The 130,435-nt window shown below is 38.1% G+C and overlaps 6 protein-coding genes across 9 annotated transcripts; 5 read left to right on the top strand and 1 right to left on the bottom strand.

The window, feature by feature from the left end:
- Window positions 1–13,939: 13,939 nt before the first annotated feature.
- Window positions 13,940–25,240, top strand: mknk2b (MAPK interacting serine/threonine kinase 2b). Its single transcript, XM_087784894.1, has 14 exons — window positions 13,940–14,079; window positions 14,898–15,115; window positions 15,415–15,502; window positions 15,649–15,750; window positions 15,831–15,928; window positions 17,890–17,969; window positions 18,055–18,128; window positions 18,259–18,363; window positions 18,448–18,503; window positions 18,639–18,734; window positions 22,250–22,444; window positions 22,535–22,699; window positions 22,783–22,823; window positions 22,904–25,240. The coding sequence occupies exons 2-14, from the start codon at window positions 15,065–15,067 to the stop codon at window positions 23,169–23,171; spliced, it is 1,419 nt and encodes a 472-aa protein (XP_087641020.1). The 5' UTR covers window positions 13,940–14,079; window positions 14,898–15,064; the 3' UTR covers window positions 23,172–25,240.
- A 2,656-nt stretch (window positions 25,241–27,896) lies between these two features.
- rexo1 (REX1, RNA exonuclease 1 homolog) lies at window positions 27,897–41,487 on the top strand. Its single transcript, XM_087784893.1, has 16 exons — window positions 27,897–28,188; window positions 29,231–30,900; window positions 30,974–31,060; window positions 32,293–32,506; window positions 34,056–34,204; window positions 34,278–34,415; window positions 35,400–35,523; window positions 35,646–35,765; window positions 36,508–36,648; window positions 36,732–36,845; window positions 38,001–38,074; window positions 38,166–38,276; window positions 38,341–38,456; window positions 38,518–38,656; window positions 40,150–40,270; window positions 40,987–41,487. The coding sequence occupies exons 1-16, from the start codon at window positions 28,023–28,025 to the stop codon at window positions 41,073–41,075; spliced, it is 3,573 nt and encodes a 1,190-aa protein (XP_087641019.1). The 5' UTR covers window positions 27,897–28,022; the 3' UTR covers window positions 41,076–41,487.
- A 9,467-nt stretch (window positions 41,488–50,954) lies between these two features.
- dmbx2 (diencephalon/mesencephalon homeobox 2) lies at window positions 50,955–53,004 on the top strand. Its single transcript, XM_087783020.1, has 3 exons — window positions 50,955–51,108; window positions 52,078–52,253; window positions 52,540–53,004. Exons 1-3 carry the CDS (start codon window positions 50,955–50,957, stop codon window positions 53,002–53,004), a joined length of 795 nt encoding a protein of 264 aa, XP_087639146.1.
- A 2,236-nt stretch (window positions 53,005–55,240) lies between these two features.
- csnk1g2b (casein kinase 1, gamma 2b) lies at window positions 55,241–89,602 on the top strand. 4 transcript variants are annotated; one of them, XM_087784890.1, is made up of 12 exons: window positions 55,241–55,389; window positions 58,682–59,441; window positions 71,139–71,208; window positions 79,069–79,217; window positions 79,944–80,178; window positions 80,402–80,487; window positions 82,508–82,592; window positions 82,716–82,861; window positions 83,895–83,978; window positions 85,980–86,081; window positions 87,406–87,512; window positions 88,418–89,602. In XM_087784890.1, exons 2-12 carry the CDS (start codon window positions 59,220–59,222, stop codon window positions 88,470–88,472), a joined length of 1,341 nt encoding a protein of 446 aa, XP_087641016.1. In that variant the 5' UTR covers window positions 55,241–55,389; window positions 58,682–59,219; the 3' UTR covers window positions 88,473–89,602. The 4 variants fall into 4 exon arrangements, with proteins under 4 accessions (XP_087641016.1, XP_087641015.1, XP_087641018.1 ...); XM_087784889.1 differs by having other exon boundaries at window positions 82,713–82,861; XM_087784892.1 differs by lacking the exon at window positions 85,980–86,081.
- Window positions 89,603–91,746: 2,144 nt separating this feature from the next.
- On the top strand, window positions 91,747–110,192 carry LOC148086697 (occludin). The gene is made up of 9 exons (XM_087784888.1): window positions 91,747–91,921; window positions 95,965–96,547; window positions 97,102–97,293; window positions 97,940–98,107; window positions 105,127–105,293; window positions 107,147–107,365; window positions 108,172–108,343; window positions 108,573–108,614; window positions 109,178–110,192. The coding sequence occupies exons 2-9, from the start codon at window positions 95,966–95,968 to the stop codon at window positions 109,274–109,276; spliced, it is 1,641 nt and encodes a 546-aa protein (XP_087641014.1). The 5' UTR covers window positions 91,747–91,921; window position 95,965; the 3' UTR covers window positions 109,277–110,192.
- A 122-nt stretch (window positions 110,193–110,314) lies between these two features.
- On the bottom strand, window positions 110,315–120,385 carry LOC148086696 (nuclear receptor subfamily 2 group F member 6-like). Its single transcript, XM_087784887.1, has 5 exons — window positions 118,948–120,385; window positions 116,991–117,085; window positions 113,734–114,062; window positions 113,423–113,669; window positions 110,315–112,097 (listed from the first exon to the last, which is right to left on the bottom strand). Exons 1-5 carry the CDS (start codon window positions 119,208–119,210, stop codon window positions 111,823–111,825), a joined length of 1,209 nt encoding a protein of 402 aa, XP_087641013.1. The 5' UTR covers window positions 119,211–120,385; the 3' UTR covers window positions 110,315–111,822.
- Window positions 120,386–130,435: the final 10,050 nt, after the last annotated feature.

Here is a 130,435-nt window from a genome sequence, read left to right as displayed (position 1 = left end):
TAATTATATTTATATACATTTGACATCTGTCATGGATCTTATGCTTTCTCGATATAGAGATAACGTTCTGTATTTGTAAATAAATATATAAAGGTGTCTCAGAAATGCAATTAAAATAATGTTAAGGCAGTTTTAATGTTGATTTATAGTGTTTAAAAATGCGTGCCTGATTTGAATCCCAAAATAGTGATATTATTTATAAAATATAACACTTCAACGTGATGGACGTCTTCCCAAATAAAACATTACATCGACTCTCAAATGGCCGTCAGATGACTGAGTTGCCTATAAACTATTGCCTGGAGCTAGAAATGATCACTGAGTTCAGCTTTAAAGAATCAACCTCTGCTATCTTGACTCAAACTCAAAACCGTCATCATATAAACCACAAACCTCCATATTTCATGAGCTTGAAGTGTTTAAACTGTTTTTCTGGTCACAAACCCTTCATTTACTGACATAAATTACTCCCACGCAGCTTGGAAAATGACATTTTGTCAACAGAATAAGGACTTGATAACGTCCTGGGGCTCCTCGCTGTGACGACCACAGGCTGAACGTGCACCGAGCCATGCTGCTTCACTCTCGTATGAAACCGATCCAACCAGCATCAAAAGGTCACAACTAGAAATGTGAGGCTCCTTAAATTAGCTCACAGGAAGTCCAGCAAGTTTTAATTTGAGGCGCTGAGTCAGAATTCAAACGTCTCCCCCCTTATTGTGATATTAATAAAACTCATGACATGAATTAAATGGGTTATTTGGGTCTTTAGTTTTTTTTTAATCATTGAATAAGAATTTAAAAATATATTTATATTAAAATGAACTTAATAAGTTCATATACATAAGCTATATTCATCAGAATATTTTCTAAATCATTTATTGAATTAGATAAAAAATGTACTGCTATGCATGTGTTTTATTTATGTTTAAAATATATGTATTCGAATTAACTGAATAATTCCATATTCCTGTAGTGAGGTATATTCATTTGAACATTTTTATTGATTACTATATATTATTATGATGTAATTTATTGAATTAGATTCAAAATGTTATATAATAAAGGTGTTTAATTCAGGGGGTTCACTGACAGGCGAGGTGTATAAATAGTGTAAAATGTCCACGTGGTGACTGTGAACCCCCGTCATCGTGATGTTAATAAAACTCATGACATGAATTAAATGGGTTATTTGGGTCTCTAGTTTTTTTTTAATCATTTAATAAGAATTAAAAGAATATATTTATGTTAAAATGAACTTAATAAGTTCATAAGCTATATTCACCAGAATATTTTCTAAATCATTTTTTAAATTAGATATAAATGTAATGCTATGGATGTGTTTTATTAGTTTAAAATATATGTATTAGAATTAACTGAATAATTCCATATTCATGTAGTGAGGTATATTCATTTGAACATTTCTATTTATTATTATATATTATTATGATGTAATTTATTGAATTAGATTAAAAATGTAATATATATATATATATATATATATATATATATATATATACAGTATATATATATATATATATATACTGTATATATATATATAATATATGTGTTTAATTTGGGGGTTCACTGACAGATGAGGTGTAAAAATAGTGTAAAATGTCCATGTGGTGACTGTGAACCCCCGTCATCGTGATGTTAATAAAAACTGATGAATTAAATTGGGTATTTCTGATGTTGCACTTTTATTTTCAGAGAGACTTTACCTTTAAAGAACACTTAGTTGATATAAGTTTAAAAAAAGATTTTAGTGAAATACTAAACCAAAAGTAATAGTTATAATTTGAGATTTAGACGTAATTAAAATAATATTTTAATACAAGTTTTGTATTTTCTTTTAAATTTTAAATATATATATTTAAATGACCTTAATACGTTTATATAGATGTGGTAATGCATATTAAATAGAATATGTTGCTATAATGTATTTATTCAGATGGGACGTTTTGCGGGTGTTTCATTTGGGGGGTCAGCGGGTTCAGAGACGGATCGGGTGTATAAATAGTGTAAAATGCTTGGCTGGTGACTCTGACCTTATCGAGTATTGTAAACGTTGGGTTCTCGCCATCAGGCTCGGTCTCAGATGTCAAACGTGCAGGTGTTTGTAGTAGATACTCCTGGCAGCTCCAGGTGTCACGGGACTCCAGACTCACATGACGACACAAGCGAGAGAAAAAAAGCAAGCATCCATCCAGTAGAGGGCGCCAGACTTCCGACTCCCCTCATCCTCAGTGGACATGATTCTGGTAAATGACTCCATTTAGCCTCTTACGTCACGAATGAGGCCAGACTGTACCAGGCTGGAAACACGGGGACGTTGTTATGAATGGAGCGTTTTAAGAGAATTGTTCCGGTGGATGAAAGTTGTCTGAAATAATAGCCCAGATTACATAAAGAAGAAACCGCCAGAGAAAAAAGAGACGACAAAGAAATACAAGGAGGAAGGAAGTTACGCAACATAACCTGTGTGTACATTTGTGATGTTGTTGTGTTTTAACAACTTTATCTGGACGGTTGAATGTTAATGTGTGTTTGGCTAACCATGTGAAGAATCAACTCAAGCATATATTTTCCTCAACATATTTGTTTATTCAGGAGGAATTCATGATAAAGAAATATATTGAATATTAGTAACAATACCCTTTCCCACTTAAAATTCGTTTCTATATTTTGCATAAATAATCTACGATTAAGGGATTAATTAAAACATTTAAACCATATTTTCCCCACTTAAAAATTGTATTTGTTCTTCGGAAGGAATATTTGGTAGAGTAATTTATTTAACATTATTAACAGTATACATTCCCACATAAAAATAGTTTTATAGTCTATTCAGAATGAATCTATGACAGAGGAATTAATGTAAAAATACTTTTTCACACTAAAAAATAAGTTTTCTGTTTTCTATGAATGATATTTAAAAGATGGAAGTTTCGTACATCACATTTCCACATTTTTATTCCCATTACACCTTAACTCACCACAAAAATGACGATTTTTATTTTTCTAACGTCTTTATCTTGGCTTTAGTTTGTATCCTCCTGACACAATTTGACTCATACTTTGTATAAATAAAGATTAGAGTTATAAGGAATCGTTTCATTCAAACTATTTACTGAGGTCCCCTCCGGTGTTTTGCTCCACGGCTTCTGATAACCTCTGTTTTCTCACACCCTGGAGTGGCTGTGAACAAGGGAATAGAACCAGTAACTCCACAATTACCGACTTGTTTCTGCTGCCCTCGGGCTGCGACATGTGCTCGCACTTTTTGCAACCGTTTTTTGTCTGTAGATGTAAACAAGTTATGGACCAGGAGAAGAAAAATAAAAGACGAATCAAAGATGAAAGTTGATCTTTCATTGGACAGTCTATTTATCGATAGTCTGTGGATGAAGCACGAGGTAGTTCAGATTAGATCAGGAGTGCAGGTGGAAGATAAAGGATCAGGGGACTTGAACTATTCTGGGCTATTATTAAACCATCACCTGTAATGAGGTGACTGAGGAGTGACACGGTGCATCCTCTTACCTGGAATCACAGGTGGAAAAAAACCCTGAAATATTCCACTCAAATCGAAATAAAAGTAATGTTATTCGGATGAAGAAATAAATACCATCCTAAAATGTACTTACGTAAAAAAGAAAGTTACTTTCAGTCAAAATATTTTTTATAGTTATAATGTACGTATATAGTTAAAGTAGTCTTAAAAATATATATATATATATTTTTTAAGAATTTACTTGATAAGAGTTCTGATTAAAATGGTACAATAACATAATTAAGTAAAAGTACAATTATAGTAATCTATAAGATACATTTATGGGTGTAAGGTACACACCTCTGTATAGATTCTGCCATCTGATACAAAAATACTGGTAATTAAATCTATTTCCCACATTATTTCCCAGCTAGCCAGGGTGAGTGCATTTTCCATCAAGTTGGCTGGAACACGTAGAAAGAAGTACGTCGTAGGGACGGACATCTGGTCTAGTTAGTTCACATAAAGTGGAACAAAAGGGGCTTTGAAGACGAGTCTTCCTCGTAGCTGTCCTGTGATCTATGGTGTGACATCCCCGAACAAATCAGTAACCAAAATAAAGACAGATGTCAGTTCCAGTTGAACCCTTCCTTAAATCTGTGATTTCTTTAATGGTTTTTTTTTTGTCATGTCTTAAAAATGTCTAAATTTTGGTAGGAGAAATTAAAGGTTTATTATTTAGTTGATAACATGAATTTAGATTTTAAACTTAAAAGTTAAAAGCTAGCAGGAAAATAAAAAAAGTGCAGGTTGTTATTAAAAATTAGAGATGGGTCAACAGAATCCAGATCTTAATCTTCAAAATAGGCAAAGAAAGAGTTTACAAAAATAAAACGTACTTACTTACTTATTAATTAAGGTATGGTAAATTTCATAAGTATATGTCCTCAATTTTTTATTTAAAATTATAGATTTATCATTTTACACATCAACTGAATTTAGATTTTAATCTTTAAAATATGCATAGCACATATGCAATAACATACTTCATATTAAAAGGTTATGGGATGGCAAATTTAATCTCAGAATGACTGCAGCTAGCACTGTTTCCAACTAGCTAAGCTAGCAAGCCCCTAACAAAAGTAGCCAATGTGTTGATATGAATGTATATTTAAATATTTGAAATATGCTATGATAGTCACAGGAAAGTGTTTATAGCTAGCACTGTAGTTTCCAGCTAGCTGTGCTAACAAGTACACCATTCAGTTAAAAGTATCCTTCATTTTTAATCTATTGCATTTATTGCATTATTTTTTTCATATTCTTTACACAAAAGATAAATATCCTCTTTAGACTTGTAGCTACAAAGATTTAACTTTTAATATTGTTTGATGGATTTGATTAGCTTTTTAATGGATTTATGAGCTGAACATTTTACGTGAAGTTTTACAGACATGAGGACATTGTCTATGTTCTTGATATAAATGTTGTTTTTATTCATAAATAATCACTAAATCATGGAAAGTTTAGTATAAAACATGTTAATAAGCAGATTTGTTCCTTTTTTTGAGAGTTCATGAAATAGATGGGACGCTGTGGGGTCCTCTGACCTCTGTATATTTATATTTATATATGAAATCCCTCCTGAATGGCAGGAATGATGCAACAATCCGCCCCAATAACACAAGCGATGAAAATGACCTCATGGCCGACTGAAACCTGATCCTGTAACAGGATTGTTCCTCCTTCTCTGTCCTGATTTACTTTCAGCACTGGCAGCTTGACTTGTGCTCATGTGAGACGCCTCCCCCCCTGTGCTGTTTTCCTCTGCTGGAATATAGCAGAAAGCCTGGAAGGGCTCAGCGGTGGCAAGGAAAAGTACTGGAGACCAGCCAAGAACAAGGGGAAGCGCCTCATCCCTCGGCCAATGGGAGCGCAGCTCCTCTGTGGCGTCACGGTTGTACACTGAGTGACTGAGCAGTGTTTTGATGCAGCAGTGTGATCGTTTGCACGTCGAGGAGAAGCTCCTGCAGATAATGTGATCCAGCCACTGATGTATGGAACACACCCTCGACCGTTTGTTACCTCCTCGTCTCTTATCTAACGGCATGTGCTGTTTACGACGTCACGGCTCCACAAAAACATCCCCAGAACAACAAGAGCGCTTGATAAAAGCTTGTTATGATGCTGAAAGTTGACCTGCATATTTGAAAGAGAACAGCAGGTTCTTTTATAATAGGAAACAGATTTCACTGTTGACTTCATTTCAAACTTTGTAAGAATGGACACCAGAGATTTCTTTTGCATGTCCAGGTTATCACCAAAACAAATGATGTGTTCAAGCTTAACCCCTCAACTGGCTCTGCACTAATTGAATTATTTACTGTTTTATTTTTCACTTTTTTAAATGAGTGTACTTGCAAATTCAACATTGCATATGAGGTGCCATCTCTCTCAACAACCCTCTGAGCAACACTGACACAAACAGCTCCCATAATGCTTTGCCACCCAGCAAACTTTTGACATGGTAATACAGACATAGAATTTAAACACAGTATCGCAGCGACCAATCAGCTGACACTAAATCGACAGATAGATCGATCGACTTTGTTAATCCCTAAATCGAGCGTAGAAAGGCATCATGGGAGTTCACCGTTGGGTGCGGTAATTATCGCCTCCCACTTAGTTGTGTGGCTTTGTTAAAGTGTATCTGCTGTTCAAACAAAATACCTGTTTTTAACGACTTCATGTTGACACGGAGGTTTGTTGTTCCTGAATGCAACTTGACACAATATTAATAATATTTTAATATGCAGTACCATGTGCCGAAAAATCTGTAAAACAGCAAGACCACGGAAAGTGAAACACAATATGGCGAGGGACCACTGCATAATTGATGACTATAAAAAATTATTTGTTACCAGTAGGAACTAACTGTGTATTTATGGCTTGTTGTACCAAAATAATGTGGATTTTGTCAGTAGACTGAAAAATACTTAAAAAATGCTTATAATTGTTGTTGCCTGCAGAAGTAGCAGAGGAAGTTCTTTGAACTTTACTAGTTTAAGCTAATATTTATATAATTCAAGCAATGTTTGTATGGATTGTTTAAGGTCAACTATAAGGAGCTCTGTTCTACAGCTGGAACGTGGCTTTGGACGAGTGAGTGCGATTACTGGAAAGCAGAAGGAAATGCTGGAAAACAGTCAGAGAAGCAGCTGTTTTACACGCCTTTAATAAACTTTTTTTGTTTTAGTGTTACTGTGGAGCAACATGAGAACATTGTGGTGCACTTCCTAATAGCCATCTGAATTCAGGAATCTTTGGTAAACTCAGTTCTCTGTGTAGAGCTGGGGTCCCAAACTCGAGGGGGTGTTATTCAATTGGGTTTGGGACCCTTTGAGTAGAGAGAGCTGCCCACCCTTAACAGCCGCCATCTTAGTGACGTAGATGACGCGCCGTCAGTGCAGATACTGGCGTAAATGTCTTGAGAAAACCCACAATTTAATACAAAACATCACAACAACAATAATAACACAATTAAACACAACTTAATAACGTGTGTATGGGTTCCAACGGCTGGTTGCATTCAATGTTAAAAAGTAGTAGAAGAAGGAGCTGTGCTCGATTGGATTAGTCTGGTAAAATGGAAGTATTATATCAACGTGTTATATTGAATTTAAAAGGCTATGAATTAGAAGATTTTGCATTTAGAACATTCATTTTTTAATTATTAGATTTGAACATTATTACTATTATTATTATTATTATTATTATTATTATTATACATTATGAAAAAAATACACAAATGCCACCCAATATTAAGATATGAATGATATCCTTCTTTACACACTTTCTGTTGCAATAAAGTAGTAGTATCTGCTGGATCTGTGGAGTAACTTATTCTGGATCCAACATGGCGGTTATCTAGTCTTTCTTTATCGCTAAGCAAAAATGTGGGTCGTGTCATCAAGTTTCTTTCACAGCTTTCAAACTCAAGGCTACATTTTTCTCTTCAGATATCTAACCAGGAAAGAAAAGCTACAGCCAGTGGATATAAAAAACACTCCTGCAGGGAGGAGGTTGTTGCTCAATCCCTTGTGAGAATACAGACAAAAATGTACAGTGTCCCGACTTATGTGAAAGGTATGTGTTATGTAACATGAGCAAAGTGCACGAGGGTACAATAGTTAATAGCTGAAGCACTCTCCATATGATCGAGCCATGTTTCACTCCCTTCACTCAAACATTAGCATGTGTTCTTACAAAGTAAGATTGTGTGTTCAAGTATTTCCTGCTTGCTTCAGTTCAGAGAATCTAAACGCGGCTTCTGAGAAAAGTGTGAAGTGTACCCTGGAGCGCCATGACCCGCCTTCCTTAAGTTTAAACTTCAAGTCTACACATCATCTCCTACTTCTTTTGGCAGCTTTTATGGCACGTGCACATGAATATTCAATGGGTGGCCTCCAAATCCTTCACGTGCAGAGAGCAAACACATTTGTGGTTTTGATTCAAGCCGCAACAAGAGTTTTATTGGAAGAATCTGGCAGGTTTGGCTGCGCCTCGGGTCTTTTTAGGACTGTTCTTATTTCAGTCTTTCGTTTGACATGTTTGCAACAATACAATGAAATTTGAATATTTATTTTCTCCGTAAATGTGTCATACTTCCAGAAACTGGTGTTCCTGATTAGGTGTACTCATTTCGAAGCTAGTTAGGCTAGCAATGCTACTACAATGTTATTCACTTTCCCTATCAACTCCTCTCCATGTGGATTTAAATATTATCAATGTTCTCTTTAGAATGTAACCATTAGCATTGCTGTGGCTGAAACATTTAGTTTCTCTCTCATTGATTTATTTAATGATCCAGACAATGTATTAACTTGCATTACATATGTGTTCAAATAAAAGCATTAATGAAAAACATGAATGAAATAAATGAATTTTGTAATGTTTAAGTAATAAAAACACAGAAATGTGTATCATTAATGCAGCAACTGGGGGAATTATATCTAAAGATAAAACTCTATTTAAACATGCTAAAAAAGCTTTCAAATACATTTCAGATTTTGAAAAGTAAAGGGAAATTAAGGTTTAAACTGAAAATGAACAATAAAAATGAACTACAAGTTCACGTTGTAAAAGACACAATACCTCTATAAAATATTTAAAAATATATTTATTTGTCATAGGGGATGTTTCCTTAGCATTTTTTTTACTTTCTTTATTCTAAATATATATTAAAAAAACAGTACAAAACAAAAGTATTCATTAGCTAAACAAGTAATTTTTTATATTTTCTGACCTCACAATGGCCTCAAAAACACATTCAAAGGGCCGTAAATGGCCCCAAGGCCGACTGGTGTAACTGTCACAGTGAATAATGAATGAAAGCTTTCAACACAAACAAACAAACACACCTCTGAATTATTATACAACATGTTCTCTGAACATACTCCCTTGACTGTACGCCTCTCAGACACACTCTTGCCACCTGAAGGTATTTATGACCCCCTTTTGCCCTGTAGTGACCCAAACTCAGCCCCCTCCCGTCCCAACTGGCTCCTTGTTTTCCGGGCTCAATCCGCAGCCATGTGCTTCCATACGAGGAGGGGGATCTTGCGCAATGTTTGTTACTTTCAGCTTGTGTGTTTTGAGAGGTGAAAGGAAGAGGAGAGGCGCTGAGCCACCAGTCACAAGACAGACAACTGCTGAAAACAAACCCTACATGGAACCAGCAGCAGAGACTCCCTTGATAAACAAGGCTTTCTCTCACAGACGATCAGTGATGGAGGAGATTGTAACGACGACACATGGCTGCACATAAGGCCTTATCAGAGATGTATGCACTGGAGGCCCTAAACCTTCTCAACTGTCACGGAATATTAAGTGGCTCCTTACATACAGTAACTCATTCACGCCTGTAATAGATGTTGAGCAACGATTTGCTCAGATCAGTACAGTTGTCAGATGTGCAAGGGTAGTAATTCACCATGTCTATCAAGTTCTGTAGGGTTTGCTCTTATGGTACAATAAAATCATCCTCTTGCACAAAAACAAAACAACATGCTTTGGAAGCAACATGTAAGTAAGTAAGTTATGGTGATTTCTAAAGCGCCTCTCTAGACCAGGGTCACAAAGCACTTTAACAATCGCAAACAATATATAGTTAAAATATATACTTTAAAAGGCCGAGACACATAAAGCATACACAGGAGTCCAAGAAAATCAGGGAAAAGCCTGCACAAATAAGAATGTCTTAAGAAGTTTCTTGAATGAGTCAGTAGATCCATCGAGAGAGGAAGATCGTTCCAAAGCTTAGGAGCAACAGTCTGGAAGGATTTCTCTCATCTGGTCCGGAACCGTGTGCGCGGGTTCGTATATTTCAATATTCTGTACATTTTTTCCTTTCAAATCCTATTTTATTGTTATCGTAGTTCTTTTATAGATCATATTTTAACAATTAAATAATAAAATAATTTGGTTATTATATTTTTACAATTGAAATGCAAATATATATACAGCGTTTGTTCATTTTTGTGGTGCAATCAAACTTTGGTCACTAGATGGCAGCAGTCATTACGTCCTCTGCAGCTAGAGGAAGAATTAAATCCTGCGAGACCCCAGCGGTGACTGAGGACGAGAGGATACAGTCGACTCCAGGAGCTTTTAAAGCTGATGTTTGGACATATTTTGGTTTTAAAACAAATAAAAGCAGTTACGACTTCGTCAAGAGTCATGTGGTCTTTAAATTCTGAAACACCAGAGTCAAGTACTCGACAATACTACAAATATATCCTTATTTTTACGGTATCGCCATATAACTTATCGTTGTCCCTGTATCGTGATGAGCATCCTATCGCCTGATTCTTGCTAATACACCCCCTAGATACGTCATCATGTGATGATTATCCTGCAGGACAGGAATATTTATTTTGGAATTTGGCCTGATTTTTTTTTTTTTCAAGTTCAAGTTCACATGACTTCCATGGGATCATAATATTTTTCTCATATAAGCACTGACAGTAACTAGTAACTATTATGAACTGGTGAAGATACAAATGCAGCCACCAGGGATTCACAGGACAAAATACTATTTATATATGTATGTACTGTGTTCATAGCTATTTTAATAAGGAAGACCAGGGTAAAGTACAGCTCGAGGGCCACATGCGCCCCTTTGTCTGTATTTATGCTCTCAGTAAAGATACTGATGTACAAATGGGTCTGAGCGCTAACTTAAACACTTCCTAACATGTTCAAGTCTTGTCATTTTTATTTTACTCTTTCTCCATTCTCCAAGAATATATTATTTTTTTTAAGGTGATACATTTTTAACTTAATCCAACAGGACATTTCTTCGTCCTTCCACTCGTGAATGAGTTTGTAAATAGAACCTCCTCATTGGTCAACAGAACGTTGCAGTGACCGGTCAAAGTTGTACTCTCTTCAATATCAAACAATTTACTATGCATCAAAATCAATGTATAATAAGTGTATCATTTTGTCGATTTTTTTATTTAATTCTGCTAAGGTAAAATGCAAGTTTTTTTCCAAATATTGTACTTGTCGATGGCTTTTCCGATGATTGTTAGCTTTCTGGCACATGTTGTCGATGTTGTTTGATGAACATTATAATGGAAGAGCAGTATCCTGTTGTTGTGTGACGACCTTCGCGGCGTGAGAATAGCAAGCTAGGCCTCTTGCATTGTCATTTTTGTATAAACAGATGAAAAGAAAATTTAAAAGATGAAAAGAAAATCTACACTCTGGTCCAGGTTATAAAAAAATGTGTTTCCAGGTGAATGAAAACAATGGTTTTGTATATACGAAACTCACAGTTTACACATCACTTATACCAATATGATTAAATGGTTATTTTGTGAACCACACCTTAAAATCTAAATAAAATATCTATCCTTATATCCACCATAATATCTATTACCTTTTTTCATGTGATCAGCAAATTATTAATAAACTCTACACTACTGTCAATAAGTCAATCGAAATATGATTATGACCCACGGGGTTCACCAAATAAATTGACATAATTAAGATAATTATGTCAATTCTTGTTGAAATAACCAACAGATCAATATTTTATACTTAATATTTTATTTTTTGTTCTGAATTTATTTTTGGGTCTTGAAATAGAAATAACTAAATGTATGAATAAGGTGTTTGTGCAACTCATTGTCTTCAACTTCTTGATGTTTTTGCTTGTCATGAACGAGCTGCAGATGTAGGGTTTTCAGTTCAATTCAGTTCAGTTTGTGTGCTTTTATACCAATCCTTTCTTCAGGATCTTCTAACAAACTTGTTTGACTTTCTCTTCTGGTGTTTCTGATGGTCTACCAGAGCCTTTAGTCATGCATAAGCAGACTTGCTGCTTATGCATGACTAAAGGCTCTGGTAGACCATCAGAAACTTGCCCAAATATATTGGTACCAAGCCAAATGTGTTGCCAGTTGGTGAGGTTTTCCAAATTTTGCATTGAAGGCACAGTCTTGATTGATCTGTTTCTAATAATTCTGTGAAAATTAAAAAAAGTTATTTCAACAAGAATTACAACGTTATTGGTCTGCAAAATTACGTAAATTTTCTGGGGAATCCCTGCGTTTTTAATGCTGTTTGAGACAACAGTTTAATTATTCAGTCCTATACCTTTAACATCATGTGACTGGTGTGTTCTGTTACCAGTTCCAAATATAAATTATCTTCAGTTTTTAAATCAGAAATTCTGTTGTAAACACGTGCAGTGAAGTAAGACTTTCAGAAGATGACTGTGGCATCTCACATTCACGAGTCAGGTTATAAGTGCACACCATTTTGCATCATCTGTCGTTTTTCATTATCACAACCATGTGACCGGCTCAGGCCTGCGCAGCCTCCTCCTCTTCGGAGGCACCAAATGTGCAAAGTTTGCTGTGTCGCTCAACACAAAAGACTCGTCATTACTCTAGTCTTCCTAGACAGCTGCTTTGATCCCTCAGAGCCAATTCAAACAAGTGTTCAAACCACACATAGGTAGGTTTGCTTACCCTTCCAGTACACGTGGTATAGTCTAAGTACTGTATGCTGTACTCCAGGGTAAACTGGCCTCCTCTCTTAATGCCACGACTTAGTTATTGGCATGTTTTTATCGACAAGGCGATTTTAGGGAAACTTGTTATTTTTCATTGTATATGTCTCGAAAATGTGTCCCCCATGTGTTATGGTCTAAGGATGCGGTGCTTATGACTGTTCCTCTGGCTCGTACAAGTTTTCTGGGCAGTCATCGTGGAATAATCTCCAGAAGCAACTCAAGCTTCAGAATCTAGTGACGAATTTAAAGCGACTGTCAGGAATTTGACGTCGGACTCTATCGGCAATTGTGAATGTTTTTAGTCAGTAATCTTGTCTCATTTTTCTTCTTATATAGTACTATCGCACTTAATATTGGATGTGATTGTTTTTATGTGAAACTGTGTTTTACTGCCCATCCTGGCCAGGTCTCTCTTGTAAAAGAGATTTTATTCTCAATGAGACTAACCTGGATAAATAAAATAAAATAGGTATTCTTAAATGTGACCATGATTTGAATGTGAACGAGTATGTTTCAAAAACAAACATGTTTTCTAATATTGGCTGCTAGGAATACTGATTCTAGATATATATAAACCATTCTACATGGGAATACCTTCTAAACGTTTATAATGATATACATTGTATGTCAAAAAAATACATAATAAAATGTTAAATAATATACTTTTTCCGTTACATATGTAGTTTTCTGTTAATTTCCTAACACACTGTAAGATTGCATCAGGCCACCGAATAAGATATCGAGAGACTGAAGCAGCTGAACAGTCAGCATGGATGACTAAGAGGGGAATTCTAAATGACAGCTGAGCGCTGGAAAAGTGAGGTTTGTCTGTCATTGAATAATTTAAATTCAGAGCAAAGGTTTGAGGCGCATGACGAGGCAACGATCGCTGGATAGTCGTCATCGTCCGAACTGGTGGATCTGGTCCGTCCACATGTTGCACCAGCATTTCACCTCCATTGAGACCTATTTCATCAACGACGTGTTACGACGTGCACGTTCTCGCCTCCGCGCTCCCACGATGCTCGCTCCTGCAGCGGGGCCTCCGGAGCAAAACACACTGTTGGAACAGTTCCGTTTTACTGTTGTTAACAATTGTGCTGTCCAATGGTCATAATTCCACCGAGTTTTTTGCTTTAAAAATGCATACATTCAAAAAATATATTTTATTTGACAGTTTTAATTTGTAAAAGGGTCATGTTGGAAAAGATCGAGCGTTTTTCACTACGAAAAAGCAAGCAAGGGGTGATGAATAATGTGGAATGGAACGCGTCCCTTTCTAGAAAGCATGTGATCCTTCTAGACTGACGTCACACGGTGGGCGGAGAAGAGGAGGAGTCAACTCGGAGCTTATAAATGGTGTCCCTGCCGTTGTCTCCTCACCACCTTCCTCCGCACTCTCCGTCAGGCGTCTTCCCCCCTCGACCGTCCTTCTGCGGCATCTCCAGCAGCGGGTCCAAAATAACGCCAACACTGGAGCTGTAACCAAACCAACGGGGTGAGTACGAGTGTTTGTCCCGCTAGCTTGGATGCTAAGTTAGCTTCTTTCTGGAAGAGCCTTTTGACAGGAAGCTCGATGCTAACGGTAGCTGTAGTTGTGCTGTGACGTAGAAGTAAAACCTCGGAGATGTTGAAGTCGCATTGTTTCACTTGCATGTGTCACTACAAGCATTTTTGTTCTTATAAATCCATTTTTGTGAATTATTCCGTGGAAACAAACGGTTGCTGTTTTGCCATGCGTCGTTTGAGCTAAGCATCCAAACTCCTTTTTTTTTTTTTTTTTTTTTTTTTTTTTTTTTGTCAGGCTCATTTAGCACAGTGTACCTACTTCACATTTATTTTATTAAATACGTGATTTTATATATATATATATATCACGTATTTTTATTATAATTTTTTCATGTCACATCAAGTATCTTGTTTTATCTTACGTTTTTGTATTTATCTCTTTGTAATCCATTCATTTAATATGTACCGTCATCGTAATACAAAATAATCCGTGTTTTCCATTTGAAACAAGAGTTTCTCGATCCATCCTTCTGCATAAACAAGCTAATGAGGATTTGAATGACGTCATTTGTTGCGTCGTGTTTGCGCTATACTCGTGTTCACTTAACTGACGATTAAATTGGTATTATTTTTTAAATCGTTATGAAGAACGTTTTATTTAAATCTGGTCTGAACTCGTTCATGTATACAACTTTAACGTGTTTAATGTATAACTACTGATGTTTTATTGAGTTCCTGCAAGTTTTTTTTTTTCCTCTTCTTGCTCAAAAAAAATGTATGTCTTATTGTTTTTCCTTTTTTCAACAGGGCCCCCGTTTAAAAGCGCCACAGCAATTTGACCAGCCAGCACAGTGTTATCACTTGTGACTCCCTCTGAAACAACTGTCCCGTTTCGGAGAAGTACCACCAGTTGATATTTCAAAGCCACTGTCGCAGACGCCGCCGCACAAAACAACCCCACAAAACCAACCAAAATGGTGCAGAATAAAATCACTGAAGTCACTGGATTTCATCGCTCTTTCAAGGCAAGTTTGAAAACAAAATGTGGACCAGCGTTTTTTTATCTGCATGTGAAATTAGAAACTGATTGACAGCGAACCAAGTACGATCACGTTCTCTGGCTGCTGCACTTGCCAATTGGAGCACGTGTGACTGCAGATTGTGGTTTCGTCTGTTGGCATGTAATTGTTAGGAATGTTTCATTTGAATATTGTTGTTTTTTAGTGGAATGTTTTTGACCTCAATTTTAGTGAATCTAAAATGGCTATAAGTTTTTAATTATCTTCTCCATGGTACTGGTTTTTAACAATTCATTTCCACACAGGGCCAAAATCCATTCGAATCTGATGACTTCACCAAAAATGGATCCCATCTTCTTGATTCATTTAATTTTGACTCTCCCCCAAGGCTTGGTGAGTTTTGTCTGTCAATATTTCTTATCTTCTTGCCTCGGGTCAATAACGCTGTACAATCAGTGACCTACTTAATCAGAAAGTATCTATTGTAGTGTCTGATAATCTGTCAATACTGTTGATTGCAATTTGCTGAACTTTCACAGACATGCCATCCAGTCAGCCTATTGATATCCCTGATGCCAAAAAGAGAACCAAGAAGAAGAAGAGGTGTCGGGCGACCGACAGCTTCTCTGGACGCTTTGAGGGTAAATATCCTCTTTGTTTTGGGGGGGGGTTTTACCATACTTTTCTTGTAATGTAACTAATTGAAACTATGATGCCACAGATGTCTATAGGCTGCAAGAAGAAGTTCTGGGGGAGGGCGCCTATGCAAGAGTGCAGACATGCATGAACCTCATCACCAACAAAGAGTATGCTGTAAAGGTAGGATCCTCTTTCCTCAATCTTATGTCTGAATTCTAAGGTTCAGATTATTAAATGAAAACAGTGGTATTTGTTGTTTCTCAAACTTTAGAGGGTATTTTAAATAGCAAGTTCTATCATTAAGCTGCTTCTCACTTAAAGGCCTTCATTTCTAGAACATGAACATATTTTTTTTTTCCATCCCAAGGCGAGATCATATTGCATTTCCCTTTACTATGCCCCCTTTCGTTTAACACGGTCACTGGTCCTGCTCTGTTTTGCTGCTGCAGCTTTTACTCTGCCCCCTCCCAGTGTTTTTTAATAGTTCTCGCAGCCAATCCTCACGCAGGGAGGGACAAATCCACCCATTCTCTGAGCTCCCATTGCCTGCAGAGGACGCTCGCATTGAGAACACTTTGTACTGCTAGCTCTGCCAAAACAAAACCCACACAGTGAAGGGGAGGGGCGCTGGTTTGAGGGTTGTGACCCAGGCTGTTTACTCTTTTCTGGTTCTTAGTGTTGCTCAACATGCTTTGCTTCAGTTCAACCATTTGTTTTTGTTTTTTAAGACTTCCCTTTTGTTCAACTGAATTAGGAACATTGCTCAATGCCATGATTTAAGGGAAATGCATTGTGAAAGTTTTGCGGCCAGAATTCTGTTGCTGAGCTTTTTTACTTAAATAGTTTTGAAGTTACACATGTTGGGTGTTAAACTGCCTTTTCCCTCAACAGATGGGGATAATAATGTAAAGATCCAATTATTAGAGACTGAATGAAATTCATATTCTGGATGCATTGAAACTCTGACCACAAACTGTTGGTATTGTTTACGCTGAGGTCCCTTTGGGGGAGGTAGCACGAGGGTCAGTCGGGTGTTCAAGGGGGCTCAGACTCCTGCTGCCAGATGTCCTGTCTCTCCCCTCCCCCCCTCCAGACGGGCTTGGCAAGTTGTATGTGTGCGCGTCTAGTGTTGCAATTGCAACAAAAGCCGCTACACCCAGGATGGGTGCAGGGTTGTGCACCGCTTGGCTGTCTGAACACTGGCTCGCTGACAGATCCCTAATCTTTATCCCTGAAATGGTTTCACAATGTTGCACTTTTGATTTAACCCTGTGGCGTGACTTCAGGGTGTGTTGTTTCCCAGATGTAACTGTCGTAAAGTTCATCAGCACCTCCCTTATCGTGCTGATAATATATCTGCAGATTAAGTTCTACTTGTTGTTGATTTACCCATGTCCGTTTGGGAACTTTGTTGGATTCAGGAAAAAGTTGGCTGAATGTAGATGTTTTTGCTGCCGACTCGGACTATGGTTTTGTGCCCCTGATAAGATCCTCATCCTGCTGCAACTGTGGCCTCATCAGGTGTCAACAGCAGCAGTAATCCAGCAACCAGGAAGAGAAACATTTACAGCCTCCAGACAATAACTAAACCAGGGCTGGAAAATCCAGGACTTTTTGCATTTGTGTCAGCAGTCTGCTGGCGGGGGCCCGTGCAGCTGCCGGCCCCCTCTGTGGTTCAGTTCCAGGCAGGGCAAAGTTATATTTAGCGGCATTTTTTGTTGATACCATAACCCTTTCAATTTGGATCAGTGGGAGTTCGAGAGGAACACTTAAAGCTTACTAGGCATACTGAATGATTTAAATATGGCAGGCACTGGAGTTAAATATAGCCATCCGGTGACTTGCTTGATTTGAAGTAGGTTGAACGGTCTTTAAAAGTGTGTCACTACGTGGGATAAGTGCTGCGAAATGCACGTCTGATATGGAATGTAGGCTTTTGATTGTAAGGCATTTGAGAAGGATCATAATGTTTAATTTGAAGACTGTTTTTGTTAGAAAAGGACATTTTACATAAATTTGGAGTAGTATTTGTGCCAAGTGGACAAATATACACATTATGAAAGTCTAACATGGTATTTGGCTAGATTATAGTCTGTTAAAGTCACAAGTGTAGTAAATCTGTATTCATTTTTGGTTTTCAGATCATTGAGAAAAGACCAGGTCACAGCCGTAACCGCGTCTTCCGTGAAGTCGAGATGCTCTACCAGTGCCAGGGTCACAGGTAGGAATGACCACCGACGTGACTTTGAAATGTTTAATCGTGGATGAGATGAATTACAGACTCTAACATTTAATTTTCCCATCAGGAACATCCTGGAGCTGGTGGAGTTCTTTGAAGAGGAAGACAAATTCTACCTGGTGTTTGAAAAGCTTAGAGGAGGTGAGTTGATTATAGTTGCTTCAGGATGCTGCTGTTTGTTTCCAAACAAGAATGTAATGTGGCATGATTTAAAGGTTTTGAATGTTTGTGGTTCCAAAACGCTGACATTCTGTCTCTCCACCCTAATTAGGGTCTATTTTGGATCACATTCACAAGAGGCAGCACTTCAGCGAACAACTGGCCAGTGTTGTGGTGCAGGACATCGCAAGTGCACTTGATTTCCTGCATAACAAAGGTGAGTCGAGGGAAAATAAACGTGGATGTAAATAACAGTCAGCACTTCCCCTCTAATTATGTTTTCATTAAATCTTTTTTTCAGGAATGGCTCATAGAGACCTGAAGCCGGAAAACATTCTCTGCAAGAATGTCAAAGAGGTGAGTTTGCTTGTTTACACCGAGAAAGCCCAAAGGTAGCTGTAAATGCACTGTAAAAAAAAAATGGCACCATCACCTGTGTGTACATTTACTCCTGTATCTTAACTAGTTTTATCTTTCTTTTTTTTTTTCAAGATTTCCCCAGTCAAGATCTGTGATTTCGACTTGGGCAGTGGGATCAAACTGAATGGTGACAGCTCTCCGATCTCCACCCCGGAGCTCCTCACTCCGGTAGGTCTACTTGATTTCTCTAGTTTAACACCACATATGTCAAACACTACCCGTGGGCCAAATCTGGCTCAAAAGTCATTTTATGTGGCCCGCCAGATTGTTGGCTCAAATCTATGTAAATTATTGTTTTTGATGTTGTTCGGTACATTTCCTCAACTTGACTCGTTATCACTTTTTGACCCGTTATCACTTCGCCGTAATCTGCTCGACTCGGAAAGATATCCCCCTGTTTAATGTCCATGTAAATATTGAGGTTCGAAGGTTATAACTGCCGTCACACACCAGTGCGATAATGCCAAGAAAGTTGGTGTGGAACCTTGGGGGGGAAGGCAAAGGCAGCTCTGGCCTGGGTTTCGATTGTCGGCACATGCGACAGTCTGAGGTGTTGCATAGACGGACGACAGCAGGTGACGGATTGCTGTTTAGCCTGCAGGAATGCACTGGGGGGGTTCTATACTGGTAACTTCATCTTCCTATTAGAAGAACTCATGGATGGAACGCTGCTGTAGAAGCATGCCAAGAGACCGTAGTTAAGTTTGTCAAGGAATGGTGACAAACTAATGGAAATCACTCATCATCTTTTATTGTACAATTCAGCAATTTTCAAAGGCAGGCAGTTGTAAACTTCTTTTTCTTTGTGATTTTGGATCCTACTATGGTTGGAATATTATCTTCAAAATTTTCCAGACATATTCAGGGAGGAAACAGGATGGCAAGATCAGTTCTGATCAAAGTCTTGTTGTAAAGAGCTGTTTAATGGGGTCAGATTAATGTTTTGAGTTTCCTGGTGACACCGTTGCATTCAGCTCAAAACGGAAATGTCTTGGCAGTGTTATATTTTATTATCAGTTTGTTAAGATAAAGTTGGTCATCTCGTGAATACTTTGAGACCTTCCCCTCTGTCGACAGTTTAGCTGTGTTTTGCCGTGTTATTGCTCGTATAAATAAAACCTTAAACGTGCAGTATTGAAGTGTGAGCGACGAGCACCCAGAGCGACGGCCTTGTTCTTTTTTAAAAGGGGAAGGAACGCGTTGTGACACTTGCAAGGCCACGTCCTGTGGCACGAAGAAAAACAATGAAATTTTAAACGCACAACTCTGGTTTCCTCTCTGCGGCGAGGGAGATAAACATGCCAGGCTCCTCCCCCTGGCCCTGACTACGCCAGCGCCGCTCTGCACTTTTCTTTATGTTCCGTGTACAAAGGACATGCATGAGGTTTGTTCTGGAAATTTCCCTCTCCGCACCTCCCCTATACATAGCAACTGTGCTGCGATTGGCCGGCTGGCGGGGAGGGGGGTGGGCCCCTGGATGTATAAACATGTCCCTGCACATGCGCGACAGCCTTGTTTTCTTTCCCTTCGTCGTAGGAACAATGTTATCTGATTTTCATGTGGCTCGAGCCCACATCACCCCCTCCTTCACCCACATTCCAACACTCGCGGTCGAACAACATTTTTTCTGTGGCTTTTTACTTTCTTTTTTTTTTAAGACCAAAACAATAGAAGGAATCTTTGCTTTAACGATGATCCGGGGAGGAGTTTTCTAGGAGGAAAACTAATTTTAGTTTTCGAGGAAGACGACACGTGTGGCAGCTTGTCTGTCCGGTGTTGAATTGATATAGCAGCTTGTGTGTCAGCACTGCGGTGTGAAGCATGCGAGTGCTTGTTGCAGCAGTAACGTGTGGGGAGCGTTTAAAAAAAAAAAAAAAAAAGAATATTTGTGGTTTTAGTCGGATGTCGGCGCAGCTCACGACAAGCGGGTTGAGATGCCATAAGCCGCTAGAGATAATTCTGCAGTGAACAGCGAAGGTGTGTGCGTCAGTGTGGTCTGACTAGTCACATGGTCTCAGGAAAGTCCCAGTTCAGATGCAGACAGATCCTGTGTTCACAGCAGATGATTAGCAAGCTTTGAGTGACGCACATTCACAGCGGACGTGATAGCTACAGCTGCCTGGTTCTAGTTCACGACGGTTAAACATGGTAGTTTGTGTGACAACTGGCCTGATTTCTCAGGGCTGGTCTGTGTGCGCAGACTTGACGAAACTGGTGATATGTGGGGGTTGGGGATTTTCTCCCCCCGACAGAAGCAGCTTTGTCTGAGGTGGGATTCCTGTGCAGCAAATTTCGTTACATAAGGCGCTAGAGGCGGAGTCTGAAGACAGCTGGAAGCACAAAGGATCCTGGCTCAATGTAAACATGTCTGGCTCTTGGTGCACGGCAGAATAATCACATGATGGCTTGAGTGTTTGTACATGCAACAGAGAAGAAATAAGGGGTCAGGTACAGCCTTATTTGTTTTGTCAGCAGCTGTATAGTCTAAACATTCAGGTTTTCCAAATGCAGGGCACACATTACATCAACGCTCGCTTTAAACATTAGTAAAAGAAAATTAAAAATACCATTATTAAAAAGGGTGACTAAGTCCCCGGGCTGGGGTCCACGACGATATAAGATAATCAGAAAATTTGAATAGTTTATTCAGCAGCAAGATTGAAAAAAAAAAAAAAATCATTTATTTCCACCCCTTATGTCTGGAGGGTCAGTGTCTTGTAATGGGTTTTCTTTGCCGCCACGATCGTTATTCTAAATAAATAACTTCCCCAAGATGAATGTTTTAAAACTGTCGCCCGTCACCATTACTCTATGCATGCCCGACCGGACTTTCTCAGCCCTGGGCAGCCCCGACTATATGTACACTGCTGCTGGAAGTCTTGCATAAGATGATCATCATCAGAAGAATGTTATGAAAGTTGTCCCTTTGAACTAGCGACCTAATTTTCGGACTTATTAAAACGATGGTTTGGGCCGGGGGGGTTGTATAACCGAACCGCTCTGCGGTTGATTCAACACATAGTCAATCCTCTTTTCCCTTCGCTCAGTGTTTGGCCTCATTCCTGTCTTGGCTACATAACAGGTCCTCCAGGTCAGTCCTTGCCCACGGCCCATTGGCTTGGGTGGTGTGCAGCTGGACAACGGCGCGGTGACTCATCACCGCTACTTGATATACGCCCTAGCTAGTTCTGGATGTTATTTAAGCACTAAGGTGGTTTTAAATGGAACGTTTCAAATTCAATATGTGACTGTCACTCCGCCCACACTATGTTATTCAAGTGTATTGTCATTTTCTCACACCCAATGTCCCCCCCCACCCCCCCCCACCCCCATTACGATATTCATCAGCACTTTATAGATTTGTTTTTTTTGGTTTATTTTATTTTCATCAAGTTATTTTATAGTTTATATCTAAAAGTGTGTCTAAAGTAAAATTATTACATTTTATTTACAATTAAATTGTCATTACATTCACCAATGCTGAAGGAAAATGAAATCCCAGCAATAACTGAGGATGAGAGGATACTTGCCTACAGCAGCTATTAAATCTGATAAGAATATTTTGGATTCAAAACGAATGAAGGCAGTTAGGACTTTGTCAGAGACAAGTACTCGGCCTATACTAATGGAGGCTTTTCCTTTTGCTGCATATAAACTCACAAACGTTCATCTTGTGTCGACAGTGTGGCTCCGCAGAGTACATGGCACCAGAGGTCGTGGAGGCCTTCAGTGAAGAAGCCACCATCTACGACAAGCGCTGCGACCTGTGGAGTCTGGGGGTCATCCTGTACATCATGCTGAGTGGATACCCGCCGTTCGTAGGACGCTGTGGTGGCGGCTGTGGCTGGGAAATGGGAGAACCCTGCCACACATGCCAGGTAAATATACCCACCGACTCAGAATTGTGTCCATAGGCTGGATTCCATGTTGATTTATAGAAGCTAACGCTCACCCTCGTCTCTCTCTAGAATACTTTGTTTGAAAGTATCCAGGAAGGAAAATATGAGTTTCCAGAGAAAGACTGGGCTCACATCTCCTCAAGTGCCAAAGACCTGATATCCAGACTTCTGGTTCGGGACGCCAAAAATCGCCTTAGTGCCAGCCAGGTGCTGCAGCACCCCTGGGTGCAGGGGGTAAGTCCAACACCAACTGTTTTGTTTTTTTTTCAAATCAAAGGTGACTTTTTTTTAATGAGTGGTTTCTCTCATCTGTGCAGGGAGTATCTTATATTCTGCCTACATCCATCTGTCATCAAAGGTGAGAACACTCCTCAGCTGTTAGACGCTTTTCATTTGATGGCAGAAATATTTACCGAAATTTTTTTTTGTGTGCAACAGAACCAGCAACGCCAGAGATTTGACCTTCTTCGCCGACAAGGCCATGGCCGTGAACCGGCAGCTGGCCGAGCAGGACGACTTCGAGGAGCAGCAGCAGCAGGACGCCCCCGTCGTGGTCACTGCCGCCGGCACCTCCCTGCGTCTCTCCCCTCCTTCCAACTCCAACCTGGCCCGGCGCCGGCAGCGGGACAGCCAGCGAGGACCGGTGTCGGCAGCGGAGCTGCGACAGCTCCTGGCCCCGCTGGTCATCATGGGTGACTGCGCCTGAACGGTCACCACCACCAGATTTTTTTCCGTTAAGATTCTGATCAAAAACTCTCCCCTCCGTTCTGACGCCTCTTTTTCGGATCGGTCGTGATTCTTCTGCCTCACTTTTTTTTCAGCTCTTCACGAAAATGCCTTCCGATCTTCTGAAGCACACATAAACATTCACACTGAAAAAAAAAAACTACATCCAGGTTTGAGGGGAGAGAGGCTTTAAGTTAAGAGAAGAAATAGGCTCAGACACCAAAGGACAACCTGTCGTGCTGCTCCCACACAAGAACTGGATCCACTGTGAATCTTCTGGAATGTTCTCCTCGCTGATGTGTATGTGCACGAGTGATCCATCTGCAGATACATACTCACTTATGCAATACGCCTACATGAAGGCTGTTCCTTTTCCTCAAAGGGGTTTGAAGGGCTGTATGCCAATGCTGTCGGTGCCTGGTGCAGTCCGGTATGTGGCCCGGGACACTTCATGGAATTCTACTGGGCGTCTTGGTGGGAAACACTTCTCCAGCTTTGTAGCTGAGCACTTAAAAGGTCCGAAAAGCAGAGCAGTTGTCAGGATGGTCAACTTTACATCAAGTCACCCAAAGTCTCTGCTCTGTGATCCAGAAGTGTTTTTCTTCACCGCCGAGAATCCCTGACGTGTCCCATGGCCACCACCAGCACTTGTTTTTTTATTTTTATACATTTCTTTTCTACGAGTAATTATGGGATTGGATTTAAACATTTTGACCGGGGAAGGGGTTTTGAAAAGCACATTTGACCCCAACATGACCCGAGTATCATTTGGACCATTCTTTTTTATTTTTATTTTGATGAAATGTCATTCTCTAAACATCCATTTTTCCATACATTAAAAAAAAACAAAAGTTAAAAAGGAATATCATTCCAAAAAAATCTAAACAAAAAAGTCTTCCGTGGACGTGTAGCTGTTTTTTGTTTACCTTTTATGTTCTGACTCCATGTCAATGTGCCACACTGTTTTGTTTTTTTCACCCTTTTTGTAATGCTGTTTAAGCTTCTTTTCACATAATTTCAAGCAGGTGCTGTCAAGTTCAGGTGAAAATGTCTGTTTTCCTCAAGTTTAGTCTTTTTTTTTTTTTTCTTTTTTTTGTAAGAGCTGAGAGTTTAATTCATCTGGAGTGTTCGTGCCCAGACATATGCTTTTGTTTCTCAGAACATGTAAGAGTTGGCAATAATTGTTCAGCTTATGTCAAATCTTTCAGTTAACCAGACCGCTGACATGTCACGACACCAAAGAAGGTTTAAACTCGTGGGCAGCGAGCCGTCGTTCTCTGATCGGTCATGCCCCGTTAGCCGCAGTTACGGTACTCTGGAAATGGTTCCCATGGTGTCGCGTGAACTGTTCTGCTGAGGATGGAACGCTGTTAAAGAGAACTTTCTACAGATGCATCGATATTTGGGTTTATGTCTTATAGTAAGACTTACTTGAAACTGTGTATGAAGCTGTTCTCTGTTTTGGGAAACTACTTTGCTAAATGCATTAATGATCAAGGCAATCGTGGGGTTTTGTAAATGCCTAATACAGTTCAGTATTCTGCCTTTTTGTTTCCTTTTCCTTGTTTGAGAATCTAGCAAAAATGTTTCCAACTTTTTTTGATAGAGCTGGAGAAATGCACAAAAGTTGGCCATACTCTGTAATCTATTCTAGGATGTAACAAGAGTTTTCTTGGTCATAATCATTTCTACTTTTTCTCGATTTGTTTTTGGACTTTTTTTTTTTCTTTTTTTTTTGCAGGGGCGGGGAGGGGATGGGGACAACCATGTATCCCTACGCTTCTCAATTTTTGTAACGTTTTTTGAAGTATGGAAGTGTTCAAATATTTCTATTGAATCGTCAACCTCCCTACAATTTGAATGTAGCCTACAGGCCCAGCATCTACGATCCACGCAACATTGATCCAATGTTCACCAACATGGTGAGAGAGGGAGATTCTAGAGCTTAAGAGTTGCAGCCTGATCTACAAAAAACACCATCTGAAAGAACCCGATGCCTTGTTTTGACTTCAGGGGAAGAAAATAAATGCATCCTTTTTCAGTACAAAAATATTTTTTGATTTAAGATAAAGCACTTTACTGTACCATGTGAATGATTGGAGTTCACTCTCTGCAACATTTATGATAGTTGCTGCGGAATTTTGTATTTTTTTTTTTCTACAAAAAAAAAAATGAATAAAAGCAAAAAAAATGCTTTAAACTTGTCTGCTGTGATCATTTTCTCCCATTTTTCAAACACTCGTGAGAGAGACGCCAAGTCCTGCTTCATCACGGGTTTCACATTAACTTATGTTTTGGCCAAGGTTAGCGGGATCATCGCTGTAAATCTGTTATCAGTCACGCTCTGATATTGGAGAGTGTCTCACGTGTCCTTGGCTGCTGCTGCATTTGAGCTCACACTTCTTTTTTTTTCACCACAGAAATGTGAGTGAATCTATTCTGTATTCCTGTCATGCTCGTCTGATGCAGCGACTCCACTCTCAAGCATGGTCAATATTCTATTGTTCAATGAGCACACCCTTAAAGAATCATTTATTTTAAAATATTTATCAGAACACATCCACAGCCGAGCTGAAAGTAGGCAGTGACGCTGATAAATACAAATGAAACTACATGGGGCAGTCAAGGGGGAAACGATCTGATGCAACATTACTGTTTCTTCTGTACAGGATCCAGCTGAACATGTGAGCACTGCGGATCTGACGCGTTGTGTTTGTCTCCCTCTACTGGACAAATGCATTTATTTCCCATCTATTTTGTGACGCACTATTTTTAAACCCAATGACTTCATTGTATGGATTGACTTTACGTTTTTGGCTTTGGCCTCGGACTAGACCTGTGATCTAATCCGAATGTATTTCCTGGAATACAAGACTCAAGTTTTAGTCTTTGGAATCCCATATATTTGAATCTATTTACACTAAAAGACAACATCACAATAATGAGTTTTTTTTTATTTTATTATCTGCAAAGTCACTTAAATGAAGGCTAACCTCATTAGTGGAGCACATCTATGGAAGAATATCATAGGCCATCTACATATTTAATGGTTACATTTTACATTCCAAAAGTTGAAAATTATCAATTTTTATAGAAATTAGTTTTTTGGAAATATTTGTATATTTACTTTAAAAGGCTACAAATTAGAAAACAATACCATTTTCTTTATAAAACGTGCAAGTTATTTATATACCATATTACTGCAATCCTATGGATGGATGGATGGATAGATAGATAAATAGATTTCATTTTTATTAAAGCAGCTCTGGGTAGTTTTGGGTACCTTAATATGTTTGTACTAAAATGTTTGCGATTTATTTTCACTGTAAAAGTTCTTGGGGATGGTGTGAACATGCAACATATCGCTGGTTGTGGTGGGGGGAGGGGCGGATTACGGTACAAAAACAAAGTTAAAGTAACGTTATTTACAAATCCACAGTTATCCACAATCTGATTCATTACCTCATCGGTATACATCCTTCATTCAGACAATAGAACAGAAAATTCGTCCAACTGCTACAAACCGGGACATGGCAACTTTTGCGACATTTAGCGAGTGCTCATGGGTAATGTGGTCTCGGGCTAAACACTACCACTTTAGTCCACTGGCGTCGCTCGACTTAAAATCTCATTGAGCAGCTTTAATAAAGTGAAATTCTTTCTTTATTTTTTTTTTAAACAGCGACATTTCAATTAAATAAAATAAAACATTTGTAAGGTCCAACACGAAATGTGAAATGTAACCATTCTATTTTCTTACGGCGCGTATATCTTTCCATACACACCTGACCTTAACGATAGCCAATCAGATCTCATGTAAGAAACGCACAAAAGTGACGCCTTTGCTACTTTCACTTTGTTTGTGATTCACCTGTGGCAGGTAGGTAGCTAGTAGCAGACGCTAGTAGTAGTAGTAGTATTTATTACATGTTTTTATTATTATTATCACAGACAAATGTACTCGGTAGATACGATTAAATTAATTTTTATGATGAGTTAAACATGTCTTGGTGTACAATTCACCACAATCCAGTGATATCCAATAAGGAAATTGGGTAGTAGACGTTTTTAATCTTTCTCTTCTCAGTCTGAATGTATATAAATGAAAATATTAAAAGACGTAGAACGCCGTTTTCTTGCTGGCTGCATACGTTTAAGACGTGTACTGAAAACTGCATTAGAGATCTTCACTATTTTTGTATTTTCATATTCAGTTTTATCCACGGTCCCTGTTGACGCCTGTGACACAACTCCCTGGAAAAATGTATTCGGGGTCTAAATGTGTGCATACATCTATAAAAACTCTATTCATTTCCATTTAAGCACATCTACATTTCCGCATGTTCTTCTGTCACCGCAGTCTTGTAGAACTGGCTCATGTCATGTTGAACTCATGCTCATTGTTTGTTTAAATGTATATATTGAATCTCCTGTTAAATAAAAAAAATTCAAATTCTTGTTCCCTGCCTTTTTATTTTTCTAAATACTACTGAGCTATGAACATGAAATGTATTGAACAAGTAGTTGCACCTAAGAATGATAGCCTTAAACATACGGAACTCAAACATGTTTGTCTTGCTTTAACATTGGAATCTAAAACTTTATCTTCGCCACAAACTAACTTTCCACGTTATTGAATAACGAGCTACGTGCAGACCGGAAATATCGCGATAACCTAACATCTCGCGAGACTTGCCAGCTCAACATGGCGCCGTAGAGACTGTTGTTGTTCTAGCGTTTGCTCCTAACCTGTGTCCCTCTCCCCCCTCTAAGAAGACGCAGCCAAAGGCCCAGTAACCCGATGGTGGAGTGAGGGCATCATCTTGACGTGATGTTGAAATCCACAGGGTTCTTCCGAGGCCTCGACTGCCCGTTTTACAGCGAGGGCAAAGACGGACGAAATGGGTGTAACAGACCGTACTGTCACTTCAGACACTGCCTACAAAGACGACTGTCCTACGGAGACGATATTAAAAAAGCATATGCTGCACAAAAAGGTGACTATGGTTGATCTTTTTGGATGAACAAGCGTTTACTTGAACCTATCCTTCAGTGAAGCTGCTCTCCAACTTGACTGCATGTGTAACAAAAGAAACATCTCTTCAGACAAAGATGTGTCGAAACCAAACCATTTACATTTCATATTAGAAAAAAAAGTCAGACGAAAGATAAACCTCGGTGTTTTCATAAATGCATACACGTAAAATAATGAAAGTCGAAAATTATAGTATTGTAAAGTCATAGAACGTCATTTAAAGTCTCTTTTCTTACCTTTCTTACTTTTTTGCTTGATGATACAGATCTTCCTCTCTGTGTTTGATGATCTACTGACTCCTTCAAGAAACATCTTTAGACACTTTTATTCGTGCAGGCTTTTCCTTGATTCTCTGAGACTCTTGTGTTTGTCTCGGTGTTATCATGACCTTTTAAGCATATATTTTATTGGGTATTGTTTTGATTGTTTAACCACTTTGTGACCCTGGTCTAGGAAAGCGCTCTACAAGTATTACTTACTTACAGGTTGTTTAGATCTTTGTTGACTGTCTCTCTCTGGCTATTATTGTTGATACACTTCAAAGACTCGAAAGTCTGGTTTCAATCAAAGTCACCCTACATTTATTACTCATCACTCTCTTGATATCTTAATACAAACAACTGTACGCCTGAGGCAGGGATGTTGTTTGAAGAGAAACGGACATCCTTGTGTTCGATTAAAAAAAAATTAAGGTGGAAAGGTGTGTGTGAATATTTAATAAACACCCTTTAAACGTTTATGTGGTGAAGACTCTTTGTTCGAAGATCTTGACTTAACTTAACTGTTCATTTGTTTTGTTTTTTTGTACAGCATGTTAAATACCTACAGTTAAAGCTTATTTTAGGCATATAGTAAAAAGGTGTTGCAGGAAAAGGAAGCACTACACTACCTTTAAAGGCTGGATTTTTTTTTGTTTTATTAGTTCTACTAGTTTTATATTGTAGTACTTGTGTTTCTCTAACTTTTTTTTTTTCTCATGATTGTTTTGTCTTGAATTTCTACAGAAGGCTACGACCCTTTCAACCCTGAGGTTGTGAGATCTCAAGAGAAGCAGAATGGACAACCAGAGACCTCAGATGACCTCAGCGGCGCCCTGGAGCAGGTCAACAAAGCCATCGAGGAGGTACAGAACCAGGTGGAAATGGACAAGAGGAAGCTATCTCATGTGGAGAAAGAACTTTATGATCCCAGTGAAAAAACAGCGTCATCCTTTGGTTTTGCCAAAGCACAATCGGCGGCAGGAACAACACATTCTGCTTATGACCCGGGGAGTTATCAAATGACTTCTGGAGGTTACAATCCCGCACCAGGCTGCAGCAAATATACGCTGGATTCAGACAACCAGGGCAGCAGCAGCGACTCCATGGAGTACGTTCCTACTTCTTTAAAAAAGCCTTCATCTCGGACACAACCCTATGTGACTCCTCCGGCAAAATATTCCTCAAACTGTAAATACACCCTGGACAACTGCAGACCGTCCACAGATATGGAGTACGATCCTCTTTCGAACTTTTCTGCTGGAATTAAGGACAAAAAAGTTGAAAAAACTGTTAATAGAAACAGGACTCACAAAGCGCCCAGATTCTCGGATGAAGAGTATGTGCCAGCTGTGAAGAAGCCACGGCACGGTAGTATAGAAACGAGTAATACTTACACTATTTCAGACTCGGACGGTGAAAACTCTTCCTCGGAGTATCGGCCCACGTCACTGAGTACTCTCAAGAAGAGGAAAAGCAACGACTCTTCTGTGGACGCAGCAGGAAAGGAGAGAAATGAAAGGACTAAAGAGACGTTGAAAGCATCATCATTGAGCAATATAGTCGATTTGACACTGGACTCTGACAGTACAGAGGAGATTAAAAGGAAGAAAAAAAATGACAAGAGGAAGCAGGATAGTTATTCAAGCCCAAATAAAAGCAGCACGCCTGAAAAGATTAAAAAAGTGGAGAAGAAAATCGACAAAACTTTGACTAGTAAGTTAAGCAGCAACAAAAAGGTGAAGGAGTCGTTAAAGGGCTCACCAGACTCTAAAAAGAAAGACAAAATTGGTCAAAAGGAAGAAAAGAAAGTGGTTAAATTAAGTGATAAAGAGAAAGGTAAATATAGTGATGCGTTAAAAAACAATTCTAAAAAGCAAAATAGGGATTTAGAAGAAAAGGAAAGGAAGAAACTTAAAACTCATGACAAGGAGCAGGGAAGTAAAGACAAAGAAAAGGCAGGTAAACTAGATGTTAATAAAAAAGACAAAAGAGATAGTAAAAGCGGTTCAGAACGTCACATCAGTAAGGTCAAAGGTAGCTCATCAAATGGAACCAAAGCTTCCAGCAAACACATCAACCACACTCCCAGTCACTTGGATCTGTTCGGGGATGACAGCGCAGAAGAGGCTGAGCCCCTCGAGGTGGACGACGAGTCGGAAGAGGAGCTGGTGAGGATGTCCGCCAACGCCCTGAAGAGACAGAGATCGCTGAAGAAGAGAGCGTTGGAGCAGCCGACCGTGGAGGACGAAGGCAACGGGGCTAGTGCAGACGACGACGTATTCAACAGCGACGAAATCGACTATTCCATCTTCCAGGATTTAGACTTTGAGTCTGATCCTTTGGAGGAATGTCTGCGGATCTTCAATGAGTCGAAGGAGGTGAAGACGGAAGACAAGGGGAGACAAGGAAAACAGGTATCTGCGTTTTCTTCTGACTGTCTTGATTCAACCAGTTTCTGCTTTGACCATACCTCTTGTGTCTACACAGCAAGTGAAAGACACGGATGAGAAGAGAGAGGCAGAGGAGACTGCCAGTCAGAAGAAAAGAGTCTCCCATTTTGTTGGCAAAGGAAGTGTAAGTGAGCTTTGTTATGAATTAGGATCTTCACAGAGGCAGTAATTCTCTGAATAAACGTTAACGAAAGAGAGACGAAAGATTGAGGTGTACAGCAGTTTGAGAGAAGACCGAGGTACTGGAGCAGACGTTCCTCCGACTGTCTCGGACATTAATAGATAAAGAGTTTGTCAGAGAAACTTCGATTGTTGTAAATTCTTGGCATGAGTCATTCAGTCATCAGTCAAGCCAGCAACGAGGACAGAACTTTGTTGTTTCAGGCCATCTCTTTCTATAACTCATTCTTTCTGTGTGTAGTTTAAAAACACTTCAGTGATTATTTAGTTTTCATTTCGATTTTTTTCCCCGATTTAAATCAATTATTAAATGTACATAAGCAAATTATTTCTGAGCTCGAATGTTTGTATTTCATTGTACAGTTGTGTGTTATTATTAGTTAAACAGCTTCAGCCAATCAGAGGCTTCATCACATGTAACGCAGACACTTCCTGTTGGTGTCAAAGTCACATGATCGTCAGACCAGGAAATGAAAGAAAGTGATTATGTTGGCGAAGATCGTCTTCTTGTCAATATAAAGGTTTTATGTGGGGAAAAGTATCATGTAAGCGTTGTGTTGACGTTTCTTTAACCCATTAAAAATATTTTTAAGAGACATTTGCATATGGAGCGTGTGACGTCATCACGTAGGAAGTGGACACGATATTGTAGCTACACCGGTGCTCAACTTGGCGTTGCAAATCATGCAGATATGACGCTCACTCCCATCACATTCCGTGATACATGTGAATCCATGTTGTACAAATTTGTCCGACCACTTTCCTCTTTTGCCCGACATAGTGAGTATGGATTAAAATATGAACAAAGAAATCACACGTCAGTCACACGTTGACTACTGAGCACTAAATTCCCCGCAGCACTGATGGGCCAAACAGTTAAGCATTATCATCTGCAGCCAGTGATGGCCCAGCTGGGCGTGTCATCACGAATTTATACGATAATTCGGTGTGTCCGGACCTCAGCGGCGGAGGCTCTGCCGAACCCCTGAGACCGACTCACCGAACCCCTAGGGTTCGATCGAACCCAGGTTAAGAACCACTGTTCTAACATATTGTTGTGCTTCCTTTACAGAGAAAACATGTGGGATGGAAGTTTGAATGAAACGATGTTGGTTTTCACTGCCGGCCACTTTTGTTTTGTTTTTGTTTGTGATCAAAAATTGTTCTTCATTTCAGAGTGACGCAACAAACAAGGCGGTGGTGCGACCGCAGCGGATCCCCACGGCCCAGGAGGTTTGTTACCAGCGGATGCAGATGGCGCAGCAGCAGGCGGCTCAGATGGCTGCTTCAGTCAAGGCTTCAGTCAAGAGTTCCTCCAGCTCCAGCTCTTCTGGGGATAAAAGAAGGATAGCACACCGTCCTAACCCACAGCCGGCCCCCTCCAGATCAAGTACTAGACCACTTACTCTTACACATCCAAGTTTTGTTGATCAACAGCAGCTGAAGTCATCCACTAAATTGAGTAATCGCGACAAAACATATACCATATTTTCCAGACTAAAAGATTCACTTCATGTTCTCTAATTTTCTCAAAAATGGACAGTGCGCCTTATATATCAATTCTGGTTGTCCTTCGTAACTGATTTATGTCTTACATGTCGCTCAAAAATCTGTCAAAATGTTAAAAAGCTACAAAAGTGCAACACAATTATGACGACGTAGTATTACTCCACGTGGCTCCGTAGTATTGCTCAACATTGCTCCGTAGTATTACTCCATCATATTACTCTACATTTCTCGTAGTGTTACTCCATAGATTTACTCAATAGTATTACTCGATGTGGCTCCGTAGTATTATTCTGTAATATGACTCTACGTGGCCCCTTAGTATATTTCTGTAGAATTACTCCATAATATCACTCTACATGCCTCATAGTGTTACTCCATAGATTTACTCAATAGTATTACTCCATGTGGCTCCGTAGTATTACTCTACGTGGCTCCTTAGTATATCTCTGTAGATTTACTCCATAGTATTACTCCATAGTATTACTCTACGTAGGTCTGTAGTATGACTCCGTAGTATTACTCTATAGTATTACTACAGAGTATTACTCCGTAATATTACTTTATGTAACTACGTAGTATGACTCCGTAGTGTTACTCCATAGTATTACCCCATGTGGCTCAATAGTATTACTTCTTGATGGTTTGTAGTATTAGTCCCTGAGACTCCATAGTATTACTCTAGTCTGTAAAATGCATTCCACGACTATTAAGAGTTTGGTTAATGTTTCACACTTTGAACAATAAACGATTGAACACAAACACAGAGAAACTTGTTGAGAATTTTAAAAGTCCTCAATCGTGTTCATTTCACATTATTGAGTGTGATCTGTGGGACATGTCTGTTCTGAGTTCCAAGTTGTACATGCTCTAACACTCATACTAATAGCTGTCAAACTTTAAACATTTTTAGCAGTCAAGGTCGAGAGCCAAAGAGCATTTTTATTCACCAAACTGTTTGCAACAGGATGGATGACTATGACATGATATTATCTTTTCCTTTTTAAAATTACATTCTCATTTCTGTCATTAAGATGAGCTTTTGCAAACGTCCTTGGGTTCTTCATTGTTGACATCTTAAATAAAATAAAAATACTTATCTTAAAAACTACCATCTTTATAAGTCATTATATCAACATGAACATTTGTGTACTTTGTTTTCGTCCACATATAATACGGGCCTTGAGTGTGACGCACGTATAGAAGAGGGTTCAGGCCAAAGTGATGGTCAAAGTTGTTCATTGGTTCAATGGTTCTACCAAGTAGGCATTGAATATAAAACTTGTGTCAAGAATCAGTTTTTATTTGTTTTGTAATGACTCAAATTATAATGATGGGCGTAATAGTGTCTGTTTGTTCTATTTATGACATCAATAGGGAAATCTTTTATCACGTATTTCCAGTTCAACAGGAAATCTGGCTTCTGTTTTTAGGTCCTGTCAACGGCAAACCAGCTGCAAGTCGGGTTTTATCCCCCTCTCGACAACAGCAGGCTGTGAAAACCTACACCGCCGCCGGGATCCTGTCCAAGACTGAGTCCACAACCCCACAGAGAAGAATGGCTCACACGCCCACCTTGAAGGTCTGCACCAGACTCTAGATATTTTTTAATTTTGGTGAAATGTCTCCTGCTCATCTTTTTGTCGACTGCTCAGAGCGCCTCCATGAAGCGGCCCGTCATTCCCGTTGACTTCGGAGCCAAAGTTCCTACCAACGTGCGTCAGCGATACCTCAGCACTTTCATCGATGAGTGTGTCAAGTTCTGCCCGTCAGAGGACGAGGCCTTCCAGATGGTAGGAGGACCGTGATTTATATCGCATCTTGTTTGTTTGTGAACTGCTGAACTACATATTTTCTTAGGATTATTCGGATTTTATTTTATTTTTTTATTAATTCATACTACTTCTTACTGTTTACAGGACTTTGACTCTATTTATGCAGTCAAGAGGTCAAAGGGAACTAATACATTTATATATAACACCTGACAAACGATTTTATTTTGTAATTATTTATATTGTTGAATACTAGTTTACGAAAGTATGTCAGTGCCATTAGAATATTGAATGATTTAATTTAACATTTATAATGTTGGAACTTGGATTTCTAAACGATTGAAACGTTATGATTTTTTTTTAGTTTTTTTTTTTAAGTTTTACATTATTTGTATGAGTACATAATTTCAATAATGCCAAAATAATTGTCTTAATTCATTATTTTTTAATTCGTAGACTTTCAAATTTAATATAAAAATGTTATAATAATGGAATGTTTTATATTGAATTTAAAATGCTATTAATGAAAATATGAAATATAGAAAATGTATGATGAATTTATCCCATTTCAATTAAACAACAACAAATATTTTAATTAAATAAATTCTAAGTTTCAACATTTGAAATGTTGAATTAAACCAATTACTTTTCTGACGGCGCTGATATACTTGTATATTAGTTCAACTGTAAATGTCAAAACACAATATGATCATATAAGCCTGTATAACTGTGATTCAGATCTGGTTAAACAAGAAAACTTGACCTTATTAAAAAGTTAAAAATAAAATGGATCTTGTGGCTGATCCAAATGGTCTGTCTCCTGTGCAGGGAGCAACTCGACACAATATATTGGTTGACTGTGTTTTATAAAGTGCAAGAGAATCTTGGCAGAGGTGTTCACTGCGTCAGTGCTTTTCTAGTTGCTCAATGATGGTTATCCAGCCACATGAGAGGACTAGTGTCGGCTCTTAGGTCCTCCTCACAACTGTGATCCGACTGTTCCAGGGTCTGGATGAGGAGAAGATGGTGTACGACCGCAGCAGCAGTAAAAACATCTACCTCAACCTGGCAGTCAACGCGCTGAAGAAGCTGCGCAGCAAGAGCACCTCCTCTTCGTCGCCCAGATACAGTGAGTCTCCTTTGAACCACTAAAAGGATCTCCTTGACATTTTAGAATTGAAAGGAATGTTCACTTAATGACATCAAGTCAGTCATGAGTCCCTCCTTGTCGTTTACTTTGTTTGACGACAGGCGAGTGTGCAGCGAAGAGGAGGGTTCAGTCTCATGAGGGGGTTCTCGGAGGTCGTCTGGCAGCGACCACGAGCTTCACCATCAACAGGATGGGCAAGAAACAGGAAGAGAAGCTCACAGGTCGGTTCAAACTTTTCTTGGCTTTCAAATAATATTTTATCATGTAGATTTTATGGTTATTATTTCCCTAGACTGTGTATAAAAGGGATACACTTTTTTTTTTTAAATTTACAATGAACATTCAACTTGCATGGGTTCAAAATAAAGTTTATGTCTATATATTGTTGTGCTGAAATGAAACTTCTGGCTGCAAGATGGCAGCAGTCATTACGTCCTCTCTAGCTAATGGTTTTATAGCAAGAACCCAGCGATGACTGAGGACGAGAGGATACAGTCGACTCCAGCAGCCTTTAAAGCTGATGTTTGGACACATTTTGGTTTCAAAATAAATGAAAGCAGTTACGACTTCATCAAGAGTCACATTGTCTGTAAATTCTACAACACCAGAGTCAAGTACTCGACAATACTACAAATATATACTTGTTCCTGCGGTATCGCAATGTATCCCAACAGACGGCGTATCCTTGCCCCTGTTTCATGAACCGATTGTATCGTCAGGTTCTTGTAAATGGAAACCCCTAATTCAAATATGTAAAATATATAAACATAAGTAAATGTTTTAAATAATAGTATAATATAAAAAGTATTAAAAAAAAAGAGTAAATAAAACGTTGTCAATAAATTGTCTCTGGAAAAGTAGCTGTGAATGTTGTATCTTTTTTTTACTGTAGATCAGAGCACAAGTGTTGCTCAAAACTGTTATAGTAAATCATTCCTATTTATTTTTCCCCACTCTGGTCAGGCGTGTCGCTGTACTACAAGATCAAGACGTACTTGATGACGGAGGAGCAGCTGCAGGAGCATGGCTACCCGAGAGTGAACCCCGCTGCTGCAGGGAAGGCCGTCCTGTTCAGCAACGGAGAGAAGAAGATCCCTAATGACCGTGAGGCTCTTCGTGAACCTCAGACTCTTGACGCTGGAACTGTGTGAGGGTCACATGTAAACCTGTCCTTGATGTTTTCGCAGCCTTCAGCAAGATTTGCCGTCGATGTGGGGCCAAGTATAGAATCGACCACAAAGGCAACTGTGTCCGGGTGGAGGAGTGTTCTTTCCACTGGGGACGCCAACGCAGACAACGAGGTCTGTGTTTGTATTTCATTTTCCAAAATGTGTTTTGTTATTTTATATACATTTGTGTATAACCCCAAATACATTAGCTAGAGCCTTCACTCACCCACGATGAAGACCAATGACAAAAAGACAAGAATTAACAAGAAACAATATATACACACACAAACTATTCATTATCACTATTGTCAGCCCTTATTCAAATATATTACATAAGCAAAAGAGTTACACTCCACATGATTTATCAGTTGAAACCGAGTAATATTAGTCTGTAGGAAACCAAGTATGTTTAGTTTAACTTTAGCTCACTTGCACGTCTTCCTCTGGTACCGCCAACACAACGAAATAAACCTACTGAGGGTCATCAAGAACGTGTTGTTTACTCTTAATTTCATATTTGATATAAGTGCGAGTTGTTGTTAATTATCAAATCCATTTACTTGTTTATTTACATTAGTGTTTTTTTAGTCAGTCCTCACAGTCAAGTCTATTATTATGTTCATCCTTTTTAGTGTTTTATTTAATAATTTGTCTGTTATGATTGACATTATGAAAGAGACGGTTCTCTTTCATGCATCAACTTGTAAAACAAAATAAAAAAACATTTCTAAATATACAAATGTGTAAAAAACAACATTCATACATTAATCTCTGCATTTAAAGCACTTTTCCTAACCTCTCTAAACCGTTCATCCTTTAATTTCAGTCCATATGTAAGTCTCCCTCTGATTAAAAAGTTTTCGATGCCATTAGTCTCTCATGTCTGGAGCAGTAAAGAAAATCTTGACAAGGTAGTATCATGTTTCCAAACCGACACTTTTAAGTGTCAAAGGTAAATTACAGATCAAGGTAATATAATGAACTTACAAAACCTTACAATTACAAATGTACAATCATTTTCTCCAAAATTGCAGATTTTATTTACAATAGTTTTTTTGATTTGGGGAGTAATAAAGTAGCATATTTGGTTTTCAACTTCTGTACATACTTGTGATTGTGTCGTCGTCTTCCGTGTTCTCCACTTTTTGTTCAGGATTTGAACTGTAAATTCCTCATTCAGTTCCTCGGCCTGTTTTACATTTACAGGGTTTTACTTTCAGGAGACATTTTCAAAACAATCAAAATGTTTTTTGTGTGGATTCAATGATGTCGGTTTATCTGTTCTAGTTTCTGGAGGCTGGGAGACCAGCTACAGCTGCTGCTCTGGAGCTGTGGGGTCTACAGGATGTCAGGTGTCCAAGGTAATGATCTCCCTGGTCCAAGTGTTGACATCAGGTCTATGAGCTCCACTGAAAGGTCAGAGGGACTTAACAAATGTGATTTAACTTACAGCAACACGTCCAAGACGGCCGCGTGGATTGTCTGGACGGCTACGTGACGACGTTCAGCAAACCTCTCCCTCCGGACGGGAATCCCGGCGTGTTCGCTCTGGACTGTGAGATGGTGAGAAGAAAATGGAGCTGAAAGAATCACAGTGTATGTTTAACGCTTTTCCTCTTTGATTCAGTGTTACACCAAACAAGGCCTGGAACTGACCCGAGTCACCGTGATCGACTCCAGCCTGAAGGTCATCTACGACACCTTCGTCAAACCTCAGAGTCCCGTGGTGGACTACAACACACGGTGAGACCTAAACCTCCACGGGTGTCGTGGTCAGAGCTGACTCGGCGGTTTACTCTTTCAGGTTCTCGGGGGTGACGGAGGAAGACCTGGAAAGCGTCACCATCACTCTGAGGGACGTTCAGGCGGTGTTGCTCAGTATGTTCGCCGCAGAGTCCATCCTCGTGGGTCACAGTCTGGAGAGTGACCTCCTGGCCCTGAAGGTAGACCAGACCTTAACCCCCCGATCGTATCATGTTTATGGCAGTATATGGGTGTCATCAGAATATGGAACGCTTTAATTTAACATTTTGAATGATGAAACTTTCAATTGATGTTGTTGTTTTATATAATTGAATAAATTTATACAATTAAAAAAAACAATGATTAATTATATTAATTCAGAAAATATATTTTTTAAGTTCAATATATTTTAATTTGTAGCCTCTTAAATTCAATATAGTGGTGGCACTATGAAACCCACATTTTTATATTTAATTTAAAAGGCTATAGATTAAAATATTATGGAATTAGAATATGCAACTTTTTTTAAGTGTAATAAAAACATTGCCTTCTAAATTTAAAATATAAATATTTTCATTGTTATACCAATATCTTTATATTACATTTTAAATTAATATAATATTGATTATTTAAATTATAATATTCAACTCTATGATCATTTATAAATAAAATAATTCATTTAGAAATAACCACATACAAAAATGTAATGTTAAATTCAACCGTCATTATGCTGATGGCACTGATATACTTCAACACACATCTCTTATTAAAATTACTTTAGTTAAATATTTTTATGAGTCAAAGATCTAAACATTTTGATGACATTTATTTTGATTTCATGACCTTTTCCACTATTTCGACCGGGTTTCATGAACCCAGATGAGTTTTTGAAAACATCCCCCCATCATTCATTCAATCGTGTTTTCCTTCGAGTGCGTTTTCCTTCTTTTGCCACTAGATGGTGCAAACGCAAACAGAAAGTCCCGTATTAACGATGTATTTTTTTTAAACCCATTAAACATTCTTTAATTTAGGGTGAAAATATTCCGAATCCCCAAAAGGGAACCCCACTTGAACTCGTCAAAAAGTTCTATGGTTGATATTAATGTTTTTCTAACTAGCAAAGCATGAGAATAAAAAAGAGAATGGCTCAGTATGAGCATAATATCTGGCTTTGTTTATGATGCAATTGGCTTGTTTTTCTTGTCAAACAATTTGATCAATTCAGTAAATCCTGATAATTCCACACAGTGAATTAAATGAGGAAACAACATAAGGGGCAGAAAATGTACTAAAACTAAAGACAATCACAAAAGTTTATATTTCAAGATTGCCATTGATTTTGAAATGTTTCTTTTTACATGTTCAACAGGTTTTATCCAATTACTTCCTGATTGATTTCCAAACACCATCATTTTAGTTTTCTTTATAGTAAGAGATCGATTACTAACACCTTAGAAGGTCTTATGAGTTAAAAAAAAAAAAAGTCATGAAGACATTTTGAAAATTAAATCATTTTCATTTTCAGGAACTAGTTCTTGAGTATAAATCCATATCATCCGGACAAAAATGTATGTTGTTGAACACATTATTTAACACCATTCATTATTCATTGTATTCATAACCATTGATTATCTGAAACAATCTCTTCTGTTTTCAACAACCTGTCTCTTCTTCTTCTCCTCCTCCTCAGGTCATCCACAGCAGCGTGGTCGACACATCCATCGTGTTTCCTCACCGCCTCGGCCTCCCCTACAAGCGGGCCTTGAGGAACCTGATGGCCGATCACCTCAAACGCATCATACAGGACAGCGGTGAGAGAGAAACACATTTATGCCCAACGTTTCTTTATGGAGTCGAAAGTTACATTTCTGTTAGTGAAGTGAACGTTTAAACCTATGAAAGTATATCACTGTCATCAGAATATTTAATAAATTCATTTAACGATTAAAAACCTATTATCATTTATTGAAATGTTTTTTTAATAATTGAATTAAATTAATTGTGTATTGAAAGTTAGATTTTCTTTTTAAATAAAATAAGAAGATAACAAAGTCGATAAATATGGCAAATTTTGATATTGAGTTTTAAAGAGTAACAAATTAAAAAGTATTGCAATAAGAGTTTGATTCAAAAAAGAAAAGGTTCTATGTATTAATACAATTTGTCAATTCATTTAGAAATTAGTATGTTTTTTTTTATTGAAATTTCGTTCAATATGGAAATTATTGGATTACATTTTTTTTAAAAGTAACTCATTCTTTAATAAAAACAACATTTGAATAAAGAAATTTAAAGTTCCAATTTTTAAAAGTAAACTTCAACCATTCAATATTTTTATCGCCTGATATACATGTTTTAAATGTGTTTAAAATGTGCTTCATGAGGATGTAGCGTAGTTTCCACACGCTCGCCAGCAGAGGTCGCTGCTGATCTTAAGTCTTAAGAACTCTCTTGAATTGAAGTTTTGATGTTTTGTGAAACGTGTTCAGATGCAGTTTATAAAACGACGTCTGTGTTGCTCCGACAGTGGAAGGTCACGACTCCAGCGAGGACGCGTGCGCCTGCATGGAGCTGATGATGTGGAAATTAAAAGAGGACGCCAAAGTCAAAAGATGACCCGTGAACAAACTCTGATCTTACTTGAAGTCCTCCAGAGAGCAGGAGCAGAGCAGGAGTCTCCGCCCGTGCTGCTGCAGAAGAAGAGTTTTGTGTTGTCAATTTTCATACTTGTTTATTTCATCACATAAACACAATCATGAGTTATATTCACTTGATAATCCTCTTTCCAGTATGCACTAGAGACTGTTCTGGACGAACTATTGCACTCGACACCTGCTTGTATCAGCTTTGTGTTTATAAAGTGTCGCTCTTCTTCTGGACCGTCATGTTCTGGTTGTTAAGGTGAATAAAAAAGTTTCATGGCGGTTGAACCAAGCTTCGTTTTAGAGCTCCAGGATGTAGCTGCCCTTACGGAACTTCCCTTTTGTATGAGTCTTCCTTTCTATTAAACTATTTAACCATGACGTCACCATCAGTCTCCAGGTTCTTGTCCCGGACATCCTGCTGCCTTTAGTGTCCAGTCCAGCTCGTCAACTTTTACTAATGTATTTAAAGCATCAAACTATTCAAGTGTTTAGTTTCAGTGTTACTTTTTTATCAAGAAAATACTTTTATTTTTCATACCTAGGATTACGTCCTAGAATTAACATTTATTAAAAATGTTCTTTTATAACCAGTGTTTTATTGATTTTTCATTAAAAATTATCCACTTAAAACTAAGCTATGCTTTGGGTTTTCTTTATAATTAAAGCACTTTATGTCAGTCTCACAGTTTTACCTCCTATTGAAACCTTACATGCTATGGCTGATACAAAGACACTGTTTTTTTCTACTGCGCTGCCTTTAAAGACTTCACAAATAAAAACGAAATATTGAGATATCTTCACCATTTGTAAGTTATAGTACAATTCAGTATTTCCAAATATGTTTTTTTGCCATGTTTAGCTAGCGATTCTATAGTATCCAATCATTTTCTTCTGCGTCTTTACCCTAAACTCAACTTTTTTGCTTCTTTTAGATCAAAATTTGGTCTGTTAACCTTTTCAACAGTATATATATATGTATATATATATATTGAAAAGTACAAAAATATACATATATTCATTTTTTTCTTCAAGCATTAAGCACAAATAATTGAAGGAAACAAGGAGTAAATCATAGTCGTTAAACATTTTTTTAATCGCAAGTAATGTGTTAAGTGTGTCTTAAATAGATGTTGGACTCTATTGTACTCATCAGTATGTGTCTGTACAAAACTTTTTTCATTGTAATATTTACATTAGAAAATGTACTTTAGCCCCGCCCACTGAAATCATTTTGTTTTTCTAGTAATTTTAATTTTGTTTACCATAACCACACCCACTCTGCTGTGATTGGTCAAACATAGAACTTTGTCAACGCATGTGATCAATTCCGGAAGTGTACTACTCCAAGGGACTCGTTGTATAAACAAAGCGGTTCGTAATTACAGCTGGCTGGCGGAGGAGGGTAGACCATATTTACATCATAACGGACTCAGCTCTCGTAACCTCTCGTTCGCTACGATTTCAGACGGATAATTTTTATAAAGTAATAACTTCAAAACATGGTCATGATGAGGGACGTTGGAGAGGAAGACTTCAACATTTGAAACATGAGTGAGTCAGGAGAGTTGGGTTTTGACAATAGTTGCACTTTAAAAATATATATATTTTTAGTGAAAATAAGTCTGAAACCAAATTTCGCCACAATTAAACCGTGAATCTGTCTAGTCTACCATGGACATCCTAGAAAGTTGGGGGCTTAAGAGAGTCGGGAAATCTTCATCCAGACCATAGTAGAATCTCTGGTGGGAAACCTCAACACGTGGTCACTGGGCAACCTTAGAATCATCACCAGGATTGTAGGAGTTAATCTGTGTAGAAGTTAGAAGATCCCGGAGCTCAAGCTTCTTCCCTCACAGCCACACTCTAGACTGGTCCATCAGCCGCAATATCATTTCTTTTCCATTGATTATTACTCTCTGAAAGGTGTTTTATTTTGACAAAATAAGGTATTTTCCCCGAAGTAACATTAGTCTGTTACTCTGGACATGTTAAGATGCTTTTCAGTCCAGTTTACTTGTGAAATCTGTGAACTAGTGAAAATGATTGAATGAACCACAAAATCTTTAGAAACAAAATAAGTAAGTAAAAGTAGGTATTTGCTCTGAAGTACTATTCACCTCTGACACATCAAGACTCTTGTTTCAGTCGAGTTTACTCAAAAATACCTGTTACCTATTGAAAATCATTAAAACAAAATCTTTAGAAAAACAATAACATATAACAAACTATATATATATAGTAGAGGCAAATACACAAACATTCAGCTTTATGGTGAGATGTATTTTTCATGTTATTTATTTTGACTCTTATTAAATCAGCAACAGATAATAAAATGTGTATTGAGAAGGTTTTGAAGTATTCTACACACGTAGAGCTTTTCTCTCCTTTGGGCAACAAATGTTAAGGTGACATGTGGCAACGGTGCAACGGGGGAGCCACGACATTGCAGATTTGCACTCTTCTGACCCTGGATGTAGCCACAAACAATATTTTCAATCTTTGGTATCGTAACCCAACCTGCGCAGGTGCCTTTCTACAACCTTGATTCTGTGTTGTGTTATTTGTTGTGTGTTGTTTGTGGTGTGTTGTTTGCGATGTGGAGAGACCAGTGACAAGAGCATTCTGCTTTAGTGTCGAACTTTTTTTATGAAAGCAAGAAACTAACTATAACATTAGAATACATAAGGCATTAGTCTTACAATAATAGAATAACTTAAAAAAAAGAATTATTGTTATTGTGTCCACGTAGAAAGTACCCTCTTCACCAACGGCAAGAGCCCCCCAAACTTTTTTGTATCTTGGACCGGTTTAATGTCTGCGTTACATTCACGGAGCCACCTACAGATAAAAAATGAATAATAAAGATTGCATTAATGGCCATAAACATTAAATAAAGTGCATGAAATCCCACCATAACGACTCAGCAAGAGCTCTTGACTGGTTCACCAAAGTATGTTTGCGTATTTGCATCTTTATATATTCAATTTTATGCCAACAATGTTGTTGTGTATGTGTCTCTTAACTTTTCAAGGCGTTGTTGCAATGTGTGAGTGTATTTGTGTTTTAGCATTATTTAAATGAAATTAGGTTCTGTGTTTGGATCATTTTCACTTCTGTGCAGCCGGGTACAAATACTCACCACTGCCATAATGGACACATTATAAAACAAAACTGCGAATGAAAATGGCGTCTTTAAACTTCTGACTAACTAAAATAAGTACTTGTCCATTTATCACTGAAGTTTCCAGTACAACACTTGATTACTTCAACTCTTTTGACACTGGAATAAAACCAATAGTGTTGTTTGGAGTGGACTGAGGAAGTTACCAGGTTCTGTCTCATGAAGGTCTACTGTCTCACAAACTACTGGTGTGTGTGATGACACCAGGCCAGAGTTGTGTAGTTGTGTTGTCTCCGGACAGCTCGTACAGTGAGGGTCCTCCAGCAGCAGGTGCAGCGGATGTCAGTGAAATGCTAAACTGAAGAGGCCCATGTGTTTGCCTATTAAGCCGCACTGTCACATGTCAGGATGCATTTCCCTGGGCCGGGCCGCGGACCCCAGGTATGAAAGGAGCCACTTAGCTGGGATCAATAGCGACACAATGTTGTCGTGACAGGGAGGGGGGCTTCCTAGTGTTTACCCTGTGTCCCCAACATGTGCAGCAAAGCAGCTTAGAGGGTCGTCTTCATTATCAAATTCGATCAGAGGCTCTTTTCTGCGCCTCTGTGATCCATCCATCCATCCATCCATCCATCCATCCATCCATCCATCCATCCCTCTATCCATCCACCTATCCATCTATCTATCTATCTATCTATCTATCTATCTATCTATCTATCTATCTATCTATCTATCTATCTCTCTATCCATCCATCCATCTATCATCTATCCATCTATCATCTATCCATCCATCCATCCATCCATCCATCCATCCATCCATCCATCCATCCATCCATCCATCCATCCATCCATCCATCCATCCATCCATCCATCCATCCATCCATCCATCCATCCATCCATCCATCCATCCATCCATCCATCCATCCATCCACTATATGGAGTGAGAATTAATCTTCTCCATGAAAATGTATTTTATTTATAGATACCTTTTAAAGTTACATATCCAGTTAGACTTGTGTTGTCTTCATCACATATGCAGTAAAATAATCAACTCTTGTTATTCCTCATCAGCAGAGTCACTTCTGAAGTGTCCATGAGCAACACGTAGGATGACTGGAGCACTAGAGTAACTTCTTCTGCTTCAGAGCACAATCCTTGTTTGATTTGTCGCTGGAAAAATCAACCAAGGGTTTCAATAGCTTCGTAGGTTTGTTGACATTGTCCGTCCAAAGGGCCGAGCTGACCTCCAAACTTCAGTCCGGCCCGCCGGTGGTGCCCTTGACACCCGCAGCTGCTGGTCCACGTCCACGTCTCTAATCTCAACACCCTCTTCCAATTAAGAGCCCGGCGTTCATTCAGCCGCTCGCATCGATCCGGCGTGAGGCCGACACGAAGCTGACGAGCGAGAGGTTTGAGCCGCGGGCGGATCGATGACATCAGACTAATCGTGGTCGTATTGGCGTCCTTGATATTCCTCCGAGTTGATGTTTGGGTTTGTTGTTTGCGCCCAGTGTTGGTCTAAGCCAATGTCAGGGCTTCCCAGCGTGATCCGGGGGCTTAAAGGGACCCGCTGACCCACCGCCCGCCCGCACGCCCTCTCTCGGGTCAAAGGCCAGCCGTCCTCATCGATTGCCCCTCTGAAGAAGAGGTCTCACCCCCTCCGCCTGCTCGCCCACATGCTCCTGTACTGGCGGTCCCAGAGGTCTCCCAATTGTGTTCGGAATACCGATTGATCCGGTTGGAGTCCGAAGAGAAAGAAAGGTGGTGGGGGGGGGGGGGGGTTCTTTCAGATACAAAGGTCCCTCATGACAGCCCCTTGTCAATACAAATGTCCACTATTGATAACTCATTAAAGAAAGCCGGGACATAAGGAGGAGGATTTCCAAAACATCTGTTAAACAGGCGACAAAGAGGTTCTCTCCCCCTTAAACGCTCATCCCGCTGCTGCGCCCCAACAACACTCGCCTGAACCACAGGTGGATCAACACTAGTCGGGTTTTCAAACAGAGTAATGAAGACCGACTGAAGAGAAAGGAAAAATATTATACGTTTATAATATTAAAAGATTATAATCTCACTCATTTGTGTGTAAATACACATCATTTAAGTTTCATCTGAATTGGTCATATTTGAAATCGGAGTGGGGGCTCTGCAGAAACAGGGGCCTGAGAGGAAAATTAAGGGGCTGCAGGTATAGGGGCCTGAGAGTGGAGAAGAAGAGAGGACTTTTTTGCAGTCCTTCAGATGTATTTGTATTCATTAATCAGCCTTTACATTACGACCACCTTCCTCCTGAGCAACATGGACCTTGTCTAACATTAAAAAGTGTAATTGTTGCGACGACGTTGGAGATTATTTGTTTGATTACTGTAAAAGAAATAGAACCGATCACCTCCAAATGATGTCAGCATTCAGACCCACCAAAGTTACAATGTTTAAGTGTGAATGATCAATAAGTTGATTTTGGAAAAAGATGGAAGGGAATTGAAGAACGATGGAAAAAACGTATTTGAGTTTGTGGGAAGAGATGCTAATTTTAACCTCCAATTATTTTGACTTGTTTTTGGGCTGTCAAATACAATCACAGAAGGGCCCCAGAATTTAAACACAGTCAGAGTCAAGGCCGATAAATAAAAATACAGACAGTTTTCTATTGCTTTCTGTTATTTGCTAAGTGTTTATAATGCAATGTGAATCTCGTTTTGAATTATTAAGCTCATTTTAGCATTAACAGCTTCTCTGTGCGTGTCAAAATGCAGTAATTGTTCTCAAAATGTTAATTTTCCGGATAAATGGTGATATTTATGATCCCTGCCTTCCTAGGAACATTCGTTCAGCAGCATAATGGGCCATAGATTTGGGCAGATTGATCCAAATATCAATACCAAGTTTAGCGTAATAAGATCAGCAATACTATACCTGTATTAACTTAGTGTCGTATTGAAACCATTATTTTGGGGTATAACCCAACAAACCCCCAAATCAACATGTATTGCAAGTGATGCTTTTTATGTTGAACTTAAACGTGATTTGTTTAATTTTGAGAAAATTATATGTGGAAAACTTGTGAGCCTTAGTTATTCGGTGTGCCAGATATTTAGAGTTTGACACTGGAGTATGTTTAAATAATACTAATTATTATTTTTATTTCCTTTTTTTATCACTCTAAAATAGCTACTTTAGTATTAGGAGAGTTTCTGGTGAAAAGGGCAGAATCCTGTGTGTCTGAAAACATTTTCTTACAGCTGTGTTTTAAAAATAAAAGATTTGATCCTGAACTTTGGAATACGTCTTAAATGGCAACTATGAGTGTTTGGAGAGTCAGAATATTATTATTTTTACATTCCTCTAAGAAGGGAAGAAGCTGTATATGTGTGATGAAAAAAACTTTTCTTGCAACTGTGTTTTTAAGTGAAAGATTTGATCTCGATCTTTACAAATGACTCCAAAACAGCATCATTGAGTCCAGTTGAAATAATTCAGATAATAGATTTAAAAAAGGGATTCTTGAACGTGTGAAAAGATCACCTTTGCAGTTGTCCTCTTCTGAACAAAGGTGTTTGTGTACTCATATATTTCATCTAAGTGTGTTTGAATTCCAGGAAAAAGTGGAAAAAAATGCTACTTAACAGAATACAACGTATCATTTGACCTTGAACTCTTGTACCGAAGCGGCCCGTTACAGTGACTTAACATTAATGAGGATGAAAGTTTTCCACAATGGGATTCTTCACATGGTTCTGTAGGTGGCCGTGGTTGATAAATCTGCGAGCGTTCACCTGCTCAGTCCCTGATGAGACTAAGTCTTTGTCCTGCTCAGTAATCCAGGCATGTGTAAGATGATCCTCTGGAAGGAGGAGAACTTCATCTAAGCTGCCTCAAACTCTCCAGGAGGGAGAGGAATCCAGTAACTTCTCTTTTTTTTCTAACGCGAAAGATGCATCCTCCGCAGGAGCAGAAGAAGGCCGAGGAGCTAATTGAAGAGGTTGTTTAGGAGATGAACCGCAGAAGGAGAAATGATCCAAGGGGGGGCAGTGGTAGTGGTCCTGGGATGGGGAGGGTCACACACAACCACACTCTTTGTGTGTCTTTAATCCCCCCAGCCAACACAGCTTTGGCCAGGTTTCATCATGAAAGTGCCATGAAATAACTACTTTTTTTCTCTGCTCGCAGTAAATCTCCCCTAATCCTGCAGGCCGCGGAGACAAAGGCCTCTGGGACCTAATCCCGGAGCTTTTAGTGGGGCTGAGGGGCTGCTCAACGGAGCCTCTTCTAAATGACTTATTTCTATCGGACACTAATATAGCTTGACAGCCAAGAACGGCAAAAGGAGAGTGAAAAAAGAAAGCGGCGAAAGAAAGAACACAAACATTTTCACATATCTAGGAAGTCTGAGATCTCCGATCGTATGTGAACAAGGAGGAATCAGAGAGAGGAGCAAATATTCATCGACTGAAAGAAGAAGAAGGGGTTAACATTCCACAAGAAACTTAAAAAAAAGAAAATGATTGAACTTACAAAAAATATGTTTTATAGCATTTAACTGCTCCAATGCTGCTTTGGTTGGTCTACTGAAAACATCTCCCTGAACCACTTCTGTGCTAACACATTTCAAAGCTTTAAGTTTTATCTGGCTATTACCACGTTTTACACAAAAAACTTTCCTTCTTTTTCGATTGTATTAAAAACGGTTCCTAAAGAATTTTCCAAACTAACGATCTTCGACAACATTCCTTTTTAAAGCAACGGCCGTTGTTATGTTAGCACTAGCTAGCTTAATGAGACTAGCCTCGATGTATTCCAGATGCTAGAGCAAGTTTGCTTAACTATCTTTTGATAAATCTGATAAATCCTTTATTTTCAAGACAGTATCAACTCTTGTGATGAGCAGAGAGATTCCAGCCACGAAAAGACGGCTTACAAAAGGAAAAACCAGTGTAAAGAAACGTCAACTTTTGAAAATAAAATACTTCCTTGTGTACTTTACCAATACAATAATAAAGAGTTTTAAAAACATCACAGAGAAAGTTTTTTTAAAGATATTGTAAGTTTGTCTCAGTTTATTTTGTCTCCATAGTTCTTGTTTTTTATCAGTTGAGCATTGATTAGTTTGTAAATTAGAGTTTCTAGTTTTGTTTCTTGAGTTTGTAATTTTTCTTACAGGTTTGAAATTTAGTTTAAAGGGTTTGTTAAAAATGTATTAAGAGTTTGAACATTTTTAGGTGGTGGAAATTGTGCTGTAGAAGTCTGTCAATTATTTTTCAAGAATTAGTTATTAGTAATTAATTAATTAAAAATGATTAAAAAATGGCACTTCTCAGCAAATTCATGTCTACGATTTGTTTTAACCTGAACATCCACAAAGGTAGATACTTTTGAAAGACTTTCATATGCCAAAAACCAAATGGACAAACTATGAAACAAAGTGTCTTAAAACAATTTGACAAACAAACAAACAAACAAACAAACAAAAAAAGACAAAAGGGAACATGTTAGACTTTGTTCCACCGTTTCCAAGTTTGTAAATTTTTAACAAGAATGAAGTAGTTAATTAGTTTCAGAGTTTTAAACTTTATTGAATAGTTTTGCAAATGTATGAGCCAATGAAACATATCCAATTTTCCCAGTACATAATTGAAATACAATGTTTACTTTGTAAGACCAGATTCATTCTAGAATCATCATTGATTTACTTATTACTATATTATTTATTACTAAAATATTAGGTCAATAATAGAAATAAGTTGGTCTGTTGTTGAACTGAAAGACTTTCAAGGTGACACTTGATCTCCAAATCCAACTACTTAATCCTTTGTGAATGTGTAACTTGAATCTTAAATATGTCTGTGCTTATTTCAATCATCCCTTTCTCACAAATACTTGTATTTTGAAGATCCAGTTACACATTTAATGGTTAATAAACATTCTGAGATTTGTGGAACTAATTTGTAGTTCATCTGGAATTTCCAGATTAAGAGAACACTTGAGATTCTCACAGCATAAATGTTTGCCTCCCTGTGCTCAGATTAACTTCATGTGGCGACACTTTATGAGCGAAATATGGTGGCTGTTAGCTAAACAAACCCAGTGGAGGGAAGACCCCGGCCTGAAGGGGGGGGTCTGTCAAAGGCATCATGGGAGAAAGCAGCAGCACAATCAAAGGCTGTTATTTTAATCTGTCCTGCCTCGGAGATTAGCCTGGCCACATTGAATTAATTGTTTTAACGGGAGGGAATGAAACGCTCGCTTATACGGAGATCCTTGGCATAAATCTCTCAAGTTCAATAGTTTCAAAAAACTTGAGCCCCCTTGCAACCCCCCATCCTTCCCTCATCCCACCTAATCCCGTCTAATACCTTTCTTTCTATTGGCTAATGGCTGGGGGAGCATGGGTAAATGCTTCTTAAATAGTGGTGGCTCAGAATGCTTTTGGAGAATCTGATCTTGGACTGGGTGAAGAGGACGGAACCAGGACGCATGGGAGTAGCAGTTTAGACGTTTGTTTGCAAATATCAGGTGAGAAAACTTAAAAAATGCCAGGTGTTAAAACACGACTTTATGTTTTAGTACCATGCAGTACTATAACTTAAAATACAAAGTCTTACTTTCATGTATTATTTGTTTAAACTATTACTTAAAATACAAAGTATTACGTTCATGTATTATTTGTTTTATTAAAGTATACTTCAATTGTTTTTTTTAATTTGTATCTTTGCTTTTAGGTTCATCATGAACTCTCTACATTTGAGCAGAGGTGTGTTTCCTCTTCACGGCGTCAACTCGATACTTCTCGACTTCAACCAGCAGGTGGCAGAACAGTACAGTGTTTACTCCGGAGCTAATCCTGCTGTACACACATTTACTGTGGCTGAGAGGCTGGCAGGTGGGTGACGCACGCGCTCACACACGCACACACACACACAACGACTAAAAAGCATTCATAAAATAGGAACAAAATGAGTCCTCATAGTCACTGTGATTATTAGATCAAAATAGCTATTGTGTTAATAATAGTATTAATAGTTGCTTTAGTGGTAGTTGGTTTAGTTTCTATTTCTACTGTTCTGATGGTTGTTTGGGTAATTGTGGATGTAATAGCGTACGTATATCTCAAATTATTGTTGTGGGAGTAGAAATCTGGTTCTATATGAATACATAAAGTAGTAGCAGTACTAGTATACGTTATAGTAAGGTAAGCAGTCCAGGTAGTAGAATTGATTTAAGTAGTTCACCACACCATAATTGTTGTAGATGTAGTATTTGTAGTTATAGTAGTGATGGTAGAAACAGTAGTAGAATGTTGTAATACTATTATTATTATTAATTTATTTGAATGGATCATTATAACTATTATCAGTATTACAAGTTCAAGAAGTAGATGTAGTAGTAGCAATAGAAGCGGCATTAGTAGTAAAGGTTCTAATACCATTTTTGTTATTATTTATAACAATAAATAGTAGTAGCAGTTGTTGTAGGTGTTGTATTAGTAACAGTAGTAGTGAATGATGTACAACTTTTAAAAAATTGTATTAATAATGATAATAATAACAATAATCATGTAGTCCTAGAGGTAACAGTACTATCGTTGTAGTGAAAATAGTAAATAGTGTTCCAAATATTTTTCAAGTAGTAGTACTTCTCATAGCGGTAATGGTGGAGATGGGTGTAGTATTTATTGTAATAAAAGTTATAGCAGTGGCAGACACTGTAGTAGAAGAAGAAGCATAAGTCTCACTGACAAACACACACACACTCACAGACGCACACAAGCACGCACCAACACACAGAAACACACACCAGAGTGTCTGCAGGACTGTATCATGATGCATATCTCGTCTGTGTGTCTGAGCAGAGCTGATCCTGGAGGCTCGATATGGGAGCCATCAGAAGCAGCGCCGCAGTCGTACGGCCTTCACCGTCTCACAGCTGCAGGCTCTTGAAAAGGCTTTCCAGCAGACTCAGTACCCCGACGTGGGAATGAGGGAGAGACTCGCTGTGTGCATCAACCTGCCCGAGGCTCGCATCCAGGTCAGAACTGCCTCCTCTCATCAATACAGTATTTTTAGTTATTTTGTTGCACTGGGGTGTTTTGGAGAGCCTATTAAATCGAATATAAGTCACGTCTTGTTCAGATTTAACACTTTAATAATGTATGACTGTGATAAAAAGACTGACTTTCAATCTGAATCAGTAAAAATAGAAGTTCAGTGTTGACCCAAAGTGAACTTTAAAACTGTCAATGATGTATTGGCTAAGAGTAACATTACCTTATCTGCCCCCCCCCCCCCCCCCCAACCCCTTTCTCGTGCCTCAGGTGTGGTTCAAGAATAGGAGGGCAAAGTTTCGTAAAGGTCAGAAGTGCCCAACGCTCCCCAGAGATCAGAGCCTGGATGAGGCAACACAGACCAGTCAAGAAGAAAGATCAATGGAGGACAAAAAAGACGTCCCCACGTCCCCTCATGGCAGCAGCAACCCTCCCTCTCGCTGCCCTCGACCCATGGATACAAAAGGGGAGCTTCTCACATCCCGTACTGACTCTGAAGTCCCTCGCTGTCATGTGCCACTAAACAACCACCCTCCTCATTTCCCCCTCATGCCCGTGGAGTGCTACAGTAACCCTCTCCGTCAGCCACTCCTCAGACTGCTGCCGCCCGAGCTCGCTGTCCCTCCTCTCTTCTGGCCGGTCGGCCGGCACCACGGCTCTCCGCCATTCTGCCCACGGCTCTCCACCATTCTCCACACTTCTTCGGAAAAGACTCTTCCCTCTCCTTTCAGTTGACATCCATCCAATAAAACCGCTGGATTCAAACTCACAAACCAACGTAGAAGTTCATGAGAGGATACATTCATCGTATTACTTTCAGGACTGAAATTAAGTAGTTTATAATCATGTTTAAACACAGTGAGCAGCATATATTCACTCCACTTTCTCCTGGTGGCAGAATCTTGTAATGAATCACTTTACAAAGTAGAATAAAAAAAATATTTTCTTCATTGTTTTGCCTGTTTTTGTAGATGTCATCATCAACATCTGATCAGGTTCCATTCAATAAGGGGTACGATTGGGCAGAGAATGCCATCTAGTGGTCTTTAAAAATAAGAAACTGTGTCAAACTGTATCATGAAACATCATCAGCTGTTTCATGAACCCTCATCAATCCATTCCTAGTCTGAACTGCTTAATTAATGAGCAGTTAATTTGAATATTAATGAATATTTAACCGGAGATTGCCGCCTAATAAGCGCTGGAAATGATTAGACCGTATCATGAAACCTAATAAGCTGTTTCGAGAAGCCTCATCGACCCATCACGAGTGAACATCCACAATAAGAGTTGTTGCATAATTAATTTCTTGTATTAAATGAAGTCATGAACTGAGAAAAAAGACAATCTACAGAGTGAAAACTGAGGGTTAACTAGCTATTTAAACTCTTCCCCCACCTCCGTGGCCTCATATATCTTCTTCTTTTTTGAGAGCTGATACACAGAAAGCAAACCACTTGACTGAACGAAGATGTATCAGTTTTTTTTAGTTCTCTGCATCATTTCAGTCCTTCTCCAGATCAATAAAGAATATTTTGGTGTTTGTAAATAAGTTAAATAAATGTAAAAATTGTGTGTGTCAGCAGTTTTCATGGCATGAATCAATACTGTAGGATCCAGCTGAAATAGCTCTCAGTCCAGCAGACATTGGGCGAAGGTAATCAATCAATGTTTTTAACGGTTAAAAGAAGCTGGACAGTTGATAAAGAATACAAAAACATTTTTCTTTTCAGGGCCGTTATTCTCTTTAGGCCTTCTACTGCAGTAAAATCAGGACAGAGTTTGTATCTGTTATTTAACAAATGTATAGATATGATTAAAACTAGCTGCTAATTCTAATTTTTTTTAATATAATATAAATAATTAGCTACTTGATCAATTTAAATATAAACTCATGTTTCTTTATATATTGACTTTGCAATGTATGTCTTGTGTTTTAAACTTTTTGTTTGCGTTAAAATAATTACTATACAGTCATGAACAAGCAGACACACAAAAAAACAAGTAACAATTAAATAAAGGCAAAACAAAACAACAACACAGAAAATAAATTGTTTCTGGATAAGTTAAACAATAAAATGAATAACATATTTATCGTGTTTTCCTGAAAATAACTTTAATTTATTTCAATATTTTTTGATTAAGGATTAAGGTGTGACAAAATATGTATTCTTTCAATTTCCGTGAACTAGAGCACATTCCATACTGTGTCCGTTCATCCCTCAAGTTCATATAATATTTTATTTTTTTCATTTATGTTACCTTTATTTAACCAGGAAAGTCATTACTAGTCCATTTTAAATGAGATTAGCAGGTGATGAAGTTTGTGAGACCCATCTCAAAAAAATACATATAGCAAATATGTTTCAAACATTACAGTGAGTGCTCCTGTTACCAACATTAAACAATCCCACCGTGCCATATCTGACTTTTATTTAAGTTAATGTAGTGGATGTATTGATACTAGACTCTAAATGATGTTTCAGTAAACACTTACACCAACATTCACACTGGAACAAATGGGTCCTACAAAGAACGTTATTGTTACAGAAAAGGAGTTAATATTTACTGAAAACAAATTAAAATAACGTATTTGTGCAGCTTAACCTGCACTATGTAAATTGTTTAACTGTGTATTTTGTATTTTAATTTTAATTTTTTAGGATTGTATTTTTTCATGTTTAAATGTTACACAGTTAAATTTTACGCAAGCAAATTCCTTATGGAACCCTTAGTGATGATGGTAAGTACTCTGATTATGTTTAATTGGGATGTTCTCTCAAATCTATATTTTAAACTTTACACGGTGGTTCTTTCACCAATTTTAATAAAGATTACTATTCAACTAGCCTGACAAATCAATGCTAAAAACATCTATTAGTTTGAAAAGTACATTACTTGTCAGCACATTACATGCGGCTCATCTATTCACAGAGGCAGATACGCAGGTTCCTGTGCGTAGCAGTGCTGCGTGATCCACAGTGACGCCGCCTGGCTGTCGGCAATTGAGGGAGGCTTAAAGAGACAACAGTGAAATCATAGCAACTGGAAGAGAGGAGAAAATAAATGATCGATGAAGTACCATGACTTCGACGGCGTCTTGGTAGCCAACACTTCGAGGTAACACGCTTTGTTGTGATGCAGCCATTTGGTCATTGAGTGTAATTTAGAATAAATCGTCTTCGCCGTCCATGCTAATGTTCCGTCAGCTAGCCTGGGAGCTAACTAGCTTAGCTCGAAACAAGTGTACAGCCTTTATTTTGGATAAACAACACACGGCAGTATTTTACAACGACTTCCCTGTGTCGTCTCTCTATATGCGGAAATGTGTGCTGGAACGTTTTTGTGGGCTTTAAGCAGAACAAGCGAAGCTAACTCGAACATGCTAACTAACGCCAGGATGTCTTGGGAGTACATGGCCTGGCCTCCTAGGTAGCTATGGACGTTTTATCTTCGTTAATGGGCTCAAAAGCTTTTTTCTCTACACCATCAAATGCATACTTTGAACTCGCTCGCTTCCAAAGATGCTGACCGAGCTTTATCATTAAAGCTAAACCTAAAACATCAGCCTTTCAGTCATAAACTACTGTGTTGTCCAACACTATATTTTTACTAAAATGTTACACAACAATCCAATCTTTTAAACAATTCAACTTGTCTTCTTTATAACTGGCAGATTTATGTTTTTTAATTCCGAGTGTCAAGATGTGTTTCATACATTCCTTGTTGAATTGCTTATGGTAAGAACCTCACCTTTGCACCAATTTACAACATCTTTTTTTTTTTGCAAATCAGAATTATTTTGTCCTATTTAATGTAATATAGACAGTAGTTTGGTAGTCAAAAGGGATAGTTATCTTATCATTTGTTGATAAAACGATAGAACTTTATGGATCCCCTGGGAAAATTAATTTGGATAATAAGGAGGTGGTATTAAATAAATGTGTAACTTTCTGTTCTGTATACGTGTGAAATTATCATAGTGCACAGCAAATAGTATAATTGTTGTATTGAATTAGTTTTTATATTGATTTAATTTTGTCCAGAATACTATTTTTCAGAAGCGACTCACAACTCTAATAAACTATAATTTGATTGTCGTTCTATTGGCAAACATGATACACACTTGCATAGTTCCAATGTTATTAACCTCAATAGCAGGTGGAAATGTCTGTGTATTTGTATGTCATTAGAGCCTGTTGCTTTTAGTTCTTGTCAAAAGAGAATGTCCCTTTATCAAGGCATATCCTAGGATTCAATTAGAAGTTGAACTGTTTTTTTTAAACACTGAGAAATTATTCTTACCTTTTTCATCAATCTCAAACAATGATGATTAAAAAATGTGCAAGATCAAAGCACAATGTTTTTTTGTTTTTTTTGTTACTAGTTGAATTTTCTGTATCACTTTTATTCATTGTTTGAATTCAATACAATTCGTCATTGAGGCCTTGGTCAAACTTAGACTTGTTTCCTGAATAAAAAGGCAATGATTCGGGGGGTTTTTGTAATTATCTCAGAACTAGTATGCGTGTGTGTGTTCATCAAAATACGCTGAAATCTAGAGAAAGTAGTAAACACAACATGATCCCGACCTAGAATGTTTTTGCATGCCGTGTAATTATTGCTGTGATTATTGCTCACCTCTTATGTCTGATTACAGGCGTTCAACGTTAATGACCCTCAGTAAACAACACAGATAATGGTTGTGTTCACGCTTTGTCACCAAAATAGCACATGCTGGTTCTAAAAAGAAGCAAATAAAACCATTTATTTTAATTTGGTGCGTTTCAGTTGGGCTGCAAACCTGTATATCCATTTAATTTGGATTTTTTTTGTTTTTCTTGTCCAAATTCAGCTTGTTGAAAAACACCCGATCCACGTTGGTTAGACCTCTCTATTGATTAGGTTGTAAAGTATATAGGATCTTCATATCAGCAGACATTTAGGCAAAGTAGCTGATCTTGGTGGTGTTTAAAAATACAATTAGGTCCTCCAGTTGAAGGAGGAGAGGACAACTAGGGTAAATAGGCTCTAGCTTGGGTTTGCTTCCTGATTGGATCATGTACCTTGACATGACAGTGCTTGGTTCCTTAACACTAAATTATGTGATCCTTTTGTACCCTGTACTGCTATAGTGCCATTCTGTCACCCCCAAATAAATATGGTGTTCAAATCAGTTTAATTTTTTTCAATATTTGTGACTTGGTTTTCATTGATTACATGGCATTATTTTAATCTTTCAAATTAACCTGGTTTTTATGTTCCCCGGTAAGAAATATCTTACTACATGTTTACTACCACTTAAATATGTTGCTAAATTGCTTAAATTAATCCTGCACCACAGAATTCTCACATATTTGTAATTACAGTAAGTATGCAGCACGTATTCTATTTAGTCTTTTGAATTATGTTTTACAATTACAGTATGGAAGTGGTTCTGTCAAAATTATTTAATTACCAAATATTCCCAGAATTTGGGTTTTTCTTTGGGGATCAAACAGGTCAATAGTAATTTAATGATCATCATTACATTCCTTTTGAACAGAAACAGTTTTCATCTGCTAAAATTTAATTTATCTAGCTTCCCCTTATCTCTAAAGGCCTTGATATGTCAGTATTTGTATTGCATAAGACCTTCGTTTTCACCAGATCTATATTATTTATATTTCAAACCATAAAATGCATTTTTAATTTTTTTTTCCTAGCAATAAATCCAGTATTTAGCCGTGTTAATGACTACTGTAGTCCCTGTCTTTCTAATAATATACCCCCAAAAATGCAAATGTTGTAATGTGACAGCCCATAAAGGTGGTAATTGATCCACATAAGTGCCTTTCCATAGGAAAATATAGTTACCCGTTAGTGTTGCCTTCATTACCTACTTCCTCCAGGCCGACATCCTCTTAGACAGAGGACTTTGGGGAGTTGGAAGATCTTTCTTGTTCCAAGACATTCATTTGCTAGACATGCAGACGAGGGTTCCAAAGAAGTTTTGGACATTTTAAATATTTGCTAATATGTTATCCAATATACATTTTCTTTTATTTAGCAAATTATATTTACTGTTGATGAGGGGATAACCTGATATGTTCTGTCTGCTGTAAACTATCAGCCGTCTAAATTGATTATTGTATTGAATTTGCCCATTGCTAAGCACTTTGCTTTCAGCTGTCATAAGGAAATTCCAGAGTTAACAAAATACGATCTTTTCAGGATGTAGTTCATCCCCTCCCTCATGGTAATATATAAGGTACAAAAGAGAAGATTGTTAAAGTGGTTTTACAGTAGTTTTAACAATAATTTATTGGGTTATATATATATATATGTTTTATGTATTATTTTAGAAAATGCTTTGCAGAGTCTGACCAATACACTAAAATTGACATCTGATTCCCATTTGACCTTTCCGCAGATAGCCAACTGAACAAAACCATTCCTGTGGCCTGTTTCCCTCCATGCTGTGGGCCAGACCCTGGCTTCCCTCCTGGCTGTGGTCCTGAATCATGGCGAGTGCCCCCTTTGTCACTGAAGGCTGACCAGAAGGAATGAGGCACTTCTGGAGATGTTCGAAAGAGGCCTTTTGGATGCACTAGCTGGAGTTCAGGGTGCTCATTCATCTCTAATATCATATGTGTCTACCTGTGGCACACCCTAGCGCCACCTGCCTTCTCTTTAGGCAGGAACATGCTAGTCTGAGTCGACTGTGGGAGTGAAACCAACGTAGTGCTCCTGCTAAAGCAAGATCCAAGAAAGGCAAAGGAAAGATTGGACATCCCGAGGACCTTATGACGCATATTCATCTCGTTTAAGTATCTGGAGCACCCTACCTCTGTCTTGTGACATTTGTCTCTCCCTACCCTCCCAAAACTGAACTCTGCCATTGCTATTGGAATTTCTATGGTTTGCATGGCTGGAGAATAACCGTGGAGAGGCCAGGGTATCACAAGCTTATGGATTTTGATAAGAGAGGGGGCAAGGGAGAGACAGAAGAAGGAAAAAAGATGTCTAAGACAGCAGGCAGCAGGACTGGGGGTCGGAGTTCAGGGACCAACTCTGGAGTTCTTATGGTTGGCCCGAACTTCAGAGTTGGGAAAAAAATTGGCTGTGGGAACTTTGGAGAACTGCGGCTGGGAAAAAATCTCTATACTAACGAATATGTGGCCATCAAGTTGGTAAGTAATGCTTTTTGTTATTAATTTTGTAAAGCTTTCAGGTCATTAATGAAGTGCATGTAGTCCAATGTGTATCCACAGTTATGGTAATGGCTATATAAAACATTTTTTGAAATAACTTGAAAGCAGTGATGTTTTAATAGCATAGCTTTGCTAGTTCTTGTATCAAAGTTAAAAACAAATGTATTACTCAATCCTGTTATTTCTGTCAGTTGTTAAATGTTAAAGGGTATCTTTGAAACCTGAAGGCCAGACGGTGACTGAGTACCATGTACTCTGGACTCAACAGCTTGTAATTTTCTCTCCATGTATTGCCACTTTCAGTGCTTCTATCATCAGCAGACGTTTCATTGACAACTTCGTAATGAAAGTCGAGTCGTAACCCAGACATAAGCTAATGTAGTCAGACTGAAGTCGACCGTGGCTCGGCGTCATCTCCACCACAACCAGGCTGGTCCGTGTATGATTATTCCTACATTTGTATATCCCAGGGAGGTCATTATCTCTCATCGGGCATCTACTGAAGGCTTTGTTAACCACATGGAAGGCAGAGGTTAGCAAACGGCTGTAATTGCAGTGCTCCTCTTTTCTGAAATCCTTGGTTGTGCTTGCTGCCTCACCCCTTGCCTGTGAACCCTCCCATCTGTTTGGGTATTTTTATCCCCACGTTGTCCAGCTATATCTGGATGTGGCAATAGGACCATAGCAGTACTTCATATGTCCTAAGTTCCTTGAATTGTGTATTTCTAAATGCATTTATAATAAGAGGAAGTTACATTGACTGTTGCATCTTTCTTTACTCTCAAAGTTTGTTTGGCCAGTATTAATGATTTGCTAAGTGGTGTAAATGGGGCTTATATTGGTTGACCTCTTCCCTGTTAATCTAAGGACTTTTGGACAGTTGTTCATCACATGTCTGTCTGGGAGGGGTTGGGGGGGCGGGGGGCGGAATATGCCGCTGCCCGTCAAGTTGAATCTTTGCCCTTCCAGTGGTTCCTCAACTTTACTTGACGACTTGAACATAAAAAGTCTTGTTAACTCTTACCACCCGTTGACGCATGTTTAACTGGTGAAAGTTCACTTCCCTATAACTTACCAATAGTGAGTTCTTACTTACTGTTGGGTCTGAACAATTTTCAAGAGAAATGTGTAGGAGAACCAATTACACGTCTTCTGATTTAAAGATGGATAGTGTGGAAAGATGTAAATAATGTACATTATTTTTGTGTAACTACCGTGATTACTGGGGCTGAACGATTAATCGCATTTGCGATATAATCGCGATTTAAAAAAAGAAAAAAGAAGTGATTATTGTATCACAAAGGTAGCGATTTTATTTAATTTTATATTTCATTTTCAAGCCGTCATACAGTCACGTGGCGCCGAAGTTGGTGTGATTTACTATTGACTAATAATATAAATCTTTACATCACACTTTAAGCATGTTGTTGCAGGAGTTTTTAAAGTATTTACAGTGAATATATTATGTCTGTATAGAAGTTTAATTAAAGAAAGTAAACCTGAACCATCTCTTTATTTTAATTTTTGCTTAAATTTCCTTTATCTTAAAAATGGCTCAATAACTTTATCTTAACAATTGCAAAGAAATACATTTTATTGTAAATTATTTATTGTATTAGAGAAAAAATGTATAAAAAAGAAGAAATTGAAAAAATAATTGCACATTTAATCGCAATTGCAATATTTATGAAAATAATGGCAATAAGATTATTTTCAATAATCGTTCAGCACTAGTCAATACCCAACTCTCCTGACTCCCCACTCACCCGTCTAAAATGTAAATGTCTTTCTCTCAAAGATGCAGTATCTCGTCATGATGTTTTGAAGTTATTATTTTATAAAGTTCACATCTGAAAAATCTGCGAACGAGGGGTTACAAGAGCAGATTCCATTATTAAATAATAATGGGTCACTCCCCTAGTTTTGTCCTCTTGGGTTTCGTTTGGGTAAAAAAGATTTAATGTCCAGAGAAACTAAGTGTTTTCAGTGGGCGGGGCTTAAGCCTATTTCCTAATGTAAATATTTAAAATAAGAGTTTTGTACAACCAGACACATACTGATGAATGCTATATAGTACAAGATCAATTTCATAATCAGAAAATTAAAAGTATTTTTAATAATGCTGACTTTAAATACAGTTCAATGAGTTCACCATCTTTCCAAGATCTCCTCTAATTGCTGGTAAAGGAATGTGGAAAAAGCCATGTTAAAGTTAATTTATCAGAATTTTACATTTCATCTCAGATCTTGGCAGGTAAAGGCAAAAAGATATTCCAACCGTAGCACAGTTTCTGGTTTATATTATGACAAATAATCTAATTTCAATTATTTTCTTTAACAATGCGATTGGGGGAAAAAAAGGCATATAACGGTAAATCACCAATTAATCTTTTATTAATTTATTTTTTAATTTAATGTAAATTGTATACTACAATAAAACGTATTCATTTGTGATTAGAGTCCTATTCACATGATTAGTTTTACCTGTGGACCTTTGGTGGTTTTTGTGCAATTACAATCATAAACACCCGGATGCAGATTGATACTGGACAAGTGTTATCACCCGACGCCTCTGTTAAAGGAAATACAGTTTGAAATTTGCTGTGGAATTATGACATTACAAATCACAGACATAGCTCATAGGCGCGAGAATAAATCTCCAACATTTTCCGCAATTATTAAAAATCGCCTTTGGTCAACAGGTAATACTTATCGCTTGTGTATCGGGCTTAAGACAAAGTGATGAAAACCATTGTTAAGATGGAGGCAAATTAAGCATACATTAAAATAAAATGGAGATGGTTTATTTAGTTGCTTCTATTACCATTCTAAACAAACATTATATAAAATTCAAAACCATGTTTTAACATTTTTCATTGTCCACATTTTTGCACAGTTTCTCTGGCCACTCTGTCACCTTAAAGTGCTTCTTCTTCATCTTCTTAAATACAAAATAATAAGTTATATTTTTTTTTAAGTGTGATTGAACCAGGTGAGGACATGTTGTTAATGTGTTATTAACTCACTACTCCTTATTTCTGTGTTGTTTTGTGTTGCGGTCATAAGGAGCGTTGAAGGGTTTGGTAGTGATTGCTGGTACTCTGCTTCCATGAGGTTTAGGCACCAGTGGCATTTTGGCCATACAGCTGTCATATACAGCTCCTCTTTAACAGCTTCTTTCAAGCCTGAGGCCATTGAGCAACAGGTTAAAGCCGGTTAAAGAGTGTTTACGTCTCTCACAGCCTTTTCTCAACCTTAAACCCGGAGACATTCAATTATTTCTCTTGTTTCTTTGGATTCTGTTGTTGCTTGCAGTATTTTTCTTAGAAGTCCTCATCCTACCAATTTTACACACACGGGCATTATCCTGAATAAACTCTGGTTGTCGACTTAAGTTGAATCTCTCTAAGGCAGAATTGCAACAAGAATAAAAACGTTTCATAAAGAGAATTATTTGCTGCTCTTGCTTAAATTATTAAATCAAGTCCTTGTGGTTGATTACCTTTATTCAGAAAACTTATACTCTCATCCTATTATTTTCAATGAAAGTTGCAGAAAAATACCATAACACTAAGTTAGGGATGAAAGATTAATTGCATTTGCGGCAAAAAAAAAAAGATTTTCATATCGCAAGGGTTGTGATTATATTTTATTTTAAATTGATTTGTGGGCCATCATGTAGTCATGTGACATATGAGAACAAGAGAGAGAGACGTTAACACTTCATTTTAACCAAATGATCAATGATGTCTACAGAAGCTAAAGAGCAGCAGTATATAGTATAAAATAATCACAATTCGATTATTTTCAATAATCCTTCAGCCCTACACCAGATCCTCAAGTAATCCTTAAATCAGGGCAGAGATGCACAACTCATTTTAAATTTCTGTTTTCTTTTGGAACTGAGTTGCACAATCTCTATGTTGATACCGAGTGTGTTTCACCACATCATTTGGGTGGTGCCTGACATAAAGGTATCAGCCAGTGGCACCCTGCTCAAACGCACCATATCAGAGGCAGAGATGTTGATACTAGACTGTTGCACCAGGTCCTCTGTGCTTCCAGAACTCCAGTCTGTGCATGTTACAGTGCAGAGCTGGAGAGAAGAGGGGCAGTGCTGTGGACTAAAAGGTTGTCTTTGTTGGGTGGCTTGGGTCGCACAGTATCAGATATTCACTTGTATGGGTTTTCAAGCGCGAGTCTGTAGTATAGAAGCAGGACTGTATAAGCATTTATGTACATGCACATCACTTTAAACGTTCATTGTTAAGTTAACTTGGTTGAGTTCAATGCATTGTCTTTGAGGCATGATGGGTTAATGCTTAGAGGTCAATTTTACAAGCATTTAAATGGCCTCAGATCAAGATCAGAGAAGGATATGGTTCTCCAACACAATCGCACAAGGGGTTAAATATTGTCACAATGATGGTCAGGGGCCTTATAAAATGTTTATGAATAAACTTTCCCGAACAGAAATCCTGACATTGCCTTTTCGTTTTTGAAGCCTTGATCTATCTTAACTGGCTAACCAAATGACTTTATTTTCATTAACTTTGTTTTACTGTTATTGGACATTGGTTTATGATTTTCTTAATTTACTTTGAAATAAATAGTCAACAACCTGGCGGGCATTAAGGGTAAAAAAAAAAAACCACCTCTCGGCCCGTACTTGTTGGACTCCTAAAAAATAAATTGATCAAAAGGAAAAAAAACAAGAATAAATAGTTTTTGGTTTCAATGTCTTCCACATATTCTTTTATTATCGACAGCTCAATGAACTTTCATAGATATAATATAGCCAGCATATGCATGTTTTGAACAATTGTCCTTTTCATTATGGATATTTTATGATTCTTAAAAGAAAATCACAAAATGCTCCAGTTGTGAAGACGCATTAAATTAAACCATTAGTGTAATAATAATCCTATTATTATACTTTGCTTATTTATCTGTGATTTCTGCTTAATTCTTAATTTAATTTCAACTAAATACTAATTATTTATTTTTTTTCCCTTGCCAATATCCCTGAAGTGCTTAGTCTATTGTGCTTTTAAAATCATGTCCTGTCTTCTGCGCGTGACTATGACAATGGCGCGTGTGTTTTTCCAACATGGGCGTATAGTGATAAGAGAATCTTATGGTAGAGGGACTTGGTGGGTGGAGGCTGATACTGCAGGGAACATCCAGATAGAAACAGCCTGAACACAGTGGGTCACTGTATATTGTATGTTAGCCATGTTCTCATAAAGAAAGCAGTGTTTACTTTTGGTGGGGTGGCTGTGCTAGTTTAGTTAGAAAAACTGACTTTAGAGAGTTCAGTTTTAAAATTAAATAATGTTCTCCTAATGTAACAACCATTTATTGATCTATAGACTATATTAACACATTTTATATATGAACAAATATACCCATCTTGACATAGATCTATATATAAACATTATTTAATTTTGTCCTATATACGTGTAATTTATTTTAGATTTATTTTGTCTTCAGTTGTGGGCTGAACAAAATGTTTAAAAAGAAAATATCATAATCAGACTAGTTTGGTAAATAAACTTTCATGGTCATTTCTACTGTAAGGTTTTCTCCTTTGGCGATACTCCAATCAAATTATTTTAGTTCATTCAGTTTTACTCCTATTTCTCTGCACAATTGTTGACATTGATAATATCTATTTCTCATCTTATCTTAAACGGTATTTTTTTAGGTTACTTTTTCAACACAAACCATTATTTCACAAATGACTAAGTGTAGTGGGTCGTAGAAATCACAAGAGATAATGAAACAATAAGGTAAGAATGCCTATTTTTTCCGTATTATTATGACTACTGGTAATGCTGATATTTATACATTGTAATAATGATGCTGAGTCACTAATGCAAAGGCAAAAGTAGATCCAGTCATGGTGCCAGTCAGTCCGGATTCACTGGACGGAAATCTGAGGTGTTGTATTCAACCCTTGTCCGCCCCACACTGAAGCATGCTAAGCAGCTCTTGTTGCAGTCCAGCTCAGCAACTTACACCAGCTTGCCATGAGGCGTTTGTCAGAACACTGTGAAGGCACAAAAGCTTTGTCAGCACGTTCGGTTGGAATTAAAGTGACATTTTGACGATTTAAGTTCTCCCGTAGTCTGCTTTGCCTTTCTGGAGTGCATACTGGTCGAGCTAAGAGAATAAATCCTTGGATGTCAACAGATTGTAAAAGCCCACCTTTAGTCCACCCGACTAATCCTCTAATGAATCTGTAGCCAGGAGAACACAGTAGTCTATTAGCACCAAACCTATTGTTAGTGAGAGGGCGTCACAACACTCGTGTCTTTCAGAAAAACACACGGCTTGGATAGCACTTTATAAATCCCTTGGTTTTTGGAAAATTAGATTGAAGCTGTCTAAGAACAACGACTTCAATTGATATTTTTTACCAAACAAATGTATCCAGTTTTCCACCTGCTGACCAGATACACCTATTTCTGCTTCAGTTCCGACAACACCTGCTCGACCCTTGTCTCTGTTTGATCTGGTTGGTCATCGGTTGATCATTAATAAAACCTCCGACCAGACTCTCTGGGTGTAGATGTTGACATTTGTGTCGCTCTCGAAGATCAGTTGAGTCACGTTGCCCGATGCATATTGTGAAATGTTGCCAGGGAGTCAAGCAAAGGTCGCTTTCTATTCTGGGTCTTGTGTATAATGCCGGTCCGGTTCCCTTGAAGTGGACCACACGGATGCCCCCGTTTGGAAACCAGGGATGACCCTATCTGGTTTTGTTGCTTCCTGCCTATATCATTTTAAGTTTATTGAAGTCGTACAGTAGTGCTTAAGCCCTGCCTGCTTTGTTTTTCTGGAGTTGAAATCTTGTTTACCATAACCACACTCTTCTTCTTCGTCAATCTCATCTTATTTACACATTTTAAGCCCATTGTAAACACATTGCGCATTTATTTTATCTACCCAAGTAATCTTAAGGTAACAACAGTAAATTCTATCAATTGAATAAAGGTGTATGTGGTTCATGCAATGAAAAAATATTTTGCTATAAAAAACTATTTTATAACTGTATGATTCAAAATATAATTGATAAGGTTAATAATCTCTCACTTTTAATGTGTTATGTAGATTAATACAATGTTATACATTATGTCTAAAAGAAAATATCATGGTTGTGAAAGGTTATAATCTCTTGCCATTTAATAACCTTTTTCTTATTTCCTGCATACTCACTAATAGCTCTTCCTGATTTTATATTTATAGTTTCCCTTTTTCCCCTCCTCATTTGCCACTCGTTACTTAATCTGGTCACCAAGAGCGCCTTCTCAGCTGTGTTGTAGCAGAGATCAGATTTAGCCGAGATGACATCATATGTGTTGGTTAATCCGAGGGAGAGGACTTTGCGGTGCTGATATTCCGTCTGACATTTCCCCTGCAGGTCAAAATACCACACCAATACATAAGCCTTTATGACATAATCTTAAATTTAGTTTGATCTTTTTTTTTTTTTCTGCTTGAAAATATCTTTGAAAGGACATGTTTATCAGGTAAAATGTACATTTACTGGTCACTATTCTGTGATACTTCAGTCTCCGATGATAGGCAAATATTTGTTAAATGGGTGTTGGTCCTTATTCATTATGTAAAAAGGTGTTTGATTGTGGAATGAATTGGCTCCCAACTAGCCCTTTAAAATAGGATAAACAAACAAGTATAACACCATATGTAAATAAACACTTTTAGTGGACTGGTTGCTTAAGATAACATCATCAGGCAACTGACTGATGGACTCATGGCCCTGACATGCCAAGGAGGCAATAAGATAACTCATGAATAAATACATTAATGCTGTATATATATATATCTATTCATCTATACCATGATCCCATCTTCAAGTCATATTTGAGTCTCTAACAATAGAGATGATAAAATTCCAGTCCAAGTGCTCACACTCTTCTATATACACACTTTATATACTTCTCCTACCTTTTTTATAGAAAATAAAAATGCACTTTTCCCTGTCTTTCTGTTACAATACAAAACACGTGTTGCTTTTGATTCTTAATTTGTTCTTATATGGAGTATTAAAAAAATCAATCAATCATGAATCCAATTCAAGTACTTATTTAGAAGCGTCAACAACTGATAGATCAAATTCTGAAAGGTGATTGATGGACTCATTACTTGAGTGCAGAGTGCATTTGACCTTTGGCAACAGAAGCTCAGTTAAGCCACTTGAAAAAATTAAAGTTAGGTGGCTTTGTAGCTTAACAGGCACTTCTAATCTTTTCCAAAAATATTGTGAAACGTTTACAAATAAGTTAAGACGTTATTAGAGGTTATCAAAACGTTTTTGAACACCTTTCAATCATAGTGTGTTTAAGGCAGCTACTGAAAGCAAATTATCTTAATTATTAAATTAATATTAACTATCAGGACAGTCTTAATAGATAAATAAGAATCAGCCTTTAAATCTTATTATCTTATTATCCCTTTTGCTATTAAGCATTTTTTTGTGAAATGGCCATTAAAAAGCAACAGTCTGTTTTTTTTTCTCATAACAAACAGACGAGCGCCACAATCACTTAACCTCCTTTGAGGGTGTAATGATAATTTGCCTGATTAAAGCCCTTAAAACTCTGATAGGTTTCATCACTGGGGTCTGGTAGATGAAGGGTGAGGAACAGCTGAGGCAGAAGGTTAGTGAAGCATCAGGTCAGACAGGGAAGGGCTCTTCTGGCTTGTGGGTCAGCTGTCCTGGACACTGGCCAGTCCACGTTGTATTATATGTCTCTTGGCCTTTGCCCTCAAATGCTCAAGTCATTCATTATTACCTGTAAACCTGCATTATTCACATACAGTTTATTGTTTTAAGGGTAAAAGTTGTTGCTCACTGTTGACATGTCTACATTTTGGATCACAAATGTTCTACTAGTCATTTTTGCAGGCAAAGCTTAATCTTTCTGGAAAAAATGATGTCTTCTAAGCACATAAAGCTGCTGTAAGCCTCTGTTTCCTATTGTAAGCTATTTTACAGGATTCTCTACAATCTGCTTTGACTTGTGATTTATATACCTTTTATATTTTCTTTGCTCTGACTGGCTGTCACTACTAGACTTTTAAGCGATGCCTGTAATTGACGCTTATGTGGGATGGGGATGACGCTGCAACAGCTCTTCGCAACGCCCTCTAGACTGGTCACATGTCTCTCCATCCCACAGCCGTCCAGTCCAGAGTGTCCTGTTTTCTCCTCCACACTGAATAATCCATGCTGTTGTGTTGCACTGCCTGGCATTTCATTGGTCAGGCTTCTGGAAGAAGCAGCTCTTAAATGATCATTTCAGTTCTTTATTGTAATTTGTTCTAACAGAGTGCGCCTGGAGCAGGTGAACATGCCCCCAGAATTTTGACGTCAACTTAATTTGAAATCACAGTCCCACGGTGCGCCAAACAGACCTGCGCCTACATAGAGGCTGCAAAACTAAGCCGTAAGCTGAAAATAATCAAGCTCCAAGCACCGCTGGCTGACTAAAGCGCGCCCTGCTGGCTGGCTGAAGTGCGAGAACCTAGTTCCCGCCCCCTTGAGTGGGCCCGCGGCAGAAAAGTGATCAAATAACCCCCCTAATGCAGCTCACTGAGGTTTTTTTAAAATAAGTGTTGGTATAAATGTGGGTATTTCATTTAAATTTTTCATGGCGTTTTTCCAATGATGCATGAAAACAAGCAGCTCCCTCCTTTACTTTAACTTTTATTTAACAAAACTGTTACTGTAAGACGTAACTTCGCCGATATGAGAGCATAAGAACAACATTAGTTCTTCACAATCATCAGCGCAGAACAGCTCTTTCAGTCTTAAAGGAACAGTAAAACAATCAAGAACGAGCTTGTAGTGTTTTACTTTTGTTTGTTCAAAAATGTAATTTTTTAAAATTTTATGCAAACCTAAATAAAAATCAAGACTTTGTTCACTATAATTTCTTTCAGCCTACATAGAAAATATTATATATTTCAGTTACTGACTTTTTAAATTAGGTTAAGTTTGATAAGAAATCATTTCATTTTGATTATCCCATTACCGGTATTTAGATTTCTTCATTGTTGAAAAGATAATAATAATAATAATGGTGATGGTGATGCAATTATTATTGTATATATTAATGTATATAGCCTTTCAGTGTTGTGTAGTGCTTTACATTAAAAAAAAATAGTTTAAAGTTGAATTTCACTTAAAATTCAACTTCACTCATTTTCTACTTACCCTTATGTATATTAATATTGAAATAATTTTTATAATAATCTGTTCTTTTTAGAGTTATGGACAACATTTTTTGTTCATTTTAATGTAGTGACAAATACCTTCATACTTCTGGTCTGTCCTCTTGGATTGAAGCATCGACATGAGAGCTTTAGGCTGTGGGCCTGGTATAATCCACTATAAACAAGACAAAAATATAGACTTGTATAATTTTCTTGGGAACAATTCCTCATGTTTGGATGTTTTTGAGTGACTTTTTGGAGGAAAATAAAGACGAAGAGGACAACTCGGCTCTAGTCGCTACATTAAAATGAACAAACATTTTGTCTATAACTATAAAAAGAACTGATTACTCTGAAACATAATAATGAGGGTGAGTAGAAAATGACTTGAAGTTTGAATTTTCGGCTAACTATCATTAACTATCATTATATACCACATATTGCCAATTGGTTTGCACCTATCAATGTAGGATTTTACTCTTCTGATCCTGATACTATATACTATAAACTTTATTCCAGGTTGTTACATTGATTGATAGGAGTATACTGTCGGAAATAAACGGCTACAAAATCCCTGACTGTGGCGAACAGGGCTTACTTGGCATGCACACTCCTACGTGCTGTCAAGCCACCAGAAGAGAAAATGCTGCTGATTTGATCAGGGCCTAATGGAGTGAATGTGGGAGCTTAACAGCCTTTCAGCTTTATATAATTCAAAATAGAAGTGCTTTGGAATTAGACATACATGAGAAACAACTTTCAAGATCAAATAATGTTTCTCAGAAATTGTCTGGAGTTTTACATAAGTTAAATCCTTTTGTTTTGTTATGTCACTTTAAAAGTGAGCGCCAATGGTTCATGCTGATATTAGCCATATGGGAGATTATATAATCAACCATATTAATTTATATTTTACTACCCATGTTGAAGCAGTGTTTGGTTTAGCACCAGCTAAAGGAGAGATTAAGGGAATTAAGTTTGGGGTGTGTTTGTACAATTCCCTCTACGTTTGTCTATAATGCCCTTGTCATCATGAGAATGGGGTTAATCAGATTACATTTTAGTTTGTAAAGCTTCCGCCTGTGATATAATGAACAATATGTCGCTTTGGGTTGATTATCAGTCATTAGAAAAAACCTGCTGTCCACCAGCTGGAACTTCTCTTTATCCTCTGATATCCACACGTCTGACCACAGTCTTAGACTATGGTTTAAGATCTGTAAAACGATAAAATACAACTCTGGTCTACACTTTTTTAACAAATATTTGAAAGTTTAAGTCGGAAATTACACAGGATTGTTTGTTATCTATGAATGTACGTGAACTGATTTAAACTGTCAAGATGAGATTGAAGCGATTGATGAATAAATATTTTCACAGAAGATCAAGAAGTGGTTTTTATAACCTTTTGTTTTCTCTGCTTCTTTTCAGGAACCTATAAAATCCAGGGCGCCGCAGCTTCACTTGGAGTATAGATTTTACAAACAGTTGGGGAATTCAGGTAAGAAATCTGTGCCACAGGTCTTTAAGATTGTTAAATCTGTGTTGAAAAAAAGATCTTGCTGGTGCAACAGAGTCTGTTTTGTGGTGAAAACTTGAGGTACTACATTTGGAACTTGGGTGTGGCCCTACGAAGCGGAACAATCTGTAATAATTGAATAAAATAATTCTGAAAGTAATGTTTTAGTTCATCTGTTGCAAAGGGAATGGGAGGTTTAAAAGACGTGGGTTAAATTGAAGACTACCAATAAGTCATTCATAGTTTTTGTTTGTCAATTGATTCCCTTCTAGATGGGGGTTTATGCAAATGTTTTTTTTTAACCAGTAGCAAAAAGAATAAGGGGATTAATTGTGGCTTATGCTGAAAGAAAAAGTTAACTGTCTTGTCCACATATTCAGGTGCAATCTATAGTCCTAAAATAATAATGCAAAGGAATGGCAATATAAAATAAAACTAAATGATGAAAGAAAAACAATTTCAACATATATACTTATAATACTCTATAAGCCACTGTTGTCTTTTGTAATGTGGGAAATAATTACACAGAACAAATGGTACACAAAAGAAATTGGTTAGGACTTTACATTCTTCTGTTATTTAAATGACCTCAACTATAGTCCACTGACTCCTTCACCACTTTCCCTCTTAAAGTCTCCTGTCATCATTGTCATCATCTGTAGTTGAAAGTTAACTGTTATGGTGGTTTGAGCTGTTACCCCTCTGGGTGCTCCTACCACAATGCATGTTGACTTGGTGGTGCATAAATACACATGGGCTTCAACTGCCCTTGTGTATTCATGCACTCTTGAAATGTCAACAGGGACATTCACAGTGCCATGGTACAAAACTTTGTCTTAGATCATTCATGATAGTTTATCTATACTATAATCTCAACATTGTTGCTTTTAAAGGTTTCTTATCTACCCATTAAAACAAAATGATAACTTCACTCTTATGTCATTCTTTCGTCTTACCAGCAAACATCACTACTTTGTTTAGATAATTTGCTTTAAATATGTACTTAACCTTTTGAGCTTGTGGGTTTACTGATTAAAAAGCAAAGAACGAAGTTTGAGTGTTTTTATTTCAGTTGATCTGAGCAACTAAAACACTGCCAAACTTTGACAGCATGAATGTTAAACGATGCAGACGATTAAAAATCAAGTTTTTTATCTTGAAAGGAATAACTCCAAAGCTGAAGAATAATGATGGATTGTGCCTAATAGGATGAACAGGAAGGCACGCCCGAATAGGTTTATTGATCGAAGGCTAGAGGAGTTGAAGAAAATTAGTAGAAATAATTGAATATAAAGGATGCATATTTAATTTCTATCATTTAAATAGTATTGTATTTACATGCTAAACACTCTCATTTTTAGACTGCACTTAATTCTGTTCGGTTTATTTCACTGTAGGAAAAATGTTTTTGCTTGGTTGTGACTTTGGAGTATAATATAGTGACACGTGCCGACATCCTGTCTCCTTGTGCCAAAGCAAAGGCCCAACACTGTTGATCTGGAGGTGGGGCATTCGGGCAGTCCTTGACTATTTATAGACGTCCCTTTACAAGCAGTTGGGCCATTGTGGTGTGTTTATTTAGATGGTTTCCTCAGTCTGCACCTCCCTGTTCCCTATGATTGACTGGCTTTCTGGAGGAGATAGCAGAGGAAACTTTGATATGTTCTGCAAACCAGGGTGTGGTCTATTATTCCTATGACTGCTCTTATGAGAGTTTTGAATTGTGCACATATACCAAGAAGGACTTTCCATCTTGCTTGGGAAAGAAACATCAATGTTTTGCCAGTGTCCAGCCAGTTTTTTTTTTAGCAGTCAGCATTATTCAGATGTATTTCAGATTGATAGTACAAGGTGACTTGCGTAGTTAGAGAAACAATTCATGCCTTTTTTAAAAAAGCTGCTTAAACGCTGTCTTGCTCCAGCAACATTAATTTTACCACACAAAATTATAAATAAATGTGTCCACCAACAATAATTGTTTACAAATAAGCTGCCATAGTACTTCTGCAATCAGTCAGGTGGCAGGGAAGATTGTCTTGGACAAATATAATAATATAATCATTTAAATGTATTTGAAGCATAGCTGTTCAGCCGACATACGGAGGCTTGTGTGGAATGATGCATGTAAGCAAGAGACGTGTCCGTCATGCCTGTCTACTGTATGGACAGAGAGTAAAGGGTCTGCACAGTTAAATCTTTTTAATGAAAAAGTGTCAAACGTGTCACATAAAGCGGACGATGTGGATCGATGTTTTTCATTTTGTGTCGATGTAGTAGAATCATTAAATGACAAATCCCTGTGGCGCTGTGTTTTGTTACTCTACTATGGTGAAGTATTGCAGATGAAAACTTGGGAAATCAGAGAGATTTTTGTCGTCCTTGGCAACCTTTATATCGCTCATTTATCTTGGGCGGTGTTATATAATGTTGGTGTGATAACCTGAGTGCTTGTCCTAAACTAGAAACTGCTAACCCCTTATTAAGTTCTTAAAAGGAAAGAAGGGATGTACGGTTGTTGAACAAATACTATGTCGACCATAAAATGCCAACAGCACTATCCATTGCACCTTTAAATTAGTTATACTGGGAACAAAATACCCAATAAAACCTTAAGGTAAAACATAGAATTTTGATGAACTATATAAACAAACCCTAACATTTTTAAAAAATATATAAAAGCAAAGATCTTGAAAGATTATGGCTCATCAAAATTGGTGAGATGGCTAGAAACAGCTTAGTTAATAGATATAGTTTTTCATCGGGGTCTGTCGGTGTTCTTTATACTTGTTACCCATCATGGCCTATCACAACAGTATTAATAAATTTGATACAGTGGTTCTGTTTGCTTCAATTTTTGTCAATTTTCCTGATATCTTGACGTACATGTAGCTGTTCTCTTCATTTTATTACTTGTCTAATCTTTGGCACCAAGCTGGATGATTCATTTTGTCACTGTTGGCAATGAAAATCGTGATTTTTTTTTTTTTTTAATGTATTTCTGATAAAGATTAAATACACATTTTGTTGTCTTTTAGTGCTTTGAAAATGGACTGCTGAAGTCGCATAAATGTTTTATTATTAGCCTCTGGACATTTAAAGCGAAACTCACTAGCTACTAAAGCTACACCTTACTTGTACAAACCAGGTCTCTTCTTCGTGCAACAACAGAAAAAAGGTTCTGGAACTACTATGTGGATGTTTTACTGATTTGATGTGCATCACACATTGACTCAGGGTTATTTTCAGGCATATTCTGAAGTCCATTTCTGTCATCTAGTGTCTGTAGAGGCCAATTCTGAGACATCAAGCATTATGTTGTCTGAAGTGATGAGTAGTTTGTGAACTGATCATTTAGTGGTTGAAGTTTGCAATAAACAAGTTAGTTTGACTGTGGTATTGACACCTTTGAGCTAAGTAGTGCTTGGACATCCCAGTGAATCCGTCCTTTCTTAAAACCAGTCCAGCACAAACAACGTTATCACATTAAAAGTCACAAATCAGCTGCTTGTTTGACATTACTACTTCTGCTGTCATTCTTAAATGTGTGTGAGTGAGTGTATCTTGATGCCATTTCTCATTTTTGACTCTGTAGCATTTTTAAGCCACCTTTTTTATTTTGACCCATTTTCCAAAAATGTCTTCATCGTTGTGTTTTGCAACTCAGGTTTTGATACCTTGAGTTGGCGTCCAAGCAAATAAACCGCTGTTAGCCCAGATTCATGCACATTGAAACGCATCCAAATATAAATGCAACTTGAAAGGCAAGTGGGAGCTGGAGGGGATTTTAGCCAACGTGTGAAACAAACCCAAAAGATAAACAACCCAGTCTGTCTGATAAGCACTTAATTTGGTCTAGTTGTCACAGAGCAGCATGCATGCATGACTGAGAACGGTTCTTTAGCAAGACAAAACCAACTGACCTAGTTTCTCTAAGACCACAAGAGTGAGCTCTGGAAGACCTTCAGGAACCTTGTCAAAATTGTCATCTTTATTCGTATCGTTGCTTCTTCTATTCATTTCCATTTGTTTGAAACTTTGTATCCAGTTGCTAAGGATTGGCAGGCCCTTAGCTGCCGGGTCAGAGCACTGATCACATTCCATTGCCTGGACAAGGATTTATTTATTTAATTTTTTACATCATTAAGTCTTCCTCCAGCATTCTCTCTGTGTTCACTCCACAATCTAAATGTTTAATACATATTCTCGCCCACTTCTGCTCTTCATTCTCTCGCTGACCTCGCCAGCCCTCTCAGTCAGCAGCGCTTTACATTGTGACATTTTAAAGTCTATGCTTACATTGGGAGGCAGCTGCATACAATGGAAGAAATTGTTTCTAATTATTGCAGGAGCTTGGTCAAGGTCTGATTCAACTTTATTGATATGGTAATATCAACGATTAAATATCATCATTTTTGAATGGGTTCATTAATTCATCTTGAATACAAAAAAAAACACTTTTTTTTTTTTTTTTTAAACCTTCGTAGTCTTGCTTATGACAGTCAGAATATGAAAATATCATTTTCCACCATTCGTTTGGTCAAGTGCCATCAGTTTCCACCTCCAAGTGACTCATTTTGAAAACAAAGTGCGGCGTGAGTACAGGTAAATTTATTTACTTCATGTAGTTGTAAGCATAATCTTAAACTTGCAGATTTGTACACATTCAAGGCAAAAACTTAAAAACTCCTGAAAAGTTTTGCTAAAAAAAAGATAACATCATTTTATGGGGGCCGTCAGAGGGTTATCTCAAAATCCAATTACGTTAATGTCCCATGTTGATGACCCATGAAGATGTCGGTGTGTAAGATATCACGCTTATCTTGGAGAGAGATTTGAACAAATGTGCTGATATTTAAAAAAAAAAAAGAAAGAAGAAAACATAAAGTTGGAAGATTTTGATTGGAGTGACAAACACAGATCATTAACATATATTGTTTTTTCAGATACATTTTCGGAACTCTAGCTTGATAGTCTAAAGATTTTTTAACACCTGATCTATATACGTAAATAATGATTGTGCTTTACTCATAACGATAATGATTTAAATGTAAGTAAGTTTTTATATATATATATATATATATATATATATATATATATAGCGCTTTTCCAGACCAGGGTCACAAACGCTTAAACAATCACAACAATATTCAATAAAATAAACTTCGGTCTATGTTGAAGACTTATTACAGCCTCCCGGCAATGTAACCGGACAGAAATTTAGCCAGTAATGACCTAAAAACTTTGCTCTGGACTTCTTCCTCCCACCATTTTTAACATTGCTCGCAGCTGCTGTAGGCACCAATCTTCACTCACCACCAGCAGCACAAGATGATAATACTGTGTGTGCTTTCTGTTTGTGATGACTGGGCTTTGAATGCCCTCTAGATTTGGGCCAAGCTTCGATGAGTCAGCCACCCGGCGAATGCTTGTGGCTACTTCATCTGCAGTCAGCTCCATTAGAAGGAAGTCCCAGAGACAGAATCGCAGGTGTGATTGTTTAAAATAACTGAATTATTTTCCTAATCAAAAAAGTCCTAAAAGGCTTAACATTCATGAACCTAAAAATAAGAACTTAATAGACATTACTTGCATTACATGTATAAAAGTATCAATAAAATGTATCTGTCTATAGAAAGTTTAGAAATGTGAACACAAATAAGTAAGGACTAACAAACGTCGGTTACAGCAGGGACTCTCTGAGCAGATATAGTCACATTTCCACTTCAACATGATTCATGTTGCAACTTCGGAAAGAGACATTAACCTGGCATCTACCATTGGGAAGTGTATTTTAATTCAGAATTAACTTTTTTCTAAATGGCCCAAAGCAATACCAGGCAACATGTACGAATTCATGTTTTACTTTTTCAGATTTGGAATATTTCTGAATTGATTTTAAATATAATTTGAAATGCTTACATTTAAATCGCCTCATTAAGGAAACTGTGAAAGTGCAAACAATGAATTAAGTTGTACGAAGCGCACACTTGGAGATACAAAGCTTTTTTATGTTTTGTTACTTTTCAGTCAAATAAATGTTGCCAAATTATGTTCTGGCATTTTTACAGTGAAATTGAACTATACTAGTGATTGACAAAATATGACTGGAGTCGGTCATTTTTCAGCTTCTGTGACTCTCACCCAAGTTTAAACTCCTCTGTAGAACCTGACAGAAGCAGGTATAAAAATTCTTATCACTAATCTTGGCCTATGACTCCTCGTGAGCGCAGAGTAGAATGTGGACAATGGGAAAGAGCCAATAGGTCTTTAGCGTCCCAGCTACTGGTAGGACATGTGCTGCTGTGTCAGAACTATTTTCGCAGCTGGTGCGAAGAATCACTGGACGTGTGTCGGGTTTCTACTTTCATCTCAAAGCTGAAGCTCAAGAGCCAAACTGGATTGTCACAAGATTCTCCAGAGATCCTCTCCGTTTAATTTTCAAACAAAATTCCCCAATTTCAGTTGTCTGATCCTGAATGGTGATGAGATTCAATTTACTCAGTTCAAAGGATTTAACAATTTTAGTGTGTGGAATTTGTCACATATTGTTTTGACAAAGTATAACTGTGCCACATGTCTCTATACACAAGTGTGTTCCTGATTCACACAAAGTGCAGAAAAAGGACAAGGTCCACCAATGCTGGTTCTTAATATTTGATGTAGTTAATGATTCTAAGTTTTTCTTTGATCTGTAGACTTTTTTTTTTTTAAGTTTGTGGTAACCCAATAGCCACAATGTTTCCTAACAGGAAGGGATACATAAGAAAATGTTTCCTCATTTCTTATTATAAATATATTTATGCTCAGTGATTTTTAGTTAACATGTGTAAAGATTAGTCTTGTATACTTACTATTAGACATATGGATATTAGCTTAAAATGTGATGGTTTAATAGGCAACCAAACACGGCTGTGATTTTTCTGAAAACTAAATCTACATTTTCTCATTCTGCTATTTAGGCACAGCTGAATGTTTTTTTTTTTTTCTGTATAAACATGGCGCCAAGATGAATCTGTGATCAGGTTCACAGTGACCTTTAAGTCATCTCAGCAGAGAAACCTGCCGGTGATTCATGTATCTGATGGTGTTCTCTCATGATTATAAAATGATTGTTGACACCTGACAGGCTGTTTGTTTTCCTATTGCTCTCATGGATGTAGTTATTATGGAAAGTATAAATCTAACAAGTTTATCCTGTTTAAAAGTATATAAAAAGGGGAGTTTTTATTTTTTAAATTGTTTACCCATACACATTATTGAAGGTGTGCATGCATGACCGACCGGGGAACAGGTGTGGTGGGTTCAGGTAGCAAAGGTATTAATCCTCTGATTGTTGTTGACTTGCCCAGTTCTCGTACTCCACGCCTGCTTTCCAGCAGTCCTGAGGCAATTTGTCATTTCTGCTTTCATTTCGCTGTTGATCCTGCTTCTGTGTTTTGAACTTCAAACCAGAATGATTGTTCACGTCAGTACCTGTCAAAAACATTTTGTCATCAACTTTCTAGGTTTTTGGTCCACTGCCCTTTCAGTGGTCCACTATTTCAGACACGATTAAATCATATAATGTAGTTGGTTGTTTAACATCCACATCTATGTCTATTTTTAAAAAAAATATAAATGTATTAATTTTGATTTATTCTGTTGTGCTTTTGTTTTTTTCCATCTTAATTACTGAGTTTAATTGTGATATCTTTGATCAACTGTGATTATGGGTGATCATGTTTTTTTTGTTATGACTTAATCTGTGAGACAGAAATGATGAAAATAATAGTGAATAATAGTCACTGACATGATTCTCTCAACTAAATTCTTTCCTAAAACCATTTCTTTGTTTTTCAACAGAGGGAATACCACAGGTATACTACTTTGGCCCCTGTGGGAAATATAATGCCATGGTTCTGGAGCTGCTTGGACCCAGTCTAGAGGACCTATTTGACCTCTGTGACCGTACCTTCTCCCTCAAAACCGTCCTCATGATAGCCATACAGCTGGTAAGAAAAGAGAAATTTGTTCGTAAATCGTTACATTGGTTCAGAGGTCAGCCATTTTGAAAGCTGATTTAGTTTATTGTTAAAGGATTTTTGGTTTACTCCAACATCTGCATCAAAGGCTCTTCTTCTTCAGTAATGCAAGGTTCTATTTATGATTGGAAAAGATTAATAGCTTTAAGTGATTAAAACAAGAATAGATCCAGCCTCCCAAAATAATTCCTGTTGGAAAAGATGACATACAAACTAATTCCACAGTTGAATATTTTGTTTGTCTCTCACTGCAAGGTTTTGATTATTATTCCTAAATATCACTCAAATTTCCTGTCTGTCAATGAAGACGTACTAATGTTTTTGTTTAACTAGGCAAAGATGTAGGTCCTCTTATTTTGATGAATGAAGTCAATGTGCATATTTTGCCCAAATCCTGAAAATGTAACCGTGTGTTGCAATTATAATGTATATTGTGTATATTGCGCTTCTATTGTTTATTATACTTCCAGCGTTTTGGAATGCTCTTTTATTATTATTAATAATATTATTTTATTTTAATTTTACATTTATTCTTTAAACATGTGGACTGAATGTTTAATGTCTTCCTACTGTCAACTAGCTGCTCTGGTAACACATTTAGCCACTGTGGGAATGAAGGAATGTCTTATTTTATATTGATTATCCATTAAAAGAAAAGAAGAAATCATTTGCTTAATTGAGTTTACTGACCTCTAGATTACACGGATGGAGTACGTCCACAACAAGAGTCTGATATACCGGGATGTGAAGCCCGAGAACTTCCTCGTGGGGCGGCCAGGAAGCAAGAGGCAGCACACCATCCACATCATTGACTTTGGTCTGGCCAAAGAGTACATAGATCCTGAGACCAAAAAACACATCCCATACCGGGAGCACAAGAGTCTGACTGGAACGGCACGCTACATGAGCATCAACACACATTTGGGAAAAGGTGAGTCCTATACTGTACTTGTGTCAACATCACGACTCAACAGAAATCCCCCCCACAGAGTAATGTGTCGCGTATTATTTGTAACCAGGTCATTGCCAGTTTCTCCAATGATGCCCGTCTGACCATAATTACAGTCATTGTGTGTGTTCTGTTTCCTCATGCTAAGTGGTCAAACAGGGATTTAAGGCTTGAGTTCAACAAGTTTTACTGTTTTGTTTTGCAGAACAAAGCAGAAGGGATGATTTGGAGGCGTTGGGGCACATGTTTATGTATTTCCTCCGTGGCAGCCTCCCATGGCAGGGCCTGAAGGTATGGCAGTTAAGATATCAAAGGATTTCTCCTTTTTATGCAAGTGTGAAATAACCCCAGAAGATAAGATCTCTGTTTTACTTGTTCGCTATGATTTTGCAATCAGACTTCTTAGACGGGTTAGTAGAACAACTAAAGACAGGTTTATTTACACAATCAAAAAGGACACCCTTGACATGTCCCTCGTCTATCACATGGAAAAACATACTGCTCGAACATACACCAAGATTTCTTCAGGTGACAGTATTTAATAGATATTTCATTCATCATAGAGGGCCTTTAAAATGATCCTTTGGTTGATTTTATATTCTCTAATGTGTAATGTAGATATACATTTTTTTATTGAAATGTTGTTTTTGTTCCCCAATAATTTAATTAAATAATTTCTACATTGAAAGGTTGAATTTGTTTGAATTCAATAATTTAATTAAATAATGGCACTTTTTTAGCTGAAAACTAGATGAATATTTTCTTAATGAATTGGCTGTTAACAAATCACAGCAATTGCATAATAAAGTCCTTCTAGATCTGGTGTAATGATCAGCAACACAGTCGGAGCTCAATTAAAACTCATGAAGCCTCTACTGAAAACAAGATTTCCCTCTTGTTGTGTTACATCAGAAAATCTGTTATATAAAATAATTCCAGATGCTGGCAGAGGAGTGGTTTGTGTGCGGTTTAGTAGGAGGAAAATATGAAAGGCCTACGTGAAATGAGAAGATGTGAACATTTGTTAGGTGGGAGGAAGCCTGTGGTAGTGAAAGATGTAGGATGGTGGAGGAAGCCACGTGGCCTGGGCATAAACATTAAACAACTTCTTGTGGAACACAATGCAATGATCACTATATGTGTCATTTAAAGAGATTTTTAGACTTACTACTATACTATTTAAACAGTATATCTGGTTGTAAACAAAATTATGATGAAATGTTTTTGCACAAGCCATTATCAGGGGGAAAATGGCACCTATTGTAAAAGATGATTGTGAAATGTGAGGTTATAAAAATACATTTAAAAAAAAAAAATCTTTGATAATTATTTTTTTTACTAACAAGAAATGTTGGTGTGTGTATATATGTGTATGTGTGTCACAAAAACTCTTATTGTATACAGTATTTATTTTCATTTTCTCATCTTTTTTTTCTTTATTTTTGTTGACAATTCCTAAAAGGACTGTTTCTGTTCTCTTCACAACATAAAAGTATTTATGCAAATGTTAACACAAGCAAACACTTTCCTTTAGTGAAATAATTACAGTGACGACAAGGTACTGTTGGGTTCCATTAGTTCTTTTAGGTTGTTTTATTTGCTCATAAATATATAAATAAATCGAATAAAAAGAACATTGAAACAAAGAAAAGATGGTGAAATATAAAAACAAACTAGTCTACCAAATAAAACTATGCTTCAAATATTTGCGTGTCTAGAAAGAGTTTAGCAATTTCATTTTGTTTAAAAATGCCATGCAAATGCTTTCTCTGCATTCCTGGAAGAATGTGGTGCGTTCAATAGTGTAGGACAAATACAATGTAAAAAAACTAAAGTTTGCTTAATGAAATTAAACTTTCTAGGGAACAAACTTTTTTTTAATTCGGGAAACCGGGTCACCTTGACCCAGAGGTAACACGAGGGTTAAAAATCACAGCCAGAACATGAAACAAAAATACTTTAACTATGTAGAAAATAACACAACGGATTTAACAACGATTACATGTTCAACATGCAGCACGTACATTATTGACATTACAGAACTATTGTTCTTGGATAAAGTTTACCAGTTGTCCATACCATGCAAGTCACGCTTGAAAAGGTTCCTTTGAAAAGAATGTTGTGTCAAGATGACTTCAGCGATAAAAGCAGATATCTCTTCTTTCTGTTCTGCTCTTTGCTTAGTTTATATAAAGGTTGTTTATCAGTGGAAGAGTGGGGAAGTTGTTTAACAGTGAAATAGAAGGTTACAGACGGCTGCAAAGCATGCTCCATCCTTTTGTTGACATTTCTGTGCTGTGTCCACCTTCAGGCTGACACTTTGAAGGAGAGGTATCAGAAAATCGGGGACACCAAACGAGCGACGCCCATAGAAGTTCTCTGCGAAAGCTTCCCCGGTCAGTAGATCCTGATTTATGACGTTACATTTTCAGCCTGTTCTTTGTCTTCTGAGCCACTGACATTTCACTTTTTGTTTGTCCCGTCAACATTTAACTACGGACTGACCTTTGCTACAGAAGAGATGGCCACCTACCTGCGCTATGTGAGGAGGCTGGACTTCTTCGAGAAGCCAGACTACGACTACTTGAGGAAACTCTTCACCGATCTCTTCGATAGGAACAACTATGTCTTCGACTATGAATATGACTGGGTCGGCAAATCACTTGTGAGTCTCTGATTGGTCGTTCCTCTACAACTCATCCGTCAAACTCAAGGCCTAGGGGCTAAATCCAGTCTCCCAAGTCATATCGTGCGGCCCCCTGGATGGTCGGTGAATAACGAAGTAAAATGGCAACATATTACGATGGCTGTTTAAGACTTAAGTTAAGGAACAGCGGTTGTAGAAATACATTGGTCACTTTTAATACTGTGTTTTACATTCTTTTGCGGTAAGACATATTTAAATTAATCGTATCACGATATATTCAGGAAGTCAAAGTTCCTTGTCATTGTTACAAACTGGTTATTTACTTGAACAGCGGATCAGTTTAAACAAACCACAGAATTTGTTGGGAGGCCCTAATTTCCGCACCGTTCTTACTTATGGTGCAGGAAAAGTTAATCCAATGCAATGCATTTCTACACACTGCTCTATTTAGTGATGTCTGATTGGTCACTGCAATACTGTATGTAAAAACTAAGTCTATGTTACTTTGTCAAAAGTGATCGACAGCTGTTATTGTTTGGTTGGGCGGCAAAGCTTTATAGGAGCTGTTCAGGATAAAGATAATTGTTGAGAGGGATATTAAATTGAATTGTTGTTAAATTAAACAAGTGAAAAATCATACTCACTCAATGCTACTACTTCTGCTACTTGACTTGCTGATTTGGTTTATTTAAAGAAGTTTTTTTTGAAGAATATAACCCCTCAGGTACCACGGTACACGGAGACTTCCAATAAGAGGCAAACTGATTTTGAAGTAAAGGAATCCAAGAGCAGAGATTATTAACATGAAACCTCCCATTAGGAAAATATAAATTTTCTCGGACCTGCACCTAAGACTGAAATATTTTGTCTTTGTAGTCTTATATTTGTTGTAGAGCAGCAGTCTCAAACTCTGTCAGTTTTGTTGGTAAGAAGTTTTTGAGATTCGTTCGGGTGACTGAAAATCATCTGCAGTTCTGACCTTTTTGCTGAAGAATGAGCCAGGAAAGTGTTACGTTGCTGTTGAATAACAGTGTTTTAATGTTTCCTTCAGCCCACACCGATAGGCCCCATCCCCAGTGACACGCCCCTGCAGCCCAGCAGCAGAGACAAAGCACAACAGCAGACCAAAAACCAGGTGAGGTCATCAACATAAACACATAAAGAAATAAAACACAACACACCTGCCAACCATCACACACCGGTCCTCTGACCGAGCAACCGGCCAACAACCTGTAGATCCAGTTTGCAGGTATTTTGTCCAACTGTAAGCAACTTCCTGGTGTCGACAGTAATGTCAACTATTTTAAGACGGAACATGTCTTCTGGGCTCATTAGCCGATGGGATGTTTCTGGCTTGACTCCTCTCACCACTCTAAGCTCCAGTCATTGCATGAATGAGTTGAAAATTCTTACTGCAATTTTCACACCAACGATGACTCTAGGCTTAGTGTGTGTTCCAGTGTTTTTCTTCCTCTTTAATCGCATGTTATCCGAGCCTTGTCTGGTAATGTAAAGATTCATGAGAACTTATGTTGTTTTGAGTGAGTCACAGCTTCCAGTCAGGCCAAACAGGAGGTGCTCCAGACTTTATGATTGAGTTATTACCAGCCACTTTTACGGCTCCACTTCTAATGGGATTGGCTCTGAGAACATCTGGCCACTTTTATAGCACCACCTTCAGTCCAAGTTCCTCATTTACAATTTGTTCACTACAGTCTTTCACTGTGGCTTTTTTATTATACAGTGTAAACTAAGCGTAAAGGTGGGAGCCAATATTTATTTTATACATTTACTTTTATTATAGAAATTCAAATGAGTTCCAAACAACATTAGTTTTTAACCAGTTCTATGTTAGAAATTAAATGCATAAACCGCCATAAGTGAAGTGAAGTCCTCTCTGCGGCTATTGAAGGATTATTCCTGCAAGATCTGTTTTTTTAGGACAACATTGGCGACAATCGCATGGATTTTGCGAAGCATTATATTTTCAGGACGTTATTTAGTCAGAATAGTTTGAATGAAAGTGGTTTGAGACCAATGTGATGCTACTTGAACTTTCAAACTGTAAACACAAACATGCTCAAATTACCCAGAAGAGAAATTGATTTGAGATTTTACACTCATGAAGAGTTTTTACTTTCCACTCTAGTCATCAAATAATTACTTTAAGACAATCTGTCAAACTCATGGCCGCGGGACAGAAATCCGGCCTGAAAATTAATTTTATGTGGCCCAACGGCTGTTATGCTCAGAATTAAAGTAGATTAATGTTCATGTTGATATTGTGACCTTTAAAGACTTTAAAATAAGTAACGACAAGAACAAAAAGACTGACTTGGAGTGCAATAAGATTTTGTCCTCTTACGTATGTGATTGAGCTTTGACATAAGCGAACTTACGATGTTGGATATTTAAGTCTTTATTTCAATAGAATCAAGGGTTTCTGCCCATCTCACACTAACATACATATTACATTTTAAATAGTAATTTACAAGCTTAACTCGTAAACATACAATTTTATATACTTTATCCATCTGTTACCTATGGTCGATTTCAATATAATGAGGGTAATGGATGAGATAACTCAAATTTTAAACAGAATTTTCTAATTATGCAAAACATGTAGAATTATAAAATGATGTCGGCACACTAAAAATGGTAGAATAGTAATGCTCTAATTCAATGTTCCAAAAACAAAGTGGTTCTATCTGGTGGTCACTGGAAACTTGGGCACATTTAATTCTGTGCTAATGGCCCACTTTGTCAGTGCTATTGACCGGACACAAGTCGTCGATCAGTGGAACTGTTAACCTGTTAGCGAGAGGGTCAAGGCTGTCCTCCTTTACTCCTGCATGTCCTGTACCAGCGTTTTGATCTGTGCTTTGACACAAATGTTTGCTTCCCTCTTCTCCTGGAATAACATAGTTTGTCTTAACAAGCCTGCTTCAGCTTGGGAGATGTCTTCTATAATTTTTGTTTTGTTTTTATTTCCTCCCTCCCCCCTTTTGTTCCTCACTCCCACCACTACGCTGACCCTTACACCACACCCTCCCCCCCACCTCCTCATCACATCATGACCACCTGCCTCCTCAACCCTCCCCCCTCAACCCCCTTTTTTTTTGCTCTATGCGTCAAGTCGCCTGAGCCCAAAGGAAGTGAGTCTCAGCCCACTCCCGTGACCAATAAGGAGACTCTGGGGTCGCACCTCACAGCTGAGCGGCTGGGGGGCTCTGTTCAGGTACTGCTGCTGCTTCATGGCATCTGATCGTGCATGAGTGCTCTTGACGTGCTTGTGTGTGTGCTGCCTTCTCACTACTTGTTGTGTGTCTGACTCCTGGTGTGCGACTTCTGTTTGTGTTCACCCGCCTCTGCTGCTCCTCCTGTTCTTCTGAGTTAACCTGCTGCACTCCTGAGTGCCCCGCAGTCACTAGAAACATCAGTGTTAGCTACTCAGGTTGAACCAGAAGAGAAGGCTTCATTGCTGTCCTCCATATTTGCTTTACAAAAACCGTCAAAGTCCCTCCATGTTCATGTTGTGGGACACGTCTGCCACCTAGTGTTCGGCTCCTAGAACTGCGCTATCAAACTTCCTACGGAGTTGCTTTAGTTGGAGATTTTTTTATATGAACTCTGCCAGCTGGTCTACCTTGACATGGACAATAAATCTCTAAAAAAACATTGAAGGTTATTTGATAAAAAAGGTACAAAATGATACTTGACTCTTGTCTTATACATGGTAGTACAGACTTTACTGGAAGGTATGCACTTTAACTTTAAACTTTGTATGAATATGTTGTCAATATTGCTTTTAATCACAGAATTAATTAATTTGCCAAATATGTTTTTGTGTTTTAAGATAAGAAATGTCATTATTTGTCACAGTGAGGAAATGCGTGTTGTCAGATCAGAAGTTATACAGTAGGAAAATGATTAAACATGCATTGCACATATTAACTAATAATAATAATTTAAAAAAGGATCATAAAATCAATGAAAAAACTAAATGGTAGTAGTCACAAGCATAGTAGTTGTATTTTATCTATTCTCCTTGGAATATATTCCCTTGAACATTTACATCTTGATTACATTTTTTTTATTTTCATCAGAGTTGTGTAGTTATGTCAACCAGGGTGCATTTCATTTAATAATAGGAATAAGATATTCGAAAATTATTTTTGAAACGTGTTGCTCAATGAAATCTAGAAGGTTAATGTACATATTTTAAACAAGAGTAGGATCGGATCACGTTATTATGGAACTTGAGATGTTAATCAAGTTGAGAATCAGAACAGGATCCTTTAAAATTAAAATAATTTTCTTGTAAATTGATTTTTGACAAAAATACTTGAGAAGTCATTAAAGTAGGTGAAGTCCTGTTATATCTAATTAAAAAAAACCACAAATCAACACAAAACATTTAATGAGTCCAGTGATGAAATATCGGCGTCCATGTCAAAGTATCCAGCGGTGGTCGATATAGACTTGAAATATTCAAGTGTTTTCCAAGTTTGATCTGAATATTCCACTAGTTTCATGCTCGCTGTCATTCTGTGCACGAGCAGGTGATGAGCTCGACGAATGGCGAGCTGAATACGGACGATCCCACTGCAGGACACTCCAACGCTCCCATCACTGCTCCCACCGAGGTCGAAGTCGCTGACGAAACCAAGTGAGTAAAGTTTAGATAAGCTTTAAACTCGTGCTCTGTTTTTAAAGGCAAGGGTTTTTATCTTAAACTCAGCCATATTCAAATTACCAGACAAGAGATTTTCTGTTATGCTGCTTGAGTTTTAGTGGCAACCTTGAGTCAAAGAAATAGATTGAAGTGTCAGAAGTGGGATGAATGAACAGTTTGAGGACTGAGTAACATCTCAGATGTAACTGTCTCAAACCAGATCACAAGAACCTCCCTTGACAGGCTGGGATCACAGTATTCAGAATCTCAACAAAGAGGACACACTACCAGGAGTCGAGTTGTCAATTTCATGAAGAAAGTTCAAAGTTTTAGCATTTAAATATGTTAAATTTAAACGTTGAATATTCCAAAGGCTCCCACACACTTCACAATAAAATTAATTAAACAACGAGGGCTTCTTAATAAAATGATGGTCTTTAATAGTTCCGTATAAATGTTCAAATTTTTGTCAAAATACAATGTAATGTCACTTCCCGTCTAACAAATAAGAAATACTGAGGTCGAACATTCTTTGGAAAATCCTCTCCTCTATAATGAAAGAATATAAATACTGCCTAAACATAAAGATCACTCATTCTTTTAAATAACATCTCATAAAATGGCTAATGCTATAACATGTAAATGATTCCTCAACAGTAAAAAAGAAGGTAATATTGTCACTGTTCTGTATATTGAATAAATAAATGTTCTGGGGTTCAGTGTGGAACTCTGCCTCTTGGAGTGTGTTTCCAAATCAACGCATAGAAGGTGTATGTTTAATACAATGGTGATGAGAAGATGAATTATACGCCACACAACTTCAAAATCCTGCACATTTGAAAGATGAAATATATGTTGTTACAGCCTGAGAATGAAAACTGTCTGTGTTGTGTGTGCAGGTGCTGTTGTTTCTTCAAAAGGAGAAAGAGGAAAGCACTCCAGCGGCACAAGTGAACCCAGAGAAAGAAGAGAACTTGAAACATTGTGGTCACTGTCAAGATTTAAATGGAACTACACAAGACCCCCCGTCTCCTCTTTGTCCTGCTTCTTCCTCACCTCCTCTTCCTCCTTTTCACTTGACTTCCTGCCACTGTACCTCCCCTACGCTCCCTCTCTCTCTCTCTCTCTCTCTCTCTCTCTCTCTCTCTCTCTCTCTCTCTCGCTCTCTCTCTCTCCTCTCAGTGCTCTACTGGCGAGTGAAAGGAACGTTGCAGTCCTACTGACTCCACAACAGACTTTGATTCCTTTTTATCTACGACAAATACCTGTGTGACGTCAGGGGAGGGGCTGGAAGAAAAAGTAAAAAAACAAAAAGCAAAAAAAAAGCTGTAACAATGAAATCAAAAAAACCGTGGCGTGAATATGAAAAAAGATACTGTTTGAAACAGTTGTTGTATTCTAGATTCCATAACGAAGGTGTGTTGTTCCGACTGTTGATCAGGTGACGCATCGGCGGTCCGAGTGAAAGACGTCTGCTCCGTAGGAATCTCTTCTTTTTCTTCCTTTGGTGTGTGTTTTTTGGGATCAAAATTAAAGCGGTGAACAGTGCTGATGTTAATTATGAGAAACACAGGAAGCATTTCATCTGTAACAAAAAAAAAATTGGAGGATTTTTATGTATCGTTTCTTTTTTCTCTTTTTTTTTTTTTGTAATGGAATCCTGAGTTTTCGAATCCCTGCGTTGAGAACTTCTTTTTATGTTGTAGTGTTCTGGAGTTTCTTTCCTCACTCTGGCTTTTTTCTCGTCTGTCGACATGGACTTTGTAGCACAGTCACTGGCCTCAGGTACTGTGGAAGATCGAAGAGGAACAGATATAAAGCTCTCTTATTATTATTATTATTATTATTATTATTATTGCACTTTTTGAAAAAGTAAACGATGACAGTGGAAACTCTAGGTTTGAAATTAACAACATAATAAAGACTGATCTAGGAAGAGTCTTTTGCGACGCTTGTATCTGATTGAGGCAGGAAAACGTTGATTTACACGGGGAGAACATCTGTCCTTTTTTCTTTCTTACATCAAAATTATTTACCAGGAAATCATAGTTTGTGCCTTTCTAAGTAAAATGTTTAAAGCTCAAGTCGCCATGTAATGTCTTCTATTCAACAACTGCTGCAGTGTGTGTGTGTGTGAACGTGTGCGTGGAAAGGATTATTTTTCGTCATGTTGAGCTTTTACTGACAACTCGTGGTCTGTTTGTGCTGTCGGACTTGGACCAACGTCATTTTTCTTATAGACGCAATTTTGAGATGATGGTATGAATCGACCCTCCTCCCTTCCTCCCCCTCTCTCTCCCCGAGTCAGTCTACATCTAGGAATGCTTCTTAAATCCATCACTGGACACAATAAGACAAAAACCCTGCTGATGTTATGGAAAATTAAATCACTTTCTATCTTCTCTTAATGTTGTTTGTCCACATTTACACAACTGCCGTTTTTCCCCCCCCCTCGCAGTGGTCAGTAGCTGGCATATATGGTAAGTCGTGAATTTAAAGCTTGGATCACTGTTGAGTGCATTTAAATCAAGATTTATATCTTTCATCCAACAAAGAAGAACTTTCCCATTTTCCATTTTCTCTCATATTTGGCAGTGGACAAGGAAACCAAATAAGTGTATGTTTATACAACCACTAGGGTTCGCTGTTTACTTTCCATAGCTCAGAACATTCATTCATTCATTCATTGACGACCGGGGTCGGGATCGCGGGGAGACTGGAGCCTATCCCAGAATCATAGGGCGAGAGGCAGGGGACACCCTGGACAGGACGCCAGTCTGTCGCAGGGCACACAAAGGGGGACAACCATTCACGCACACTCACAGCTGAAATAAAATAAAATGTGAGCTCCACCCTGTAGGGCGGAGGGAATGAGTGAACGTCGATGTTCAGAGCTGTAAATCACCCACAATGCACTGCAGTGGTGCACCAAGGACGAACAAAAATTACTTTTTTAAATTATTTTATTTAGAAGGAAATTAATTAAAAGGAATCTTGGGTCAGATTCATATTATAATACCTGTTTTATCTGTATTTATTCAATATAAAGCACGTAAAAGTGCGTCTCTTGGGACAACTTTTTTTCTTCAGGGGCGTGTGATACCCGGCAGATGCCATTTTTGGTCTGAATGAATGGGAACGTTTTTATCGAAAGAGTTTATTAAATATTATGTCGCTACACAAACAAACAGTAATATATGGCTGCGTGTATCTAAATAGGCTATGTTTTGTTTTGCATTCTGTTGTGTTTTATTATTGCTTGTTATTTGAATCAGGGAATTGGCTGATCCATGACGTTTTTGGCAGCTGCGTTTCATTTTACTGTTTAAATCTCCCACCTCTCCAAGTGGCCTGTGTGACGTCATAGCAGGGGCTACCGTTTGTATTTGACATTTATCGTACAACATTTTTTTGGCAATACTTTACAAGTCATTGTATTGTATGGCCAACACAAAATTGTATAGAATAAACATACAAAACTCCTTACGTGTAGACCTAACCTGCATTTCATTATTGAGATTAATTGATTAATATATTTATTTGAATAAAACCTCTTTATTTAACTATTTAAATTTAACCACTACGCAACACATTTTGAATGACAGAATAAAAAAGAATCCCAAATATTACACCAATTCCGAATAAAAAAGACTACACCAATTGAATACGTCAAATATTGTTGTACACGAAAATAAGATCAAATACGTGAAAATGTGTTTTTCTATAATGTAATATAATCATACATTCACTCAAATTATGATAAGGGGCAATACATATTCATAAATATGACAAATTGTTTTTTCTATTAATTATTTTGTAAAAGAAAAACAATAGTTGCTTTTTATCATATTTTTTTTAAATTCTGTTAACATATTTTAATTGTATTTCTATTGTTTTTGTTATTTTAAATATGCGTACTGTATTGCTTGATATAAAGTAAGTGTATGTTTACTCTTATTTTAGGTTTTGCTGTGACAACTTGTGGGAGTATTAAAAGTACATCATATCATGTTTAGAAGTTTTACAATAATGCATAAAAATCAAAGTGCAAGCTGTCAGAAACATGCTCTACATGTTCTCTGACATAACTACAGTCAAGGGAGGCGCACTTGTGTCTGCGCCATTGTAAAAGGCTGACCTCTAGCGGAGGAACATCACCAGTGCAGAGGTGTGAGGCGGTCGAGCCTCATCACAGGCGGGACAAAAGCACTTGCTCCGAGTCTCCGTGAGGAACCGTTGTGTCTTCTGACCCGGAACACAGAGGAGGAAACTTTAGTTTCTCCAGTCAAACTAGCTTCATATTTCCTTCAACAACACCTGAATTCTTCTGCGGCGGGTTTGCTTCGTTTCTCGTAGTGAGAAAGAGTTTAGTTCGGAGGTGGACGAGCAGCAGCAGCTCTCAGGTAAGAATGATTCTTACACTACTTTTATGACGACATTTTTTAAGTTAAGTTGATCCAATTTAAGTTTTCATGAAGCTTAGTCGGTCTACTTAACTTTAGAATTCCAATTTACGCTTTAAAAGAAGCGTGTCCAGCTCACAACTTTCTCGTGTAAAAAAGGCATCTCTTCAGAATGTGTAACGTACATATACAGTATATGCATAAAAAGAGCCTTTTTTAAATAACTTTGATCTGGTTCTCGAGGACTTCTAAACGGAAAAGCCAAGGCGTAGATAAACACTCCAGAAGCCAGGGCAGGTTAATAATCCACTAACTTCTCTATTGTCGTGTTGTTTTGACGGAAACGACAGGAATACACTTGACCAGTTCAAACATGGTCGAGCAAAAATGTAAATATTCAGTCACGACTATCACACAAACCAGAAGAAGAAAGTTGAACAAACAACACCAGCAGCTCCAGGTTTATCGTCTAAGAACCGCTATTCGACCGAGAGCACCTGTGACCCTACAACTCAGTATGAAGCTGATACTTTAAAAATACTTCCTCTCACTTTTTATTACACGATTGAAGTTGAGATGGTTCTATAGTTGTTGTATTTAGATGTGTTGACAAATGTAAATTTTAACTCATCACATGTGTCAAAGTCGATGCATAGGGTCATTTTATGTGGGCCACTAGATGGTCAACAAAACATTAAAAACAATCTTTCGATCATTCTGGAAGAGAATATAAAACGGGTGTGACGATATGTTAATAAACATCTATTTCTTTTAAAATTAAAAAAAAAAGTTTGTCATGTTTGACCAAGACTTGATTTAGGGACTGATCAGAGCGATTCATAACTAAGTGTACCAGGTGGTTTGGACTGGATTTAGATGTAAGACACGTTGGACCAAAAAGGGGTACAGGACGTCAACAATGGGGTTCATTGATGGGGTAAATGAGGACATGAAGACGGGTGTGACTAGTAGAGGTGTGTACTGGAGATAAGATACAGGGACAACGGTACACTTTATCACGATACTGTTACAAGGAACAAGGATATATTTGTAGTATTGTCCAAGTACTTGACTCTTGCGTTGCAGAATTTACAGACCGCATGTCCGTATCCTCTCGTCCTCAGTTATTGCCAGGATCCTGCAGGATGTCATTGTTCCTTCAGCTGCAGATGTTTAAAGATGATCAAACGTCCGGAATTTTTTAATGTTAATTGTTAATACATTTAAAAATTTTTTTTTTATAAAGACAGTATTGACAAATAAACCATAACAGAACTATGATAAAAATAAAATGTGATTTAATTACCACAGAACTGTTGAATAATAGCAATTTATCGGGGAAAGAAAGACGCTCAAGATGGAGTAAAGCTGTGTCCAGAGGTTTCATGAGGTCCACACCTGCGGAGATGTCTCCGCTGCAAAAGAATGTTGGTCGGCTCACTCTCTCTGACTGTTGCGTGTGCCAGTGGGATCTAAACAGTTCTGACAGATGTAAATCATGTGACTGTACAACTGGAATTCCATTATCAGCTCCAGATGATAGAGTCTCTGTTGTAGCGCGGCCGCGGCTGGTGGGCGTCTGACCCGACCTGTGGTCACATGATCCGTCTTCTGAAGTGATGTTGTTGACTGTTTACTTAGAGCAGACCGTAAATATAAGGTTGTTAAGAAGTTATATTATATTAGATATTAGATATCAAATATTAACACATGGAAATATGTTATAATAAATCGTTGTAATAATGGTAAGTTTTTATTTTTCGGTGTTATATAATGCTCTTTTCAAGGTTTTTTATAGAACCAACCATGCTGTGGGGGACACAACATTAATTATTGGGCCGGATTTTTCCCCCGGGCCATGAGTTTGACACAAATGTATGCTAAAATAATGGGTATACCGTTAAATTTCATGTTACTTTTAAACTTTATACCTTTTTAAACCTAAAAAGAAGCAACACAACAGTCTCCCGGTTGCATCTTTATACTGCACTAACATAGTCAAGCCAGACTCAAAGTCAATATTTGATTTGATAAAGTCGCCCTCTTTTCTCTCCCCCCCACCTCTTTGCTTGAACAATGCTGACACTCGACTCCACAATGGAACCCCCACCTCCAAAGTCCACCTGTCCCCCCTCGACTGTCTCTCAGAAGTACACAGCAGCCGTTGTTCCTTCCTCCCTGGACAGTGCCCCAATTTACTTTCCTTTTTTCCCTCTTTTTTTTTTTTCTTCACGAGAGACTCCATGGCAACAGTGACGGGCAGCCATGACTTTTGCTCCTCCTGCTCCCGAAACAAAGGCAAAAAAAGTTATGGAGTTGGGGGGGAATAAAGGGGGAGGAGGGGTGGAAGTATTTGGAGGACGGGAGGGTAGGAATAATGGGAAGATGTCTAGAATGGAGGCTCCGAGGCGAGACCTCCTCTGCTGTGAGTGCCAGACCCCCACAGAGGCAGAAGAATTATGACCACAGGCGGTGGGCACTGCCAGGCAGGAGAACTATAATTTGTTTCTGTCGCTTCAGAATTTACCAACATTTAGACAGATTTTTGAGTGCTGTGTACCACATAAAATCAGTACAAACTTGTTTGTGTCTGATAACTACTGGAAGGGCTTTGTGCTAACGGGATAAGGAGATGTTTGAACTGAGACCGAACCCTCTAGTGGTTATATAGTGCAGTTAAATAATAATTATTTGATTTATAAAGGACAACAAACAGACGTATTAAAAACAACAGTGAACAGAAAAGTGGTTAAAAGATTAGAGAAGTAGAAAGCTTTTTTAATGGGAACTACAAAACATGGGAATTACAGAAACCGGTTGGTTATAGGACGGTGAAAAAACCTGACTACACTTGTAGTAAACGTTGACAGACATAAGTAGGAACAAGAAATATTTGTAGTATTGTCCGAGTACTTGACACGTGTTGCAGAAATGACAGAATTTAAGACAAAGTCGTAACTGATTTCATTTGATTTGAAACCAAAATATCTCCAAACATTTGATTATAAAACCTGCTGGAGTCGACTGTATCCTCTTGTCCTCGGTCATCGCCAGGATCTTGCCAGATTTGCCTGCCAACTTGCCAGGTGCTGCCATCTAATGGTCGGGAGTTTAACAAAGACACACACACACAGAAGGGTGGATATTTGCATGTTAATTTTAAATAAAAAATGTGTATTGTTTTATACACACTTTATAGAAATATAAACAATAAAGTAACTATGATTAAAAAATACGATTTAAAGCAAAAATATAACAAACATAAATTAATGGAAAATTGATAGTTCCACAATAAGAACTGCACCAGAAAAAGACTAACAGGGACTTTAGTAAAAATTATGATTTAAATTATTATTTTTTTAATATACTGTATGTATTTAGAATTCTATTTATATTGTATTCTTATTTAATTATTTCATTCAATTTTTGTGGGCTTTTGCTTATTTAGTTTCTTTTCTTTTCACCTGATAATACTCCAAACAAAAAATCCCCCTTGTTTGACTAATAAAGGAAATCCAAATCTAAAAAATCTAAAAGAATATTGATACAGTATTGTGAAATAAATAATGATATTTCAGTGCATCAATATTTTCTTGCACCCCTAAGACACAATGTGTTTTTGCTCTCAGCTGGGAATTTCAGTGTAGCAGGTTTGTGGATGTGCAAGCGAGTCTGGGAGGGAGACTCCTGCTCTGAACAGAGTGTATTGTTGGCATGCTCTCTGCTCCTGGTACCGACGTCCCCACGCTGGTTCTGGGCCTGAAATAAGGTCATTGGGCTGATATTTCCTGGGCACAGAGCTGATAATCTGCAGACACAAAGTACTGCCATCTTGGTCAGAGTGTCACATCATCAGCTCCATAAAGCTCTTAAAGATAGTGAAACATTGACTTTGCTCTGTTAGTGGACCTCATTACTGGAGTCAGTCACGCCTAACTTCTCCCTCCACGTCATGCTAGTCATATCTCAAGAGTCGAGTCTTCCTGCTCAGAACAGTCCGATCTCACGCTCTGTAAATATCTCCTTCTCCGATCTTCTCGCAGCATGTTCGACAAGCAGCACTACGAGAGTCCTCCGGTCTACAGTCCTCCCTTCACCTCGCCCTCCCACAACGGCTTCAGCGCCGGGAGCTTCCATGGCCCCACCAGCGACTACAACGCCTACCCGCCGCCGCCGGGCTCCTACTACATCGAGGACAAGCCGCAGCACTTCTACAAGTGGCGCTCGCCTCCCGGGATCATCAAGGTCATGTTGGCGACCGTCATCGTCCTGTGCGTGGGCATCTTCGCCTGCGTGGCCTCCACGCTGATGTGGGACTACCAGTACGGGATAGGAGGCGGATTCTTCGGCTCCGGGGTGGGCGGCGGGTACGGCGGTAGTTACGGAGGGGGATTTGGTGGAGGGTTCGGCGGCGGCGGCGGGGGCTACAATCCCGGATACAATAACTACTATGGATCTAGCATATCGCCGTACTCTGCCAAATCCGCCATGATCGCCATGGCAGCCATCAACTTCATTGTGGCGCTCTCAGGCTTCATCGCCACTTTCTCCAAGTCGCCCGTCATCCGCAGTCGGAAGTTCTTCCTGGGCGTCCTCATCACCAGCATCATCATGGGCTTCATGCAGGTACGACTACTTCTGCTCGGAAAGACGATCCTTCTACCTTAAAATATTCCAGCCTCTCTCCACTAGACTGATGGTACGATTACAAAAATGGACTTTATAATATATGTGGCAATTCCTTCAGAATATTGAATGGTTGAATTTACATTTAAAACATAAATGGTCAACTTGTATAGCGCTTTAGACTAAGTTACGCATTCACCCATTTACATACACTGAAGTAGAAACTTGACATTTTTTATTGCAATGTTGTTGTTTTGTTGTGCATAAAATCTTAGTTGCCTAGTTGTTCTGGATCAACAGTTGTTAACCCTAAAACAATGTCAAAAGTACTATATCACTTTTATTTCACTTATTCTGTATTTATAAACTGAACAGACGGACATTAAAGTCAATCATTATTCCTTCAAAACCCTTCCTTATCCAGATAGTTTAATGTTATTCTTGGTTTGTTTCCATATCAAGATTTCCTGAACGTTTTTTTGAAACATGTTCAGTGAGTGAATGATCAATTGTAAAAACTGTAACTAAAACAACACTGTATTGCTTCTTCACAGGGCATCATCAACATTGTCTACGTCGTGGGGGTGAACCCGGCGGCCCAGAGCTCGTCCAATGTGATGTACAATCCAATGCTCGCGATGTGTCAGAACCTCTATCAGCAAGGATATTCCCAGATGGGGGGAGTAGGCGGATTCCCGATATACAACCAGTACTTGTACCATTACTGCTACGTGGATCCTCAAGAGGTCTGTACAACATTTGAAGTGTTTCTTTGTTTCAGGTCAGTGCACATATATGTGACGTTTGTCACTGTTTCACAGGTTAATAAGTGGAGGAAGAAACATGCAAATAAACGTATCAATCAAATGAATTCAATAACATGCAGGTTATCCACGCAAAGTCATATATGTTCTAATGATATTTCAAGATAGAAAAAGAGAAAGAAAACAAAAATGATTGTGCAATTTAACTTTTTCTTTAGCTGGACTGTAAATATTTGCTGTAATTGTAGATCAAATAAAATCTAAACAAATTGAGATATCTATATGTATTGATGTTTCCTTACACCCTTAGTTTATATAGTCATGACAATTTAGAATTAAGTAAAAAATTATATTAAACTGGCATTTAAAACGTGTAAAACAGTCACTGAGTCAGTAACGTCAATCTTCCCAATATTGAAATGCAATTTATCTCAGAAAGACAGTGATTCTTGGCCCATTTTTTTTAAACAATTCAACAGCCATAGAATCAAAATAAACCTGGACAACCAAAGAAGTTATTCAACAAGTCAACTGTAACATCTCAATGTGCTGCAAGTGTTTTCCAGCTGCTGTGTAAACCAAAAAGTGAGGATTATTTATCTCAAATCAACTCCTGCTTCTTCTCCAGGCGGTTGCCATGGTGTGTGGATTCCTGGTTGTAATAGCTTTGGCTGTTGCTGCTTTCTTTGCACACAAAACCAGAGGGAAGATCTGGCGCTATGGCAAGCCAAACATCTACTGGGAACAGCCTCTGATCGGTGGGAAAGCGTCCGAGGGCAGGGATGTTGAAGAATGGGTAAGCTGGCTGTCATCAGACAATGAAAAAATAACAGATGTGATTGGGATTATCAAAGGGAAGTCGCTCAAAATGAACTGAAAATGAGAGTTTTTCGCCTTCACAGCTTGGGTTGAAGAGAGCGAGGTCAGAGGTGTTTAAATCTGGCTTCTGACCGTCTGTGTGGGTGTTTTTTTTTTTGTATGTAATGTTCAGTTTGTAAAGGAGTTTTTTGCTCAGTTACTGCCCATGTTTTGTAATCCTGAGTGTAATCCCACCAAGGTCGTCCAGAGTTGTTAAGATAAGGTCAGTTTTCTTTCACAATCCAGGGGTGTGCTAGTCACATGTTCCACAGCAGGTGACGCACAGCGCTGTGTAGATATTCAAGTTTTCATGACTTCTCTTTATGAGTCCAAAGTCCACCTGCAGAATCATCTGTGACCGCCTGTGTTTATAGCGCTGGCCTGAAACTACCGAGACTCCCATAGCAGTCATGGATTGTTTGCGCACTACCTGGTTTCACTTTGAATAATAATTAACCGCCTCCGAAGATACTGAATTAGTTGGTGCTTGAGAGCTTTGTGAGGAAAAACATCAACAACTTTCTTGTGGGAATTGAAAGAATAGTTGATTATTCACTAGAACCACCACCATTTGAATGATTCACGTTTCTGTTAGAACAACAAGTGTGTAGTGTGTAGAACACAGGTGAGCAGTTCAATTTCCTCAGGGGCCACGTTGTATAATGTCATAAGGGGCTTCAAGCCAAAAGAAAGAAGGCGACAAAAAAGGAAAGAAATTAATTATTTTACCTCTTAATCTGATTGTGTATTTTTTAATTAATTCATTGTATTTTATTGAAACGGTATAAATGATTTACTGAAGCCTCATAAAGCTGGTAAAAAAAAATGTTCTTGATCTTTTTATTATATATTTTTTAAAGTATTTTTTGGATTGTTTAAGCGCTTGGTGACCCTGGTCTAGAAAAGCGCTTTATAAATATAAATTACTTACTTAAATCAATGTTTCTAAAAATAGGAACAAAAAGGTCTCAAAATCAAAGTTAACATGACCATGAGAACACAAATAAATGTCACAACATGTTATTTAACCCTTGTGTTATGTTTCTGGAAGCCAGGGAGGTTGTTCCATTCGGGAAAGTATGAAAAATGTCCAAAATTCAATGCATCTTAGAATGGTGGAAAAAGAAAAACCCAAGGTAGTTTTTAGAAAGACCATGTGAACACAAATGAACGCTAGATACATTTCAAAAGCGAGATTTCCTATATTTTTGGATTGAAAATGAAACGAATCAGATAGAGAATAAATTGTTTAATATTTAATTAAAAATAAATTCTATGTTAGGAAAGAAAATTGAAAGGAAAATAAAATGAAAAAAGAGGAGATGAATTCGAACAAAGATCTTTAACTTGTTGTATGTAGAGTTGAACTAGAAAGGTTGATGTAAAATGTTAAATAGTCCACGCAAGGGATGCCACAAACATATTTGTTTTCAGGCCTTCGGGTCACTTTGACCCAGAGTAAACGGCTTTTAAATATTTTTGTCGATTGAATAAACGAGGACTATACGACTGTTTCAGAGGGTCAGAGGGTCAGAGAAGAGGAAAGAGGTCAAAGGAAGTTACAGAGGAAAACAAGGAAATAACTTAAAAGTCAATATAATCTGCCGACAAGAACAATGACACAGATGGTGGGAGGAGCTTGAATTGTCTGCACGTAGTAATAACACAATAAATGAAGTGGAACAGAAGTGAAATGTGGATCAAAACATTGTATAATTCACCCTCCTCCACACTATTAAACACAAATAATGCAATTGATTACAATTTTTAATATACTGACATTTTTATTCTTTCTTTTAAGTAGTTTATTTGACATGACTGCCCCTAACAACAAATAATAATCTGGTCCCAAAACAAACTTGGATACTACGTAATTACTACAAATTATATTTCAATGTATTGATAAATCTGTTTCAAACTAAAATGAACTAAATATTGATGTGAATCTTGACCAGAAGGAGAGATATTATGAAAGAGAAGAGAAAAAGCCACAGAGGAGACAATGTGTTGTTGTAACTTGTCGTTATCTAAAGTGGTTTGTTTTTCCAGAGGTGGTGGTAATTGTATGGATACACACAAAAGTGTGAAGTCAGGGATGACAATGAGTCGCGCTGATGTCTATAAATGGTACCATGCTCGCTGCTGTCTTGGCGTATTGTGGGAGAAGTAATGAAGTGTACTGCTGTACTTCAGCGACGTCACTCTCACATACTGTGATACTGCAGGTTTTTATGAGATCAATAAAATCTGAATCTAGGTCTGTTTTAATCAGAGATCAAAAGTCTGAAGTGGTTTCATGACGTTCCCACTAGTGACCTTTGAACTCGGCGGCCGCTGCACCTGCAAATAGTCTCCACACAATGAGTCACAGGCTTGTTTGGCTCCTTTTAAACAACACTCTGTGGTTTGTTACGACGCCAAGTGTTTCGGGGAGGCTCGCTCCGGTGACCTCAGACACTGCTCGCATTCAGCTCACGGAAGAGGGGGGCGGGGGTTTGTCTGAGGTCATCGGAGTCGGTTTCTGCCGGCCTGGATGTGACGCCCAAATGTCAGCCTTTACTGGCTTGGTGAGAAAAAACCACAGATGGATGAGCACGCCTTTGAAAACAGTGGAAAATTCAACTAGAATAATTGTTTAAAAAACAAGGACACAGGAAGTTCTAGTGCAAGTCAATTTTATGGTTGGATCACATCAGTATATCAGTGCTATTAGAATATTGAATGGTTGAATTTCACATAGAAAATGTTGAAACTTTAAATTTTTAATTGATGTGGTTTTTTAAGCATTGAATATTTTTTTTAATTATGGTATTCTATAATTTTGGTATTGAAAAGTTATTTTTTAATGTATTGAATGATACAATTCTATAAGCTATATATTGAAAGGTTGCATTTGTATTATTATTGAATACAAATAATTGAATGTTTTCAAAATGAATACATTTTCTTACACATAGAGTTTGATATTAATAACTATTATGCATGAATCAGATACTTGAGTTGAGTAGCTTTGTAGTCTTTTGGTATTGTCTGGTGGCACTATTATATATTTTTTAAAAGGCTTTGAATGAAAAAATACTGAATTTAGAACATTTATTTTTAAATAATTTTAATTAAAATATCAATATCAAAGCAGTTATATTATAAAATTATATATATTCCGAATAATTAATTCCAATGATTAAAAAACAAACAAAAAAAATCAACCATTCAATATACAAATGATTTAACTCAATTAATAAAATAAAAATAAATCCTTGAAAAAAACAAACAATATTTCAATAAGATAATTCAAAAACTTAAAAAAAATGTGAATTGAGTCATGTGATGGAACGTATATACTTCCATAGAAGTAGATTGTGTAGTATGTTTATGTTGACATGGTAAACTATTAAGATTCTAAAGTTTTAGATAAGATAAGTAACTGAGATGTTTGATGTCAACAATTATACATAGACTTCCTATAAACGTACATTTTAGGTCGAAGGAAAGACATTCGATTGGTTATTGTTTGAAGAAGGAGGACAAACAGAAATAAATAAGGTAAATTGAGCCTCCAAGAATATAAAGAAGTACGTCAAACTCATACTTCCTGGTAAATTTTGTACATTTCTTTTGGCCCGCAACTTATACAACTCAAGGATTGCGTTCCCTTTCTTAACTTGTTTAGTAAAGTTAGAGATATTTCAGTGAAGGCATGAGATTCTAGTATGTGTCCATCTTGTTGACAGTCTACTTGGATAAATGATCAGAAAAGAAAATGCTAAAGCATATGGAAAATCGGCTAAACTGGAACAAACCCACAAATAACTAATGTGTGTAATGTGTGATTGTGTGCGTGCCTTTTCATTTGTCTGGGTATTTTTTCATTCTGTTAAGTACTTTGTGTGGAAAAGTGCAGTATAAAGATGTGGCTTTTCAATCATGTTTTTGTTTTTTATGGCAAGGTCTTAAAAATAAACCAAAACACAAAGTGCATGAGCTGATAATACAGTAATACATCTGACAATAGAAAGACAGGAAACAAAGATGACTCAACATAAGGACCGTCCTGCTTCATAACTTGTTACTTATAGTAATAAACCGGTCGACTTGAATAATGTTGTTTTTTAGGTTTAGTTAACTTAGCGAGGGTCTTGGTCACTTTTTAAGGACAAAAAGAATGTTTAAATTATGTCCTATTCTGTAAAAAAAACATAATCACTAGTATTGTTGCAAATACTCAATTATAATAATAATATTATTGTTATTAAGTTTACCACCTGCTTCAATTCACCACGTCCACAAATCTACCAGATTCCTGCTCCTTTTCCGTTTGTGCGTCTGCTGCATGGTTGGAATTCTTACATGCCCTCTCCTGCAGCTTCTCTCCACCCCACCTCTCCGGCCAATATGATTATTATTTTTGGTGTGTGTGTGTGTGTGTGGGGGGGGGGGGGGGGTTAAGCTGATGCTGCTCTGTTAGGAATTTAGGAGATTGTTCTGTGATGCGAGATTGCCAGAAGCGAAAGAATCGTGGTTTAAAAAGTCACTCAATTCCTAGATTCATTTTTTTCACCTCTTCGCTAAAGCGTGTACTTATTTGAATTAAAAAACTATTCAGAGACTGTTTTACATTTAGAGAGGTTTTCAGTCTCAGAGGAAAAAAGTACAGAATATAGTTGTATATATATAAGGTAACTGCTTTCATTTGTTTTTGAAACAAAAATATGTCCATACTTCAGCTTTAAAAGCTGTTGGAGTCGACTGTATCCTCTTGTTCCCAGTCATCGCCAGGGATGTCAAAGTTCCTTTAGCTGCGGAGGACTAATGACTGCTGCCATGTATTGGCCCAGACTTTTAATAGACACCATAGCTATTTGCATGTTAATTGTAAGTAAGAACATGTATACAGACTGTTGAATATTGAAACCGTACCATATAAACCTTAATATTCAAGTTTATTCATATTTTACTCATATTTCCATTACATTTTTCCAGTTTCCACCAATTTAGCCGTTTCCCCTTGTTTATTCCATGATGGAGGTAACAATGCCAGCTAGTTGGGGTGAGAGAAAGGGGACAGTTTAAAATGATCAGTGTACGTACGTACAGTACGTATTTGTGTTGTGAGAGGAGACCCACACTGGCATGTGGAGAAAATACCGACTCAACAATCAATTCACATTTCCAGGACTTGCCTGAGATGGAATCCAACCTGAAACTTTGGTGACTTGAGGTTCTAGCATTAACTCATTTACGACTGCCTTGACTCAAATGCTAAAAGAAAGATATGAAGTTAAATACATAAGCATAAGACTCTGCATCTGTCGGTGAAAGAACGTCAAGTTTCTGCTTGCTCCACAAAGTGACCTTCATTGTGATGAACTTCTATCAGTTTGTGTGACGTGACAGGAAGACGTTTAGAAAAGTGTCCACATGTTTCCTGGTATTTGAAGGAAGAATGTGGGAACACATCCGTCCTCACCGTGTTTTGAAGGCCTTCATTCAATTTCATCAAACTTTGATTCGAAACATTTCAAGAAGATCACTCTCTTCAACACTAAGTTGTTTACCTGAAATTGTACTTTAAACTCACTATTGAAATAACTGTTTACTGAAAACACCGAAGTGTAAAAACGTACTGAATCCTCTCTGTCGTGCAAACAGAAAAACAAAGTTAAGAAGAAATAACGAAACATCTACTTGAAGCGACTAAATCTCTGATATTTTTTTGTAATCTATTTTCATTGACTTGGATTAAATAATGTCAGAGTCAGAATGGGGTTTAAAGAAAGTAGTCTTAATGATAACAAGAGGAGAATAGAGCCTCTCAGGAGCGTTAATCCTTTACATTCTCTACGACCTTATCTGAGCAAAGGACCGACAGCACTAAGCTGCCTCGACTTAACCCCGAATGTTTTCTTTTGTAGAAATCAGATATTTAATAAGTTTCATGTTAAAAGTCACTTTCAAACACGAGCAGAGAGGAGACGAGCGCCACCTATCACGAGTCAACAAACAAAGGAACAGTTTTTTTCACTCACTACTTTTGTTACTCTCTTTTAAGTTGTCACTTGAAACATACTTCCTTGATATAGACATTTGAAATGTGTTCTAAAAGACTTGCATTTTTATATAAATATAATTATTATTTATTATTATTAAAGACTGTTTCAGTTATCAAGATTATATTAGAACTTAAAATCGATTTATCGGACCAGGCAAAGTGCGGCGCGTTGGCCCTTTTTACAGGCCCTTATATAATATTATGTTGAACTATTACTAACTATTATCTACAAGTTAAATTGTAAATATAATTGATTTCCTCCCCAAAACATCTTAGCCAATATAAAATAATATTTTGGAATAAATGTGCATCAGATTTTAAGAAAATTTAATTTTCCTTTTGTTTTCCTATTATGAGAATGCTTTTCCCACAGTAAAATCAGTTACTGTATATAATTTGGCCCCAGGGAAAATAGAATACCACCCCCACAGGTTTAGTCTCTGCAAGAGCCATCACAAATACATAAAATAAAATATTTTTACATTCATTCATTTTAGTATTTCTTTTTTTTTAAAGGCAAACTGGCTTCCTTTGACAGTGTTTATTACAGTTTTAGTTCACAACAAAAATAGAGATACTAAAAAGAAAACTCAATAGTTAAATGAAGAACAAATCAAACAGTTAAACTTTTATTTTGTGTCATAGCATTTGATACTTGGTTTGGACGGGATTTCAATCAACTGTCATTTAAAATGAACTCAAGATTGGAGAATATGTTTCTCTTAATAGACATCTTAAATATTTGAATAATTCAAGTATTTGTTTCAACCCTAATATTCAATAATGTGGCGCTCCTGTGAGTTAAGACCAAAGATGAAGATGATAAATCACTCATTAAACTTCTCCTGTTCATGTTTTTGTTTTGGGTGTTGCTGATATTCTCCATGTGTTTTTCCTGTCTGCTGTAGGTGAACAATGTAGAGGAAAACAACAGCGTTCAGGACGCGCCGACCCTGCTGGTGTCTGAGAAAGGAGGTGGACATCTCAACGCTTCGGTGAACAGCGTCATCTCGTACCCTCCGGCCAAGGAGGACAGCGTCTTCGACACTGTAGACGCTTACAGTGACAACAATCAGTGCGTGCATGTTTTTAATTTAATTTCTTGTCGTTCCTGAGAAGAAAAACTATGATTTGTTTGTTCTCAAAAGAAGACGGTGCATACTACTGCCAAGGATATCTCTTCTCTCTTTTATAGAAATAATTAGAAGAGCCTTTATGGCAAAGGCACTTGGGCATTTTAACTGTAGTATTCCAAATATCATTATAGATATAGAGATCACATGATGTATTATTGCTACAGTAGAAGCCATACAAGAGAATGGCCTAACCTTCAAAAAGTCCTAAATCCAAATGGAAGCGCAGAACGCTACCAAAAAAAAATCATCTGGTCTTCATCTCCCGAAAGTTATCATGTTATAAATAGAAGTGCAACTTCACACTCATCATAATAGTCATCATGTTCAAAACTCTTCAGGACTTATGAAGCCTGGCTCATGGGCCAAAGCTCTTTTAGTCGGATCAAACTCTTTTCAGATTATGAATAGACATAAATATAACATGAATATAATCTCCTTTATATTATAAATTTAGACATGCATCATCATTTCTCTGAGCTATCTTTAGAAGTTAGGGGTGATCTTTAGATATTAAAGTAAAGCCACATTCCCCAGTGAACCTTCAAACATGTGACAAGCAATATCTAATCAGAGATCAGTACACGGCCCACGAGCAGAGCCCAGACGACCTTTGTGCCCCTTCAGGATTAAACTGCGGTTGTTTTCGTTCAGAGTTGTTGCTGAAGGGCAAATTTTGCTTGTACAAACAATCACATCTTATGTCAGAATCAGATCTTAAAGCAGGATGAGTGGAAACAGACTCGCAGAAACATGAGATTTTAGATTTTTTTTTACTCATAAACAAACAGAAAAACCTTTTTCTGCAGATTTGCCATATCTTGTGTTGTCAATGCTGGTATTTGGACCCCTTGAAAATCCTTTCTGATCCACAGAAAATAACTCTTCTAACTTTGTGTCTGTCCCTAATCCATACATCAAAGCAGCTCTCCTTTCTTCCCTTCCAGATTTCTTACATTCCGTCCTGCCATCACTCTACTCTTTACCTCTCTTGATCTGCGGTCATTCACCTGTCATGGCGAAGACAGAGCTGAGCCAAAAGGCACAGCTCTTGATTTACCCATCGATCTATTGTCCTACTCTCACAAACTTTGGGTAGTGACGCAAAATAACAGGATTAAAGGTCCAAGTTGCCAAAATTAGTTTTCTCTGTAGGTTCTCTTAACTCATCCTAATTGTGCAATATCACCAAATATAATGTGGTGACAATAAATGTGTTACACACAACATATGCTGGATTCCCGCAACAGAAAAAAGTTGGTGTAACTGTGTTACCATGTACTTTTGTTTCTGCTGAACGTAAGTAACAGTTATACTTCATGCATGCTCTGCCCTCCACAGACTAACACCATTGGTTACCTCGAGGGAACAGCAAGATTGGTTACAACTGTAACCCGCCAGGCTCTTTTAATCGATATTATACATTTCTGTACTTAAGCAATTAAACCATCTTTTTTGCCTATAGCCCTAGCTGTCACCCTGCCGCCCCAAACATCTACATTGGATTTAAAACTAAATCCCTTTGGAAATGTGTAAAAGAAATGTTGTTGTGTTTGGATAAGAGATGAGAGATAAGATGAGGAGCATAGTCATTGGGGAGATACACAAAGATACACAAAGATAGAAGTCAGTTTATGGCATCTTTAAAGATGTTACCCTGTCTAACTGGGAGAAGACCTTGGGTTGGATCCAGAAAAGTAGTGAAATAAGTTTATTTTGTATATTGTTGAGACTAGTTGAAATTGTCCTCAGCAGGCGACAATTGACTCACAATCTCATGTCATTGCTCTACCAGATTCTCGGATCGGACCATCAGCCGACCGTCTGAAGCGTACTCCCACGAAAGGAGGACCAGCTCAAGTCCTTCAGAGGAGGCCAACGGAGTCCGCAAACCCTCCGCCCACAGAGGCAAGAGGCGCAGGAGAAACCCGGACTTTGACGAGTCCCAGTACGAGACAGAGTACACCACCGGAGGAGAGACTGGGAACGAACTGGACGTGGAAGAGTGGCAGAGGTGAGTGGCACTCTTCTGACGCATCACTGCTCACACACACACACACACACACACACGCACACACACGCACACGCACACGCACACTTAAGAGGTTGACAGGAGCACAAGACCACATGTGGATTACCAGAGGAGCGTGACTTGATGAAAATATTGAATATCTGATGGATAGACAGAACAGATGTCCTCCGTCACTGTCCTTTTCCCACTCACCTGGGAATACTACAGGTTGTGTATTCCAGATTCTGTCTGGGAGATTTGTTAATCTCCCAAAGGCATTCCACAGCAGTCGGAGAGAATTAGGCCAAAGGTTCAAACAGGAGAGCGGACGGAGAAAAAAACGCCCGACAGTTGCATTTGTTGTTGAGTCTGGATACACGATTATTAGAGAGTACGCATTTTTATCATCCTCATAGAGAGGAGCTGCTGATCCAAAAGGCTTAGTGGGTGTATATAGAAGCCATTATGTCCTCCGCAGCTAAAGGAACAATAAAATCCTGGTGATGACTGAGGACAAGAGGATACATTCAATGCTAGCAGCTTTTAAAGCTGATGTGTGGACATATTTTGGTTTCAAAACCAATTTTGGTTTGTAAATTCTGCAACAGCAGAGCCAAGAAAATGCTTAAAACTTGTATCGTAATACATATCGACACATTTCTGCCAGTATACACCCCTAGCAGTATGTGCCAGATGTGCAAACATGTTAATAACACTTGATAGCAGTTAGCATGTTAGCATTACCACAAGTACCACGGCAAAATCACACAGTCTCTCAAGGTGAGTCTGACGCTTCTCTTCATCCCCAGCATGTATCCAGAGATCCGATCAGACGCTCAGAGGCACGAATACAAGCGTGAGTTCGACACTGACCTGAAGGACTACAAGCGTCTGTGTGCGGACATGGATGACATCAACGACCAGATGAACAAGCTCAGCAGGCAGCTCGACTCTCTGGACGACACATCCGTCAAATATCAGGTGATGACCGGGTTACATTCATTTAAAATCGAACAAAACCTTGTCTCTATTTAGAGTGTGGGCCCATTGACAAATCTGGGTTATAAAAAATACATATTAACCTCTTTGAACATGATTTAGTTATTGCAGAAATGCATCCGTACGCTAATATTTCTTTAATTTAAATGAAGTGACCAGCATCAGGAAATATACGTTTGAGTGTTGACAGTTTTTTTTCTACTTCCATCAGGGGGTAGCAGAAGAATATAATCGTCTGAAGGACCTTAAGCAGGTGAGGAATTTTTTTGTGTGTCTCCACAAAGCCATAAGCCATATTTTTATCAACTGCCCTTTTTGTTCATTGTGACTCAGTTTAAATATATCAAAAGCACTTTGAGAAGGCAGACCTCTGCCAAATCATTAATTTCCACCTATCTAAAGCATTTTTATATCAGTTGTAATCTTTTAATCTATTATATATATATATATATATATATATATATATATATATATATAAAAGAGAAAAACTTTTTATATATACCGTATAATTAAATATAAAAAAGTAAGAATATTAAAAAGTATAATTTAAAATATTAAGGGTTTTTAATTGTTTAATTTGGTATGCAGTAAATTTACATTTAGTCTTTCAATTTACATATGTTTCCTTAAAAAACACTAAATTGATATTTAGAATAAGTATAAGACAACATTGTTTGTGGTCAGAAACATTTCTATCATCAGTTTTCTTGCTTTACTCTAACCTCACGAGGCCACATACCTGTATCTTCAGCAAACGGGGGCACGGCTTAAAGTTTGTCGAGGCCCTTCACATTTTTGACTCCTCTTTTCCTTTAGACTCCAGAATACCAGGCCAAAAAGAAGGATTGTCGCCGGCTGAGATACAAACTCTTCCACATCAAACGCATGGTCAAGAACTACGACAAGACCCACTAATAAACCCACTGACTCACCATCGCCCAGACGACACAACCCACTGAACACTCCAACTTCAGATGTACCGACACCAAAGTTAGATGCACTCGACACACACAAACTTGTACAGTGAACTATTTATATAAATGATCTATAACTTCTAACTTCATCCTGACTTTGTAAGTGATGTGAAAATACAGACAGAAACTAACTGTTGTGGATCTTTTATGACTGGCTGTAGAGTGTAGAAGGAAGCTCTGATAACGCCTCATCGGTTCTATAGTTCTGTTTGTTCTGTTCCGTGACCGCATTTGTTTTATCTGGCCAGATAAGAGCAGAATTGTTAGGAAGTGGGTGAGATAGGATGTGAGCAAATAAGTCGTTTGTGGGTCAAACTTTGTCTCAAACTTCCCTTGTGTCTTGCCAGTGTGTGTTTGTCACTCCAGGAGCTGCCACACTTACTACACGCTTTGAAACCTAAACAAGTTGTATATGTGCTTTCAAAAGACAGTCAGTCTTTTAACAGAATTGTAATAATTCTTCAGAACAAATTGTGAAACCTTTGTATTTTTTATACAGTGACTTTTACTAAATCAACGTTATCTTTAAAATGATATTACTCTGTTTCCTGAAACTACTGAAAATTATTTATAGGATCAGTTTTTATTTTTCTGCTTATTTTCTATTTCCGTGGCCAATTAATTCTCTGCTGATTCCATTTGTGTTAGTGATTTAAAAAAACCATTATGATCGGTGTACAACCAAATTTTCTCACTTTTAATTTGTCATGTGTTTGTACTGTTTGATAAACCATCTGCGAGCCATTTATTTTTGTACGAATGTATTTTGTTTGTTTTTGTAACTATACTTTCATGAGTATAATGTCTTAAAAAGTATTGGTTCTATTAAGCAATAAACAATTCTAATTCTGTACAAATACGGGGACTTTTGTGGGTTTGAAGCTATTCTCATGTTTGTCCAACAGGGGGAGCCGTTGGTCTACGTTCCTGGAATAAAAATCCATCCAACAAGAATCCCACGCTGACACTTCTACAAATCTTCAGTTTGCATGTCTTTATTTGCCATCAATGCAAAAATAACCAACCACTTAAAAACTCTTTCAGTGTAGAAACGTGAGTCATCTCTGCACACTTAAACCACTAAGATTGAAACAAACAACAAAGGGGACATGAGCAGGTAAAATAGTTTGATTCGCAAAAGAAATACAAGTGATAAAAAGTGTACTTTCACTTACTTTGATATAATTTGGCAACAAACGTGTACTTATTTTCAAGCAACATCAGTACTTTGAATAAGAGAATTAAAATCCGCAACATTTGAATGAAGGAACACGAATAACAACAAAAATCAAAAAAGGTTTTAGGTTCAGTTCCTGTGAATCTCGGCTTTAATGTCGTACCTTGTTCCCTTTAAATGATCGCTGCACATCTAATACAATCTTCGTCATATACATGTATAAAAAAATGAGGTATTAATGTTGACCAAACCTGTGAGCTCTATGTTCACCTCCTGCCTCACGTCACCAGAGAGAGGAAGGTAAGAGAAATAAACTATTTATTCAACCATGACATTGTTAATTTAAGGAAGTTGTTCATGTTGACGTGCTAGTAGCTAATATGTTAAGCTAGCGCGGCTAACTTTGAAATAAGAAGCATTATACCTGTTATCTTTCTATATTGTGTTTTTTTTTCCATGTGTGTTCTTTAAATATGTTTGTAAAGCCATAGACATACATACAAATCATTCACACTTGTTTAGTCACCACCTAAACCTAGTGTTGTTAGCTAGTTAGCTAGTTAGCCGGTTAGCTGTAAAGTTGCACCTGAGGTCTCTGCCTGATCATAGAAACACCTTTTCTTCGTATTGACTTCTGTTCATCACGCGCTTGTGGTGGACTTTAAACACAGTTTATACCGTCTATTTACTTTATTTATCTATTTTACAGTTGCAGAAAAGAGGCCAGAACATGATTTCTGGAGTATTATTGAAGCGTGTCAACAAAGAGACATAAGTTCTTAGATGTTCTGTGTGAAAAACAAATATAATGTATAAGCAGTAGAAAATAATCAATGCTTATTTAAATCATACTTGATGCAGAAAAATATAAAAAGAGATTGCGAAATTATCATGTTATTATATGTTTAAATGTTTCTAAGAAGCAATTTATTTAATTAGTTTGTATCTGTAAATGGCCTACTGTCCACAATGTACATTAGTTTACCATGTTAACTATTTTGATTCCTTGGTTTGGTTCAAAGGACATTTGGCAACGTTATTTCCTCGTCTGTTGAACTAAAGAAGTTTTAGTGATGGTGGCGCAGAAAGGAAGCACCAGGTCACAAGTGTGTCATATGAAGAGGTAGTAGGGCCCTGGGGCCTCGTGTTAAGAGTCTGGTTTTCATGTATGCCTTGTGCGTCCAGGACAGACTGTCAACATCCATATATGAAGAGCCGACAGGTTGTGTCGAGAACATTCAGTTCGTGGTTTGGTGGCGATGGATATTCTCTCCGCGGGAACAAAACCTGTCTCACTCTGGTCCACAGGTTCACTGTCCTGCCGTGTAGGGCCAGCCGATGGAGCTCCCCGACAACTGCATGTCTCGGATCAGGGTCTCGATGGGGGTCTTGCCCACCAGCCGCATGAAGAAGAGCTGAGAGATGAGGTTGGCGGGAACGGCTCGCAGTGCAGGGAGGCGGAGCAGGAGTCGCCCGAAGCGCTGAGGTTGGTTTGGGTATTGCAACCTTTCGTACTCCGTCAGGGCCACTTGGGCCTTCTCCTGGAGGGACTCCACGTGGGCGGGGTCAGTCAGACCACATGCATCTATAAGACCAGAGGAGATGGTTTATGGACTTTTGTCATTTGAATTGGGTAAAAACCTGTAATGTGGGTCATCCTCAAATCCTACACTGTCTTGTTATTTTCCTTGAGAACATGGACGATGTTCTTCCATGAAGAGATCACATCACTGAATTAGCAGCTAATATATTCTTTGAAAATTCATTTTAAAAAATCAGATTTTAATTCATTCATTCATATTAAAATGTCGGCAGTATTGCTTTTTTATTTTTAATCGTCCTGCATTTGTAAATACATGTTAATAATCCTTACTGCTATTTCAAAGACACTGTTTATTTAAGTGATATCATTCAAACCTTTGCAGACCTCAAGTAAACAGGCAAATTCCAAAACAATAACAACAAATATATGGTTTTCTTACTCTTTACCTTATTGCCCCCATAACACATGAAAACTAGATAAAAAGAAAATGAATTCTCACTTTTTAAAAAAACTATATTGTATACTCGCTAGTTTAAATAATGGCCAAAAGTGCAAAAAATTAAACACACAGTAAAAGTAACATTTTGTATCGTTGTGTATTTTGTTGATTAGAAACTAAATTCAGTAAATCTTTGGCCAAATTACATATCAAAGTGAAGACATATTTCCAAAAGGAAAACACATGGAAATGAATGTACTATAAGGTGCATCTTCAGTTGTTATGAGGTAGAAATGATGAATTAATTAGCTTAATGTAAAATGACACCATGGTAACAATATCATTAAGGAGTCATGACTTGTCCAATGTTCCTTTTTTAAAAAATTCAAATGGAAATCAAACCTGTTATCCAGGCCTAGGCAGAGAGTGGCCCTTTGACATTGGATTCATGTCACCCTCATGAGGTCAAAGGTCATATAAAAACTAGTCACTAAATATGATTATAGGGTTTTTGTTTTAGGACTTTTGTCCTGTGTATTTGTTTTTTTGCCCTCAAAAAGATTTAAGTAAACAAATATTTTAAGGATTTTTTTAAATAAAAGCTATAAAAAAAAAATACAGTAATACTTTAAGCATATGTAACTTGATTTTGCGACTTGATTTCACATGTTTCTCACTTTGTTTTGCTTGATGGTCCCTCAAAACACTAGCATTGGTAAAATTGGGGCCCCCGAGGAAATGTAGTCGCCGACCCCTGCTGTTATGTGACCTTATTAGGTCATTTTAGTGTTTCAGTAACTAATAGTGACCAGTAGAGGGGGTACAAAGCTGTTGAGAAGCTGATGTTAGTTCTCTCCTTTAACGTTTTCCTCCTATATCATGATTTAGAATCATTTAAACACAAGTTATATCATATTGTCTGACTTGCCTGGTGAGAAGAGAGCGATGGCCTTGAGGCAGCTGTACTCGGCTGAGTCCACTTGCAGCCGGTTCAGTTTGTCCACTTGGTCCTGGAAAACCCGAACCTGGTCCATGAAGGACACCACACGCTCCGCAGACATGGGCGAGGAATGGAAGCCGGCGGCGGCCAGCAGAGGAGCCATGTGAAGAGGTAGAGCCGACTGAGCCGCGTTCAGGATGAACAGTTCGCTCCAGCTCAGTCGCAGTAGCGCCACCTGTTGGCCACAAACCAGAGGACATGATGGTTTGAACCACTTCTGAGCATGTGCACCTGCTCACCTGCTCAGACACCGGCAGCTCGGGGAAGTAGGGGATGTTTCGGGCCCACTCGATGGTGCTGAAGAGCAGCCGGGCGGCGAGCTCACAGATGCTGTCGATGCCCATGACCGACCCCCCGCTGGCAGACTGCATCTGCGGTTGACCGTAGGGGGCGCCGTACCGACTGTTTGGGTACGGCTCTGCCCGAAGCAACTGGCTGATCAGCTCAGACACCGGCTGACCGTTGAAATACTCCGAGCCCATATGGCCCGGCCCGGCATTTCCCAGACCTGCCAGCGAGTTTGGACTGATGCTCGCGTGAGACGGTGGGATGCGGCCTCGCTGCACCGCTGCAGACAGACAGGGTGATACAGTCAAGTTTCAGAAGATGTTGCAAGAGATGATTGTCAAGGAATTATTTTGTGTTGGTTTGGTCATGTGTCACTTCTGTTTGTTGTTTACAATCCTATTTCTTTATTTTTGTTTTTACTAGAATCTACTAAGCCGCCCGGTAATTGACACAATTGGATTAGAAAGGCCGTGTTCAGTGATCTAAATAGACTTAATTATAAGAAGATCAAATCAGCTCAGAAATAACTCTTCAAATGTTACTTTGCTTTTTATTTACACCGCATAAAAAAAATAACTTGACATTTTCAGTTGTTTTGAGTTGACTCTTAAGTATTCTGACTCTTAAAACAGCAACACAGTCTTGTAAACATTCAGTCGTCTCTAAATGTGTTGCCACTTTGGTTGACAGGTGGAGTGCAGTTTAAATTAAATGTGTTTTTGGATGAATATACACTTTTGATTGACAATTCTTATGCTTTTCCAGACGGTATAAAAGTCATTTTTATATTTATAGTCCAAAAGGTGACATCAAAGACTGCGCCACAGGCACAGTTCAGTCTCACGAGGGGTTTGAAAATTAGGTCGACTAACTTCAAAGTTAATTATTTGGTATATTTATATGTATATATTTCTATTCAGCATGTTTCACAAACAGAATACAAAGAAGTTTATTGCCAGTATTGTACAAGATATACACAGGAGACAAAGTAAAAAATAATTAAAAGGAATACATTGTATAAAATAAAATAAAACATGTTATAAACATGTAAAAATAAATACATAAATATTGTTATTTTTAAATTAATGATCAATTACTCATTTAAAAACTGAAGTAGCAGACATGATGTCACAACTTATGTTATGAACAACATAATACATACTTCAAATAAAAGGTAGAAAAGTAGAAGCAGCTGAAAAAAACTATTGATATTTTACCCAAGTTTGTCTCCAGGTATAAGATCATGATAGTAGATTCTAAGTATGATTTTTTTGTTCTTAAATATATTATTTTAAATCACATTGGGCCTTCTTATATGAAGTGAAACAGTGTGAAGTTTAAATAATGGCACCAGATACAAAGTGATACGATTATTAACTAACTGTGTTTTGATAAAACAACTCAAGGACTAAGTCTCTTACTGGGTCAAAGGTGAAGCAACCGTTTCCAGGTACTGTGGAAACAGAGCGACCTGCGTCACTGGCCCAGTCAGCATGGTTCATTAATAACCCGGCCCAATATAACCTCCTGCACACGGTCACCCCTCAGAGAACATTATGTGAAGCGTCCTCGGACCAATGTTAGCTCCCAGTGACCAGTTAAATGCTCATTTTAATGAGCACAAGTCAGAACCTTCACCTTTCCCACTGTGAGCTGGCTTTGAAATATTGTTGACAGTTGAAGAGTTGAAGAGAAGTTCTCTTTTTCAATCTTGATAAGTTTGAACCCTCTGCTTTTTTAAGTGTCTTATAGTCACAAACAAACATATTTCAATGATACAAAGAACTGCAAAAGTTGTTGAAATTCTGATTTCTATTTTGCTTTTGTTGTTGTGGTTTTAACTTCAGGGCCACACTATTGACCTAAATGACTCAAGAGCTTCTAGGATTCAGTTTGAATCTCCTGAAAGATTCATTATAATCCATCCCAAAACACAAACAAACTATCTCTTTTCAAGTTGCCCCCTTTAAATTTTTTATCTAAAGTAGATTAATACATTAATATCGAGACACAAAAATGCCAGGGTTTAAGATAGATGGATAGATGGATGGATAGAAAAGCCAATGAAGATATTATCCAGATTTAAAACTGAGGAGTACATATATTTTGATGGGAGTTTTTGATGATGTAGAAAAAACTCCAAATAATGTTAATACGACATATCACAATCTGCTCATATATTTTGGCCCCTTATATGACAGAGTCGTGGCCCCTGATCTAAAACTAGCTGATTTGAAGCATGAATATGTGAAAATAGAAACGTCTGTCATTCCAGCTAGACCAAACAATGGACACCCTGGAAAACTCTACCCAAGCAAACTACTGGCACAGTAAACCTAAAGCATCCTCTTATCAAGTCAAAAGTTTGGAACAATAACCTTGTCAGTGATCTTGTCTTTTGATCTGTTATCTACGGTTACAATCTTATCATCTTGACGTATCTATTTTTGTACTTTTGTTCTTACAAATTAGCGTGTTGTTGGTATAACCAGATCTCTTGAGGCTCTTAACAATGGAAGCTGACGTGAAAATGACCAAAATATAGATCTTAAAAATGATCTGTCAGCTTAAGGTTCTTTGTTACACTACATGGCCATAGATAGACATGATATGTTTGTTTTTAAGTCAATATTAATTTCTCATAAAGTCGTCAAATAGTGGAGAAATGTATACTTTCAAATGTTGATGTAACTCATATTACTTTGACTAGGGGTGTGCAATATAATTTCATCAGTGGCCACAGTATATACTGTGACTGTAGTAAGTAACATTTATAATCGGTATTAAATAAACTATATAAGAAATGCTTATGAAAGCAGAACAATTTAGTTTTGTATCTTATCTATTATACTTTAACCTCATGAGGGCCTCATAAATACAGCCAAAGGGCTGGATGTGACCCCTGGGCCACTCTTTGTCCAGGTCTGCCTTAGACCAATGTTTCTGGACCAGTTTGTTTCTGAGGTCAAGTTAAGATTCAGGTGTGACGTTAGAAATAATGTTGTAATTCCTTTGATACTGTAAATGAATGTGTGTAATCTAGTGAGTCTGACAATATTTATGTTAATATTTCAAAGCTGTCCAGACTGTTTTGTCCATGTTGCTGGGATGGATTCTGTAAGCACGAACAGGTTAAAGGAATAGGAGATAAATGAAAAATGATACATTCCATCTACTAGTCTCATCCGAGTTAAATAAGGAAGTTAACCTTCTTTTCGCATTCCGACACGAAAACATTTCTTCAGGCGACAATACTGGCACTGGTTTCTGTGATGCTGGTCAATCTGGCATTCTCGGTTGGATCTGGAAATGAAACAAGCACAGACTGAAACATATGAAAACTCTTCACTGAAGTCGCTCTACAGAAATCTTAACATTCAAAGCGAGAGCCCCCCCCCCCCCCCCCCCAATGACCCCCTTGACCTCCGATGATGAGTGAACCATGTGAGCCAGCGTGGCGGAAAAAGCTATCAAGGCTGTGACCTTTTGTAAATCATCAGCCCCGCACGTCGACAACCCAATGAGAAAGACTTTTCATTATGGGATGTGACTAAAAAGACACCTTCTGCTCAGGGTCAGTGAGTTGCTATAGCGAGGGAGAGATCTGTGTTCTGACGCCGAGAGTGTCGTGTGCAAAGGCAGCGAGGCGAGTTTCCGTGCAGTTCTTGTGGACGCCGAATAATGGGAATGTTGACCTTCTGAAGCAATCCACCCCCACATGACTGACCCTCGGGCTTCCATGTGTTTCTTTCAAGGATGTTTGTGTAACTTATCCAAGGTTGAACATGTATGAATGCAGAAGTGGGTCGACGTTGTGCATAAGGGCTCAAAGTCATTTTAATCTTTCTCCTAATATAAAAACTTTGAAGTATCGTAAATGTAGATCATTAATAAGATTATTAATTTTTTTTTTATGGTTCAACTCTGAAGGGCCACATGAAGGTGGTCAAAGTCTATGCAGTTAAGCAGGTGTTTAAGTCTCTCCAGCATGACTGAGATTCCTGAAGAAAGAGTCCAAACAACATGACCTGAGCAGTAGGTGCTTGGAGTGATTGTCAATCAAAGGTTTTGGGTTAACTTTTCACTCTTAATTCATTGCCGTCTGCGGTCACCTTGTCTTTATGTCTTTTGTGCATAAAACTAAAAAAATATGCTTTTGGAAAGCACACTATTGTCTTTGTTTCTTCCTTATGAGCCACAAAGTGTTGCATCTTCTGATCCACCATTCATTGACCTCTTTCCACGTGGTTGTGTTTACAATAAAGTCGTATTAAACTGATGTTAATCAAGGGTTATTTAGTGACTTAAATGTTCACTGGACATCGTGAGGTCTGCGAGTGAAGCGTGTACTAGTTAGCTAGTGTTGTTGTTGTGGATCATATGCATTTTAAATCGTAAAAGTTTGATAAATCAATGCCATCAGATAATTGAATGGTTCAATTTAATCTATATAGTCGTTTAAAAAATATATATTCTTGGATTAATAGAATACAATAATTGGCTTTTGAATTGGCCATGATGCATTGACAGTGCTTTTATATTGTCACGTGATTGACTGAAAAATGAATCTATTGGTTGTCTTTCAGTATAGTCTGGTTATAATAGCGCTTTAATACTGCGTGAAAAAGCTACAATTTAAAAGCTATTGAATAATATTGGAATATGAATATCAAATTCTAGTCTGTTTTTTAATAGTAATAAAAAAAACCATTACATTTAAAAGGATTTAACCCTTTAAACAGCTAAATAAACAAATATTTATTTTAAATAATTTTAATATTTTGAATTGTACAACTTTTGAAATGTTAAATATAATTGTATTTGAGATTCTGGCACCTCCATAGTTTACACTAAATGTTTGGTAACAACACACTATGTAGCCTGTACTTGTACACTTACTTTTACAATTACTTGTTTTTGCTGGTAACACTAACGTTTAGCAAACTAATGAGGGAAAAAAATGAAATTCACTTTTCTATCTGAAATCCAGATTATCTGTAAATTAAAGTAACATTTTTCTGACACACAATTCATCTGTTTCTAAAAATGCCATATTTGTCCATAACTTTCTGGAAAATTAACTTGTATCAAATACATTTTTTTCTCTCACTTCCCTGATATATCTCTTTAAAACGGCGACCGCTGGTCCTGCCAGTCCCTCCTACCTGCAGGAGTAGTTGAGGTTCCTCCGGATGCTCCTCTTGAAGAAGCTCTTGCAGCCCTCGCAGGTGAACACGCCGTAATGCTTCCCGCTGGACTTGTCCCCGCACACCACGCAGTCCACCACGCACGCCTTGTCATCGTCGCCCACGTCCACGTCGCTGCTGCCGGCCTGCGGCGAGCTTTCCTCGTCCTTCAGGTAAACCTTGTCCCCCAGTCCGTTGGTCTCCCCGTTGGGGTTGCCCCATCCCCCGCTCACCATGGCCATATTCTCTGAGACACCCAGCCCGTTGAGTGGGTCATACACTGACCCGCCTCGCTGGATCTGATCACGAGACCCGGTGGCTCTACAGTCCTGCGCTCGGGAAAACTTTTCTTCCTTCCGTTGACCTTTCTCCCCTTGCTCACTTCGATTGACCCGCAGCTCCCGCCCGGTCTTGTTTTCTCTCTCCTCGTCTCACCCCTGCCGGCCTGACCTCTAAATCAATGGCTCGGAAGATCTGAGAAAACTTGAGGCGCACACAGCCCGTGGTTCAGAGTTCAGCCAGTGGAGAAAAAAGGGCGCAGCCTGCCCTTTCACAGGAAACAATAAATTACACCCTGTCTCTCTCTCTCTCTCTCTCTCTCTCTCTCTCTCTCTCTCTCTCTCTCTCTCTCTCTCTCTCTCTCTCTCTCTCTCTCTCTCTCTCTCTCTCTCTCTCTCTCTCTCTCGCTCCGTCCTGCTCACTTTCTCCACTCTTAAAAGCAGGAATAGATCCACCTCACCGACCACGCTGCATTGTCGCCGCCACTAGAGAAGTCTTGCTGGAACGACGGCGGTGAGAAGTCCCTGTGTGCACTGCTTCCTCGCAGCAGGGCAAGTGGGAGGAAAATAAAGCTGCTCTCCTTCAGGCAGGGTTAAACTGCCCTGCCCTCTCCTCCAACTTATAAACTTGTCCAACCAGTTCTCGCGCAGAACTCTTATCTGCTCATCTGCAGCGGTTTTCTAGTCCAGACTCACTCTTGTCTTGTCTTCAGCTTTTTGAAAAAAGAGGGTGACGAAGCTTCAGGCTTGGATTTTTTTAAAGTGACGGCAGCAGAAGTTACGTCGTCCAGCACTGGTCTGTCGTCCCGTGTCGTGACGACGTCTGCTGTCAGAATGTCATCGGATCTGAGAAAGTTCTCGCCCCTATTCTTTCCAATCCGGCTCCAGAAGCCACAGCTCTCACTCCTCCGGGTGGAATAAATGAAGCAAACAAGCCCGTTGTCGTGTCTGACACTATATGATCCTTTTTTCTTTTTTTTTCTCTGGGCTCTGTCTGCTTCTCCTTTAGGGAGAGCGAGTGCGTCTGTGTGCTGAGGGATTTGACACTGCTATTCAAGCCCTGCCGTTGCCATGACACTGGATGCCTTATAAGGCCAGCAGAGTCAAAGAGCACTGTGGCTACACACACACAGTCACGGAGAAAGAATGCCTGACTGGCTGCCTGTTTCCCCCCCTGACCTCTGGGCCAGCCGGGTGGTGGGGGGGGGGGGGTCGAGGGAGTTAACCCCAACACTGCCACAAAGCGTAGGAGTGGGGGCCACTTGGGTGGACACGGCAAAGAACAGCGCTCGCACTCATGTTCTCCACTCCAGTCTAATCCCGGAGACTTCCTCCTGCGACTCTGTTGACCCAACAATAACAGGGAGGGCCTGTTGTTGCAGAGCGACTTGTCGAAAGGTTATTTGATACGACACCTGCTGCACGCACTGGCAGGTCGGCGTGAAGGACGCCGTGGAGTTCTGGCTCTTGAACGCTACACGGCGAGGATTATTAAGATATCACGCCGCTATTAACTCACCGGGGAAGAAGGGAAGATTAGAAAGGAGAGGTCAGAGCTGGTGAATAGCAGGTCAACATTTCCTTTTTGGACAATAAAACGTACTTATTAAAGACAAAAAACGAGTGTTATCTTTAAGGGGCGGATATTCCTGAGGAGCAGCAGCGAAGCTTCTTGTTCTTCATCATCCAAACGCATTGAAATTGTTTACTCGCTTTTCGCAGTCAAATGTTTTCGCTCTGTCCTCGGGCATCAACACAAGAGTCGCAAACGAGTTCCTGACTTTGTCACAGAAACAAATTGTTTTTTCTTTTTTAACAGCCCTAGCTTTGTGCCTGATTTGATGTTATTCATTTATGCTTTGACTGCCCTCACATGACTGAGAAGTAGAAATACTAGAATGTGTATATTTTCCTAAAAAACACATCCCTAGATATTCTATAATCAAGACAATGGTTCTTAAAGTAGCCCGTCAGTGAACATTGTAGGGAAACATAGAGGCCGCTTGAGGGATTCTACCTTTTTTTCCATGACATACTTACTAGTTTCCGACATCTCTGACCTCTTTAATGAACGACCTTGTCAGCGGTGTCTGTAGAAAGTGTTCATTTTCATAGCGGGTAGAGCAGAGGTCACCAGTTTGTCAGAGCACTGCGGTGAAATTGTCATTCATTATTGCTATTAAGCAGGAACATGATAAGAGTCTTTGATAGATATAATTAAAAATACTTTTTTTTGTTGCTGTTGGTTACCGTTTAGGGCACCCGGTGCCCTTGGGAGTATCTTGCGGTATCAAAATGGTTCATGACCGCTGGTCTATAGTCTATCTATCAGACTTTGTCTGGCTGTCTGTTGCTACAAGTCTGGACTTATATTTAAATAAACGGACCTGAACATAATGTTAAAGCGAGGTTGTGTAATCAATAAAGTTAGTTGGTGATCAAATGATCTCCTGAGAGAGAGTTTCAGAACGAGTTTGCACAAAAAAAAAAATGTACCAAGTGCCTCGTTCATGTGACGACAACAGGAATTTTGGAATGTAAGGATTAGTTGATGACTTCCCTATGACCCTTCCCTCCTTATCACGGTGAAGAGAAACTCTTTGCACGTAACGGATTCTACAGAAGAAGTTCTTTCATCCTAAAGTATAACTCCTTGTCATGCGATCATCATGTGACAGGATATAAATAATTCAGTATACAATCAGAAGCATTCAAAGAGTCACGCGGCCGAGTCCTGGTCATCCACGGTCCTGGCGAGACGGAGTTTTGCTCAGGAACTTCCAGTTACGTATGAAATACCAACAGCCTCGTCGTGTCTGTGAACAAGTAAGAAGTTGAGCTGGTGTCTGATGTGGGTTGACAAAATCTGAAGGAGACATTCAGAGTGTATTCAAAGCAGCTGCAGTGACTGACTGTTTCCTCAAGGCAGGGCTTGGCTATCAGATGATTTAAAAGGAGCAGAGGTCAAACATGAACCGAGTGTTTTTAAACGCTGAACCCTCGTGACCTCTTTTGTAGGAGGAGCCACACGCACGTACAACTTCAATGATTTGAATAGACGTCTGTGTTGTGTTGACTCAAAGCTGGTGTGTTTGGAAAGACCTTAGGTTTGATCAGGAGGTTACCGAAGGTCAAACTGATTAAAAGGACGTTTTTTTTAATATTCAGAGTAGATAAGAGATTTCAATGTGACTGTGGTGACAAAATGTTAGTGCTAGTTTTTACAATTTGGGACGATAAGCAAGGTAGTGGTTATGACGCAATTCCAGGTCAATCTTTTTTTTTTGAGCTACATGAAATAGTTATTTGTGTCCTTTTTTTTCACCTTTAAATTGAAAAAAGGTGTGGTTGGCAGAACAGTAGTATTTTGTACAGCTGATTACTCTGATAAAATTTTTACTTAAGTACAAAATATAAATGAACTTAAGTAAAATCTAAATGTTTTTTTTTTTAGAGGCTACCTTAAAACTAAAAGTATTTATAGTATTACGCTGGGATTCCTCGTAGTATCACTCCACAAGTTACCATAGTATTAATTTGCCAGTCACTGGAGTATTACTTTGAGAGTCACCATAGTATTACTTTGCAAGTCAGCCTAGCATAACCCTGTGTGTCCCCGTAGTATTACTCCTCAAGTTCCCGTAGTATTACTTCATAAGTCGTCGTTGTATAACCCCACGAGTCACCGTAATATTACCCCGCGAGGCACCATAGTATTACTCTGCAAATCACCGTTCTATTATTTCGCGAGTCACCGTGGTATTACTTTGCGAGTCACAGTGGTATTACTTTGCGAGTCACCGTGGTATTACTTTGCGAGTCACCGTGGTATTACTTTGCGAGTCACCGTGGTATTACTTTGCGAGTCACCGTAGTATTACTCTGCAACTGATTGAAAGTATTACTCCACGAGGCACTGTAATATTACTCTGCAAGTTACTGTAGTATTACTCTGCAACTGATTGAAAGTATTACTCCACGAGGCACTGTAGTATTACTCTGCAAGTTACTGTAGTATTACTCTGCAACTGATTGAAAGTATTACTCCACAAGTCACTGTAGTATTATTCCGCAAGGCACTGCAGTATCACTCCGCAAGTCATGATAGTATTACTCGACGAGTCACTGTAGTATTACTCGGCACGAAACTTGTTGTAGCAGCTATTATCTAGTCAATGACATGTAACGCTGAAGCTACATTGCCGTACGGCCTAAAAACCCAGAGAGGATCTTTCTGTACGACAGTACTTGGTTGGTCTTCACATGAACACACAGCTTCAAAAGAGGTTGTGTTTGGACACACACAAGGTAGAGAGAGTGTGTGTGTGTGCGTCCTTTTTTCAAGCTTGTGCGTGTGCGATCATCTTCGCTGCTCTTTGAACTGCAGGTCAGGAATGCAGCAGCTCCCAGTGTGAAGTCGACAGTTGTGGAGTCTGAACATTCCTCACACAGTCATTCAAGCAGCGCAGGAGAAGAGTCGCACACTCACCTGAACGCTGCATACCTCACATACTGCACGCTCGTACAAATTGCTCATAATTCCTCTTTGAAAGCAGCCCCAACATTCAGGAGACGTTTCAAAGATTTCTTTGATGCAAGCATTTCTATGTCTTTTTCCATCATGTTCTGCTGCAGTTGTAGATGTTAACACTGTAGATATAGAACCACATTTGATGACAATAATAAAACCACATGGGCCTGTCATTTTATGTCGACCGTCAGATGGTATAAGGAGGCCAGTGTGTTTTTTTTTCTTTGTTCCTCCTTGTGTATGAAAAAAACAATTAAAACCTTTAAAAATATAGTTTATTATGTTGCATACATAAAATACAGATGATGTCACCTACACAACACAACGTCAGAGCTGAGTTTAGGTGATTTTTTTTTTTACCTAATTTTATTTTATAGTTTTAAGATTACTGCTGTTAAGTATCCGCTTTACCGTCAAAACACAAGAACAAACGACTACATACACATCCTGGTCACGCTCACTGACCTCCTCTCTCTTCTCTCCTTGGCGGGAGTCGACTCTTGCTGTTGATTGGTCGACACACCTTCTCTCCTGCACGTCACACACACCTCTATAATGCGCTAAATACCTTTTACTGGTAACAGTTGGCTCTTCTCAAGGAAGTATATCATAGTTATCAAACTTTAGAATGATTCATTTTAACATTTCAAATGTTTAAACCTGGATCATTTATTATTGTAATTATTTTATTTTAATAATTGAATTAAATCATTTCTATAGTGAAAAGTATACTATGTATATTTTCAAGATGAAACCATTTTTTTTACACATAGTTTGATAACCTCATTCCAATAATGGTATTAATTCAATATAAAAATGTTGTTATAATAGTTCCACCAGACAAGTGTCTCATGAGCCAATCATTAGACACACAGACGATCACATGACGACTTAAAAGCACTGGTGCATCAACGTATCATAGTGGATTCAAACAGCATCAGTATTGTCTGGTATCACTAATATACCCTCATTTATATTCAATTTCAAACACTATTAATTAAAAAAAAATTGAAATTATAAAATGTGTTTTCAATGTGAATTTCAAACTCTTTGTAAAAATAATAATAATAAAAAAAAAAAACATTTTAAAAATATATATATTTTTTTTTTATTCAATTTTTCAATAAAAACTAATTCAAAGTATAAATATGGCAAATATTGAATCTGATTATGAATAACATTTCAACATTTGATACTGATATACTTCTTTTAGTTTGTTTTTAATCATCTCTTTCTCTGTTTCCTGGCTCCAGAGATCATCAGACATGCTTTCAGATCTGCTGAAATGTTGTTTACCACGGTAAGAGTCAATTCAGCAGCCATTACTCAGGGTCAGTGTGTGGAGTTTGAGAACAAGAGTTAAAGTTTAACTCAGTAATTCAGGGTGATCCAGCAGGAGCACATGACTCCCTTCCTTATTAGCCTCGCTGGCCTTTGGCCTACAGAGCAAAGAGAAATAATCCTCTCTGCGCTCCATCTCTCGCCCTATATCACCCCTCATGATTGCTCCCAACACTCCCAGTCCTCAGGCCTTTGACCTCCGGCCGAATGACGGAGCAGTTTCAAATAAACACGGCGGTGGGACCTGCCAAAGAAAAACATCTGCCGCGGTCAATCCGGAGTGTCCGATCAATATCCGCCCTCCACCCGCCCAGGACCTGCTGGACGTGGTGGGAAAGTTCCCGAGTGCTGCGTGTGTGCGTCCTGTTGGTTTTGTCATTCAAATGAGTCGCATTGTGTGAGCGGACAAGATGTCCTGGTCTTTGTTGGAGGAACGATTTACTGTAGTTTCCGATCGCACTTATTGGCCGACGTGGAGTGAAATTGGAATAATTTCTCTCATGTCGATGTTGTCCTGCTGTCAGAGCGAGTGGATGATTGACAACAATCATAGATAGGAACGTGTCCACAAGACTGTCTGACTCAAGTTATTTTGTTTTGTTGAGAGTATTGGGGGGGAAAAAGTAAGATAACCTATAGTACTAGATACTACAGTTGGTTAAGAAGTACTAGTGCAGTGTATGTTGTTGTTATTCACATAATAACACAATAAAGTACTTATTCTCTTACTCGTGATGTTTAACATGTGCTTAAACATTTATATTTATGTTTCAATTAATAGCAAATTATGTTATTTGAATGACTTCAAACGTAAAAAAAAACGGTATGTACGCAGCCCACGTGAAGAAAACTGCCTGCTGGTTATCATTTTCCAATAGTGTTTTTTACTTGTATATTTACATTTGTTAGCAGACAAATAAATCTTCACACTTTTAGTGATTATATTAAAATAAAATGTTAAAGAATTGAAATAGTATGTTATTCAATTATAATTTTAACTCAGATCTGAGGCTTGTTTATGTATAGTATTAGTTCTTATTGTTACTTAAGTATTTTCCTTTAAAATTCTTTCACCATGATGTGGCTTCTTTTATTTGTCCCTTTGACCTTTTGGTCTCACAGTCCCTCGCTACAGTGTCAGTATATGACGTGTATCTTCAGGATATGTATATATTTTTTTTATTGATTTTCAAGCATAGAGACGGAGAAAAAGTGAAGTAAGTAAATTTCAAAGAAAAGTTTCCACCCTTTAAGAATTTTTTTCCCATTATCATGGCTTAAAAAATACTACTAAATAATAATACTAAAAACATTCTGTGTATGTATTCATACAAATACACATATATGTTTATAAAAAATTGACAATACATATATAGTAGAAGAGGTACAGTACACATAGTGGAATTATGTAATGAAAAAATCTGATGAATATATAATTAAAATTAAAATACAACTAATCTAATAAACGAGTAAAAAAAACAAGTAATCATTAATTGGATTAAAAATAACTGTATTCTGTAAAAGTACCTGATAGTGTTGATGTCGTATGAAAGGTTAACTATAAGCAAAGAGAGAAGTTCTCGGATCCAGTTTTAGAATAATGAAGGTAAATGTTTGTTATTTGAGACTTGAACTGCCATCAACATTTTTTCAAATGCCAAAAAAATATATTTGATAATATAGATAAAGCAAGTTTTTATCAGAAAGATGTTTGGAGATGAGCTGCTTGGCAGTGGTCTTTGTTGAAATCTGCTTTTTAAAAACAATTCCCAAAGGTAACACAAACCTTGTGTATACACACAGCAAGTTGATACAACAACGTCACTTATTTATGACAACAAACTTTTTTGCATATAAACAACAGAGACAAATACAGTTGAAACTACACAAATGAGCTCTCATACACACACACACACACACACATATCGACAACAAACAAACAAACACAGGTGACATGCTAACATGTGTTTGTTTGGTAGGTTCAAATACACACAGTGAGTCAGTGGACAGGAACATGGGTTCATGTAGTTTGAACTTAAAAGCAAATCTTGTTAGGAGTCAGTGGTTTAATGTAAAGCGTCAGGTGGTCGTTTAAAAACCTGGACTGGCCTGCAGCTCTGCGAGCATTAGCCTCTAACACTCGCCGCAGTCACAACAATTTGATCATGTTCCTCGCCGGCGATTTGAATCTCTTCCAAATCTGCCTCCAATCTGTTCCCGCCTGGATGTGTCCGGCGCCGCCCAGCAGACGTTAACAACGGCTGGAGTAAGACGCTTAGGATGACAGGACATTAACCTAATCTGCTCAATGAAGACGACTCAGGGCTCTAACTGGATTAGGATGAAGCCACGCCCCCTTGACATCTTTTTCCTCTAAACCGCCTGTAATCTATTGATGACAAGCCGGCGAGCTCGCTGACCTCTCAGATTATGAGCTGCAGGGGTTCTTGCCTTGTCACCGATCTCATGCTCCAGATTAAAACATGACGTTGAAAAGGGATTATTTTCCACTGATGAACATTAATATTTGGTTTACTTTCAGGAACAAAGGAGATTATTGGCACAGATCAGTTGATTTGTTTGTCTTTGAGATTAGATTAATTTGGTCTTGAAGCATCAACCAAACATGAAACTTTCACAGTTCACTGACTTTTTTATTTGCATCATTTTCATAGACCTTCAAGGTGAGGCTCCTAAAGACGAGCGCTGTGATCTGTCAAGAGGTTACAGGTCTAGTTACTTTAAAAAATAAAACTCCTTTTTAGTCTCTTTACTATAAATAGAAATTAATAATAAAAAGTGTGTTGTGCAAAATTCAAATTTACAAAATTTCGTGCACTGCTTAATCATCAAATTAGTTTCAGAAGTGTTGGCTATCAGACCAAACTTAGAAGATGATTGTCATTTCATGCCTGGATCTACAAGAGATGCTTCTATTTGTATCGTATTGTTCACAAACCTTGCGGGGTAGTAAGACTAAAGTAACACTACAAAACCCTGTAGAATAATATAACGAAATCGTGTGGAGCAATAATTTAAAACTTTGCATATTAGTACTGCGAAATCTTGTATAATACTTTGGTGACTCTTGACTTGCCAAAAATACTATGGTGACTCGCCGAATAATATTATTCGGCGAGTCACCATAGTATTTTCACTGGAGTAATACTACGTGACTCACGGAGTTATACTACTGAGTAATACAACGGTTACTTGTGGAGTAATACTACAGTGACTCATGGAGTAATACTACAGTGACTCATGGAGGAATACTACGATGACTTGTGGAGTAATACTACGATGACTTGTGGAGTAATACTACAGTGTCTTACGGAGTAATACTATGGTGACTCTTGAAGTAATACTATGGTGACTCGTGGAGTAGTACTATGGTGACTCGTTGGGTAATACTATGGTGTCTTACGGAGTAATACTATGGTGACTCGCTGAATAATACTATGGTGATTTTTGGAGTAATACTACAGTGTCTTTCAGAGTAATACTATGGTAAATCTTTGAGTAATACTACGGTGACTCATGGAGTAATACTATGACGACTCACAGAGTAATACTACGGTGACTTGTGGAGTAATACTATAGTGACTTGTGGAGTGATACTACAGTGTCTTACGGAGTTATACTATGGTGATTCTTGGAGTAATACTATGGTGACTCGTGGAGTAATACTATGGTGTCTTATGGTGTAATACTATGGTAACTCGCTGAATAATACTACGGTGACTTGTGGAGTAATACTACGGTGTCTTACAGAGTAATACTATGGTGACTCTTTGAGTAATACTACGGTGACGCGTGGAGTAATACTACGACGACTCATGGAGTAATACTACGGTGACTTGTGGAGTAATACTATAGTGACTCATGGAGGAATACTACGGTGACTTGTGGAGTAATACTACGGTGACTCATGGAGCAAACTACGGTGACTTGTGGAGTAATACTACGGTGACTTGTGGAGTAATACTACAGTGTCTTACGGAGTAATACTATGGTGACTCGCTGAATAATACTATGGTGACTTATGGAGTAATACAACGGTGAATTATTCAGTAATACTACGGTGTCTTACAGAGTAACACTATGGTGACTTGCCGGATATTACTATGGTGACTCGTGGAGTAATACTACGATGACTCTTGGAGTAATACTATGGTGATTTGTGGAGTAATACTATGGTGACTCCGGCATCTTTGTCCAAGAATATATGAGCATTGTAATTGCACCTTGTAGTCTGAAAAAAAAGATCTTCAGCTGACACTATCCACATTCAGAAAAGGAAAACATCCTTCTAGCTAAACTGTGGTTCAAATCTGACATGTATGTGTGTGTGTGTGTGTGTGTGTGTGTGTGTGTGTGTGTGTGTGTGTGTGTGTGTGTGTGTGTGTGTGTGTGTGTGTGTGTGTGTGTGTGTGTGTGTGTGTGTGTGTGTGTGTGTGTGTGTGTGTGTGTGTGCGCTGAGAACCCTCTTTTTTATCGACACTACAATAAAATGAATCCCACACAGTTGGATCATCTCTGTGCTTATAACAACATTGCTATCACTCAAAACTGATTCTGAAAAGCATGTTCATAGCTGGCATTGAACCCGGGACCTGTTGGACACATCATGACCGCAGAGTTCATTAATGGAGCTCTTTGATTCGCTGCTGGAGATGATCTCTGGCCTCCTCAAACGAATGTGACGCGATGATCGCCCTTCAGATTGAGGTCAATCGTCTTCTCGGACTCCGCGGTCCACGGCCTGAATCACGGCGCGTCGGCGGGAAGTGTGGGGTCACGAGGACATCGCGGAGGAAGAGGAGTTGTGACAGCAGCGCTAATGGTGTAAGCTCTGTTGATAGGGTCTGATCTCTTCATGCAGCTTAAACAGCAACTACTTATTAAAATGACGAACGGACGCCGCGGGTAAATGAGTTGACCTAAAACCTGAGGGTCATCCCTCCCGCCCCCCCCAACCTCCCCCCCCGAGTGTGTCACTGCATTCATCCCCACTGTGATTGACGTCCTCGTCCCATGATGCCGTTCTTCCCTCGGCTGAAGAAGGCGAGGATCAGAAGAACAAGACACGTTTACGATGTCTTTATCTGGGGGTTAGAGCTTGATATCACTGTCAAACAAATATGATAACAAAATAAGTATTTGGAAGATAACAACCTTCTTCCATTATTACCGTGGAATCGTAAAAGATAACGATTATACACTGGGAAACATGGTAAACTCAGTCAGATCTTTAACTTTACAGAACAAACAAAAGTTGTTGTACCAGATGACTTTCCCTGTTACTTATACACAACGT

The sequence above is a fragment of the Callionymus lyra genome, chromosome 2 (assembly GCF_982586985.1).
Source record: "Callionymus lyra chromosome 2, fCalLyr1.hap1.1, whole genome shotgun sequence".
NCBI lineage: Eukaryota > Metazoa > Chordata > Actinopteri > Syngnathiformes > Callionymidae > Callionymus > Callionymus lyra.
This window is presented reverse-complemented; position numbering and strand designations above follow the sequence as displayed.

What these genes read in the sequence shown, in the direction of transcription:
- rexo1 (XM_087784893.1), top strand. Translation starts at nt 28,023, where the DNA reads ATGTTGAAATCCACAGGGTTCTTCCGAGGCCTCGACTGCCCGTTTTAC. An exon ending in CTCACACGCCCACCTTGAAG is followed by an intron (nt 34,205 to 34,277) that starts GTCTGCACCAGA and finishes TCGACTGCTCAG; the next exon opens with AGCGCCTCCATGAAGCGGCC. An exon ending in GTGGTGGACTACAACACACG is followed by an intron (nt 38,457 to 38,517) that starts GTGAGACCTAAA and finishes TTACTCTTTCAG; the next exon opens with GTTCTCGGGGGTGACGGAGG.
- dmbx2 (XM_087783020.1), top strand. Translation starts at nt 50,955, where the DNA reads ATGAACTCTCTACATTTGAGCAGAGGTGTGTTTCCTCTTCACGGCGTC. An exon ending in TGTGGCTGAGAGGCTGGCAG is followed by an intron (nt 51,109 to 52,077) that starts GTGGGTGACGCA and finishes GTGTCTGAGCAG; the next exon opens with AGCTGATCCTGGAGGCTCGA. An exon ending in TGCCCGAGGCTCGCATCCAG is followed by an intron (nt 52,254 to 52,539) that starts GTCAGAACTGCC and finishes CTCGTGCCTCAG; the next exon opens with GTGTGGTTCAAGAATAGGAG.
- LOC148086697 (XM_087784888.1), top strand. Translation starts at nt 95,966, where the DNA reads ATGTTCGACAAGCAGCACTACGAGAGTCCTCCGGTCTACAGTCCTCCC. An exon ending in TCATCATGGGCTTCATGCAG is followed by an intron (nt 96,548 to 97,101) that starts GTACGACTACTT and finishes GCTTCTTCACAG; the next exon opens with GGCATCATCAACATTGTCTA. An exon ending in GTCTGAAGGACCTTAAGCAG is followed by an intron (nt 108,615 to 109,177) that starts GTGAGGAATTTT and finishes CTTTTCCTTTAG; the next exon opens with ACTCCAGAATACCAGGCCAA.
- csnk1g2b (XM_087784889.1), top strand. Translation starts at nt 59,220, where the DNA reads ATGGATTTTGATAAGAGAGGGGGCAAGGGAGAGACAGAAGAAGGAAAA. An exon ending in AACAGCAGACCAAAAACCAG is followed by an intron (nt 83,979 to 85,979) that starts GTGAGGTCATCA and finishes CTATGCGTCAAG; the next exon opens with TCGCCTGAGCCCAAAGGAAG. An exon ending in GAAGTCGCTGACGAAACCAA is followed by an intron (nt 87,513 to 88,417) that starts GTGAGTAAAGTT and finishes TTGTGTGTGCAG; the next exon opens with GTGCTGTTGTTTCTTCAAAA.
- LOC148086696 (XM_087784887.1), bottom strand. Translation starts at nt 119,210, where the DNA reads ATGGCCATGGTGAGCGGGGGATGGGGCAACCCCAACGGGGAGACCAAC. An exon ending in TGTCGGAATGCGAAAAGAAG is followed by an intron (nt 114,063 to 116,990) that starts GTTAACTTCCTT and finishes GTCTGTCTGCAG; the next exon opens with CGGTGCAGCGAGGCCGCATC. An exon ending in AGCTGCCGGTGTCTGAGCAG is followed by an intron (nt 113,670 to 113,733) that starts GTGAGCAGGTGC and finishes TGTGGCCAACAG; the next exon opens with GTGGCGCTACTGCGACTGAG.
- mknk2b (XM_087784894.1), top strand. Translation starts at nt 15,065, where the DNA reads ATGGTGCAGAATAAAATCACTGAAGTCACTGGATTTCATCGCTCTTTC. An exon ending in TGATTTCCTGCATAACAAAG is followed by an intron (nt 18,364 to 18,447) that starts GTGAGTCGAGGG and finishes TCTTTTTTTCAG; the next exon opens with GAATGGCTCATAGAGACCTG. An exon ending in CCCCGGAGCTCCTCACTCCG is followed by an intron (nt 18,735 to 22,249) that starts GTAGGTCTACTT and finishes TTGTGTCGACAG; the next exon opens with TGTGGCTCCGCAGAGTACAT.